This window comes from Dendrobates tinctorius, unplaced genomic scaffold (assembly GCF_039654945.1).
Source record: "Dendrobates tinctorius isolate UK_male_01 unplaced genomic scaffold, ASM3965494v1 ptg000005l, whole genome shotgun sequence".
Taxonomy (NCBI): Eukaryota; Metazoa; Chordata; class Amphibia; order Anura; family Dendrobatidae; genus Dendrobates; species Dendrobates tinctorius.
This window is the reverse complement of record NW_027361673.1, coordinates 5009192-5153370: the sequence shown is the minus strand read 5'-3', so window position 1 is coordinate 5153370 and position 144179 is coordinate 5009192. Positions and strand designations below refer to the sequence as shown.

General features: G+C 43.9%; 1 long non-coding RNA gene across 1 annotated transcript; it reads left to right on the top strand.

Annotated features, from left to right (window-relative positions):
- Window positions 1-68480: 68480 nt before the first annotated feature.
- On the top strand, window positions 68481-140216 carry LOC141083467 (uncharacterized). The gene is made up of 3 exons (XR_012230726.1): window positions 68481-68609; window positions 109900-110014; window positions 139495-140216. It is a non-coding gene; the product is annotated as an uncharacterized lncRNA (long non-coding RNA).
- Window positions 140217-144179: the final 3963 nt, after the last annotated feature.

Genomic DNA, 144179 nt, shown 5'->3' with positions numbered 1-144179 from the left:
TCGTCCCCAGCAGTTCGCCCCCGGATGTTTCACTCCCAGCAGTTCGTACCCAGATGTTTCACCCCCAGCAGTTCGCCCCCGGATGTTTCGCCCCCAGCAGTTTGCCCCCGGATGTTTCGCCCCCGGATGATTCACCCCCAGCAGTTCGCCCCCGGATGTTTCGCCCCCAGCAGTTCGCCCCCGGATGTTTCGCTCCCAGCAGTTCGCCCCCGGATGTTTCGCCCCCAGCAGTTTGCCCCCGGATGTTTCGCCCCCGGATGATTCACCCCCAGCAGTTCGCCCCCGGATGTTTCGCCCCCAGCAGTTCGCCCCCAGATGTTTCGCCCCCAGCAGTTCGCCCCCGGATGTTTCATCCCCAGCAGTTCGCCCCCGGATGTTTCACTCCCAGCAGTTCGTACCCAGATGTTTCACCCCCAGCAGTTCGCCCCCGGATGTTTCGCCCCCAGCAGTTTGCCCCCGGATGTTTCGCCCCCGGATGATTCACCCCCAGCAGTTCGCCCCCGGATGTTTCGCCCCCAGCAGTTCGCCCCCGGATGTTTCGCCCCCAGCAGTTCGCCCCCGGATGTTTCGCCCCCAGCAGTTCGCCCCCAGCAGTTCACCCCCGGATGTTTCGCCCCCAGCAGTTTGCCCACAGCAGTTCGCCCCCCGGATGTTTCGCCCCCTGCTTTTTGCCCCCAGATGTTTCGGCCCCAAATTAGGCAGGGAATTTTGTCCTTGTGTTTTAGCCCTAAGACCGCTTTCACAGTAGCCACTTTCCCAAGTGCTAATCACTGGAAAATCGCTAAGAAGATTGCCAATTTTGAATATACTACATGGTGGCCCGATTCTAATGTATCGGGTATTCTAGAAGGCACAGCCACGTGGTATGTTGCACAGGTTATGTAGTATATTGGACAGTCCACATAGTACATTGTACAGGCCACGTAGTATACAGGACAGCCGACATAGTATTTTGGACAGCGCACGTAGTAAATTGCACAGTCCACATAGTAAATTGCACAGCGCACATAGTAAATTACACAGCGCACATAGTATATTGGCCAGCCAACGTAGTATATTGCACTGGTCACGTAGTATATTGCACTGTCCACGTAGTCTAGGAATGTGGGCACTATATTCATGTTTAAAAAAAATAATAAAGATATACTCACCTCAGCCATGGGCCCTGAAGTCCTCGCGCCTCTCTGCAGTGCTGGCGGTGGCTTCCGGTCTGAGCGTAGGACCTGCGATGATGTCGCGGTCACATGACCGTGACATCATCGCAGGTCCTGGATGGTGTGCATTGAAGAGAGGCGCGGATGACAGCGCGACGTTGGAGGGGGTGAGAATAACTTTTTTTTTTTATCATTATTATTTTTAGCATTACATCTTTTCACTATTGATGCTGCATAGGCACCATCAATAGTGAAAAGTTGGTCACACAGGGTTAATAGCAGCATTAACGGAGTGCGGTACACCACGATCCGTTAACGCTGGCATTAACCCTGTGTGAGCGGTCAGCGGTGAGTGCAGGGCAGTGAAGCAGCGGCCATTTTTATGGCAGACTGTGACCGTCGCTGATTGGTCATGGGCGTTTTGCCAAGACCAATCAGCGACTTGGATTTACATGACAGACAGACGCCGCGACCAATGAATATACGAATAAAACATTACAGACAGAAAGACGAAAGTGACCCTTAGACAATTATATAGTAGATAAGTCAGTGGCTAGAAAAGCGAGGTGTTGTTTCGGCCAGCTCTTTTTATTTTATTACAGGAGCTATTTTTGAGCACTTAGCGTTCATCAATAGCCTGTATCTTATGGGTCATTACCGAGAGCGCTCACAAAAGCGCTCTGAAAAATGCCAGTAAAGCACGTGCTTTGGAGTTCTAAAACAGTGGCAGCACAAGGGTGCTTTCACACTTCCGCTACATATGCACTACAGGCCGCCCGTTCGCTTCTGTAATGCCGCATTCCGCTAACCTGCAGCGGAACGAAAAGAAGGAAATGCTCTTCTTTTTGTTTTGACACTGATAGCGGAATGCGGCATTACAAAAGCGAACGGGCGTCTGCAGATCGCGGAACCCAGCCGTTCACTTCTATGGGCAATGCAAGCGGAATGCCAGCATTCAGCCAGCATTGCCCTGGGGTCAGCTGGATGTCAGATCCAGAGCGGATCGACCTCTGGCGGCCACAAACACAAGTGTGAAACCACTCTAAAATTACAGTGTGCAAGAGGCCTAAAATCTAAACAATTTTGAACTTTTACCTGACCCAGCACTGACCTGCTTTGTTGCAAGTTTTGTTGCAGATGTAACAAGTAGCATGGTCACATGTCCTGCAAGTTACATTAGACTAGCTTTTATTCCATCTGTATATCAGAATATAGCAGTGTCTGAAATCTCCACAATGAGAGAAGTGTACTGCCACAAAAAATCAGTCAGCTTCCACAGCAATTCACTTTCTACAACTATGAATTCAGTTCTGTCCAAACGTGGAAGGAGGAAGTTGGTCCATGAGATTCACATTTACTTATTTTCCAAACGAACCGCTGACGATGTTCATTCCATCTGGGTATGTGAAAAACGGTCGACTTGCAAGGGACGTGTTTGGACAATGAAGAATTTGGCGAAGTTGTGAAAGTAGTCAATCTTCACAATCACGCAGCACAAGCTGCAAGACCTGAAGCAATCCGACTTGTTAATGAGGCTGTGACCAGGGCAAGGACAACACAGGAGACACCACAACAGATTCTCACAGACGTCGTTTCAGGAGCCCATTCTAATGTTGCAGCACTTCTCCCAAGGAAAGCATCACTGGAGAGGACAATACGATTAGCAAGGCAACTTGGCAATATCCCAAGGTTACCTCAAACCCTTGATCAACTTGTTATCCCCCTCGAGTTCCAGGAGATCAGTATTGATGGTGTCCAGCAGCAGTTCCTTCTGCATGACTCTGGTAAGCTACTTAACCATTTAACATTGTATTAAAACAATTCCATTATGCATAATTATTGCAAAGTTTATTTTGCACAAATGTGAAAAATGCTACACTATAAGGTGCTGATATAAAATACTATGTGATTTTTGCCTTCAAGGGAAACTTTGAGGGTAATATAATGTAGTGAGGCCTACTGATTCCAACTAGTGTTGGCCGATCACTGGAAAGATAGGATCAGATTGGGCTGATCATACCAAAAGATTGGAATTAATTCAGATCCAATCTCCAGAGCTAGATGTAGATATATATATATATATATATATATGCACACTGTACGCCCGAACAGTGTGTGTGTGTATATATATGCATATATGTGGGTGGGTGATGGTGGTCTGGCACTTTTGGAACTTTGAAATGCAATAAAGGATTTGTATAGGACTTCAGGAGCGCGGAGGTCTTTCTTCATGGATGCATGTTAAGTACGGGCGGAAGCCAACCCCTGCTCTAGCAGCACACTGAGTCCTCAGCAACAATCTCAGTTCAGCCACTCTTCTTCCAGCTTTCTTGCATATATATAATGGCCCCAAGCTGCGCTGTTAAAAAATAAACAAACCCAGTTATTCAACTCTCTCTCCGGTGTCCAGCGCTGTCTCCGGCGGTGCAGGGAATTCCGAAATCCCAATGCTATGCATTCTGGGTTGTGCATCACCACCTCTGCACATGTGCCGGGCTGTTCTGTGACGTGATGTGGTGCTTTCCCAGGACCGTCTAGTGAGCGGTCCTGGGATCACTCTCCACTGTAGTTATAGTACGGCAGGCACAGAGGCGGCGATGCGCCGCCTGGATTTCGGGATTCCCTGCACTGCTGGGCTAGGAGCCGGAGCCAGTACTGGACACTGGAGAAAGAGGTGAGTAACTGGGTTTGTTTATTTTTTAACAGCGCTGCCTGGAGCCATTTACTAAAGCTAAATATGCACACACGCTGTACACCTGTATAGTGTGTGTGTGTGTGTGTGTATATATATATATATATGCGCACACTGTTCGGGAGTGTATGCCCGGACAGTGTTTTCAGATTACGGAGGATTCCGATTTCTAATTCAGATCATCATCATAATCTGGCTACAAATCGGATCGTAATTTAGAATAACGATCAGCCTGAAAATTGTAATAAATTACGATCTTCAGTGATCGGACCGGCCAACACTAATTCCAAATATGCAGCATTGTACTGGCCATACCTGTCCTGGATGCTGCCCCGGAGTTCAGCCTCGCCTGTCTGCGGCATGCACGGACTGAACTGCCATCGCCGGCTGATTCCTCGGCTCTCGTAGTTCAGTCCTGCAGATCCGTGGACAGGTCGGGCTGAACTCCGGAGCTCAGGTGAGATACGCCATGATTTGCAGATGCGTTTTGCCTGCTGCTTCCAAGCACTTTTTAAGCACTTTGCAAGCACTTTGGCAAAACGCTTCTGCAAATAGGGGACGTGGCCAAGCTCTGCTATGGGCGTGGCCATGCCCTGCTATGGCCTAAACCGAGCATATTTGGCATATGTCGGGAGGTTTCCCTCTTGCCCATTCCCATTCCTTCCGGGATCCGCCGGAAAATAGCTTTGAAGCTATTTTCCGGTGGGGCGTTTTCCGGCCCCGGCCGGAATCCGCCCGTAACCCGCACCATAGACATGAAAGGGCGGGTTTCAGGCAGGAAACACAGCACGGAATACGCCTGTAAATCCAGCTTGTCTGGATAAAGCCTGAGGCCTCGTGCCCACTGACAGAAGGGGATTGTGGAGCGGCATCTCCGCAGCAGCTGTAATTGCGGTAGCAATTGGAGATCCCACAGGAATCTATTTGTGCCTGCAATTGTGGCCACTATTGTGGTACCCTAATTCTGTATCAAAATCTTCACTTAACTCTATGGATTTAGGTGCAGGTTTTAGTGCAGGATTTCAGCCCCTTGTCTGAATGGCTGGAATTTTGTTTGTATAATGGCAGCATACATTGACATGCTGCACTGCATGTTTTTTTTTGTAAACAAAATTTTTTCATCAGCATGTGGATGGGATTTACACATTAATGCTGCATATGACCCCAGCCTAATGGACCATTCAGTTATGCCTTAGGCCAAAAGCACACTGGTGATTTTACCGGCGTTTTTTGCGTTATGCACAATCCTCTCAATGAGACAGCATAGGCAGCGCGGACGTCACGAACGTCCGCGCTGCCCACCCGACGGCTAGCGTGCCCATCCGCCTGAATGGAATGCCCCATTCAGGCGGGCGGACCGCCCAGTTGTTCATTCAAACGTCCAGCCGCACGCCGCGTCTGGATGCGGCTGTCAACTAGACGGCCCGTTCAGCATAGTGGCGATCGGCCGTGCTGATCGGCCGTCTAGTTGAAGGGTCTAAAGGTACCCTAAAAATGTGACCTATTTCAAGTTTGGAAGTAATTTTAATTTTAAACAAAAATATATAATTTTCCACTGGGACAATATATGTTGTAAAAAACTATTGGTTGGCCCCTTCACACTAGATTTTGCTTCAGTTTTTTATTATGAAATCAGAAAATCTGGAGCAAAATGTGAGTATTTAATGTGAGATATGAACAGAGTCTTCTGATTAGGATATTTTTTTTGTGAATTTATCCCAAAACTCTGTCTGCTGCTTGTTACACTTTTTCTGTTATTTGCTCTACTAATACTTTCATTTTAAATTAGGAAATGGACACAGCCGTATGTTGATATTTGGAACAAGAGACAATCTCCATCTACTGGCAGAAAGTAAAGAGTGGTTTGCTGATGGCATGTTTTTCACTACACCAGCCTTGTTTAAGCAACTTTACACAATCCATGTAGTCCACAGCGGCCTTGTTGTTCCTGTAGTGTACACCTTGCTGACAGACAAGAGCCGTTCTACATACCAGAGGTTGCTGCAAGAGCTGAAGAACTTGCAGCCTGGACTGCAGCCAGACAACCTGATGTTGGATTTTGAACTAGCTGCAATCCAGGCATTTGAAAGTGAATTCCCCAACCTTGTGAAGACTGGTTGCTTTTTCCACCTTTCACAGTCGGTTTGGCGTAAAGTTCAAAATGAAGGACTCAAGATGCAATACCAAGGTGACCATGAATTTGCCCATTGGATACGCATGATACCTGCCCTGGCCTTTCTACCACCACAGAATGTTGTGCAATCATTTGAAGAATTGGTGGAAGATCCTGACTTTCCACAAGAAGCAATACCTATTGCCAACTATTTTGAAGACAGCTATATGAATGAATGAATCGCAGAGGACCTCAAGCACCTTTGTTTCCAGTTCAATTCTGGAATGTGTATGAACGAACATTGAATGATCAACAGCGAACAAATAATGATGTCGAAGGATGGCACCGTAGCTTTCGAGAAACATGTGGTACTCTTTTCCAAAATATATACCGGTTCATTAACTGTCTGAAACATCAGCAAGAGCTCCATAGTTTTGAAATTATTCAGATAATAGCAGGAAATCCCATCGCTGCAAGAAACAAAGAGTATGCTGCAATTTCAGCAAGGGTTAAACTTATCGTGCAAGATTTCGATAATAGAAGCTTGATGGATTATCTGAGAGGCATTGCCTACAGCTTTGATTTTTAGTTCATGGTCACATATTGTATGTTTTGAGAGCAGTGTTTTTAGCTGTTTTTAGCTGTAAAATAATTCAAGCATTATAACCTGCAATTTGTATTTTCTCTTTTTCTCTAATCCTTCCCCTCTATACCTTTTTATGTTTCTTGTTAAAACAGTTTTGATATATACAGTTAAAGCATAACTCTGCAAAAAACATGTTATGTTATAGTACCTGTGCCCATGATATTCATTTCCAAAGGAGACCTTCCAGCAGCTTCACTTCTGTGTGAAAAGTCTCATCCAAGTTAAAGCTCCATGTGCTGCAGGATTTCAGTGGTTGCTAAGGAGGTTGTTTCTCCTTAGTAGCAGTACTTGTGGATGGATTCTAGAGGGCATGGCTGCACAGGAGCATGCAGCTAACAATATATTCCCTATGATGTATAAAGGGCTGCTGGTTTACAGCCCTCTGCAAAGCCCCCCCTATGTGTGCCGTCCTGTAACGGCTTTACACAGGCAGGGGGGAGCCCTCCTCTTGTCCAGGACAGAGCACATGAGCGGAGGGTGAAGGGGAGCTTTGCAGAGGGCTGTGAACAAGCAGCCCTGAATGTATCATAGGGAGCCAGGAACCGTTCTGCTCCCAAGGAGGCACGACCTCCTTAGTAACCAATGAAATCCTACTATTTTCCTGTCTGTTTGTAAAATTACTCATCTAGAAAACAAAGTTTGAGAATAAAAAAACTAATTTGATCAGAATTGTATATCTTAGACTCATATGGTGTATTATTAGTGATAAGCAAACCTGCCAATGTTCAGTTCAGGCAGGTTTTTCCCGGATGCGAAAGATCCAGGAGCAAATTGCTAGAGGCAAAACATCCAGGGATGAACTGCTGGGGGCGAACTGACAGGGGGCGAAACATCCGGGGGTGAAACATCCGGGGGCGAACTGCTGGGGGCGAAACATCCGGGTACGAACTGCTGGGGGCGAACTGCTGGGGGCGAAACATCTGGGGGTGAACTGCTGGAGGCAAACTGCTGGGGGCGAAACATCCGGGGGCGAACTGCTGGGGGCGAAACATCCGGGGGCGAACTGCTGGGGGCGAAACATCCGGGTACGAACTGCTGGGGGCGAACTGCTGGGGGCGAATCATCCGGGGGTGAACTGCTGGGGGCGAACTGCTGGGGGCGAAACATCCGGGGGCGAACTGCTGGGGGCGAAACATCCGGGGGTGAACTGCTGGGGGCGAACTGCTGGGGGCGAAACATCCGGGGGCGAACTGCTGGGGGCGAAACATCCGGGGGCAAACTGCTGGGGGCGAAACATCCGGGGGCGAACTGCTGGGGGCGAACTGCTGGGGGCGAAACATCCGGGGGTGAACTGCTGGGGGCGAACTGCTGGGGGCGAAACATCCGGGGGCGAACTGCTGGGGGCGAAACATCCGGGGGCGAAACATCCGGGGGCGAACTGCTGGGGGCGAAACATCCGGGGGCGAAACATCCGGGGGTGAACTGCTGGGGGCGAAACATCCGGGGGCGAACTGCTGGGGGCGAACTGCTGGGGGCGAAACATCCGGGGGCGAACTGCTGGGGGCGAAACATCGGGGGGCGAACTGCTGGGGGCGAAACATCCGGGGGCGAAACATCCGGGGGCGAAACATCTGGGGGCGAACTGCTGGGGGCGAAACATCCGGGGGCAAACTGCTGGGGGCGAAACATCCGGGGGTGAACTGCTGGGGGCGAAATGTGCGGGGGCGAACTGCTGGGGGCGAAATGTGCGGGGGCGAAATGTGCGGGGGCGAAACAACCTGGGGGCGAAATGCTGGGGGCGAAATGTTCGGGGGCGAAGTGTACCTGGGGGCGAACTGCTGGGGGCGAACTGCTGGGGGCGAAATGCTGGGGGCGAACTGCTGGGGGCGAAACTTTCAACTCCCCTATGACCAACGTTGGAACGCTCCACGACTGCTTCTAGTTGTGGGGTTAAGATCAGGGATCTGCAATTTGCATAGTTACCAACTTCTCTGGTTTTCTGAGACTTACCTTGTTGTCTTTTTTCCCTCCTCGGTTTCCCATTCAGAACAGAATCACCAGCCATACCGCAGATTCTAGGGTACTCAAAAGCAGGAAAGAATTGTTAGAGAAAGAAAAAGAAAAAAAAAAAGAAGAAAAGGAAAAGTGTCAGATTTTTTTTTTTTATTATGTATTTTTTCCTGTTTTTCTCTGGGGCCGTAGGAGGATTTGTTTCCTAATGGAGATTAAGCAACTGTCTGATCGTGTGGAGCAGCTTTCTGCTGAAGTACAGGGAATTTCCACCTACCTTATTCAGTCACATGCTGCTGAACCCAAGATTCCTACTCATGATGTGTTTTCTGGGGATCGGTCTAAATTTCTGAATTTGAAGAATAATTGTAAATTATTTCTTGCTTTGAAGCCTAACTCATTGGGGAGCTCTGTGCAGCAGGTTAAAATTGTCATCTTCTTGCTGCGCGGCGATCCCCAAGATTGGGCTTTTTCTCTGACACCTGAAAATCCTATTCTGACTAATGTGGATGCATTTCTTCAGGCCTTGGGGTTGTTGTATGATGAACCTAATGCCGTTGTTCAAGCTGAGAGAACCCTGTTGGCATTAAACCAGGGTTAGGATCCTGCAGAGTTGTACTGTCAAAAATTCCGAAAGTGGGCGGTCCTTACTACATGGAATGATAGTGCATTGGCAGCTCTCTTTCGTAAAGGTTTGTCAGAGACCGTAAAATATGTTATGGTGGGATTTCCTGTTCCCTCTGGTCTGGATGGCTCTATGTCATTAGCCATTCAAGTTGATCGGCGTTTATGTGAACGTAAAACTACATGGGAGGCACTGCCACCTTTTGAACAAATGTCTGAACCTATGCAATGTGATGTGGCTTTGTCTAGTGCACAACGTCGGGAGTTTAGAAGGCGTAATAAGCTGTGTTTTTTCTGTGGAGACGCCTCTCATACTATTTCTGTCTGCCCTAAACGAGAGAAACGTTTTGCACACACATTTGCTGTGGGCAGTATACAACCTAAGTTCCTTTTGGAAATTACTCTGATCTGCTCCTTGTCCACATTTTCCACTAAGGCTTTAGTGGATTCAGGAGCAGCTCTGAATCTGATGGATTTGGACTTTGCTAAACGTTGTGGTTTGTCCATGATGCCTCTGCAGACGCCCATTCCTTTGAGGGGTATTGATGCCACTCCTTTGGCGGAGAATAAACCTCAGTTTTGGACCCAGGTGATAATGCGAGTTGCCCCAGACCACCAAGAAAATTGTAAATTTTTGGTGCTGCATAATTTGCATGATACTATTGTTCTGGGGTTCCCCTGGTTGCAAACTCATAACCCAGTTTTGGATTGGAAATCTGTGTCTGTGGTGAGTTGGGGTTGTCAGTGTGTTCTTAGGGACGCTCCTGTTTTCTCCACCTCTCCTCAGTCTCATGATATTCCTGATTATCTGGCTGATTTCTCTGATGTTTTTAGCGAGAGTAAGTCTGCGTCTTTGCCTCCTCATAGGAGTTATGACTGTGCAATTGAGTTGATGTCTGGGTGTAAATTTCCCAAGGGTCGGCTTTTCAACTTATCTGTACCCGAACATGATGCTATGCGATCCTATATTAAGGAGTCGTTAGAGAAGGGTCATATTAGACCATCCTCGTCACCGTTAGGCGCTGTTTTTTTTTTGTGGCCAAGAAAGATGGTTCATTAAGACCGTGTATTGATTATTGTTCCCTTAACAAGATGACAGTTAAATATCAGTACCTGTTACCTCTGATGTCTGAGTTATTCTCCAGAGTTAAGAGTGCCTGCTGGTTTACTAAGCTTGACCTCAGGGGGGCGTATAATCTTATTCGCATCAAGCACAGGGATGAATGGAAGACGGCATTTAATACTCCGGAGGGACATTTTGAGTACCTGGTGATGCCTTTTGGGCTCTCTAATGCCCCTTCTGTCTTCCAATCCTTTATGAATGATATTTTACGAGACTTTGTGGATAAGTTTTTGATCATCTATCTGGATGATATTTTGATCTTTTCTAGTGATTGGGATTCCCATGTGGAACATGTCCGGACTGTGTTTCGGATTTTGAGGGAGAATTCCCTGTTTGATAAGGCATCGAAGTGCCTCTTTGGTGTACAGCGGTTTTCATTTTTGGGATTTATCTTGTCTCCATCGACTATTGAAATGGACCCGGCCAAGGAACAGGCCATTTATGATTGGGTTCAGCCTACTTCTTTGAAGGCTCTCCAGAAGTTTTTGGGTTTTTCTAATTTCTATCGTAAATGTATAGGTAATTTTTCTAGTATTGTCAAACCACTGACTGATCTGACCAAGAAGGGAGCTGATGTGCTGAATTGGTCTCCTGAGGCTGTCTCAGCATTTCAGGAGCTTAAGCGGAGATTTACTTCAGCTCCAGTTTTACGGCAACCTGATGTCTCACTTCCATTTCAAGTGGAGGTGGACGCTTCTGAGATTGGTGCAGGAGCTGTGTTGTCCCAAAAAGACCCTGTGACTTCTAAGATGAATCCCTGTGCCTTCTTTTCTCGAAAGTTTTCCCCATCTGAACGCAACTATGACGTGGGGAATCGGGAATTGTTGTCCATGAAATAGGCATTTGAGGAGTGGAGACATTGGTTGGAGGGAGCTAGACATCAATTTGTGGTCCTCACCGATCACAAGAATCTGATTTATCTGGAGTCGGCCAAATGCTTGAATCCTAGACAGGCTAGATGGGCCTTGTTTTTCACGTGTTTTAATTTTGTGGTCTCTTTTCTTCCGGGCACTAAGAATGTTAAGGCAGACACCCTTTCTCGGAGTTTCTTTGCTGATTCTCTTAATGTAACCGAGCCTACTATTATCCTAGGTGAGGGGGTAGTTCTGTCTGCCATTTCGCCCGATTTGAGATGCACCCTGGAGGAATTTCAGGAGGATAAGCCTGAGTGTTGCCCTATGGGAAGATTGTATGTTCCTGACCAGTGGAGAAAAAGAGTGATGTCTAAAGTCCATTGCTCCGCATTGGCTGGTCATCCGGGTATTTTTGGTACCAGAGATTTGGTGAGTTGGTCGTTTTGGTGGCCTGCCTTATCTCGTGATGTCAGGAATTTTGTACAGTCTCGGTCTAAACCCTGTTCTCGTTCTAGTGGGTTGCTGATGCCCCTGCCGGTGCCCAAGAGGCTATGGACCCATATCTCAATGGATTTTATTTCTGATCTTCCTGTCTCTCAGAGAGTGACTGTTATCTGGGTGATTTGTGATAGATTTTCGAAGATGGTCCATCTTGTACCACTCCCAAAGTTGCCATCTTCCGCTGAGTTGGTGCCCTTGTTTTTACAACAGGTGGTTCGGTTACACGGGATTCCTGGGAACATTGTGTCCGATAGAGGGGACCAGTTTGTTTCCAGATTCTGGAAAGCCTTTTGTTCCAATCTGGGAATTCAGTTATCCTTCTCCTCCTTGTTTCATCCCCAGACCAATGGGCAGACTGAGAGAACAAACCAGACCCTGGAGTCTTATTTAAGATGTTTTATATCTGCTGACCAAGATGATTGGGTCTCATTTTTGCCCTTGGCCGAATTTGCGCTGAACAATAGAGCTAGTTCTGCCACTCTGATGTTACCCTTTTTCTGTAATGTTTGGTTTCATCCTCGATTCTCTTCAGGGCAAGTGGAATCTTCGTCCTGCCCAGGTGTGGACACTGTGGTTGTGAGAATGCAGCAGATATGGGACCAAGTGGTGGATAAGTTGTCACTCTCTCAGGAAAAGGCCCAGCGTTTTTCCAACGGCATAGGACCATTGGTCCCCGGTTTAAAGTGGGTGATATGGTTTGGCTGTCGTCTAAGAATATTCCTATGAAGGTTGCATCTCCAAAATTTAAGCCAAGATTTATTAGACCTTGTAAGATTTTGGAGATTCTTAATCCTGTTTCTTTTCGATTGGCTCTTCCAGTTACATTCAAAATCCATAACGTATTTCACAAGTCACTGTTGAAGAGGTTTGTTGAGCCTGTAGTTCCTGTGGTGGCACATCCTGATCTTGTATTGGTTAAAGGCAATGTGGAATATGAGGTAGAGAAAATATTGGATTCTCGTTTGGTTAGACAGAAACTCCCGTATTTGGTCAAATGGAAGGGTTATGGCCAGGAGGATAATTCTTGGATCTCTGCCTCTGATATTCATGCCAATAAATTGGTTCGTGCTTTTCACCAGGCCCATCCTGATCGGCCTGGTGGCATGGATGAGGGTTTGGTGACCCCTCCTCAAGGGGAGGTACTGTCATGAACTCATTTTCTGCTCCACCAGTTGAGAGTTCCCCTTTTGTTCTCCCTCTGGTGGTGACAGGAAGTACTGCGGTTGGTTTAAGTGGTAGTGATCTGCCACCTGATGAGGAAGATAACGATTGCATCTCTGGAGTATCAGACTGGATATAAGACAGCCGACGCCCTATCCGGGTGCTGGTGATTCAGTCTGCCTCTCAGGTCCTGGACTTCAGGCTCTCTTCCAGTCTTCTCAAGTTAAGTTTGTTTTTTGCTAATGTTCACACTTGCGATTGTTGGTCAATTCAGTTTTTTGTGTAATCAGCCTGCCCCTGCTGGGGCTATGCTGAAATTCCACGCCTATTAATCAGTATTTGCCAATCTGCTTTTTGTCCCTTATTTTATTGGCCTCTTTTTTGCTCTGTCTCAGAATATTTCAGATTGCTGATATAGGTTTAGAAGTCTAGTGACTTCAGGGTTAATTTTGCTATCAGAAGTGTTGGACAATAGTTTTGTAGGTGTTTTTGGCAGATTGCAGTGTCTTTCCTTTTCTGTCGTTTTTAGTTAGCCGGGCCCCATCGTTTGCTCAGCCTATTTTCCTGCCTTTGTTTGTATTTTCATCTTGTTTCAACGTCAATACATGTGGGGGGCTGTCTTTCCTTTGGGGTCTGCTCTGGGGCAATTAGTTTTCCTCTTTTCCTGCTTTAGGCTTATGTAGTTCTCCGGTTGTGACGAGGCGTCTAGGACCAACGTTGGAACGCTCCACGACTGCTTCTAGTTGTGCGGTTAAGATCAGGGATCTGCAATCTGTATAGTTACCAACTTTTCTGGTTTTCTGAGACTTAGCTTGTTGTCTTTTTTCCCTCCTCAGTTTCCCATTCATAACAGCCCACATTGCCAAACTAATCTTGTTAGAGATGATGCCCTACCGGTTGGTTGTAAGCAAAGCTTTCCGCAAGCTCATGGCCTGCGCAGTACCACGCTAAAAGCCATCCCAGCCCTCCACGTGCATGTGAAAGACCGCACTGTCCATGCACTCAAGCAATCAGTGAGTGGAAAGGTGCACCTCACAACAGATGCATGGTCCAGTAGGCATGGCCAGGGCCGTTACGTGTCCATCACTGCACACTGGGTTAATGTGGTGGATGCAGGGTACACAGGGGACAGCGGCGGTGGGACAGTGCTGCCTAGCCCACGGACTAGGAAACAGTTGGCTGTAGGCGTTCGACCATCCTCATCCTCCTCCTCCAGAAGCGAAAGCTCGTCCACAGAGAGCAGTCGCACAGGCACTCCATCCACAGATGCCAGTGTTGCACACGAGGTGTCCCACTATCGAACAGCTAGTGGTAAGCGTCAGCAGGCTGTGATGAAGATGATATGTTTGGGCAACAACAGAAACACCGCAGAGGTACTGGCCGACTACTTGCAGCGACAAACTGAGTCATGGCTGGGCAGTCTACATTTTGAGGCAGGTAAGGTAGTTAGTGATAACGGCCGGAATTTTGTGGCAGCCATAGCCCTTTCATAACTCAGACACATACCTTGCCCGGCTAACACCTTGAACCTGGTGGTGCAGTGCTTCCTCAATAATTATCCGGAGTTAACACCCCTGCTCCATAAGGTGCGAAGACTGTGCTCGCACATTCGCCGGTCGCCCGTACACTCCAGTCGTATGCAGAAGCTGCAGCGATTGCTCCACCTTCCCAAGCACCGCCTAATGATCGAAGTTGCAACAAGGTGGAACTCCACCCTGCACATGGTTCAGAGGCTGTGCGAACAGAGGCAGGCTGTAATTCACTTGTCGGAGGATACATGGGCAGGCAGTTTGCTGGCAGACATGGAGTTGTCTGGTGTGCAGTGGTCGAAGCTGAAAGACCTCTGTAAAGTCCTTCAGTGTTTCGAGGAATGCACACGGCTGGTAAGCGCAGACGACGCCATCATAAGCATGAGCATCCCACTTATGCGTCTGCTCATGCAAACTTTGATGCACATTAAGGAGCAGGTGTCTGCAGCCGAGGAGGAAGAGGAGGAGGGAAGCCTTCATGACAGTCAGCCATTGTCTGGTCAGGGAAGTCTCGTGGACGAGGTGGAGGAAGAAGAGAAAGAGGAGGAGAAGGATGATGGGGATGATTATTTTGGCGAGGAGGATGCTTCTCAGGGGGCAAGAAAAAATGTTGGCGTGGCAAGGTCAGGTACTGGGTTTGTGCGTGACTGGAGGGATGTGGATTTGCCAGAAAGTGTTCCTCCACCCAGCAATCGCAGTGCATCATTGATACCTGTAACATTGGCCCACGTGTCTGATCATGCCTTGCAGATCCTAAAAAGGGACCCCCCGCATTGCCAAAATGATGAACGATGACGACTACTGGTTGGCCACCATCCTGGATCCACACTATAAAGGCAAATTCCAAAACGTCATGCCACAGGAGAACCTAGAGCTAATAATGGCTAACAAACAAGCAACTCTGGTAAACCGTTTGTTTGAGGCATTCCCAGCACACAGCGGTGGTGATGTTTTTCCAACGAACTGCAGGGGGCAACATGGAAGAGGTGTTCGTGGTGCACACAGCCAAAGTGGCATTGGACACAGGGGTTTCATGACCATGTTGTGGACAGATTTTTCAAGTACCGCTCACACGACTGGTAATACTGCATCGATCGAAAGTGACAGGAGACAGCAGTTGTCAACTATGGTAACAAACTACTTCTCCTCCCATATCTATGTTCTCCCTCACCGGTCATTCCCCTTTGACTATTGGGCCAGTAAACTTGACACCTGGCCTGAATTGGCACAATATGCCTTACAGGAGCTCGCTTGCCCTGCTGCTAGTGTGTTATCTGAACGAGTCTTCAGTGCTGCTGGATCAATCCTGACAGAAAAAAGGACCCATCTGTCAACCCAAAATGTTGATGATCTAACCTTCATTAAAATGAACCATGCATGAGTTTCAAAGGATTTTGTCCCACCCTCCCCTGCTGACATGTAGATTGCCAGAAAAATGGCTTGCTTTTGTCCTCCTCTTCCGTGGACTTCTCCAATTACTCCATTTGCAGCTGCTGAATGTCCAACATCAACATATGCCAATTTTTCCACCTCCCTAACTGGGCTGCCTCCCCCCACAGGGCCGGGGTCACCACCTGGCGCACGCACCTGTGCGAGTGCCGTTGCACTGGACAGGTGGGTGGGCACACTCTTTGGCAACGGCACTGGCACAAGGTCCCTCAAAGTAGAATCAAGTGTCTCTGACGGTGGGGGTGCACACCCGCCGTCAGACACACCGGCGTACTATGAGGGGCCCTGTGCCAGTGCCTTCGCCAATGAGTGGGCCCCCCTGCTGTCTCAGGATCACAGCACTTGCAAAGTTGAAATACTTACCTCTCCCTGCTCCACCGCCGTGACGTCTTCCGCGTTTCCTGACAGTGACATTCTGGTCAGAGAGCGCGATGACATCATATCTGTACACCCTCTGCCTAAACAGTCCAAGTGCAGTGAGATGGAAGATGGGGACGACGTGGAGTCCAGACTAGTAAAGGGATTCCCTAGCGAGGAGACTTATTTAATTGTTTTCAATGTTGGGACAGCTATTTTTGGGGAGCACTATACTCTGGAGAATGATATATGAGGCCCACCATACACTGGAGCATTCCAAAGGTGGACATCAGACACTGGAGCAGCATTTACAGGGCCCATTATGCACTGGAGCATTAGAAATGGAGCCCATTATATATGAAGCATTATTTGGGCCCATAACACAGTGGCGCTTCATCTATGGAGACCAACATATACTGTAGCATTATGTGGAGCTCATCATATAGTGTTTCAAACATTATATGGGACCAATGATTCTGTATGGAGAAATATATGGGCCTCATTACTCTGTATAGCGCACTATGCTGTGGCCATAATACTGTATGGAGTTATATACTGTCCGTTTTTGGAGCTATTGGAGAACTTAAAATGGATATCAGTCATCAGATGTAAGAAGTAAAGTATTTTTCATTGTACTATACCGCTATTTCTCTGCCGTATCAGAGGATCATGAATTGTGGCATGTGTTAAAGGAGCCCATTGACACTCTTTGGTCCTGGGCCCATGAAAATCTGGAGCCAGCCCTACCCCCCCACAACTTTAGCTAAATAACCCCCAGTTTTCAATGCCTAACTATTATTATAAAGTAAATTAAGGTTGACAAGCTTAAGTAATAAGAATTGATGTTTTTGGCATTAAAATGGGCACTGTAGGTGTGTTTCCTGTCCTCAACTCCCTGCCGACCTTGGTTCCCCATTGACTTGCATTGGGTTTCGTGTTTCAGTCGGCCTTCGACTTTTCACGATAATCGGCCGATTTCGTTTGACCCGACTTTTGAGAAAGTCGGGTTTCATGAAACCCGACTCGACCCGAAAAAAGGCAAAGTCGCTCATCTCTATTACTTACCTATTGGACCCTACCATTCTTTTGTATTGCTGCCTGAGTTCTCCAACTACTTCCTCTTCTGCAGGAGGATGTCACGTAAAGGATGCAGCTAACTGATAAATTGTGGGAGTAAACAGGTTTGCAAACATATTTTTAATGTATACTACTGTATACTATACAATTTTACTAAAGTGGTTTAAGAAATGAATACCAATTTTGATTGGTTGCTGTGGGGAAAAAAACTTTTCTTACACGATTTTAATAAATGAAAGCCCCACGTACAATTGGGCTGTTAACTGATTCATCTGGCTTTGGAGCCATTCTGCAATACTCTTTTTCTGGATTTCTATGGATATCAGCCAGTGAGGTTGTGCTGTCCCAGGAAGCCAATGTTATTAGTATTGTCACTCAGACAGAAGATAAAACCACACCTTTATGAATTTTGAGCTCCTATAGCTCATTTGTTTGATAATCTTTATTGTTCCTTGCAACTGTTATGATATCTTGGCAGGTGAACTATGTTCTAGACCCCTGGCTATGTTTTTGGTTTTGTCTCTTGACTAGTGTTGAGCATTCCGATACCGCAAGTATCGGGTATCAGCCGATATTAGCTGTATCGGAATTCCGATACTTAGTTCCGATACTTTTTTCATATCGAATACCGGAATCGGAAGTTCCCATAATGCTAGGAGCCCGCTCGATTTGATTCAGCCAATGGGGATCCTCAGAAGTGTGGGCATATCCTGTTAGGCATGTAGGCATGTTAACTACTGGCATGGCTGTGATTGGCTGCTGAAATGATGTCATGATGCACTATAAAAAGCGCTGCAGCCGCCATTTCTGGTCACTCTGCTGTGAATTCAGTTAGGGACAGGCTGCTGTTGAAGACTGTGAGGGACAGTTAGAAATAGCGATTCTAAAAACAATATTGTGCTTTATCCAGGCTACATAAACCACCACTGTAGCTTGCTTTTCCCTAGCAGCGCTGTTTTTACAGCTGTCTGCAAGGGCTGTGTGAGTGCAGACCCACGCTGTGTAGTGTGTCCTGCAGGCATGTCTGCTTGTAGGCCGGCCAGCGTGTGTCTCTGCCTCATACACATTTTTCTTTTATTGCTGCTTTTTTTTTCTCCTGTATAGTGTGCTTCCATACGTATCCATATACGTTGGTTGCAAACACTAAAGGAGTGGACAGCGGAGCCTTTCAGCAGCCTTTCAGTGCTATAGCCCATTTCTCTGCACTGTTTTTGGCTGTCTGATAGGTCTCTCTGTGTGTGAGTGCAGCTCACGTTGCAGTGTGTTCTACAGCCACCGCTAGCTGTAGTCCGCTCAGCGTGCGTCACTGCCTCATACATAGTCCTTTTTTTGCAGCAAATTTAGCCAGATTTTTGCTCCTATATTAGTGTGCTTCCAACCGCATCCATTGTCATTGGTTGGTTGCAAACACTATATAGGATTAGATAGAGGAGCCTTTTTGCTGGCTTGTGCCCTTCAGGGCCAGCCAGGCTAGTATCACCCTATTTTTTGGAGCCTCATCAATTGCATTGTAGGTTAGCTTCCTGCATTGTAATCGCTCCAAAAAGTTTGTGATACTATAGCTTTCAAACTTTGGTCACATCCTTTCCTTTCCTTTCCCCCCACCCAAAAAAAAAAAGGAAATAAAGTTCACCAAACACTCCACTTTACAGTTGTCTAGGCCACATTAGATCATATTAAAGTGTAGTACACACACTCTTAGCCAAATTAGTGTTTCTTATACTGGTTAGCAGGTGTTCAGGAATAAGAACACTAAGCCACCCCTTTTTTACTTTTCTGCCTATCTTTATCAATCTACCAAGATGAAGAAGGCAGGGACTAAGGCACGTGGTCGTGGCCGTGGAGTTTCAGCAGGGAGAGGACGGGGGGATTCAGCAGGGAGAGGACGTGGGGATTCGGTATCTGCTGCGGCCACCAGTGACCCGGCATCCCCCACTTTTACCAGGCAACAGTCCTTCATGCGCAGCTTTGTAGGACCTCGCCGTACCCCACTGCTGCGTGACGAACAAATTGAAGCCGTTGTCGGATGGATGGCAGCTAACGCATCCACTTCAATGACTTCCGCATCCTCCCAAGGCCAGAGCACTGAAGAGCAACCATCTGTCTCTTCACCACCTGCCAAATTGCCCAGGCAGTCTGAGAGCCCTGGACAGGAGCCATCTCAATCTTTACTTCTGTTCTCAGAATCTGTTGGCTTGGAAAAAGGTGGCCAGCCAAGCAGCATTCTAGAGCGTGAAGAAGAGGGAGTATGCAGTGATGCGCAACTGCTTTGTCCCTCTGAATCTGAAGAGGAGGGTGGGCCAGTGCCTATGGTCAGCACACCTCAGTATGCATCAGATGATGATGAGACTCAGTTGCCAATTTCTGGTGCGTACGGTGCTGGCGAGACAACCCAGGACCAGCCGGTGCTTGAAGAGGGGAGTGGAGATGATGAGGTCCTTGACCCATCATGGCGTCAGCCACAGGAAGGTGGTGGGAGCAGCTCTGAGGAAGAGATTCCCCGAATGGCCAAAAGAGGAGGGAGAGGGCGGGGGCAGACTTGGTTGCCTGTAGCCTCCACTTTGGCACCCGTGAGGAGCAATCCTCTTCCAAAACACAAAACGGGCGCTCCCAGGACTTGCAGTGCGTGGTCTTTTTTTGACACAGTTGCAGATGACATTTGCTTTGTCAAATGCAAGCTGTGTCATCAGAAAGTGAAACGAGGGAAAAATGTGAGCAACCTCAATACCACAAATATGTGGAAACATGTGCGTACCAAGCACGAGGTGGAGTTACACAGACACACTGAAGATGTAGGCCAACCTTCAGCAGCACCTACCACCTCTTCAGCTCGTGTTGGGGCCTCTTCCTCCAGCTCACACACAGCTGGTTCGGCTTCCTCACTGGAACACCATGGAAGAACCACTGCCACTGTTGTCCAGAGACCCAGTGAAATTCCACCCACTGAACCACGTTCGCAGTCATCAGCACCCTCCCAGGCCACTCACCAGCAATCGGTAGCACAGGCATGGGAGAAAAAGCGGCCATACTCGGCAAACCATCCCCGAGCACTGGCTCTGAATGCCGGCATTGCCAAACTACTGGCCCTTGAGATGCTGTCATTCAGGCTGGTGGAGACTGACACATTCCGGAACTTTATGTCATTGGCAGTTCCACAATACAATGTGCCCAGCCGCTTTTATTTCAGCAGGCAAGCTGTCCCTGCCCTGCAAAAGCATGTGGAGGGAAAAATTAAAAATGCGCTACTAAATGCCGTCAGTAGCAAGGTCCACCTGACCACTGAAGTGTGGACCAGTAGCCATGGACAGGGACGATACCTTTCCCTCACTGCCCATTGGGTCAATGTTGTGGAGCCGGGTACAGATCTGGAGAGTGGCTCTGTACGTATTCTGCCAACTCCAAGGATTGCAGGAATGCAGTCTGTACATATTGAGTCCTCCTCCTACTCTAGTTCCTCGGAATCAGCACTGCATGAGCCTGTTAGGCCAGATATGAGCACAGGTGTGGCCAAACGTCAACAGGCCGTCCTTAAATTAATTTCTTTGGGGAATCGGAGCCACACAGCACAGGAGCTCTGGAATGCCATCAAGCAGGAGAGCGATGTGTGGTTTGTGCCAGCGAATCTCCAGCCAGGTTTGGTAGTGAGTGACAATGGCCGAAATCTAGTGGCAGCTCTGGGCCTAGGCAACCTCACTTACATACCATGTCTGGCACACGTGCTCAATTTGGTCGTGCAGAGCTTTCTGAGGGACTATCCGGATCTTGATGCACTGCTGCACAAGGTTCGCCTAGAGTGTGCTCACTTGCGGCGTTCCAGCATGGCAAGATCGCGCATTGCATCTCTGCAGCGCCGATTCCGCCTGCCAGAACATCGCATCATATGTGACCTCCCCACCAGGTGGAATTCAACGTTACATATGTTGGAGCGGTTGTGTGAGCAGCAGGCAGCAGTAATGGAGTACCAGCTGCATCAGGCGCAAACAAGTCGCACTGTGCGCCGGACACACTTCACCACCACTGAGTGGGCCACTATGAGGGACATCTGCCAAGTTTTGCGTGCCTTCGATGACTCCACGCGGATGGCCAGTGCAGATGATGCACTAATCAGCATGACTGTCCCCCTCATCTGTCTGCTTCAAAAAACCTTACAAGCACTAAGTGAGGAGGTTTTTGAAGAGGTCGAGGATGAGCAGTCAGAAATGCCATCTGCTTCTGGCAAGTCTGCACAACGTGCTTCCACACAAAGGCCCAGGCAGGGGACACTTAGTGAGGAGGATGACGAGGAGTCAATGGAGGAAGAGGAACACATCTCTCCAGAGGAGGGAGGTACACAAGGCTCTAGTAGTCAGTGTGTACAGCGAGGGTGGGGTGATGCTGAGCAGGCAGAGATGCTGCCTCAAGCTGGGGACAGCGTTTCCGGTCCAGTTGGCAGTCTGCAGCACATGGTTGATTTCATGCTGCAGTGCTTGTTAAATGACCGCCGCATCGCCAACATTCTCCACAAGGCTTATTATTGGGTGTACACCCTCCTAGATCCTCGCTACCGGGACAACTTACAAAGCCTCATACCACAGTTGAACCGGGAGCGAAAAATGCGGGAGTACCAAGAAACACTTGTGCAGGCCATCATGTTCTCCATTCCCCCCACAAGTGTTGCTGGTAGTGCTTTTCAAAGCAGCCATGTGGGTAGAGGCAGTGGAGGAAGCTCTGCACAAAGAGGTAGCAGAGGCAGTGAAGCAGGACAAGGCAAGGCCAGTATGGCCCAAATGTGGAAAAGTTTTGTGGGACCGCCACAAACGGCTACACCATCACAGACGGCTCCAGTCAGCAGGAGGCAACGTTTCCATCAGATGGTGACAGACTACTTGTCGTGCCCTGTTAGTGTTCTCCCAGACGGCTCTTCCCGGTTCAAGTATTGGGTCTCTAAGCTGGATACATGGCCAGAGCTTAGCCAGTATGCATTGAAGGTGCTGGCTTGCCCTGCTGCCAGTGTATTATCGGAACGTGTCTTTAGTGCTGCAGGTGGTGTGGTAACAGACCGTCGCACGCGACTATCCGCCGATAATGTTGACCGGCTTACTTTTGTGAAAATGAACAAGGCCTGGATCTCACCTGAATTTGCCAGTCCTCTTCCAGAATAAATAATTGGCTGGCAACAGGATCCAGGTCTCCTGTTGTGTTCATGTTTCTATGACCTGAACTTTATTTCCTGGGCTACAGCAACGCCCGTTGTTGCTCAGAAGTGCTGTCCGCACAGACAAAACACTCGCTCATGTGTAAGTGGGGTTCGGTAACGTCAGCTGATCCCCTGCTGTGTGTACGGCAAACTCTCCTGCTGCCTACAACTTCTGACTACCTCTGATTTAATATGTTCTCTGATTTGCCCTCTGTCTCCACTCTGTTTTGAGTATTTCCTCCGGCCTACAACACCGCCTGTTTCTGCTCTCAAGTGCCGTCTGCACAATCCACACTTGTTCCTGTGGTACCTGGGTCCTGTAACATCTGCTCATCTCCAGAGTTGAGCACGGCAATGTCTCCTGCTTTGTCTACATTCCCACTACTTGTAGTGGAAATGTGGACAGAGCAGGAGACATTGCCTGACTCACCTCTAGGGAGAAGCTGCTGTTACAGAACCCCAGTAACACAGGAACAAGTGTGGGTTGTGCAGACGGCATTTCAGAGCAGCAACTGGCGTGGTTGGAAGCCAGCGAAAATACTCGAAACAGAGTGAAGACAGAGGCCTAATTGGAGTACGTTGACAGTTAGTAGTAGTCTAGAAACAATCGCAAACTGCCACCAAGTAGGCCTCGGCCTACTACCTGATTTTCCCTGGGCTCCGACACCGCCAGTTGGTGCTCAGAAGTGCTGTCCGCACAGACAAAACACTCGCTCATGTGTAAGTGGGGTTCGGTAACGTCAGCTGATCCCCTGCTGTGTGTATGGCAAAGTGTCCTGCTCCCTACACAGTCAAACAACCTCAGATTTACACCTGGCTCCAAGTAGGCCTCGGCCTACTACCTCATTTTCCCTGGGCTCCGACAACGCCAGTTGGTGCTCGGAAGTGCTATCCACACAGAAAAACACACTCGTTCATGTGTAAGTGGGGTTCGGTAACGTCAGCTGATCCCCTGCTGTGTGTATGGCAAAGTGTCCTGCTCCCTCCACAGTCAAACAACCTCAGATTTACACCTGGCTCCAAGTAGGCCTCGGCCTACTACCTCATTTTCCCTGGGCTCCGACAACGCCAGTTGGTGCTCGGAAGTGCTGTCCGCACAGACAAAACACTCGCTCATGTGTAAGTGGGGTTCGGTAACGTCAGCTGATCCCCTGCTGTGTGTACGGCAAACTCTCCTGCTGCCTACAACTTCTGACTACCTCTGATTTAATATGTTCTCTGATTTGCCCTCTGTCTCCACTCTGTTTTGAGTATTTCCTCCGGCCTACAACACCGCCTGTTTCTGCTCTCAAGTGCCGACTGCACAATCCACACTTGTTCCTGTGGTACCTGGGTCCTGTAACATCTGCTCATCTCCAGAGTTGAGCACGGCAATGTCTCCTGCTTTGTCTACATTCCCACTACTTGTAGTGGAAATGTGGACAGAGCAGGAGACATTGCCTGACTCACCTCTAGGGAGAAGCTGCTGTTACAGAACCCCAGTAACACAGGAACAAGTGTGGGTTGTGCAGACGGCATTTCAGAGCAGCAACTGGCGTGGTTGGAAGCCAGCGGAAATACTCGAAACAGAGTGAAGACAGAGGCCTAATTGGAGTACGTTGACAGTTAGTAGTAGTCTAGAAACAATCGCAAACTGCCACCAAGTAGGCCTCGGCCTACTACCTGATTTTCCCTGGGCTCCGACACCGCCAGTTGGTGCTCAGAAGTGCTGTCCGCACAGACAAAACACTCGCTCATGTGTAAGTGGGGTTCGGTAACGTCAGCTGATCCCCTGCTGTGTGTATGGCAAAGTGTCCTGCTCCCTACACAGTCAAACAACCTCAGATTTACACCTGGCTCCAAGTAGGCCTCGGCCTACTACCTCATTTTCCCTGGGCTCCGACAACGCCAGTTGGTGCTCGGAAGTGCTGTCCACACAGAAAAACACACTCGTTCATGTGAAAGTGGGGTTCGGTAACGTCAGCTGATCCCCTGCTGTGTGTATGGCAAAGTGTCCTGCTCCCTACACAGTCAAACAACCTCAGATTTACACCTGGCTCCAAGTAGGCCTCGGCCTACTGCCTCATTTTCCCTGGGCTCCGACAACGCCAGTTGGTGCTCGGAAGTGCTGTCCACACAGAAAAACACACTCGTTCATGTGAAAGTGGGGTTCGGTAACGTCAGCTGATCCCCTGCTGTGTGGAGGGCAAACTGCTGCTGCCTCCAAATTTTAGCTACTTCAGATTTAAACATTCTGTGATTTGGCCTCTGTCACCACTCTGTCTCTAGTATTTCCCCTGACCTCCAACACCGCCAGTTCCTGCTCACAGTTGCCGTCCACGCATTCCACATGTGTTCCTGTGTTACTGGGGTTCTGTTACGTCAGCAGATCCCCCAATGTGTGTCCGCCACTGTCTCCTGCGCTGTCCACCTTCCCACTGCAAGCGGTGGGAATGTGGACAGAGCAGGAGACAGTGGCAGACACACATCAGGGGATCTGCTGACATTACAGAATCCCAGTAACACAGGAACACGTGTGGATTGGGCAGACGGCTACTGTACGCATAAACTGGCGGTGTTGGTAGTCACGTGAAATCCTGGAAACAGAGTGGAGACAGATGCCTAATTGGAGCACGTTGACAGTCTGTTGTAGCCTACAAACAATCTAAAACTGCCACCAAGTAGGACTCGGCCTGCACCCTGGTTCTCCCTGGGCTCCAACAACGCTAGTTGGTGCTCGGAAGTGCTGTCCACACAGAAAAACACACTCGTTCATGTGAAAGTGGGGTTCAGTAATGTCAGCTGATCCCCTGCTGTGTGGAGGGCAAACTGCTACTGCCTCCAAATTCAAACAACGTCTTATCTTAAACTGCCTCCAAGTAGGCCTCAGCCTACAAAATGACTATCCCTGGGCTCCAACATCGTCAATTGTTGCTCGGAAGTGCCGTCCATACAGAAAAACACACTCGTTCATGTGAAAGTGGGGGTCAGTAACGTCTGCTGATCCCCTGCTGTGTGGAGGGCAAAGTGTCCTGCTCCCTCCAAAGTCAAAATACCTCAGCTTTACACCTGGCTCCTAGTAGGCCTCGGCCTGCACCCTGGTCCTCCCTGGGCTCCAACAACGCTAGTTGGTGCTTGGAAGTGCTGTCCACACAGAAAAACACACTCGTTCATGTGAAAGTGGGGTTCAGTAACGTCAGCTGATCCCCTGCTGTGTGGAGGGCAAACTGCTGCTGCCTCCAAATTGTAACTACTTCAGATTTAAACATTCTCTGATTTGGCCTCTGTCTCCACTCTGTCTCTAGTATTTCCCCTGACCTCCAACACCGCCAGTTCCTGCTCACAGTTGCCATCCACGTATTCCACACTTGTTCCTGTGTTCCTGGTGTTCTGTAACGTGAGCTGATCCCCCAAGTGTGTCCGGCACTGTCTCCTGTGCTGTCCACCTTCCCACTGCAAGTGGTGGGAATGTGGACAGAGCAGGAGACATTGGCAGACAAACATCAGGGGATCTGCTGATATTACAGAACACCAGTAACACAGGAACACGTGTGGATTGGGCAGACGGCTACTGTACGCATAAACTGGCGGTGTTGGTAGTCACGTGAAATCCTGGAAACAGAGTGGAGACAGATGCCTAATTGGAGCACGTTGACAGTCTGTTGTAGCCTACAAACAATCTAAAACTGCCACCAAGTAGGCCTCGGCCTGCACCCTGGTTCTCCCTGGGCTCCAACAACGCTAGTTGGTGCTCGGAAGTGCTGTCCACACAGAAAAACACACTCGTTCATGTGAAAGTGGGGTTCAGTAATGTCAGCTGATCCCCTGCTGTGTGGAGGGCAAACTGCTACTGCCTCCAAATTCAAACAACGTCTCGTCTTATCTTAAACTGCCTCCAAGTAGGCCTCAGCCTACAAAATGACTATGCCTGGGCTCCAACATCGTCAGTTGTTGCTCGGAAGTGCCGTCCATACAGAAAAACACACTCGTTCATGTGAAAGTGGGGGTCAGTAACGTCTGCTGATCCCCTGCTGTGTGGAGGGCAAAGTGTCCTGCTCCCTCCAAAGTCAAAATACCTCAGCTTTACACCTGGCTCCTAGTAGGCCTCGGCCTGCACCCTGGTTCTCCCTGAGCTCCAACAACGCTAGTTGGTGCTCGGAAGTGCTGTCCACACAGGAAAACACACTCGTTCATGTGAAAGTGGGGTTCAGTAACGTCAGCTGATCCCCTGCTGTGTGGAGGGCAAACTGCTGCTGCCTCCAAATTGTAACTACTTCAGATTTAAACATTCTCTGATTTGGCCTCTGTCTCCACTCTGTCTCTAGTATTTCCCCTGACCTCCAACACTGCCAGTTCCTGCTCACAGTAGCCGTCCACGCATTCCACACGTGTTCCTGTGTTACTGGGTTTCTGTAACATCAGCAGTTCCCCCAATATGTGTCCGCCACTGTCTCCTGCGCTGTCCACCTTCCCACTGCAAGCGGTGGGAAGGTGGACAGAGCAGGAGACAGTGTCAGACACACATCAGGGGATCTGCTGACATTACAGAATCCCAGTAACACAGCAACACGTGTGGATTGGGCAGACGGCTGCTGTACGCATAAACTGGCGGTGTTGGTGGTCACGTGAAATCCTGGAAACAGAGTGGAGACAGATGCCTAATTGGAGCACATTGACAGTCTGTTGTAGCCTACAAACAATCTAAAACTACCACCAAGTAGGCCTCGGCCTACACCATGATTGTCCCTGGGCTCCAACAACGCCAGTTGGTGCTCGGCAGTGTCTTTGGCACGGGGACTCCCTGTTGCCCAGCCTGGTTCCAGCACGCCTGCTGTTTCCGGGTAGTGTCAAGGTCACTATGCCACCAATCCGTTGTCCTGTCGTCTTGCGGCCGGGTTAGCCGACTCTATGGTGCCTGCAGTTTAGGTGACTCCTATGTGGTCTGCGGGAACTGGCACTGAAGGCTGGATCCGTAGTGCCAATGGGACATGGACCCCCTGTAGGACTGTGGGTTTCGGTAACTGCGGCCGGCTTGCGGCCTGGCTACTTTGCTTTCAATGGGTACCTTCTGCTACCCACCCGGATTCCAGCACTGTCCTCTGGTTCTCGCCAGAGCCTTTGACCTAGGTGCCTCCATCTCGGTATCCGAGGTCCAGCACCGTCAGCTGGTCCTTGGTAGTGCTTTCTAGCACAGGTACCTCCTGCCTAGTAACCGTGGTCCAGCACCGTCAGCTGTTCCTCGGTAGTGCCATTGGCTCTTGTAGCTTTTGATACCCATCTGGGTTCCAGCACCGTCAGCTGGTTCTCAGCAGTGTCTTTGGCACGGGGACTCCCTGTTGCCCAGCCTGGTTCCAGCAAGCCTGCTGTTTCCGGGTAGTGTCAAGGTCACTATGCCACCAATCCGTTGTCCTGTCGTCTTGCGGCCGGGTTAGCCGACTCTACGGTGCCTGCAGTTTAGGTGACTCCTATGTGGGCTGCGGGAACTGGCACTGAAGGCTGGATCCGTAGTGCCAATGGGACAGGGACCCCCTGTAGGACTGTGGGTTTCGGTAACTGCGGCCGGCTTGCGGCCTGGCTACTTTGCTTTCAATGGGTACCTTCTGCTACCCACCCGGGTTCCAGCACTCTCTGCTGGTTCTCGCCAGAGCCTTTGGCCTAGGTGCCTCCATCTCGGTATCCGAGGTCCAGCACCGTCAGCTGGTCCTTGGTAGTGCTTTTTAGCACAGGTACCTTCTGCTTAGTAACCGTGGTCCAGCACCGTCAGTTGGTCCTCGGTAGTGCCATTGGCTCTTGTTCCATCTGCTACCCATCCGGGTGCCAGCACTGTCTGCTGGTTCTCGCCACAGCCTTTGGCCTAGGTGCCTCCATCTCGGTATCCAAGGTCCAGCACCGTCAGCTGGTCCTTGGTAGTGCTTTTTAGCACAGGTACCTTCTGCTTAGTAACTGTGGTCCAGCACCGTCAGTTGGTCCTCGGTAGTGCCATTGGCTCTTGTTCCTTCTGCTACCCATCCGGGTGCCAGCACTGTCTGCTGGTTCTCGCCACAGCCTTTGGCCTAGGTGCCTCCATCTCGGTATCCGAAGTCCAGCACCGTCAGCTGGTCCTTGGTAGTGCTTTTTAGCACAGGTACCTTCTGCTTAGTAACCGTTGTCCAGCACCGTCAGTTGGTCCTCGGTAGTGCCATTGGCTCTTGTTCCTTCTGCTACCCATCCGGGTGCCAGCACTGTCTGCTGGTTCTCGCCACAGCCTTTGGCCTAGGTGCCTCCATCTCGGTATCCGAGGTCCAGCACCGTCAGCTGGTCCTTGGTAGTGGTTTCTAGCACAGGTACCTCCTGCATAGTAACCGGGGTCCAGCACCGTCAGCTGTTCCTCAGTAGTGCCATTGGCTATTGTTCCTTCTGCTGCCACTACGGGTTCCAGTACTGTCAGCTGGTTCTCGCATGAAGACAACCACCAAGATACAGAACAAAAGACAGAAGAACAAGATGCAGAAGAAGCAAAAGCAGAAGAACAGAAAGCAGAAGAACATTAAGCATAAGACAAAAAATCAGCATAGAAGAAATCAAAATTATAAGCAGAAGAAGACTAAGCAGTAAATGGGGGTGAGTCCGTTCCTCCTCGTGGTGCCCCTGGAAAATGCCTGCTGCTGCAGGCCAAACTGAACGCGGACAAATCCTGTTGTAAATCTTTTGTGACAGGCAGAACGTAAGGTGTAATCTTATAACTTTTATAGATAAGTACTACAGGAATGCCTGTCACCATAAGAAAATGAAGAAAAAGAAGAATAGGAAGAAGATGAAGAAATAGCATATGAAAATTAATAATAGCTGAATAAGAAGAATATGAAGAATGGAAAAAAAAAATTAATGGGAAGAAGGTGAAGAAGAAGAAGATGAATAAGGTGAAGAAAAAGATGCTACTGCTGCGGATCATGAAGGAGAAAGTGTGGGAGAAGTACAAATAATAATAATCTTTATTTTTATATAGCGCTAACATATTCCGCAGCGCTTTACAGTTTGCACACATTATCATCACTGTCCCCGATGGGGCTCACAATCTAAATTCCCTATCAGTATGTCTTTAGAATGTGGGAGGAAACCGGAGTACCCGGAGGAAACCCACGCAAACACGGGGAGAACATACAAACTCCTTGCAGATGTTGTCCTTGGTGGGATTCGAACCCAGGACCCCAGTGCTGCAAGGCTGCAGCGCTAACCACTGAGCCACCGTGCCGCGTGAGCCCCATCGGGGACAGTGATGATAATGTGTGCAAACTGTAAAGCGCTGCGGAATATGTTAGCGCTATATAAAAATAAAGATTATTATTATTTATTAAAAGAAGGTGAAGAGCATGGAAGTTGTGAAACATACATATCTGACTAAATATAAAAAAGTTAACATAGTCAATATCTTTTTAACTCCGAACGTCTTGAAAAAAAAAATTGGAATTAATGCTATGCCATGTGATTTGAATAAACCACTATGCTTTTAATGTCTCCTCCACCTCCCACAATACATTCTACATGATTCTTATTTGTTTTCAATTATGTAGAATTAGCCAACAAGGAAATAAAGGCCTTTTTTTAATTCCGATACCGGAAGTCCCATTGACTTGAATGGGACTTCCGGTATCGGAATCGGCGATACCCGATATTTTTTTCGTATCGGGCGATACCATCCGATACGATATTTTTGGGTATCGAACGGTATCGCCTACTCTTGACTAATATAATCTACCTTTTTTTTATGACGTCTAGCTTTGCAATGGTCTCACTTTAACTTTTTGTTTTGTCTTTTTTTCCCCAAGTACAGTTACGATGTAGTAGTTGCAGTAACACTTGGGCCCTGGAGCTTTGGAGGACCAAAAAGTTCCTTTGGCCTATATGAGAAACAATAAATTATTATAATGGTTGTCAAAGCTTGGAGTTCACATCTGGAGTCACTCTGCTTGATTGCAGACTTGTAAATCCTCACAGAGTGCTCAGTGCGCTCTGTCAGAGTTCTTGGATACCGGCACCTTGTGTGATCATGTAAACTACAAGTATGTGATTGGCATACTTCCAAGCCACATTACAATTAGACTTGTCCAGCCTTGCTCAATTTGTACTCAATTCACTAGAAGTGATCTTAGACTTGAAACCCAAGCCTGGACAACGCCTTTAACCCCTTTATGAGCTTGGACATATCCATATATTCAGGTCGGCTGGTACTTTCTGACTTTGGACATATGGATACGTCATGGCAATTTTGTGATCGCAATCGCAGCAGGGTATCAGCTGATTCTGACACCAGGCACTCAGTGCAGGAGCGGTGCCCACATTGCTCCAGGCATTTTAACCCCCAAATACTGTGATCGATATCGATCACAGCTTTCAGCAGGCAAAAGGAGGGAGGGAGCAGCCTCTGCTTTTCGATTGGGGCCCCTGCAACGTCATTGTGATGGGCTGATTGTTGCCATGATGACCCAATGTCGTCATGATGACATTGGGGCCACTAGAGCCAGAAAACTTGCTACACTATGCTCATAGCATGGTGTAGCAAGATTGTCTTTCTGTGCAGCGCTGATAGTTTGTAAGGCATAGCAAAGCTCCAACTTTGCTATGCCTTACAAGCGATCAGACTGTCCCATTGTTGGACAAAGTAAAAAAGTTAAAAAAAGAGAAAAAAAGTAAATTTTTTTTGTAAAAATATAAAAAAAAATCACAATATACTAATAAAATATATATTGTGACAAAATCACTGGTAAAGTGCTGAAGTGGAAATATGTTTCACTGCTGTCAGTGGTTAACAGCTAATTTGTTTAATGGGCTGGGTTTTTGTGGACAACCATAGAGCGGGTGGGAGGTTGTACACCTTATCTCCACCCCAAGTGTGGTCTGTGGCTTAAGTAGCAGGACTCCAGAGGCATTAGTTGTTAAGTATCTGGAGAGGAAAACTTCAGAAAAGTGTTGGTGTTTTATGCTAAAGGACGTTCTTATAGAGACAGTGTTCACATGTCTACCTCCATTTACAGCTGAGTGAGCCGACACACCACAGGTGGTAGAGAATGCGAGCAGCGTTCCCAGCAAGCAAGTGTGATGGCTACAAGAGGCACTGTGTGTTCTGGGTGAAGGTGACCACAAGCCAGCATACGCATCAAGCAAAATGGAGGACCTGCTTAATCATCTGGTATAAGCACAGCCACATATGGGGTATTTCCATATTCAGCAGAAATTGTGGAACAAATTTTGGTGCCATTTTTACCCATTTCCCCATGCAAAAATGTAAAATCTGGGGCTAAAACAAAATTTTGGAAATAGGAATGTAATTATTTTTTTCTTCACCTCCCAATGGTAAAAATTCTGTGACCACCTGTGGTGTCAATATGATCACTGTATCCCTAGAATTCATTAAGAGGTGTAGTTTGTAACATAGTGTCTCTTGTGGGTGGTTCTGCCGTTCTGGCACCTCAGGGGCTATACCAATGTGATATAGCACCCTCAAACCAGTCCAGCAAAATCTGAACTCCAATATGGCACTTCTTTCCTTCTGAGCTTTGCACTGTGCCTCAAAAATAGTTATCGAACACATTTGGAATGTTGACGTACAGAGGAGAAATTGCACAACAAATTTTGGGTTCCATTTTCTCCTGTTACCATTGTGAAAATAAAAAATAGGGCTAACATAGCATTTTTTGTGAGAAAAAATGTGATTTGTTTTTATTTTCAAAGCTCTACATTATAAACTTCTGTGAAGCACATAGCCAGAGAATATGGGAAGCAAGGTGTGCCACAGTCCGCGCTGCTGAGTCCACAAAATCACCTGGGATGCAAGATGTTGTAATAAAGTACTTCTTTATTCCTTCCTACGCGTTTCGGCGCCCTTCCTGGCACCTTCCTCAGGGATATCACGTTGGAGTGGTCGGTGGAGGTCCTGCAGCAGCTGATACTGTGTTATGTCTTCAAGCCAGTTGTGGGTCACACAACTGGAATAGGTAAGTGGAACTGCATTACACCACTCACATCGTAGTGTCACTAGTGATAGGGCACTATTGCGCCTCTTGTTCCCCCACCCTTTTTGTTGTGAAGCACATAGGCATTCAAGGTGCTTAGTACACATGTAGATATATTCCCTGAGGGATATAGTTTCCAAAATGGGGTCACTTGTGCTTTTTTACTGTTTATTCACATCAGGGGCTCTCCAAATGCGACATGACACCTACAAACTATTCCATCAAAATTTATGTTGCAGAACATTGCTTCATCCTTCCTAAGCCCTGCCATGTGCCCAAACAGTAGTTTTTCACTGCATTTTGGGGTGTAAACATGCTCAAGAGAAATTTCACAACACATTTTTTAATACATTTTCTCTTGTTACCTTGTGAAAATCAAAAATTTGGGGCTAAAAGAAAATTTTTGTGGGAAAAATGTGATTTCTTTTTCATGGCTCTATGTTATAAACTTCTGTGAAGCACCTGGGGGTTCAAGGTGCTCAGCACACATCTAGATTAGTTCCATGTTTGGGCTAATTTCCAAAATAAAAAACTGGAGTCTGAACTGAGAAAGTAAGTTAATGTGTATGCACAATGTAAGTGCATATCAACACATGACCATTAACCAGAGAAAACAAAAAGCAAAAACCACAAATATCCTAAAATAAAAAAGTAAAAAATAAACTGCAAATAATGCATAAAGGTAATAATAATAAGGTTATTTAGTAAACATAATTTTGATCCAAATAATGTACAAGCCATCCCGACATGTCAAGGCAACCCCTATGGGACAGTCCTACTCAAGTATTTAAAACCTTTTCACTTGCCTAGTGACGTGAATGTGAACAAGGGTCGAGGGACTGATCCACTAGTAAAAGCATAGGCCTATTTTAGGCTATTTGTGTTTTTTGCTTTTTGTTTCCTCTAATTTCCAAAATAGTATTACTTTTGGGGAGTTTCAACTGTTTAGGCACTTAAGGGGCTTTCCAAACGAGATATGGCATCTTCTTATTATTCTAGAAAATTTTACCTTCAAAAGTCAAATGGTGCTCTTTCTCTTCGAAGCCCTACTGTGCACCCAAGCAGTAGTTTTCCTCCACATATTGGGTACTGGTGTACTCAGGAGAGATTGCACAATAACTTTTATTGTGCAATTTCGCTTATCACCCTTATGAAAATAAAAAAATTTGGGGATGAAATATTTCTGTTTGAAAACATTTTTTTTTATTTTCACAGCTCAGTGCTATAAGCTTTCTGTGAAGCACCTTGGGGTTCATGGTGTTCATTATACATCTAGATAATTTCCCTCAGGGATCAAGTTTCCAAAATGGTGTAACTTGTGAGGTGTTTCCATTGTTTAGGCACATCAGGGGCTTTCCAAACGTGACATGGCATCTGCTAATTATTCCAGCAAATTTTGCATTCAAAAAGTCAAATGGCGCTGCTTCTTTTTTAAGCACTGCGGTGTGCCCAAACATTAGTTTTCCCCCACATATTGGGTATCATCATACTCAAGAGAAATTGTACTACAAATTTTATGGTGTAATTTCTCCTGCTACCTTTGTGAAAATGCAAAATCTAGGGCTAAAAAAATATTTATGTGGGAAAAATTAGTTTTATATTTTCACAGCTCAATGATATCAATTTCTGAGAAGTACCTGGGGGTTAAAGATATGCACAATATATCTAGAAAAGTTCCCTGAGGAGTCTATTTTCCAAAATGTCAATTGTGAGGATTTTTTACTGTTTAGGAACATCAGGAGCTCTCCAAATGTGACGTGGTGTTTTCTAATTATTCCAGCAAATTTTATTTTCAAAAAGTCAAATGGCGCTCCTTCACTTCCAAGCACTACTGTGCACCTAATCAGTAGCTTTCACCCACATATTGGGTATTGGTGTACTCAGGAGAAATTGTACAACAGATTGTGTTGTGTAATTTTTCCTGTTACCCTTATGAAAATGCAAATTTTGTGGCTAAATTATATTTCTGTGGGTAAAATTTGATTTTTTTTTAAATTTTACGGCTCAATGTTATAAACTTTCTGTGACACACTTTGAGGTTAAAGGTTCTCATTACACATATAAATAAGTTCCCTGAGGGGTCTAGTTTTCAAAATGGTGTCATTTGTGAGGCATTTGCACTCTTTAGGCGCATAAGGGGCTCTCCAAAAGCGACATGGCAGCCACTAATTATTCAAGCAAATTCTGTATTCAAAAAGTAAAATGGTGCTCCTTTCCATGCAAGCCCTGCCATGCACCCAAACAGTGGTTTTCTCCTACATATGGGGTATAGGAATGGTCAGGAGAAATTGAAAAACAAATTTTGGGGTCTATTTTTTTCTGTTACTCTTGTGAAAATTTAAAAAAATTGCGGGCTAAAGTAAAATGTTTGTGAAAAAAAGATCATTTTTTACTTCCAAATTATACAAATTCTTGTGAAACACCTGAAGGGTTAATAATCTTTTTGAATGTGGCTTTCAACACCATGAGGGGTGCTGTTTTTAGAATGGTGTCACTTTTGGGTATCTTCTGTCTTATAGACCCCTCAAAGTCACTTCAAATGTATTGTGGTCCCTAAAAAAATGGTTCTGTAAATTTTGCTGAAAATATGAGAAGTTGATGGTCAATTTTTAACCCTTATAACTTCCTAACAAAAAAATATGTTTAAGAAATGGTGCTGGATGTTAAGCAGAAATGTGGGAAATGTTATTTAGTAACTATTTTGTGTGGCATAACTCTCTGACTTGAGGGCATAAAAGTTAAAAGTTTGAAAATTGCTCTGCATGTGAAATTTAACCCTGAAAAACTTAAGACTTTTTTTTCAGTTTTGTAGATTACAGAAATATTCCCCACACCTCAGAATAGTGTTTGGGTGAGAAATGTAATCCAGCTAATTTTTTTAATGCCTTTTTTGAGTGTTAGAGATCACAGAAATCTACTTCAGACCACAGAATAGTTTTGGGTGAGAAATGTAATCCAGCAAATTTTTAATGCATTTTTGAGTTATATATCACAGATATGTACCACAGACCACAGAATATTGCATGGCTGAGAAATTTAACCCTGAAAAACTGTTTAACACATTTTTTCAGTTTATAGATTACAGAAATGTACCCTACATCGTGGATTAGTGCATGTGTGAGAAATGTAAAAAAGCAAATTTTGTAACTCTTTTTTGGAGTGTAAGATATCACAGAAATGTACCTCAGACCATGGAATACTGTATAGCTGAGAAATATAACCCTGAAAAACTTTTTAATGCTTTTTCAGTTTTATAGAGCACAGAAATTTACCCTAGAACATGGAATAGTGCATGGGTGAGAAATGTAATCCAGCACTTTTTTGTAATGTTAGATATCACAGAAATGTACCCCAAACCTCAGAATAGTGTATAGTTGAGAAGTGTAATCCAGCAAATTTTTGAAACCTCTTTTGGAGTGTTAGAAATCACAGAAATGTACCCCAAACCATGGAATACTGTACGGCTGAGAAATGTAACCCTGAAAAACTGTTCAACACTTTTTTCAGTTTTATAGATCACAGAAATGTACCCCACACCACAGAATACTACATGGCTGAGACATTTAACTCTGAAAAACTATTTAACAAATTCTTCAGTTCATAGATTATAGAAATGTACCCCACATCACGGAATAGTGTATAGGTGAGAAATGTAAAACAACAATTTTTTTTTTCAACACTTTTCTGTAGTGTTAGATATCATAGAAATGTACTCCAGACTATGAAACAGTGTGTGGGTGAGACATGTATTCCAGCAATTTTTTTACTTTTTTGGAGTGTTAGATATCATAGAAATGTACTACAGACCATGGAATATTGTATGAGAAATATAAACCTGAAAAACTTTTTAATGCTTTTTTCAGTTTTATAGAGCACAGAAATGTAACCCAGACCATGGAATAGTGCATGGGCAAGAAATGTGATCCAACAAAAAAAAATTTTTTTGTATTGTTAGATATCACGGAAATGTACCCCAAACCAAGGAATAATGTATGGGTGAGAAATGTAATCCATTAAAAATTTTTTAATGCTTTTTAGGTGTGTTAGATATCATAAAAATGTACACTAGACTATGGAATACTGTATGGCTGAGACATGTAACAGTTTTTCTGTTTTATAGATCACAGAAATGTACCCCACACCACATAATAATGCATGGGTGAAAAATGTAAACCAGAAATAGTTTTCAATGCTTTTTGAAGTGTTAGATATCACATACATTTACCTTTCACCACAGAACACTGCAAGGCTGAGAAATTTAACCCTGAAAATTTTTTTATGCTTTTTTCAGTTTTATAGATCACAGAAATGTACCCCACAGCACGGAATAGTGTATGGGTGAAAAATGCAATCTAGCAATTTTTATCAACTCTTTTTTTGAAGTGTTAGGCTAGTTTCACACTAGCATTCTTGGGCGCAGCGCAGAGCTGCCGCTAAGCCCCGCCCCTGGTCACGCCCACTCCGGTCAGCTCCTCCTCTGATTGCATGATGCTGCATGCGATCAGTGTACCCTATATTTAGCGTTGGGTACGCTGACCGTGCGCTGGTATGATTTTGCTGGTGCTGCACCCTTTTGGTGCTGCACCCAGCGCACAAAAACACGCTGTATTTTTGTGTATACATTAGGCCATAGCCCTTTTCCGGCAAGTCACGTCCCTTTTCAGAGAGGCTAAATCCAAAAGTTGCCATGCATCAAAAATATATTGGAGGTCAGGAAAGACAGTTTTTGACACAAATTATACTAGAACTATGGTCTATTTAAAATGCCCTATTCATGCATTATGATATTTTTTTTTAAATTTAAGTGTAGAGCTTTGGCACTTATTTGTATAGTTTAGAATTATTTTCAATGCTAAGAAAATTCAGAACTAATAGACAGCTGATAAATATGCATTGTATTTTGCACTGAGAGCCTTTGTTTGTTTTTTTGTATTTTCTATCTGTAGATATGGATATCTATATATAAACTTATCAATGATTTATACATATGGAGGTAAGTTGAACATTTAAGAGCTGTACAAACATACTATAATTGTACAACAATTACAGAACACTTAAGGGCCTCTGAAGGAGAATGTATATTTTCCTCTGAAGAATGTATGGCTTTCTTGTTTATGGGTTTCTATTTTTGTCAATATCTCAATATATTTATATTCTTCATGCATTTGCTGACAAGTCTCTCTCTACACTATTAACTTTTCCCATCATATATATGCATTGATGCATATGTTTTGTTTTACATATATTATATTGTATTTCAATTTTTTAAAAAAAAAAGAGATAAAGATGTGTTCACTATGAATTGGTCAATGTACGACGTTTTTATTTTGGCTTTTTGGTGGAACATTTTACATTGAAATAGTCTTTTACTATATTTTTGTGTTGCATATTAATCATAAGAATCAAAATTTAGAGCCGTTTTTAAAGTTGAAGAATGACTTGTATGGAAAAAATTGCACAGACCTTTGCATAGCAAACATGCCAGCATTTTAGCTAATGTGAAAGTTATCAGCAAAAATGCCGTATTTTTCGCTTTATAAGACGCACCTGATTATAAGACGCACCCCCAAATTTGGTGAAGAAGAAAGAGAAAAAATGTTTTTAAATGTTAAATGGAGGTGTGTCTTATAATGCCAGTGTCCATCTTTCAAATCATATACCGTATATGTCCCTCATCCTGGTATTTATATAACCCCCACCCTGGCACATTGCCCCCTTGTGCTGGACCTAGCCCCCATCCTATCCTTGATATGGCCCCCCGGTCACTATATGCCCCCCTGCTGGAACTCACATGGCCCCCCTCTCTCTATATGCCTCCCTGCTGGTACGCACACGGCCCCCCATCCCTATATTCCCCCTGCTGGCACACATTGTCCCCCCGTCCCTATATTCCCCCCTGCTGGCATTCACATGGCCCCCCGTCCCTATGTTCCCCCTGCTGGCACACATTGTCATCACAGTCCTATAAACTCCCCTGCTGGCACACATTGTCCCCCCCTCCATATATTCCCCCTGCTGGAACTCATTGTCCCCCCCTCCATATATTCCCCCCTGCTGGCACACATTGTCCCCCCTTCCATATATTCCCCCCTGCTGGCACACATTGTCACCCCGGTCCTATAATCCCCCTGCTGGCACACATTGTCCCCCCTCCATATATTCCCCCTGCTGGCACACATTGTCCCCCCTCCATATATTCCCCCTGCTGGCACACATTGTCCCCCCGGTCCTATAATCCCCTGCTGGCACACATTGTGCCAGCAGGGAGGAATATATGGAGGGGGGGACAATGTGTGCCAGCACGGGGGAATATATGGAGGGGGGCTCCATGTATACCCCCTGCTGGCACACATTGTCCCCCCTCCATATATTCCCCCCTGCTGGTACACATTGTCCCCCCTCCATATATTTCCCCCTGCTTCCACACATTTCCCCCCATCCCTATATTTCTCCCTGCTGTCACACATGGCCCCCGTCCCAATATTTCCCCCCTGCTGCCAAGCACATGCTAAAATAATAAACAGTTAACTCACCTACTGATGATTGCTCCTGCTCCCAGCTCTCCCGTGGCTTACCTGTGTCTGTGTTGAGTCTGCTGTCATCCTCCTCCTGCAGGGCGCACGCAGCTGCTTCTCATTCAGGCAGCTCATTGATGCTACAGGACCTTCCATGATATGACCAATAGGAGCTGCTCAGCTGTGGTCATGAGACTCGCAGTGCACACTGGGAGTCATGTGACCGCAGGTCCTATTGGTCACATCATGCAAAGTCCTGAAGCAATGAGCTGCCTGAATGAGCTGCTGCTGCCGCTCACCCTGCAGGAGGAGGATGACAGCAGACTCGACACAGGAAAGCCACGGGGGAGCTGGGAGCAGGAGTGATCATCAGTAGATGTCTATAGTGACTGGGGGTGAGTGCAGGCACATGTAATATGCACCGCTCCCCTGTCTACCAACTCGGAGCTGTTTCAGCACCAAGGTGAAGGACAGCAGGTGCAGTGAATATTACATGAGGCTAATGAGCGGGAGCACAGGACCTCCCGTTGTCTCTGCAGCCCCCATCCAGCCCACCCCAGCCCCCTGACTCCACGCCAGAGCCGCCCCCCACGCACTCTATAGCACAGCAGCACACAGATTCGCTTTATAAGACACACCCCCACTTTCCCCCAAAATTTGGGGGAACAAAAGTGCATCTTTTAAAGCGTAAAAAAATAGGGTATTTAATGACCAGTAATAATGTATTTAGTGACAAATGTTTTATATGGGGAATACTGTATGTAGTCATGAACAAGTCACAGCAAATTAACCCTCCGTCAGGCGCAGTAGATCTGACAGGCACACAGTAATTAGTTTCACTTCTCTCTCCTTGCCCACTTATCAGAAAACCCCACCCCTCCTAGTTATCTCCTGACTCTACAGGCTCTGTGAAACCTGATATCACAGTGACTCAGCAGACCTTCTAGTGAGCAGATATCAACACTTTGGCTTCTCAGGCACATTGCGCCTGATTTCAACACAAAAAAAACCGACAGGATTCACTATTTTCTTCTGGGGATTTTTTGGATGAGACTGGCCAAATCAAATCTATTGGTGCCCCCAAAAAAGACAGATCTCATACTGATCATCACTATTGCACCCATTTTTTAAAAATTCATTGCATTTATTAGGATAGGAAATTGTAATTGATCATGTAAAAAAAATACATTATGGATGCAATTGGGATGTCACACTGATGGCATGCAGGTGACAATATGGATGGAAAACTCTTTTTTTTCTGGATGAAAATCAGACAATTTTTGGTTTGCTCATCTGAACTTAACTTAGCTCTGTCTAGCCATAGGTTGATGAAGTGTTTCCCAAACTCCAGTGTACATGGCCACCAACAAGTCATGTTTTCAGGATTTCCTTAGTTTTGCAAAGGTGAGAGAACTTGTCCCAATTTTTGATGCCTTAATAATAATTCTATCTCCTGAAAATCCTGAAAACATGATCTATTGTGGGGCCATGAGGACTGGAGTATGGGAAATACTGATTTAATGCTTCACTGCCTTTCAAATCTTCCCTGTATATTACAGCATTAAACAAATCATTATTATTTATATTATCTTCTTTTTGCTCACTGTTTCTTAAGGCACAGAATCTGATGAAGTTCAGCTGTAGATGTCAGCCAAAAGTCTAAAGTACTCAGTGGATTAAAGGTATGTGCACACCAAAGATTTTGAGGATCCTTTTTGATGGTCTCTGCGCCAAATATCATTTGAAAAGTCACTCAAAAGCTATGTGCACAGTGAGTCTTTTTTCAACATTTTCAGAGCAGAAACTAACCATAAGGGCTCATACCCATTAGTGAGAATAATAACGGTCCGATTTCCAGACCGAAAAAATGGAGGAGTGCTATGCGAGTGTCATGCGAGAGTAATGTGATTTCCATGTGATTTTTCCATGGAACATCCGTATGACATGAGTATGACATGCATATGCAATCCGTATGCAATACGATTTTAACATGAGCTTTTACATACAGCAGTTCTCTCTATGTTAAATCTCACGTTAAAATAGCATTGTACTAAAAAGCTGTACACATCATTTTAAAACAAAATAATCTTCAAAACATACATATATATGTGTGTATATACAGTAGATAGAGATATAGACAGACATAGTAAAAGCCGGCAGATACCGCGTACTGTAAAGAATAGAATAGGTTCGAATAGAATAAATAGACAAGATATATACACATAGTATAGGTGTGTTTGTATTTATATATATATATTTGAGAGAGAGAGATAGCAGAATAGCCGTTAATTCATTTGTCGGCTTCTGTGAAATAATTTCAGAAGCCGACAGGATAGGAGACATGGTTTACATATATTATCAAAAAAAGGCCAGAAAACATATGGAACTGGCACTTCCAACAAATAGATATATGCAATAATCTGATGATGCTAATCAACAGATTAAAAGAAGAAATCCAAAGTATAAAATTCACAATATTTTTATTATTAAGCTTGTAAAAAAAAACACAAAGAACAAATATAAAAGGCAGAAAAGTCTCGACAAGAGAGCTGACACTAACTAACAAGAAACTTCATGATTGTGAACAGGTGTACACTACATGGAAAAGGCTGTATGTCTCATATATAAAACAGCCTGACATATGCAAAGTGCCCCCAATTGCCATATAAATAAATATAAATTATATATTTGTCCAAAAAAAGTTCATAAATCCTAGATTAGCATAACATGAAAGTATCCCAAAATGCTATATGTAAGCAATTAAGATAAACAATGAAGAGGGAAACATGTGCATAGCCAGAAGATATACATGAAATAATAACTAGATAACATCAGAAATGTCCAGTACTATGGTAGAATGCATCTAGATAAAGGAGAAGAACTCATGGACACATCAGCAAATATCAGTGAGTCCTGCTGTATGGCACCAATAAAGAGACCTCAAATGTTGCACTAAAGTGGCAATGAAACAGGTAAAGTTTGATGCTGAAGTAGCTGGAAAATAACTCAAAGCTAAGTGTAACTACCTGAAGAATAAACAAGCGATGGCTCCCCTCCCCGACGCGCGTTTCACTGCTGGTTTCTTCCGGGGGCGTTACATATAGTAAACCATTGCATATCAAGGAGATTTATATATGTCAGTGACTACTAATTTTCATATTGTGTTTGTGTAAAATTTTGGATCAGTAGGTGTTAAATGAAAGAATAGAATCACGGAAAACAATTGCGTGGGTTCCCGGGCAATTTTCTCCGCCAGAGAGGGAAAGCCAGTGACTGAGAGCAGATATTAATAGCCTCGAAAGGGACCATTGTTTTTAGCCCCCCTGGCTAAAAACATCTGCCCCCAGCCACCCCAGAAGAGGCACATCTGTTTGATGAGCCAATTCTGGCACTTAGCTTCTCTCTTTCCGTTGCCCTGTAGTGGTGGCATATGGGGTAATAAGGGGTTAATGTCACCTTGCTATTGTAAGGTGACGTTAAGCCAAGTTAATAATGGAGAGGTGTCAATAAGACACCTATCCATTATTAATTCAATAGTATGAAAGAGTTAAAAAACACAAACACATTAAGAATAAAGTCTTTTAATGAAATAATTAAACACACAGGTTTTCTATCTTTGTTAAGCTTCCAATCCAAGTGAAGCTATTGTTCTCCTTTAAAAAAAATAAAAGATAAAAGACAAACAATATCCCATACCTGTCCGCCATACAGTCAAGTCCGACGCTGCAATCCATCTCAAGGGGTTAAATAGTTTACAACCGGGAGCGGTGCTAATGCTACCGGCCCGGCTGTAAATCACTGCGGAATGAATGAAAAGCTGCCTGTGCAGCCTCCCTGCCTGACCGGAGATGAACTCTGTAGCGTGCGAAAATGTTCAGAAACTTTCCGACGCTACAGAGTTCATGTCCAGTCAACTCTTTCAGCTCATCCCCGTATGCTTCATTCCCATAATGAGCTTTTGGTGAGTTTTTGATGTTGCAGAATTTCTGCAGCATTTCTGTATCTATTAAGTAAATTAGGTTACTTGCATTTTTTTCATTGTGTTTTTGAGTGCATTTGTTCCATTCATTTTTGACACTGCAATTTTTGTCTTTAATTAGTGTGTCATGTTTTAAATAAATCTGCTTTGTTTTTTATGCTTCCTGGATTTCAGCTTTGACAAAACTTCATGAGTGGATTACATGCATTTTTGTTGGATTTCCGCAGTGGAAATGCATTAAAAATGCACATGTGACTCCTATCTGCAGATTTTCCACATCAACTGCAATTTGATGGAGAAAATCTGAACATAAAACTCAGTGTACCAGCAAGAGAAATTGACATTTTTCAGAATTGAAACACACAATGTAGGTCAATTTCTGCTGAGTGCAAAAAGAAGCACAGTGAGTGTGAGATTTCTTTAAATCTCATCCAGTTTTCTGAACATGAAAGACATTGCATTCTTGACATCGCACAAAAATACGCATAATCAAAAACTAACCAAAAACTCATCATGGGCACACAGCATTAGGCCAGTTTCACACATCCTAATATTTCCGGTAAAGGAAAAACTGATACCGGAGATGTCAGTGTCCTTGTGTCCTTGTGTGTAATACTTGCGGCACTCATGTGGCAACCATTTGCCACCCGTGTGCTGCATCAGTACCACACACACGGGCACCAGGGAAGCAGCAGTACAGTATGCACGGTTTCCTGGCTCTGGGTACTCTCATCATTCTCCCCTGCTTTGCCGGCGATCAGTGCAAGCAGGCGAGAATGATGAGAGTTACATTCAAGTGATAACAATGACAGCAGGCAGTGACTGATGAGACTATTACTCCCACCAGCGTACAACTGCTACAGCTAACAGTGACAGCAGGAGTGGCTGATAGGAGTATTCATCACCTACCATCTGCGCTATCAATAAATAAAAAATCTGGTGAGGGTTCCCCTGCAATTTCTATAACAAGCCAGGCAAAACACACAGCTGGGGACTGCAACCCTCAGCTGTCAGCTTCAGCAAGGTTGGTTATCAAGAAAACAGGGGTCTCCATGCTGTTTATTTTAATTATTTAAATAAATAATTTAAATAAACGGCATGGGTTCCCCCTCATATTTGACAACCAGCCTTGCTAAAGCTGACAGCGGGGGGCTGGTATTCGCAGGCTGGTAAGGGGCCATTGATATTAACCTAAAAATAAGCAGCCCGCAGCCATCCAGAAAAGGCACATCTATTACCGCTTTGCTTGGCTATTGTCACTTGTCCTGCAGTGGTGGCAAGTGGGTTCATATTTGTGAGGTTGATGTCACCTTTGTATTGTCAGTGGTTCTCTGCTTGGATGGTTGCATCTTGGCACCATCCAGGTTGAAAAATAGTTATCCCCTGACATGGATTACAATGTGGGACAGAACGACAGATGAGGGATATTGTTGTTTTTTTTATTTTAGTTTTATTACAAGAGATTCAGGGGAATTAGGCTTTAGGTCAGTATAACTATGTTTATTATTTATTAAATACAAATGGAAAACTGCTTTGTTTTATTTCTAATAAAATGCTTTTCTGGCTGTGTCTTTATTTACCATATAACTATAGGATTAGTAATGTATAGGTGTTTTATAGACGCCTCTCCATTACTAAGCCATGTGCAATTTTTGTGGTGGAATCCATCTGAAAAATCCGCCATGTGCACATATCCTTAGACAACACACTGCTTTTCTGAGACAACACACTGCTTTTAGGAGACAACATGTGTAGTTAAATATTGTGTTCTACAAAGTATCTCAAGTATTCTTGCTTAGGATTCATGCACATGAATATATCCTTAATTTTATGTAATTGAGATATGTCACACAATGCCTGTATGGGTCCATAGGTTAATACTATATTTTATTTTTTCCCCAGTTTCATATGGTCGGTAGTCAATAGCTTTGTCTTTGTGTTTAGTAGCAGCCCCATGAACGAGCTTTCCGTCTTGATACTCTATAATAGGTCCTTCATTCCATCTACGCTTGTTGTCAATGTTAGATTCAACAAAATTCTCAGGTCAAAGGGTGCATATTCAAAAAGGAAAACTAATAAAAACCTTGTTGAAGCACAAATGGACAATTGTAGGAAAAAGGACAACTTGGGTATCAAACCATAACACAACGAGAAAAACCGAAAAGAATGTCCAATGTTAATTATAAATATTTATTGAAAAAGAGTTTTCAAACAATAAATGCAGAGGTGGGAAAAAATTACCAAAAGAGGTGACACAGGAGATAGTTTGCACAAATAGAAGGCACTCAAATATAACACCACTTCATGTACAAATACAAAAAGAATAAATAAATCATTCCAAAAATATGAAAAAGTGCAATTAGATATTTCATAGATAGGCTCAGGTAGATGCAGTATAATTCATATATAAAGTGCAATGTGCAATATAAATATCATGGGCTTAGGCATACAACCATATAATGAAAAAAGATTATGGATAATCATATGGACAAAAATGGACAAAAATCCCGATAGGTAAAAAAGCACAATGGCAGAGATAAACAATGTCCAATATTGACTAATCCTATAAAAGTATATTATATATGTGCGGCTCCAAATGAAAGTATATTCCTAAAGGATAGTGTATTAATCCATGCCGCTCATAAAAATATATAGTGGCTGTGCCAAATAAGAGTGCCCAAACAATACCTTATGCCAATGTGCAGACAGCTCTCCTGGATGCGCCCGTCCCCGACGCGCGTTTCGGCATCTGTCTTCGTCAGGGGGCAGACACCGAAACGCGCGTCGGGGACAGGCGCATCCAGGAGAGCTGTCTGCACATTGGCATAAGATATTGTTTGGGCACTCTTATTTGGCATAGCCGCTATATATTTTTATGAGCACCATGGATTAATACACTATCCTTTAGGAATATACTTTCATTTGGAGCCACACATATATAATATACCTTTATAGGATTAGTCAATATTGGACATTGTTTATCTCTGCCATTGTGCTTTTTTTACCTATCGGGACTTTTGTCCATTTTTGTCCATATGATTATCCATAATCTTTTTTCATTGTATGGTTGTATGCCTAAGCCCATGATATTTATATTGCACATTGCACTTTATATATGAATTATACTGCATCTACCTGAGCCTATCTATGAATTATCTAATTGCACTTTTTAATATTTATGGAATGATTTATTTATTCTTTTTGTATTTGTACAATATTTCATGAAGTGGTGTTATATTTGAGTGCCTTCTATTTGTGCAAACTATCTCCTGTGTCGCCTCTTTTGGTAATTTTTTCCCCACCCCTGCATTTATTGTTTGAAAACTCTTTTTCAATAAATATTTATAATTAACATTGGACGTTTTTTTCGTTTTTTCTCGTTGTGTTATTGTTATCAATGTTGTATCATCTGCATATTTAATATTATTGATGGTTCATTCAGCAATTTTGATTCCTTATTCTTTTTCGTCAAGTCTATCCTTCTGGAAAATAGCTTCTACATATATATTGGAGAGAAATTGTGGCAGGATGAAGGCTTGTCTGACGCCTTGCTCTGCTTTGAACCATGCCATATATGCTAATAGCCAGGTAAAAACAAGTCAAACTTGTGGTCAAATACTTTCTTGAATTATACATCATTTATATATCACTAAATGTATTGTTATGCTTGGATTATGTAAATATGGAATAATAAATATAGCCATATTAGAATCTATCATTTTGTTGAGCTTCATATTAAAAATACCTTTATGGATGAGGTCTATTTTACACATGGTCTGTTCATACAGGTGCAAAATTGTTCTTCAGATCTTGAATTGAGTTGCACATGTGCGCAAATAACATGAAAGGCCAGAGCACATTATACTCAGTCTGCTATTACACATTGTGGGTCAACAATATTCTTTTTTCATTGCTAATGTTTCATTGTCTTTTAGTATGCATTGGAATAATAATGGTAATTTATGCAGATATTTTGCATGCATAGCAAATAATGAGAAACACCTGCAGAATTTCCCCTTTCTCTGAGTTTAGCAACTAATTATATTTTAAATAATGGCTACCATTGAACACAATTATCCAAATCACTTTAAGTAATGGAATCTTTTTTAAGGTGTTTCTGAAATTTTAACACAGTTTTTAAATACTCTTCTGTTCCAATGTGCAAATTAAAAAAAAAGCACACACAAAGACTAACAACTATGTATCATGAATAAACATGAAGATAGGATGAAACAGGATGTGGTTTGCTTATACAATTCCATAGTCTATGAAACATTGTGCTTTTTAAAAGCATAGACTCACCTAAGTAGTGTGAAGAATATATTAGGGAAATGTTTTTCTGATTCAATGCTATCAGTATTGACTACTTTAGTATGATAAGATTCCTATAGTAGCATACAGACCAGCATGGACTTTTCTTTTAATGTCATGTATTTAATTATGCAGTAGTTTCAGGACATGCAAATATATATAAAATACAATGCAGCATAATCCATATGTATTAATGATCAGAAAAATGTTACTAGACCAGGGGTGGACAAATAATTTTCACACACACAGCCTTGCTATATACCATATGAGCTCACATACAGCCCCCCATGTATTGTAAGAGCCCCACATAGCCAACAATATGCAATATAAGCCCCCACTTAGCCACCCCTGTACACTATGATACAGATGTAGTCTCCCATGTACAGTACAGCATGTCCCCCTTGTAGCCTTTGCTATACAGCATGCACCCCTCAAAGCATTTGCTATATAGCATGTGCCCCATGTAGCCTCTCCTATATAGTATGTGCCCCACATAACCTCTGCTATATAGCATGAGCCCTATTTAGACTCTGATATACGTCATTTCACCCACGTATCCTCTTACATACAGTGTGTACCCCATGTAATCTCTTTTATACAGCATGTGCCCCACGTAGCCCCACTATGTACAGTATGTGCACCACATAACCTCTTAAATACAGCATGAACCACACATAGCCTCTTATGTACAGCATGACCCCCACATAAACAGTGTGAGCCTCACACAGCTCCCTATATATGTACAAATATCATATACACGTGAAGAAAACATGAAGAAAACAACCCCTAATAAACAGCAATGAGCCCCCACATTTATGTACAGCATGTTCCCTACATAGCCTCTTATGTACAGCATGTGCCTCACATTGCTCCACTATGTACAGTATGAGCTCCACATAACATCTTATGCACAGTATGAGCCTCACATAGCTCTGCTATGTTCAGTATGAGTGCCACATAGTTTCTTATATACAGAATGAGCCTCTAATATACAGTTCAAGCCTCACATAGCTTTTAATATACAGTATGAGTCCCACATAGCCTCTTATATACAACATGAGTCCTTCTATATACAGTAGGAGACCCACAAAGCCCCCTATATACATACAAATATCTCATACACATGAAAAAAATAGTACATACTCACCTTGCTCCTGTACTGACTCCCTGAAGTGCAAAGCTGACATGATGAAATGCCGTCATCCCGATTGCTGGTTCATACACTGATTGGTGGAAGATGGAGCCAGTGGCGCCATCCTCCACCAATGTATTCACCACTGCCTGCATCCAGAAGATGCAGAGAGTGGTGATGGTGAGCAGCTGGGTGGATGGACATCGTGCGTGCGGCTCGTGGGACAGGTTCTCAGCTTCCGGCTATCTGGGTCAGCAAGCTGGACTGGTACAGCCAGAGGGCCATATGTGGCCCTTGGGCTGCACACGGCTCAGGTCTGCAATAGACCACTACACAGAATTACTGCTATCTTCTATTAGGTGGACTTCCTGTGATACAATGTTTTGGGTGATACAAGATGATCAGAAAATAGCTAGTCTGATTATGTTCTCTCAAGTGATGGGCGAGCACTAAAATGCTAAGTTGCTCGTTGTTCGGGTCGAGCAAATTGGAATACTCGGGTACTCGGACAGAACAACGAGCCCAATGAAAGTCTATGGGAGACCTGAGCATTTTTAGCGCGATCCCCCCGGTGATTCTTTTAAGGTATAAAAACATCTGAAAATGATGGAAACACTGCTCAAATGACATGGGGACATCATGGGGATCGCCCCTGGAAGCATTCCTGACTCTTGGTTCACAGCTTTAAACAATGTTGTCAGAGTTTCATGCCATTTTTACCGGTGCACCAAAAAACATACCAAAATGAAACCAAAACGGATTTTGCTGGGATATATGTTAAGGTATATCCTTTCCAGGTTAATGACTCATATATAAGGCAAAATAAATAACCCCAGACCAAAATATTCCTCCACCACTTGGGCTATGTTCAGATGCAGCATTTTTGAAGCGTTTTTCAACTTTAACATTGCTTTCAACCAAAACAAATGCATTCACTGGGAAATCTCATTGTAACATTTACCAATCCTAGCTGGCCATGTGGTGTGTGACACATAAGCAGACACATCTTGTTTCTTTTATGAAGGAGGGACTCTTAAAGTCACAGAGCCTATTTTTACAGGGGCATCAGGCAGCATTAATCTGCTTAAAGGGCCATTATTAAACAGTGGGTCTCCTAAACTGTTATAGCCTATGCAGTGAGTGGATGGGCTGCCAAGAATTACGATGCACCCCAATACCCCTTTCACAAGATGTCCAGGATGGCGTCCATAAAAAATGTTGCTTTGAATGCAAGGCCTGCCCAGCTACTAAGTCATATGCACCCCAATAAGCCTTTGAACCCACATAGTGCATGGGCACAGGAAAATGCACTTCACATTATTTTTTTTTTACTCCCATTCTGTTTTCTTATGGACTGACTGCAAGGCCTGCCCTGCTAGCAAGTCATATGCACCCCATTAAGCCTTAGAACCCACATACTGGATGGGCACAGGAAAATCTACTTCACATTGTTCAATTTTATTCCCATTCTGTTTGTTTTCTTATGCATTGACTGCAAGGCCTGCCCTGCTACCAAGTCATAGGAGGAACAGGCTGCGCTGATATTTTCAACTATTAAGATTATCCTGCGTTACAGCAGCATTCTGACCATTTGATTACTGGCGTTGTCAGTGAATAACATAAAAAGCGCCCTCCTTCAAGCTACTTTCAAACATACTAGCATGTAACTGATGAAGGTCTATATCGACCGAAACGTTTTCTGGTACTACAATAAACTGCCTCACCAAGCATTAAGTTGAGTGCCAGGTTTTCATTTTATCATATATGGTTTGGGAACCTAACTTGGCACCACTACAGTAGTGCACACGGTGTTTTCTACTCACCAACAGGACGACTGACCATGGTGTCCTCCTCTTCCTCATCCTCCTCCTCCCTGTCCTCAGGCCATCCCCGCTGAGCAGACGGTATGACTGCTGTGCTTGTTGTACCATCTATAGCGCATGAAAGTAGCTCCTGTTCATCCTCCTCCTCTTCCTCATTGTCTACCATCCATGTTGCGATGACATGAGCCTGGCTGAGTGTAATTTCCCTGTATGGCCCCTTGCTCCATGTCCTCGTGCTCTACCTGCAATGCATCCTCTTTAATTGTGAACAGAGAGGTTTTCAGAATGCTGAGAAGTGGGATGGTGATGCTAATTATGGCTTCATCGCTGCTCACCATCTTGGTGCAGTCCTCAAAGTTCTGGAGGATGGTACATATGTCTGACATCCATGTCCAGTCATGAGGTCTTATGTGTGGAGTCTGAACTAAATATCGATGGCCTTGTTGATGCTGGTAGTCAACAACTGCCATCTTCTGCTCACAAATCCTTTCCAACATATGCAGTGTAGAATTCCAATGCATGGGGACATCACACACCAGTTCGTGAGCCAGAAGCTGCAAATGCTGCTGAAGCACAGCAAGGGTGGCTAAAGCTGTAGCTGCCTTTCTAAAATGGGCAGACAGATGGCGTACTTTCACTAGCAGATTCGGCAGCTCTGGGTAGCTTTTGAGAAAATGTTGAACCACGAGGTTAAGCACATGGGCTAGGCAAGGTATGTGTGTGAGCTCACTTTGCCTCAGAGCTGCCACCAGGTTCTGGCCATTGTCACACATGACCATGCCTGGCTGTAGGTTCAGTGGTGTCATCCAAATATCTGACTGCTGTTTCAGCACTGTCCACAACTCTTCTGCATTGTGTGGTTTGTCACCTATGCAGATTAGCTTCAGCACAGCCTGTTGCCGCTTGGCTGAGGCAGTGCTGCAGTGCTTCGAGCTTCTGACTGATGTGTTCATTTCAGAGATGAAGGCTGAAGAGGAAGAGGAGGAGGTGCAGGAGCTGTAGACTGTGGGAGCAACCCTGATTGACGTAGGGCCCTCAATCCTCGGCATGGGGAGGATGTGTTCCATGCCAAGGTCCGACTGGGTCCCGGCTTCCACTGTGTTAACTGTGTGCTGTCAGTGAGATGTACCATCCCTGCCCACAAGCACTTGTCCAGGTGTCCGTGGCTAGGTGGACTTTCCCAGAAACAGCATTGTTGAGGGCAAAGGTAATGTGGGATACATGTTGGTGTAATACCGATATGGCACAACGGGAGAAATAGTGGCAACTGGGGACCGAGTACCTTGGAACGGCTGCCGCCATCAGGTTGCGGAAAGCTTCCATCTCAACATGCCTAAAAGGGAACATTTCAAGCACAAGCAGAAGAGAAATGTGCGAATTAAGTACTGTGGCCTGTGGGGCATTGACTGCATATTTCCTCTTGCGTTTCAATGACTGGGGTATAGACAACTTAAAGCTGGGCTGGGACAAGGACGTGGACTGGCTTGATGATGGTGCTGATTGACTGTGGGCAACAACAGGTGCAGGGCCCGAGGCATCGTCACAGGCACGGTGAACTGGGGATTGGCTTGTATACAAAACAGTGTAAGAAGCAGTGTTGTCACCTGCAGACAGTGTTCATGGAGCCTGGGGTTTGGCCCACAAAGTTGGGTGCTTTGCTGCCATGTGCCTAATCATGCTGGTGGTAGTCAGGCTGGTAGTTTTGCTACCCCTGCTGATGCGGGCATGGCAAGTGCTGCAAATGGCCTGTTTGGGGTTATCGGCAGAGTCTTTAAAAAATAACCAGACTCGGGAAGATCTAACAGTTGGAATGGCAACTTTCGTCATGTTAGTGTTACATGGATCGGATGCACGCCTTCTGTCTGTGGCCACCACACTGTTTCTTCCTGCATGTTGGGGTGATATGCCTCCTTCCCCATGTGTGCTGCTTTCCTCGCTCTGCATGTCCTCCTGCTAGGTTGGGTCAGTCACTATGTCATCCACCATCCTGTCTTCCACATCCACACACTGCTCCTCCTCCTGACGTTCCGGCAATTGTGTCTCATCATCGTCCACCTCTTGTGACAGTGGCTGCTCAAAGATTTGTGCATCGCTACATGGAATATCATTGTCAGAAACACCGCACTACACTCGCTCACAGAGCCAGTGCGCATGTCCTGAGTACAGAAACAGTGCTAAAAGATACCTGTGGAGCAGGGCAGCAGAGGTGACAATGCGTGCTTCAAACTATTAGTGTCAGGGTCCAGTCAGCGCCGGAAAGTAAAGAGGCACAGGACCTGCGGACACTGAAATTAGCAAGCTAGCACAGGACCTATGGTCAGGTGACTGCAAGGGGGCAGGGCTTAGCGTCCTGCTTTCAGATATGACAGGACACCATACATCAACTCAGGAGGGACAAACAGACGGGTAGTCAGACAAAGTCAAAGGTCATACACAAGAGGGCGACGTGGTACCAAGGGGACGATGTTGTGAGTTCATTTTCCCCTTCATTACTGAGGCCCGAGGAACTCCCTCTTCTGGTAAAGAAAGGTAGTGAGCCTGATTGTCAAACACCTGAGGCTGATGATTATGACTGGCTGAGTTGAGTTACGGACTGGATATAATGCTGCCGACGCCCTTCTGCCCTGCGGGTGATTTCTCTGTGGGATCCTTGGAGACCAGTCTGAATTCCTGCTCCTCCAAAGCTAAGTTTGCTGCTCGGCCTTTTGCTTTTGTGCTTTGACTTTGTTTTTGCTTTGTTTTTCTGGATTTCTGCCATTCCCTGCTGGGGTGTGCTGAATTCATTTAGCTCTGTCTTCTGAAAATACCTGAGTGCTGATTCAGTTTTTGAAGCCTAGCTGCTTCAGGGCCTTTTTCATATCAGCTGGTTGGCTTATGTCTTTGATAGGGTTTTGGCAGATTGCAGACAGCAGCCTTCCTGTCCTTTCCTATCTAGGTAGTTTTGGGGCCCCGTCTTTGCTCAGTCTATCTTTCTGTCTGTGTTAGTATTTTCATCTTGCTTCACCGTCATTATATGTTGGGGGCTGCCTATTGCTTTGGGGTCTGCTCTGGGGCAGTTTAGATTTCCCCTTTCTTTCTTTAGGCCTATGTATTTCTCCAGCTGTGATCGAGGGGTCTAGGGCATCGTAGGAACCCCCCACGGCTACTGCTAGTTGTGTTGATAGGTTCAGGGGTCTGCAATCTGATAGTTGCCAACTTCTCTGGTTTTCTGGACTTAGCTTGTATTTCTGCTTTTGCCTCCTACGGTGACTCATTCATAACAGGATGAGCAGAGAGAAGTCGGGTCAGAAGCAGAGAGTCATACACGAGAGGTAGCGCAGTACAAGAGGGCCAGGCAGAACTCGTAACAACAGGGACAGAATCGGATCAAAACCCAACAAGCAAGCAAGATATCAGGCACAAGGCACACATACGCACAAGGTCAACTAACTCAGCCGAGGGCAGGAGTATAACTGACACCGGACCTAGGTCCAGTGAGCATTAAATAGCCAGAGAGATGCGGAACAATTAACTCCCAGTCTGATCAGGACGGGCCAAAGCGAAACCCCGTCCTGGATCGTGACAATCATCTTGCCCTGCTTCAAGTGGACCGGGCGAGAGGCACGAATCTCCAAATGGAAAATTGAACAGCTCTTCGGAGTGTCCGAGTGTCCGAGTGTGGGATCAGTTGCCTCAGGGCACTCGGCATGGTGGGAGGAAGGAGGATCAGAGTGAGTAATATCCGGTCCACACTCCCGGCTACTCAGACTTGACCATGTGGAAGACATGGTGGTGGTAGCTAAGTGACTGGAAGCATTATCCCCTATCCAACCAATAACCGTTTCACACTGCTTTGGCTTCAATAGTGGTGTGGTGCGGTCCCCTAGAAACTGCGACAGGAAGGTCGAGCGCGAAGATGTGGGTCTTTGCTGTGGCCTACTTTCAGCTTGGCAACGGCCTCGTCCTCTGCATGCACCATCAGCATCACGTCCACTTCCCCGTCCCTTGCCTTGCCCATTTTAAATGGACTACTGAAATATTTTAAAAGCTCAATACAAATGGATTTATTTGGAGAAAAATTATATGTGATCATAGAATCATAGAATCGTAGAGTTGGAAGGGACCTCCTGGGCCATCTGGTCAAACCCCCTGCAAAGCCTGCAAAGCGAAGATTTTTCCACCACAAATACACCTGGCCTCAGCCTGAGATAACAGACTGTATTAATTTTTTTTAGCTTTAGTGTTCACTTTTTAAAACACAAAATAATGAGTAGAACAAGGCTAGCAGACAGAACTATGCAACGTATGCCTGTGAAGCAAAGATTTTTCCACCACAGATACGCCAGGCCTCAGCCTGAGATATCAGACTGTATTATTTTTTTAATTTTTTGGCTAAATAGTGCTGTACATAAGTACAGTTTCACCCAGGACAAAAAAAGAAAAAACTGCCTTAAACTGGCAAAACTTTGAGCACGCACAGATATGAGCTGACACGGAGATACCACTACGACAAATGTGTTCTCTGTTTTTTTTTATTTTTGGGCTAACTACTGCTGTATCTAAGTACAGTTTCACCCAGGACAAAAAAAAGAGAACCGCTGTAAACTTGCCAAACTTTGAGCACACACAGATATGAGCCTCCATGGAAATACCACTATGACTAATGTGTGCCCTGTTTTTTTTTTTGGAGCTAACTAGTGCTGTATATACGGTAAGTAAAGTTTCACCCAGGACAAAAAAAGAAAACCGCCCTAAACTGGCAAAACTTTGAGCACACACAGATATGAGCTGCACGCAGATACCACTACGACAAATGTGTGCCCTGTTTTTTATTTTTGGGCTAACTAGTGCTGTATATAAGTACAGTTTCACCCAGGACAAAAAGAGAAAATAGCCGTAAACTGACAAAACTTTGAGTACACACAGATATGAGCTTCCACGGAGATACCACTGCGACAAATGTGTGGCCTGCATTTTTTTTTTGGCTAACTACTGCTATATTTAACCAAAAGTGACAGCTAGGCAAAAAAAGAAAACAGCCGTAAACTGGCCAAACTTTGAGCATGCATAGATATGAGCTGGCATGGAGATACCACACCAAAAAATGTGTGGCCTGTATTCCAATTACACATGGGTCTAGCTATATACGGCTAATATATCCCACAGGTAGCAGCAGCAGCACCAGAAAATAGGAAGGGAATGGGCCCTCTTGATGTATGCAATCGTCTATATGCACACAAACAGTGCCTGCAGGCCTTGCACTGATGTGTATAGAGCGACGTACACTACCCTGCCTGCCTGACACTGGAACCTATATACTCAGGAATTAGTCCTTAGAAGTAGAGTTGAGCGAAACGGGTCGAAAAATTTCAAAATTCGCCGACTTTTGGCAAAGTCGGGATTCATGAAACGAAACCCAACCCTAGGATGAGGTCGGCCACGAGGTCGGCGACTTACGCGCCAAAGTCGCGTTTCAAAAGTTTGTTTTGCGCTCTTTTTCAGCCAATCAGGATCCACGGACACTGTGGGCAACGTGATGACATAGGCAGGGGTCACCACCATCTTTCAGAAGGGCATGCAAGTGATTGGCTTGCTTTGGTGGGCGTCACAGGGGTTATAAAAGGGCGTGCATGCCGACCGCCATCTTACTTCTGCCGATCTTAGCATAGGGAGAGGTTGCTGATTCTGTAGGGAGAACGTTAGGCAGGGATGAAGAAAAAAAACTGCTTCTGCTGCTAGCGATTTTGCCTGTACAACACACCAGTCACTGTGTGTGCAGTGCAAGGGGAGGCTATATTGTGGTGGATCAGCGGTGTTGGTTGTTAGGCTGCCTTCTAAGGCTTCCTGACAGCTGCATTGCTGTTTCCCCACTGCTCTGCAAACTGCTTTTTTAAAAGCAATCTCAATTTTTTTTTTTTTGTCCTGCTGAGGTACTGAGCGTGCATTTTTTCACACCATACAGCGGTGTACGCTCCTCACACAGTACCGTGTAACGGCTGTTATCACAGCCACAGTGAAGCTATCTGTGTGTCACTGTGGAAGGATAAGTGGAGGACTTGTTCCGTTCTTACAGACCTACACTCTAGGGAGATTCCTATTCTGCCCAATTCTACATACACCTTGTAGTTTGTGATACACTAGCCAATTTCTGCCTGTGACATAGCGCTCTGATATTCAGTGGGCCTCACACAATCCAAAAGTGTCCAGTGTCCACAAGTGTCTGCAGAAATTCAAAATCTCCCTTATCCTGTAGTCATTTTTTTCACACCTGTGCCATCGAGCCTGTGACATAGCGCTCTGATATTCAGTGGGCCTCACACAATCCAAAAGTGTCCACAAGTGTCTGCAGAAATTCAAAATCTCCCTTATCCTGTAGTCACTTTTTTCACACCTGTGCCATCGAGCCTGTGACATAGCGCTCTGATATTCAGTGGGCCTCACACAATCCAAGTGTCCAGTGTCCACAAGTGTCTGCAGAAATTCAAAATCTCCCTTATCCTGTAGTCACTTTTTTCACACCTGTGCCATCGAGCCTGTGACATAGCGCTCTGATATTCAGTGGGCCTCACACAATCCAAAAGTGTCCAGTGTCCACAAGTGTCTGCAGAAATTCAAAATCTCCCTTATCCTGTAGTCACTTTTTTCACACCTGTGCCATCGAGCCTGTGACATAGCGCTCTGATATTCAGTGGGCCTCACACAATCCAAAAGTGTCCAGTGTCCACAAGTGTCTGCAGAAATTCAAAATCTCTCTTATCCTGTAGTCACTTTTTTCACACCTGTGCCATCGAGCCTGTGACATAGCGCTCTGATATTCAGTGGGCCTCACACAATCCAAGTGTCCAGTGTCCACAAGTGTCTGCAGAAATTCAAAATCTCCCTTATCCTGTAGTCACTTTTTTCACACCTGTGCCATCGAGCCTGTGACATAGCGCTCTGATATTCAGTGGGCCTCACACAATCCAAGTGTCCAGTGTCCACTAGTGTGTGCAGAAATTCAAAATCTCCCTTATCCTGTAGTCACTTTTTTCACACCTGTGCCATCGAGCCTGTGACATAGCGCTCTGATATTCAGTGGGCCTCACACAATCCAAGTGTCCAGTGTCCACAAGTGTCTGCAGAAATTCAAAATCTCCCTTATCCTGTAGTCACTTTTTTCACACCTGTGCCATCGAGCCTGTGACATAGCGCTCTGATATTCAGTGGGCCTCACACAATCCAAAAGTGTCCAGTGTCCACAAGTGTCCGCAGAAATTCAAAATCTCCCTTATCCTGTAGTCACTTTTTTCACACCTGTGCCATTGAGCCTGTGACATAGCGCTCTGATATTCAGTGGGCCTCACACAATCCAAAAGTGTCCAGTGTCCACTAGTGTGTGCAGAAATTCAAAATCTCCCTTATCCTGTAGTCACTTTTTTCACACCTGTGCCATCGAGCCTGTGATATAGCGCTCTGATATTCAGTGGGCCTCACACAATCCAAGTGTCCAGTGTCCACAAGTGTCTGCAGAAATTCAAAATCTCCCTTATCCTGTAGTCACTTTTTTCACACCTGTGCCATCGAGCCTGTGACATAGCGCTCTGATATTCAGTGGGCCTCACACAATCCAAAAGTGTCCAGTGTCCACAAGTGTCTGCAGAAATTCAAAATCTCCCTTATCCTGTAGTCACTTTTTTCACACCTGTGCCATCGAGCCTGTGACATAGCGCTCTGATATTCAGTGGGCCTCACACAATCCAAAATTGTCCAGTGTCCACTAGTGTGTGCAGAAAATCAAAATTTCCCCTGTCCTATAGACACCTTGTACCTTGTTTTACATTACTATATAGTTTGTTGGATTTTGTCTACATTTCTACCAAAAATGAGGAAGGCTGGTGGAAGAGACCGTGGAATTGGGCTGGGGTTGGCAGCTGGTAATGATGGTGTTGGTGGTGGATCTGATGGTAGTGGCAAAAGCAAAATAGGACCGAATGCAGGAAGTGTTGAGCCTGCATCATCGTCTGGCTCCACAAGGCCTCGAAGGCTTAGTTTTCTAGGAGTTGGCAAACCGCTTTTAAAGCCAGAGCTTCAGGAAAAAGTTTTGTCTAACATTGCTGACTCAGCCTCCAGCTCTATCGCCTCCTCTTCTGAAGTTGTAAAAAATAAAAGCACTGAGTCGTCATTGGAGGCTCATGTTCATGAACCACTCCTTTCCTTGTGTCTTTCACCCCAACCAAGATTGAAGGATGACGCAGGCCATACTACATATTACTCCATGGAGCTGTTTTCACATACCATGCCTGGATTATCAAGTGAAATGGTGAATTACCCAGGCCAAGATGAATCTGACATGGAGTGCACTGATGCACAGCCGCTGATAGATGATTCTGCTGGTACATTCACTCAGAGCACTACATTGTCCTCGCAGTGTACAGAGCCAGATTCTGACCCTGATGAGACTCAGGTGCCCCTTCCCGCACACTATACCACCATACACGGTGACACAGAGGAAGGTGCACATGACATTGAAGAGGAGGTGATGGATGACCCAGATGTTGAACCAGATTGGCATCCATTGGGGGAAGAGGGTGCTGCTTCCAATAGCTCAGATGAGGAGCATCCACAGAAGACATCGACATCGCAACAGCTGTTATCTGGCAGGCCCGGAGCACTCCAAAGACAGGTTCCAAAAATCAAAAGAGTTGCTGGACAGCTTGTCCAGAGGGTCAAAAGATCACAGCGTGCTAGGCCGCAAAATGTCTGCCAAAGTAGGAAGTGTGCAGTGTGGCACTTTTTTGAACAAAATCCTCATGATCAGGCCAAGGTTATCTGTAAGAAGTGCGCAAAGACCTTTAGCTGAGGGAAAAATCTGAAAAATTTGAATACCAGTTGCATGCTTAGACATTTAACCAGCATGCACTTGCAAGCGTGGACACAACACCAAACCTCAAGTGCCACATGTGCAACTGATCACAAAGAAGGTAGTCAGCAACGCTACATTGTTTCCCCCACTGTAAGCCCACCGGTTAGCACAGCAGCAAATGTTGAGGTGTCGTTGCAAGGCCACAGCAGTCAGGGAATCCCACTGTTATATCAACGAAATACTGAATCTAGGCCATCAGAAAGAACACCAACTCCATCACCATCATCAACCCTCTCTCAGTCCGCCCTGTCCACCGCTACTTCCACCATATGCAGCTCTCAAGTCCAGCTCACCCTCCCAGACACTATGAGTAGGTCAAGAAAGTACTCAGTCTCTCATCCGCGTACACTGGGTATGAGCGCCCACATTGCCAAACTAATCTCGTTTGAGATGATGCCCTATCGGTTGGTGGAAAGCGCAGCTTTCCGTGAACTCATGGCCTATGCAGTACCACGCTATGACCTACCCAGTCACCACTTCTTCTCTCGCAAAGCCATCCCAGCCCTCCACCATCATGTAAAAGACTGCATTGTCCATGCACTCAAGCAGTCAGTGAGTGGAAAGGTGCACCTCATAACTGATGCATGGTCCAGTCGGCATGGCCAGGGCCGTTACGTGTCCATCACTGCGCACTGGGTTAATGTGGTGGATGCAGGGTCCACAGGGGACAGAATGGTGGGACAGTGCTGCCTAGCCCACGGTATAGGAAACAGTTGGCTGTAGGCGTTCGACCCTCCTCCTCCTCCTCCTCCTCCAGAAGCGAGAGCTCGTCCACAGAGCGCAGTCGTACGAGCACTCCATCTGCAGCTGCCACTGTTGCACACGAGGTGTCCCCCTATCGAGCAGCTAGTGGAAAGCGTCAGCAGGCTGTGTTGCAGATGATGTGTTTGGGCGACAGACACACCGCCGAGGTGCTGGCCGAGTACTTGAAGCGACAAACTGAGTCATGGCTGGGCAGTGTACATCTTGAGGCAGGCAAGGTAGTTAGTGATAACGGCCGTAATTTTGTGGCAGCCATAGTCCTTTCAAAACTCAGCCACATACCTTGCTTGGCTCACACCTTGAACCTGGTGGTGCAGTGCTTCCTCAAAAATTATCCGGAGTTAACAGCCCTGCTCCAGAAGGTGCGAAGACTGTGCGCGCACATCCGCCGGTCGCCTGTACACTCCGTTCGTATGCAGAAGCTGAAGCGATTGCTCCACCTTCCCAACCACCGCCTCATTATCGACATTGCAACAAGGTGGAACTCCACCCTGCACATGGTGGAGCGGCTGTGCGAGCAGAGGCAGGCCATAATGCATTTGTGGGAGGATACACGGCCAGGCACTTTGAGAGCAGACATGGAGTTGACAGGTGTGCAGTGGTCGAAGCTGAAAGACCTCTGTAAAGTCCTTCAGTGTTTTGAGGAATGCACATGGCTGGTAGGCGCAGACGACGCCATCCTAAGCATGAGCATCCCACTTATGCGTCTGCTCATGCAAACTTTGACGCACCTTAAGGAGCAGGCGTCTGCAGCCAATGTTGACGAGGAGGAAGAGGTGGAGGGAATCCTTGATGACATTCAGCCAATGTCTGCTCAGGGACCTCTCCTGGACGAGTTGGAGGAAGAAGAGGAGGAGGAGGATGATGATGGGGATGATTACTTAGGGGAGGAGGATGCATCTCGTGGGGCAAGTGAAAATGTTGGCGTGGCAAGGTCTGGTACAGGGTTTGTGCGTGACTGGCGGGATGTGGATTTGCCAGAAAGTGCTCCTCCAACCAGCACTCGCAGTGCATCATTGACACCGGGAACATTGGCCCACATGTCAGATTATGCCTTGCGGATCCTAAAAAGGGACCCCCGCATTTCCAAAATGATGAACGATGACGACTACTGGTTGGCCAGCATCCTGGATCCACGCTATAAAGGCAAATTACAAAACATCATGCCACAGGAGAACCTTGACTTAATATTGGCTAATAAACAAGCAACTCTGGTAAATCGGTTGCTTGAGGCATTCCCAGCACACAGCAGCGGTGATGGTTCTCACACGAGCCGTACGGGCCGGGGGCAGCTTATCAGAGGTGCTCATGGTGCACACAGCAGAAGTGGCGTTGGAGACAGGGGTTTCATGACAATGTTGTGGACTGATTTTTCAAGTACCGCTCACACAACTGGTAATACAGCATCGATGGAAAGTGACAGGAGACAGCAGTTGTCAACTATGGTTACAAATTACTTTTCCTCCCATATCGATGTTCTCCCACACAGGTCATTCCCCTTTGACTATTGGGCCGCTAAACTGGACACCTGGCCTGAATTGGCCCAATATGCCTTACAGGAGCTCGCTTGCCCAGCTGCAAGTGTGCTATCGGAAAGAGTCTTCAGTGCAGCTGGATCAATCCTGACAGAAAAAAGGACCCGTCTGTCAACCCAAAATGTGGATGATCTAACCTTCATTAAAATGAACCATGCATGGGTTTCCAAGGATTTTGTCCCACCTTCCCCTGATGACACATAGGGTGACAGAAAAATGGCTTGCTTTGGTCCACCTCTTCCTGGGACTTGACCTATTTCGCCTTTTGCATCAGCTGAATGTCCAACATCAACATATGCCACTTTCTAAAACTCCGGGGATACGGTACCCTTTCTCACCTTTGTGCAATCACGTGCAAGCCATACTGGGCCTAACACCGTCTGAGCCTGCCTCCTGATGTATAGACATATCTTTTGAATGTGTACGCTATCCATACATGTTATCCAGGGATACGGTACCCTTTCTCACCTTTGTGCAATCACGTGCAAGCCATACTGGGCCTAACACCGTCTGAGCCTGCCTCCTGATGTATAGACATATATTTTGAATGTGTACGCTATCCATACATGTTATCCGGGGATACGGTACCCTTTCTCACCTTTATGAAATCACGTGCAAGCCATACTGGGCCTAACACCGTCTGAGCCTGCCTCCTGATGTATAGACATATCTTTTGAATGTGTACGCTATCCATACATGTTATCCGGGGATGCGTTACCCTTTCTCACCTTTTTGCAATCACGTGCAAGCCATACTGGGCCTAACACCGTCTGAGCCTGCCTCCTGATGTATAGACATATATTTTGAATGTGTACGCTATCCATACATGTTATCCGGGGATACGGTACCCTTTCTCACCTTTGTGCAATCACATGTAATCCATACTGGGTGTGAGAACGGCTGGCGAGCTGTTAAGCAAGCTACAGCACCTGTGGTTTGCACACGTAAGTTTTTCATTTTTTCAGGAATGACGGTTAGGCCTAATTCCGGAACTGCGCTTGACCTGCACTTACTGGGAAATCATCGTTCGCGGGTAATAATTGTAATCAGTGATCCCCATCACTAACGTTGTTCAGCGGGTTATCTGCACCTGTAAGTGACAAACGCTGGCCTTTTCAGTGTAGCGCACATGCAGCCACGGACATGTAAGGGCATGACACACCAGTTATTGGCCAATCTCATGTACCAGAGCCTCACGTGTCCCTCTAGTAAGCCGGACTCGGACCGCGGGGCATGACGGAGTCTCGTTCGTTAACGGAATTAATCTTGCAATGTGTGCATCTGTTCTGTAGCTGGCATGGTTGAGGTTTCCCAGGTGGAGTCGAATTTAACCGTAGGCTCCACTCCTGGTGGTGCCCTTCTGGACATTCCTTTAAGGTTCAGCTTTGCAACCATACTGCCCACGTAAAACAAACACTTTGCCTTCATGAACGCTGTTTGGAGGGTCATGACTCGTGGGAATAACGCCGCCCAATCGGTTAACCTGCTAGAGAGATCCTTCGTTGCTCCCAAGCATGACATCACACTCCCTAGGAGGAAGGTAATGCCACTGTGGCGACCGTACTCCTGGGGGTGACACAAGTGCACTGATGCCCAGCCACTGCTCAATGAATCTGCTGGTACATTGACCCAGACCACTACATTCCCCTCGCACGCTACACGGCCTGAATCTGACCCTGATGAAACTCAGGTTACCCTTCCCATATACAGTTCCATCTTACACGGTGACAAAGAGGAAGCTGCAGATGAAAGTGCAGGTTCGGCCCACCCGCCATCAGACACACCACCATACTATCAGGGGCCCTGTGCCAGTGCCGTCGCCAACGAGTGGGCCCCCCCTGCTTGCTCAGGATCACAGCACTTGCAAGGTTGAAATACTGTGCAGTGAGATGGAAGATGGGGACGACGAGTAGTCCAGACTAGTACAGGGATTCCCTAGCGAGGAGACTTGATTGTTTTCAATGTTGGGACAGCAATTTTTGGGGAGCACTATACTCTGGAGAATGATAGATGGGGCCCACCATACACTGGAACATTCCAAAGGTGGACATCAGACACTGGAGCAGCATTTACAGGGCCCATTATACACTAGAGCATTAGAAATGGGGCCCATTATGTTTGGAGCATTATTTGGGCCCATAAGACAGTGGAGCTTCATCCATGGGGACCAACATATACTGTAGCATTATGTGGAGCTCATCATATACTGTTTCAAACATTATATGGGACCAATGATTCTGTATGGAGAAATAGATGGGCCTCGTCATGAGATGTAAAAAGTGAAGTATTTTTCATTGTACTATACCGCTATTTCTCTGCCGTATCGGAGCATGATGAGTTGTGGTATGTGTTAAAGGGGTGCTCTTTCGCCCAGGGCACATGAAAACCTGGAGCCAGCCCCACCCCCCCACAACTTTAGCCAAATAACCCCCATTTTTCAGTGCGTAACTTGTATTATGAAGTTAATTAAGGTTGACAAGCTTAAGTAAGAAGAATTGATGCTTTTGGCATTCAAATGGGCACTGTAGGTGTGTTTCCTGTCCTCCTCTCACTGCCGACTTTTATTCCCCATTGACTTACATTGGGTTTCGTGTTTCGGGATGGCCCCGACTTTTCCCTATAATCGGCCGATCTTGCTCGACCCGACTTTTGGAAAAGTCGGGTTTCACAAAACGAAACTCGACCCTAAAAAAACAAAAGTCGCTCAACTCTACTTAGAAGGACTGTTGCTTTAGCTGGATGTGAGTATTTAGGATGGTAGCCCCACACTAACTAATAAATCCCTAATTCTGACCCTATATCGGCAGCCGCTCTCCCTACACTCTCTAAATCCGGAGCTGAATGCGCTGAGCAGGGCGGCGTCCGGTCTCTTATACCCATGATGATGCTGTGCGTGCCAGCCAATCACTGCACGACCACAACAAAGATGGCTGCGACGATTCATAGCCTGGCAGACAATCCCTGCAGCATGATTGGGTCTCTAAAGTCTGCCAAAAATGCTGGGTGGAGACCCGAGTTCCCACCGAGTAATCCAGGAAATGCTCGGTGCTCACCAAGTACACTGAGTACTGTGATACTCGGGCGAGTAGTGGCGATCACGTTCGCTCATCACTAATTATGTGGTACTTGTTTGCAGCCATCAGATACCCACCCCTGCTTTAGACTCCCACCCCTGCTTTAGTCAGTTGTATTTATAATGCTAGATAGCAGGCTGGCTTAACACGTTTATAAACTGTTCTCCCATTTGCCTCATGTATTTCTCTGTTAGCTGTAAACATGTACTGATACCTTGTTATTTTATTGCTCCTAGTTTCACCCAATGTATTTACTAATGCTCAACAAACTGCACAGACTTCAAGATACAGTCTTCTTAGTAGACTGCGGTAGATCAGTTTATCAGCCTGTCAGACTACGCACACACCTCAGTGTAACTTGTAGTGATGACAGAACAGCAATATTCCCACAAGCACAGAAAAAATTTGTATCTGTTTGTGCAAGGCAGTGGTGATTAGGGTTATATTATTTTTGCATAAAAATAAGCATAAGGTTTTTTTACATCTAACACCAGGTAGATTATTCTGATTATCCTATTCCACAAGGTCCAAGTAAAATATATAAATATATATATATATATATATATATATATACATACACACACTGTATATATATATATATATATATATACACTAGCTGAAAAGCCCGGCACTGCCCGGGCATAGTAACTAACTACGGTTAGTTATAATAAACTATATATATATATATATATATATATATATATATATAGCTGAGTGTATAGCTGAGTGATATTCCACATCATCCCGTCAGCCAGAGCTACCGGACTAATGCCCCTAATGTCCCACATCATCCCATCAGCCACAGCCACCGGACTACTATCACTAATATCCCACATCATCCCATCAGAGCCACTGGACTACTACACCTAATATCCCACATCATCCCGTCAGCCAGAGCCACCGGACAACTACCACTAATATCCCACATCATCCCTTCACAGCCGCCGGACTACTACCACTAATATCCCATGTCATCCCATCAGAGATAACGGACTACTACCCCTAATATCCCACATCATTCCATCAGAGCCACCAGACTACTACTCCTGATATCCCACATCATCTTGTCAGCCAGAACCACCGGACTACTACACCTAATAACTCACATCATCCCGTCAGCCAGAGCCACCAGACTACTACCCCTAATATCCCACATCATCCTATCAGCCAGAGCCACCGGACTACTACCTCTAATATCCGACATCATCCCGTCAGCCTGGGGTCAGAACAAAAGTGCTGATTGGAATGGTCCTAACTTCCATACTGGGGATCCCTTTAAGAGAGGCCTAGCATCAGAACCAGAGCGCTGAGTGGAATTGCCTTGACTTCCATACCAATGATCCCTTTAATAGAAGCCTGGGGTGAGAATCAGAGCACTGAGGGGTTTACCCTAACTTCCATACCAGAGGTCCCTTCAAGAGAGGCCTGGGGTCAGTACCAAAGCGCAGAGTGGATTTGCCCTCAGTTCCATACCGGGGATCCCTTTAAGATGGGCCTGGGGTCAGAATCAGAGCGCTGAGTGGATTTGCTCTTACTTGCATACCAATGATCGCTTTAATAGAATCCTGGGGTCAGAATCAGAGGGCTGAGGGAATTGCCCTAACTTGCATACAGGAGATCCCTTTAAGAGAGCTTGGGTTGAGTACCAGAGAATTTGAAGGCAATTGCCATGACTTCCGTACCAGGGCAACCAATCACAGCCAGCTCAGCTTCTTTTAAACAGCTCTGGTGAAATGAAAGATACTTCGTGATTGGTTGCAAGGAAAACTGTTGCTCATAGCAACCAATCACAGCTTAGCTTCCTTTAAACAGCTCTGGTGAAATGAATGGTGCTTTGTGATTGGTTGGTGATACACATATACTGTACACACATACATTCAATTTTATATACATATATACATATATTTATATGTATGTAAAAAAACTTGCTTCTCACCCCACTGGGGATGGTCTTTGTTGCCCTTTCTCATTCTCGGGTCCTCGGCCTGAGAGTTTGAGGGTTCTGTGCAGGATCTTAGTTGTTCCCAGCATTGCGCTTTTCTGGACAGAGAGCTCAGATGTTGCTCCTGGGATCTGTTGTAGCCATTCTTCCAACTTAGGGGTCACTGCTGCAAATGCTCCTATCACCACTGGAATCACTGTTGCCTTCACCTTCCACATCTTCTCCAGTTCTTCTTTGAGGCCCTGGTATTTCTCCAGCTTCTCATATTCCTTCTTTCTGATGTTGCTGTCACTTGGCACTGCCACATCTATTATCATTGCTGTCTTCAGATCCTTGTCTACTATGACTATGTCTGGTTGGTTAGCCAACACCTGCTTATCCTTCTGGATCTTGAAGTCCCACAGGATCTTAGCCCTTTCCTTTTCCACCACTTTTTCTGGGGTCTCTCACCTGAACAAAAAGGGACTTAGCCCATATGCTGTGCAGATGTTCCTGTATACAATTCCCGTTACTTGGTTGTGGCATTCAGTATACGCTGTTCCTGCTTGCATTTTGAATCCTGCCAATATGTGTTGGACGGTTTCTCAGGTTTCTTTGTATAGACTGCACCTTGGATCTTGTCTTGTGTAATAGATTCCTGCTTCTATGGATCTGGTACTTAGTGCTTGCTTTTGTGCTGCTATGATTAGTGCCTCTGTGCTGTCTCAGAGTCCAGCTTTCTCCAACCATTTGTAGGATTTCTCCATGTCAGCCACCTCCATTATCTGTCAATGGTACATCCCATGCAGTGGCTTGTTTTGCCATGATGCTTCATGTTCCTGTTCTTCCTTTCAGATCTGTTTTTCTTGCTGCTTGAGGCCAGGTTCATACTGCGTTAAGGCACCAAAAGATGAGATGCTGAGAGAATAACGCGGTGTAACGCAGTCCGTTAACGCTGCCATTTACCCCTATTATCGGGCACATCGCTAGGGCATGCCATAATCGGCATGTGCTAGCGGTGACGGAGCCTCAGATGCTGCAGCCCGCATCCGAGGCTTATTACCTGTACACTGACACTATATGCAGATCTCCTGTATATAATGTCAGTAGGGATCCATGTATTACCTGTACACTGACACTATATACAGAACTCCTGTGTATATTACTAGTGATCCTTGTATTACCTGTACACTGACACTATATACAGAGCTCCTGTGCGTAATGTCACCAGTGATCACTACACAGTCACTGTATATTAAGTACAGATCTCCTGTGCATAATGGCATTAGTATTGTGGTTTTTTTTATTAATGATCAGTATTGTAGTATTTGGTCACTATGTGGTGGTAATATGTGATTCAGCCATGATGTGGCGGTATGTGCTCCTTGTATGTGCTATTATTTGGTCGCTGTGTGGTGGTAATTTGTGGTCAGGTCATAGCGTGGTGGTATTTCTCCCTTGTATGTGGTATTATTGGTCTACATGTGGTGGCAATATGTGGTCTGGACATGGTGTGATGATATTTGTTCCTTGTATGTGGTATTATTCGGTCACTATGTGGTGGTAATATGATGTCTAGTCATGGTGTGTGGGTATTTGTCCATTGTATGTAATATTATTGGTCATTTTAAAGCCTTATAGATGACAAAAATATTTTTATCACTATAAATCAAGATAAACATCTCAAATAGAAGGGGAGTCATGTCTTCTAAATTCAATCCGCTGCCACTGGAGAGTCTAGAAAATATAAAATAGGCAATATTTAATACCTAAAAATTAAACCAAAGACAAGACAAGGAAAAAAACAATTGAATTAAAGTAAAAGATACCACAAAGCAATTTTATAGAGTAAGCTGTAATTTATATTCCACATTTAATCCAAACGGTTTCAATGTGTTCAGTTTTTTTTTTCAATGTGGTCAGTTTTTTTCCAGGATTTTCCTGATTAAATTGTTGGAGTTGGTATTGCGCAATAATTACTTTCTCTTTGGGGATATACCCGACCATTCATAGTCCCCTTGTTTCGCTTTAAGCTATTCAATAAAAGCACTATATATTTCTTTAGGATTTTTTGTATATAGCATTGTGATGTAGCATTGCAAGCCTATTATTGTTAGGACTCACTATATTATGTGCACATGTGCATTAGTGCCTTCCCTTATCCAAGATGGGGTCGGTTTGCAAACAGAGCTACTGAGCATGAGCGACAGGAAACCGGTGTCTCCATTTGCTAGTTTCAGTCCTGCGCTCTGAGCCTCTGGTAACGCTGGTGCACGGCGTGTTTTTTGTTTATTCTAATGGGGTGAGTCACGTCTATTTTCTATGGTTACAGCTGCCGCTGATTACTAATCACTGTTCAATAACAGGATTTATGCTGATTGTAAATATTTTCATCATGATTTTTTATTTTTTGCACATTGCACTATATTTGCACTTTCTAATGATGACACACAGTCCTTGTGATTGTATTTTAGACACAGAATACTGTTTTATTATTGTAAATTACCATTGTAAATTGTATGCTTTAAAAGGCATCCACCTATCACCATTGTAATGCTTGAAAAAGGTTCACACCCATTGAACCGAAACGTTGCTGCATGGGCACATAGCCATATGGGCTATTAAAAAAACACTCTTTTGAAAACTAACATGGTGTGCTGCTTTGTTTTTTGATGGACTATATATATATATATATATATATATATATAGTTGTGGCCAAAAATATTGACACCCCTGCAATTCTGTCAGTGTCATGTCGGACGCTGTTCACACAACAGCGTCCGGCAGGCAGAGGTAGTTCCACCTCCAGCCACTATAGCCTCAGTGGCGCCGGCTTGATCTTCAGGCTCTCGGGGGTTAATCCTGCTGGAGACCAGGTTGGAAGGTTAGTCACGCCCACGGTCTTTAAATAGTCATACTGGCATATGGGCGTCGCCGATTATAGCTTGTGTTTCATACCAAGTGGTTCCGGTCTGGAGTGGAGGTGTTGCAGAGAGAGAGAGATTCGTATCTGGTGTCGTATGATCCGTCGTTATCCTTTCTCCTTCCCATATTTGTGTTTAGTTGTGCCCTGTTCACATTACTGTATATTCCTGTGTGTGTGCGGCGCAGTGCAGTTTAAGTTCTCCCTGTCTGTCATTATTTGTGTGGGAGCTTTGGTGGTGTGACTCCTCACTGGGTGGAGGGTGGAGGGTTAAGTGCAGGGCTGAGCAGGAGATAAGGAAAGGTCGGAGGCTCAGGCATTTGCACCTTCAGCAAAAACCCTGGGTTGAGGGTCAGACAGGGTTTTCCCTAGTTATAGGGACATCACAGGGGCCCGGGAATTACAGCCTTAGTTGAACTAAGCCCCCGTGACATTATAATCAGCCCACATTTTTTCAGGAGTCCATGGATCCATTAGATTCCATAACCTGCCAGTTGGCGGCGCTGTCCTTACAGGTCTCCGAGTTGAAAGGGGCAGTTAAGCAGCAGGGCCTGGTAGTAGCAAAGGTGCAAACGGCATCTGCAGGTATCGGTGCAGAGCCGAAGTTTCCGCTGCCAGAACGATTTTCAGGCGATCGCAGCAAATTTGTCGTATTTTGGGAGGCCTGCAAATTATACTTCCGCATGCGGCCAATATCCTCAGGTAATGAGGCCCAGCGAGTAGGGCTGGTGTTGTCATTACTGAGTGGTGACCCCCAAGCATGGGCATTTTCCTTACCAGCTGACTCTGCTACATTTCATTCGGTCGATAATGTTTTTTCTGCCCTCGGACTCATTTACGATGACCCTGACCGACTGGCTCTAGCGGAATCTAAAATCCACGCCCTCCGCCAGGGACACTCATTTGGAGCATGTTAGGCAGGTGTTACAGTTGCTCCGGGAGAACCAGCTCTATGCTAAGCTGGAAAAATGTTTATTTTTTGTCCAGGAGTTGCCCTTTTTGGGATATATTGTGTCCGCAGCCGGTTTTAAAATGGACACCGCTAAGGTGCAAGCGGTGCTGCAATGGGAGAGGCCGGAGAGTCTGAAAGCACTCCAGCGGTTCCTTGGGTTTGCGAATTATTATAGGAAATTTATAAAACACTTTTCGACTGTCGCCAAACCGCTCACGGACATGACAAAAAAGGGTGCCGATCTGGCGAACTGGCCTGAGGTGGCTATACGTGCATTTGAGCGTCTGAAGAATAGTTTTGCTTCAGCCCCCATTCTGGTGCAACCAGACGTGTCTAAACCTTTTGTGGTAGAGGTTGATGCGTCGGAGGTGGGAGTGGGGGCAGTACTGTCTCAAGGCTCGTCCTTGAGCGAGATGCATCCATGCGCCTACTTCTCCAAGAAGTTGTCGCCGGCCGAACGGAATTATGATATCGGCAACAGGGAGTTGTTGGCCATCAAACTGGCTTTTGAGGAATGACGACACTTCTTGGAGGGGGCGGCTCACCAGGTCACAGTTATCACCGACCATAAGAATCTGCTCTACCTGGAGTCGGCCAAGCGTCTGTCTCCTAGGCAGGCTCGCTGGGCATTGTTTTTTACTCGTTTCAATTTTCTTGTGACGTACCGTCCCGGGGCTAAAAACACCAAGGCGGATGCTTTGTCTAGGTGTTTTCCGGGGGGAGAACCTCGGGAAGAGCCGGTACCCATCCTCCAGAAAGGGGTAGTGGTCTCGGCTCTCACGACTGAGGTAGAGGCGGAGATTGCCGAGGCCCAAGAGGAGGTACCACCAGGTCTTCCCGCCAACAAATCATTTGTACCCCTGCATCTTCGGCTTAAGGTGTTGAAGGAACACCACGATTCGGTACTGGCTGGTCACTCAGGGGTGAAGGGCACCTTAGAGCTGGTATCGTGTCATTTCTGGTGGCCCAAAATCCGGCAGGACGTGGTCTCGTACGTGGCAGCTTGCATCACGTGCGCTAGGGCTAAGTCACCCCGAACCCGTCCTGCTGGCATGCTACAGCCTCTGGGGGTACCCAATAGGCCATGGACAGAAATCTCCATGGATTTTATCACTGACTTGCCAGCCTCGGCAGGGAACACGGTCATCCTGGTGGTGGTTGACCGTTTTTCAAGATGGCGCATTTTGTGGCGTTGTCTTCTTTGCCCAATGCTAAGACGTTGGCTCAGGTATTTGTGAAGGAGGTGGTCAGACTCCACGGAGTACCGTCTGACATAGCAATTTGTGGCGAGGTTTTGGAAAGCTTTTTGCTCAAGGATGGGGATCAAGTTGTCACATTCATCGGCGTTTCATCCACAGTCTAATGGACAAACTGAGCGCATGAACCAAAATCTAGAACAGTATTTACGATGCTTTGTGTCCGACAACCAGGAGGAGTGGTCTACTTTCCTTCCTCTGGCCGAATTCGCGTTAAATAATCACCGCCAAGAGTCATCAGGAGAGTCTCCATTCTTTTGTGTGTACGGTCAACATCCTCAGTTTTGTACCTTACGTCAGGGTGACTCCGGGGGTGTCCCGGAGGAGGATCAGCTAGGAGCCCAATTGTCATCAGTCTGGAGGCGGATGAAACAGCGTTTGTTGAGCATGAGTGCCAGGTACAAACGGGTGGCTGACAGTAGACGCGTGCCAGGTCCGGACCTGTGTGTGGGTGAATGGGTGTGGTTAGCTACGAAGAACATAAAACTCAAAATCCAATCTTTAAAACTGGGTCCAAGGTTTATTGGGCCTTTTAGGATTTCTGCCATCATTAACCCAGTGGCTTATCGGTTGGAACTTCCTGCGGTGTACAGAATACATAACGTTTTTCACAGGGCTTTATTGAAAAAGGTGGTAGGCTTGGTGGACACGACGCCGATGCCACCTCCAGTCATGGTGGATGGCGATTTAGAGTTCGAGGTCGCCAAGGTAGTGGACTCTCGAGTAGTACGCCGTACTCTTCAGTATTTGGTGCACTGGCGGGGGTATGGTCCGGAGGAGAGGTCTTGGGTTCCAGCCTCAGACATACATGCGGATCGGCTGGTCAGTTCTTTTCACCGTCGTCATCCGGACAAGCCGGGTCCTATGAGTCTTGAGGGCCCTGGGGTCCCTCGTAGAAGACGGGGTACTGTCATGTCGGACGCTGTTCACACCACAGCGTCCGGCAGGCAGAGGTAGTTCCACCTCCAGCCACTATAGCCTCAGTGGCGCCGGCTTGATCTTCAGGCTCTCGGGGGTTAATCCTGCTGGAGACCAGGTTGGAAGGTTAGTCACGCCCACGGTCTTTAAATAGTCATACTGGCATATGGGCGTCGCCGATTATAGCTTGTGTTTCATACCAAGTGGTTCCGGTCTGGAGTGGAGGTGTTGCAGAGAGAGAGAGATTCGTATCTGGTGTCGTATGATCCGTCGTTATCCTTTCTCCTTCCCATATTTGTGTTTAGTTGTGCCCTGTTCACATTACTGTATATTCCTGTGTGTGTGCGGCTCAGTGCAGTTTAAGTTCTCCCTGTCTGTCATTATTTGTGTGGGAGCTTTGGTGGTGTGACTCCTCACTGGGTGGAGGGTGGAGGGTTAAGTGCAGGACTGAGCAGGAGATAAGGAAAGGTCGGAGGCTCAGGCATTTGCACCTTCAGCAAAAACCCTGGGTTGAGGGTCAGACAGGGTTTTCCCTAGTTATAGGGACATCACAGGGGCCCGGGAATTACAGCCTTAGTTGAGCTAAGCCCCCGTGACAGTCAGATAATACTCAGTTTCTTCCTGAAAATGATTGCAAACACAAATTCTTTGGTATTATTATCTTCATTTAATTTGTCTTAACCCCTTCATGACCCAGCCTATTTTGACCTTATTGACCTGGCCATTTTTTGCAATTCTGACCAGTGTTCCTTTATGAGGTAATAACTCTGGAACGCTTCAACGCATCCTAGCGATTCTGAGATTGTTTTTTTGTGACATATTGGGCTTCATGTTAGTGGTAAATTTAGATCGATAATTTTTGCGTTTATTTGTGAAAAAATCAGAAATTTGGCGAAAATTTTGAAAATTTCGCAATTTTCAAATTTTGAATTTTTATTCTGTTAAACTAGAGAGTTATGTGACACAAAATAGTTACTAAATAACATTTCCCACATGTCTACTTTACATCAGCACAATTTTGGAAGCAAAATATTTTTTTTGTTAGGAAGTTATAAGGGTTAAAAGTTGACCAGTGATTTCTCATTTTTACAACAAAATTTACAAAACCATTTTTTTTAGGGACCACCTCACATTTGAAGTCACTTTGAGGGGTCTATATGGCAGAAAATACCCAAAAGTGACACCATTCTAAAAACTGCACCCCTCAAGCTACTCAAAACTACATTCAAGAAGATTATTAACCCTTTAGGTGTTTCACAGGAACTAAAGCAACATGGAAGGAAAAAAAGGACATTTTAATTTTTCCAACCAAAATTTTCTTTCAGCATCAATTTCTTCATTTTCACATGGGCAACAGGATAAAATGGATCCTAAAATTTGTTGGGCAATTTCCCCTGAGTACACGAATACCTCATATGTGGTCAAAAACCACTGTTTGGGCGCACGGCAGGGCTCAGAAGGGAAGGAGTGCCATTTGACTTTTTGAATGGAAAATATGCTGGAATATTTAGCGCTTGCCATGTCGCGTTTGGAGAGTCGCTGTGTGCCTAAACACTGGAGCTCCCCCACAAGTGACCCCATTTTGGAAACTAGACCCCCCAAGGAACTTATCTAGATGCATAGTGATCACTTTGAACCCCCAGGTGCTTCTCAAATTGATCCGTAAAAAAAAAAAAGTACTTTTTTTCACAAAAATTATCTTTTAGCCTCAGTTTTTTCATTTTCACATGGGCAACAGGATAAAATGGATCCTAAAATTTGTTGGGCAATTTCTCCTGAGTACACCGATACCTCATATGTGGTCATAAACCACTGTTTGGGTGCACGGCAGGGCCCAGAAGGGAAGGAGCGCCATTTGACTTTTTGAATGGAAAAATCGCTCCAATCGTTATCGGACACCATGTCGCGTTTGGAGAGCCCCTGTGTGCCTAAACATTGGAGCTCCCCCACAAATGCCACCATTTTGGAAACTAGACCCCTTAAGGAACTTATCTAGATTTGTAGTGAGCACTTTGAACCCCCAAGTGCTTCACAAAAGTTTATAACATAGAGCAGTGAAAATAAAAAATCATTTTTTTTCCTCAAAAATGATTTTTTAGCACGCTATTTTTTATTTTCACAAGGGTAACAGGAGAAATTGGACCCCAAAAGTTGTTGTCCAGTTTGTCCTGAGTATGCTGGTACCCCATATGTGGGGGGGGCACTGTTTGGGTGCACGGCAGGGCGCAGAAGGGAATGAGCGCCATTTGACTTTTTGAAATGAAAATTAGCTCCAATCGTTAGCGGACACCATGTCGTGTTTGGAGAGCCCCTGTGTGCCTAAACTTTGGAGCTCCCCCACAAATGACCCCATTTCGGAAACTAGACCCCCTAAGGAACTTATCTAGATGCATAGTGAGCACTTTGAACCCCCAAGGTGATTCACAGAAGTTTATAATGCAGCGCAGTGAAAATAAAAAATCTTTTTTTTTCCTAAAAAAAAAATTTTTAGTTGGCAATTTTTTATTTTCACAAGGGTACTAGGATAAATTGGACCCCAAAAGTTGTTGTCCAGTTTGTCCTGAGTACGCTGGTACCCCATATGTGGGGGGGAACCACTGTTTGGGCACACGTTGGGGCTCAGCAGGGAAGTAGTGACATTTTGAAATGCTGACTTTGATGGAATGGTCTGCGGGCGTCATGTTACATTTGCTGAGCCCCTGTGTGCCTAAACAGTAGAAACCCCCCACAAGTGACCCCATTTTGGAAACTAGACCCCCCAAGGAACTTATCTAGATGTGTGGTGAGCACCTTGAACCCCCAAGTGCTTCACAAAAGTTTATAATGCAGAGCCGTGAAAATAAAAAATCATTTTTTTCCCTCAAAAAAAATGAATTTTAGCACGCAATTTTTTTTTCACAAGGGTAACAGGAGAAATTGGACCCCAAAAGTTGTTGTCCAGTTTGTCCGGAGTACGCTGATACCCCATATGTGGGGGATGACCGCTGTATGGGCACACGTCAGGGCTCGGAAGGGAAGTAGTGACGTTTTGGTATGCAGACTTTGATGGAATGGTCTGCGGGCATCATGTTACATTTGCAGAGCCCTTGATGTACCTAAACTGTGGAAACCCCCCACAAGTGACCCCATTTTGGAAACTAGACCCCCCAAGGAACTTATCTAGATGTGTGGTGAGCACCTTGAACCCCGAAGTGCTTCACAAAAGATTGTAACGCAGAGCCATGAAAATAAAAAATCTTTTTTTTCCTCAAAAAATGAATTTTTAGCTCGCAATTTTTTATTTTCACAAGGGTAACAGGAGAAATTGGACCCCAAAAGTTGTTGTCCAGTTTGTCCTGAGTATGCTGATACCCCATATGTGGGGAGGGACCATTGTTTGGGCACACGTCGGGGCTCGGAAGGGAAGTAGTGACGTTTTGAAATACCGACTTGATCGAATGGTCTGCGGGCATCATGTTACGTTTGCAGAGCCTCTGATGTGCCTAAACTGTGGAAACCCCCCACAAGTGATCCATTTTGGAAACTAGACCACCAAGGAACTTATCTAGATGTGTGGTGAGCAGCACTTTGAACCCCCAAGTGCTTCACAGAAGTTTATAACGCAGAACCGTGAAAATAAAAAATCTTTTTTTTCCTCAAAAAATGATTTTTTAGCCCGCAATTTTTTATTTTCACAAGGGTAACAGGAGAAATTGGACCCCAAAAGTTGTTGTCCAGTTTGTCCTGAGTACGCTGGTACCCCATATGTGGGGGGGAACCATTGTTTGGGCACACGTCAAGGCTCGGAATGGAAGTAGTGACGTTTTGAAATGCAGACTTTGATGGAATAGTCTGCGGTCGTCATTACGTTTGCAGAGCCCCTGATGTGCCTAAACAGTGGAAACCCCCCACAAGTGACCCCATTTTGGAAACTAGACCTTCCAAGGAACGTATGTAAGATGTGTTGTGAGCACTTTGAACCCCCCAAGTGCTTCACAGAAGTTTATAATGCAGAGACGTGAAAATGAAAAAATCATTTTTTTCCACAAAAATAATTTTTTAGCCCCCAATTTTTTATTTTCCCAAGGGTAACACGAGAAATTAGTCCCCAAAAGTTGTTGTGCAATTTTTCCTGAGTACGCTGATACCTCATATGTTAGGGTAAACCACTGTTTGGGCACACGTCAGGGCTTGGAAGGGAGGGAGCACCGTTTGACCTTTTGAACGCAAAATTGGCTGCAATCAATGGTTGCACCATGTCGCGTTTGGCGACCCCCTGATGTGCCTAAACAGTGGAAACCCCTCAATTCTAACTCCAACCCTAACCGCAACACACCCCTAACCACAGCCCTAACCCCAACACATCCCTAACCACAAGCCTAACCCTAATTCCAATGCTAACCCTAATTCCAACCCTAACCCTAATTCTAACCCTAATTCCAACCCTAACCCTAATTCCAACCCTAACCCTCTTTCCAATCCTAACCCTAACCCTCTTTCCAACCCTAACCCTAACCCTCTTTCCAACCCTAACCCTCTTTCCAACCCTAACCCTAACCCTCTTTCCAACCCTAACCCTAACCCTCTTTCCAACCCTAACCCTCTTTCCAACCCTAACCCTAACCCTAACCCTCTTTCCAACCCTAACCCTAACCCTCTTTTCAACCCTAACCCTAACCCTCTTTTCAACCCTAACCCTCTTTTCAACCCTAACCCTAACCCTAATGGAAAAATAAAAATAAAAATATTTTCTTTATTTTATTAGTTCTGCCTACCTATGGGGGTGATAATCGGGGGGTTTATTTACTTTTTCTTTCATTTTGATCACTGTGAGAGTGATCAAAATGAAAGAATGGAATTTGCAGCCGGCAGATTCTGGCGGGCGCACTGCGCATGCGCCCGCCATTTTCTAAGATGGCGGCGCCCATGAACCGGACCCGCCGGACACCGGGAGCGACAGGGGGACTTAGAAGGTGCCGGGGGAGGTGAGAGTGGGTGAGGGGGGATCGCAAGCTGGCGGGGAGCGGAGGGAATGGGAGGGGGGGCAGATGATGACAGCGGCGGCAGATCGCCGCTGTCATTCAGTTGCGGGGGGGGCGATCGCCGGTGGGGGGGTGGAATCGGTGTCTCCAGCCATGTCCGATGCTACAGCAGCATCGGCCATGGCTGGATTGTAATATTTCATCAATTTTCATTGATGAAATATTACTATCGCTCTGATTGGCTGTTTCACTTTTAACAGCCAATCAGAGCGATCGTAGCCACGTGGGGGCGAAGCCATGCCCCCTGTGGCGAAGAACAAAGCCCCCTGTATCTGCGGGTTGGGTGACCTTTCAGTGACCTAGGTCACCCGACCCGCAGGGGGGCTTTAAAGTCATGACGCCACATTGGCGTCATGGGTCGTTCTGACACGACTTTTCATGATGCCTACGTGGCGTCAAAGGTCGTGAAGGGGTTAAATGAAAAAACACAAAAAGAATTGTCCTAAAGCCAAATTGGAAATAATTCCACACCAAACATAAAAAAGAGGGTGGACAAAAGTATTGGCACTGTTCGAAAAATCATGTGATGCTTCTCTAATTTGTGTAATTAACAGCACCTGTAACTTACCTGTGGCACCTAACAGGTGTTGGCAATAACTAAATCACACTTGCAGCCAGTTGACATGGATTAAAGTTGACTCAACCTCTGTCCTGTGTCCTTATGTGTACCACAATGAGCATGGAGAAAAGAAAGAAGACCAAAGAACTTTCTGAGGACTTGAGAAACGAAATTGTGAGGAAGCATGAGCAATCTCAAGGCTACAAGTCCATCTCCAAAGACCAGAATGTTCCTGTGTCTACCGTGCACAGTGTCATCAAGAAGTTTAAAGCCCATGGCACTGTGGCTAACCTCCCTAGATGTGGACGGAAAAGAAAAATTGACAAGAGATTTCAATGCAAGATTGTGCGGATGTTGGATAAAGAACCTCGTCTAACATCCAAACAAGTTCAAGCTGCCCTGCAGTCGAAGGGTACAACAGTGTCAACCCGTACTATCCGTCGGCATCTGAATGAAAAGGGACTGTATGGTAGGAGACCCAGGAAGACCCCAATTCTTACCCTGAGACATAAAAATGCCAGGCTGGAGTTTGCCAAAACTTACCTGAAAAAGCCTAAAACGTTTTGGAAGAATGTTCTCTGGTCAGATGAGACAAAAGTAGAGCTTTTTGGGCAAAGGCATCAACATAGAGTTTCCAGGAGAAAAAAAGAGGCATTCAAAGAAAAGAACACGGTCCTTACAGTCAAACAAGGAGGAGGTTCCCTGATGTTTTGGGGTTGGTTTGCTGCCTCTGGCACTGGACTGCTTGACCGTGTGCATGGCATTATGAAGTCTGAAGACTACCAACAAATTTTGCAGCATAATGTAGGGTCCAGTGTGAGAAAGCTGGGTCTCACTCAGAGGTCATGGGTCTTCCAGCAGGACAATGACCCAAAACACACTTCAAAAAGCACTAGAAAAAGGTTTGAGAGAAAGCACTGGAGACTTCTAAGGTGGCCAGCAATGAGTCCAGACCTGAATCCCATAGAACACCTGTGGAGAGATCTAAAAATGGCAGTTTGGAGAAGGCACCCTTCAAATATCAGGGACCTGGAGCAGTTTGCCAAAGAAGAATGGTCTAAAATTCCAGCAGAGCATTGTAAGAAACTCATTGATGGTTACTGGAAGTGGTTGGTCGCAGTTATTTTGGCTAAAGGTTGTACAACCAAGTATTAGGCTGAGGGTGCCAATACTTTTGTCTGGCCCATTTTTGGAGTTTTGTGTGAAATGATCAATGTTTTGCTTTTTGCTTCATTCTCTTTTGTGTTTTTTCATTTAAGACAAATTAAATGAAGATAATAATACCAAAGAATTTGTGTCTGCAATCATTTTCAGGAAGAAACTGAGTATTATCTGACAGACTTGCAGGGGTGTCAATACTTTTGGCCACAACTGTATATATATATGTGTGTGTGTGTATAGATAGATATATAGATAGATATAGTAAAAGACAGCAGATGCCGCATACAGTAAAGAGTAGAATAGGTCAGAATAGAATATATACATTCACGTAGAATAGGTGTATATATATATACACTCACTGGCCACTTTATTAGGTACACCATGCTAGTAAGGGGTTGGACCCCCTTTTGCCTTCAGAACTGCCTCAATTCTTCGTGGCAGAGATTCAACAAGGTGCTGGAAGCATTCCTCAGAGATTTTGGACCATATTGACATGATGGCATCACACAGTTGGCGCAGATTTGTCGGCTGCACATCCCTGATGCGAATCTCCCGTTCCACCACATCCCAAAGATGCTCTATTGGATTGAGATCTGGTGACTGAGGAGGCCATTTGAGTACAGTAAACTCATTGTCATGTTCAAGAAACCAATCTGAGATGATTCGAGCTTTATGACATGGCGCATTATCCTGCTGAAAGTAGCCATCAGATGTTGGGTACATTGTGGTCATAAAGGGATGGACATGGTCAGCAACAATACTCAGGTAGGCTGTGGCGTTGCAACGATGCTCAATTGGTACCAAGGGGCCCAAAGAGTGCCCAGAAAAAATTCCCCACACCATGACACCACCACCACCAGCCTGAACCATTGATACAAGGCAGGATGGATCCATGCTTTCATGTTGTTTACGCCAAATTCTGACCCTACCATCCGAATGTCGCAGCAGAAATCGAGACTCATCAGACCAGGCAACGTTTTTCCAATCTTCTACTGTCCAATTTCGATGAGCTTGTGCAAATTGTAGCCTCAGTTTCCTGTTCTTAGCTGAGAGGAGTGGTACCCAGTGTGGTCTTCTGCTGCTGTAGCCCATCTGCCTCAAAGTTCGACGCACTGTCCATTCAGAGATGCTCTTCTGCCTACCTTGGTTGTAACGGGTGGCAATTTGAGTCACTGTTGCCTTTCTATCAGCTCGAACCAGTCTGCCCATTCTCCTCTGACCTCTGGCATCAACATGGCATTTCCGGCCACAGAACTGCCGCTCACTGGATTTTTTTTCTTTTTCGGACCATTCTCTGTAAACCCTAGAGATGGTTGTGCGTGAAAATCCCAGTAGATCAGCAGTTTCTGAAATTCTCAGACCAGCCCTTCTGGCACCAACAATCATGCCACGTTCAAAGGCACTCAAATCACCTTTCTTCCCCATACTGATGCTCGGTTTGAACTGCAGGAGATTGTCTTGACCATGTCTACATGCCTAAATGCACTGAGTTGCCGCCATGTGATTGGCTGATTAGAAATTAAGTCTTAACACACAGTTGGACAGGTGTACCTAATAAAGTGGCCAGTGAGTGTATATATATATATATATATATATATATATATATGTCACACACACATAGATATATACCAATACAGACCAAAAGTTTGGACGCACCTTCTCATTCAAAAAGCTTTATTTTTATTTTCATGACTATGAAAATTGTAGATTCACTCTGAAGGCATCAAAACTATGAATTAACTCATGTGGAATTATCTAATTAACAAAAAAGTGTGAAACAACTGAAAATACTGTATGTCTTATATTCTAGGTTCTTCAAAGTAGCCACCTTTTGCTTTCATTACTGCTTTGCACACTCTTGGCATTCTCTTAATGAGCTTCAAGAGGTAGTCACTGGAAATGGTTTTCACTTCACAGGTGTGCCCTGTCAGGTTTAATAAGAGGGATTTCTTGCCTTGTAAATGGGGTTGGGACCATCAGTTGTGTTGTACAGAAGTCTGGTGGATACACAGCTGATAGTCCTACTGAAAAACTGTTATAATTTGTATTATGGCAAGAAAAAAGCAGCTAAGTAAAGAAAAACCAGTGGCCTTCATTACTTTAAGAAATGAAGGTCAGTCAGTCCGAAAACTTTGAAAGTGTCCCCAAGTCCAGTGGCAAAAACCATCAAGCGCTACAAAGAAACTGGCTCACATGAGGACTGCCCCAGGAAAGGAAGACCAAGAGTCACCTCTGCTGCGGAGGATAAGTTCATCTGAGTCACCAGCCTCAGAAATCGCAGGTTAACAGCAGCTCAGATTAGAGACAAGGTCAATGCCACACAGAGTTCTAGCAGCAGACACATCTCTTCAACAACTGTTAAGAGGAGACTTTGTGCAGCAGGCCTTCATGGTAAAATAGCTGCTAGGAAACGACTGCTAAGGACAGGCAACAAGCAGAAGAGACTTGTTTGGGCTAAAGAACACAAGGAATGGACATTAGACCAATGGAAATCTGTGCTTTGGTCTGATGAGTCCAAATTTGAGATCTTTGGTTGCAACCACTGTGTCTTTGTGCGCCGCAGAAAAGGTGAACGGATGGACTCTACATGCCTGGTTCCCACCGTGAAGCATGGAGGAAGAGGTGTGATGGTGTGGGGGTGCTTTGCTGGTGTCACTGTCAGGGATTTATTCAAAATTGAAGGCATACTGAACCAGCATGGCTACCACAGCATCTTGCAGCGGCATGCTATTCCATCCGTTTTGCGTTTAGTTGGACCATCATTTATTTTTCAACAGGACAATAACTCCAAACACACCTCCATGCTGTGTAAGGGCTATTTGACCAAGATGGAGAATGATGGAGTGCTAAGTCAGATGATCTGGCCTCCACAGTCACCAGACCTGAACCCAATCAAGATGGTTTGGCTGAGCTGGACTGCAGAGTGAAGGCAAAAGGGCCAACAAGTGCTAAGCATCTCTGGGAACTCCATCAAGACTGTTGGAAGGCCATTTCCAGTTACTACCTCTTGAAGCTCATCAAGAGAATGCCAAGAGTGTGCAAAGCAGTAATCAAAGCAAAAGGTGGCTACTTTGAAGAACCTAGAATATAATACATATTTTCAGTTGTTTCACACTTTTTTGCTAATTATATAATTCCACATGTGTTAATTCATAGTTTTGATGCCTTCAGAGTGAATCTACAATTTTTGTAGTCATGAAAATAAAGAAAACTCTTTGAATGGGAAAGTGTGTCCAAACATTTGGTCTGTACTGTGTATATATATATATATACACTCACTGGCCACTTTATTAGGTACACCTGTCCAACTGTGTGTTAAGACTTAATTTCTAATCAGCCAATCACATGGCGGCAACTCAGTGCATTTAGGCATGTAGACATGGTCAAGACAATCTCCTGCAGTTCAAACCGAGCATCAGTATGGGGAAGAAAGGTGATTTGAGTGCCTTTGAACGTGGCATGATTGTTGGTGCCAGAAGGGCTGGTCTGAGAATTTCAGAAACTGCTGATCTACTGGGATTTTCACGCACAACCATCTCTAGGGTTTACAGAGAATGGTCCGAAAAAGAAAAAAAATCCAGTGAGCGGCAGTTCTGTGGCCGGAAATGCCATGTTGATGCCAGAGGTCAGAGGAGAATGGGCAGACTGGTTCGAGCTGATAGAAAGGCAACAGTGACTCAAATTGCCACCCGTTACAACCAAGGTAGGCAGAAGAGCATCTCTGAACGCACAGTGCGTCGAACTTTGAGGCAGATGGGCTACAGCAGCAGAAGACCACACTGGGTACCACTCCTCTCAGCTAAGAACAGGAAACTGAGGCTACAATTTGCACAAGCTCATCGAAATTGGACAGTAGAAGATTGGAAAAACATTGCCTGGTCTGATGAGTCTCGATTTCTGCTGCGACATTCGGATGGTAGGGTCAGAATTTGGCGTAAACAACATGAAAGCATGGATCCATCCTGCCTTGTATCAACGGTTCAGGCTGGTGGTGGTGGTGTCATGGTGTGGGGAATTTTTTCTGGGCACTCTTTGGGCCCCTTGGTACCAATTGAGCATCGTTGCAACGCCACAGCCTACCTGAGTATTGTTGCTGACCATGTCCATCCCTTTATGACCACAATGTACCCAACATCTGATGGCTACTTTCAGCAGGATAATGCGCCATGTCATAAAGCTCGAATCATCTCAGATTGGTTTCTTGAACATGACAATGAGTTTACTGTACTCAAATGGCCTCCTCAGTCACCAGATCTCAATCCAATAGAGCATCTTTGGGATGTGGTGGAACGGGAGATTCGCATCAGGGATGTGCAGCCGACAAATCTGCGCCAACTGTGTGATGCCATCATGTCAATATGGTCCAAAATCTCTGAGGAATGCTTCCAGCACCTTGTTGAATCTCTGCCACGAAGAATTGAGGCAGTTCTGAAGGCAAAAGGGGGTCCAACCCCTTACTAGCATGGTGTACCTAATAAAGTGGCCAGTGAGTTTATATATATATATATATATATATATATATATATATATATATATATATACACTGCTCAAAAAAATAAAGGGAACACTTAAACAGCAGAATAAAACTCTGAGTAAATCAAACTTCTATGAAATCAAACTGTCCACTTAGGAAGCAACACAGATTGACAATCAATTTCACATGCTGTTTTGCAAATGGAATAGACAGCAGATGGAAATTATTGGCAATTATCAAGACTAGAGTTGAGCAAAACAGGTTGGCCAGATTCATAAGTCGCCGACTTATGTCAAAGTTCGGTTTCGACGACCGAAACCCGACCATAGCGTGAGGTCGGCCATGCGGTCGGCAAAATGAGCGCCAAAGTTGGATTTCCCAGAATGCTTGCAGGTGCCTTTTTTTCAGCCAATGAGCAAGGACGTACACTGTGGGCAATGAGATGACATGTGCAGCGTCCACCACCATTGTAGAGAAGGGCACTGCAGTGATTGTCTTGCTTTGGGGGGCGTCATAGTGTCTATAAAAGCCCTGACCGCCAACCTCCATTTTACTTCTGCTGATCTTAACAGTAGGGAGTGGTTGCTGTTTATCAGTAGGGAGAGAGTTAGGGCTGTAAAGATATAAGAAGTTCTTATGTGATTGTGCTGATAGCAATTATGCTGTACAGTTAGTGTGAAGTGACAGGGGAGGATTTTCTTGTGTGCAGCAGCGCTGGTTATTAGGCTGCCTGATAGCTGTATTCCTGTGTGTACACTGCTGTGCAGACTGCTTTTTACACAGCACTAATACTTTTATTCTTTTTTTCTGCACAGTTACCGATCGTTCATTTTTTCCCACAATGTGTAGAGCTGTACACTCCTCACACACTACTGTGTACCAGCTGGTATCACGGACAAATACATGCTGACTATCTGTGTGTGACTCCGGAAATAAATATGGAGATTTAAATTTCCCCCTACACCGTATACAGCTGTACGCTCCTCATACAGTACCATATATCTACTGGTATTTTTGGTACATTTTCCAAAACATGAGGAAGTATGGTGGAAGAGGCCGCGGATGTGGGCGGGGGGGCCAGCTGGTACTGATTGTGGTGGTGGTGCATCTGCTGGTAGTGCCAAAAGCACATTAGCACCTAAGGCAGGAGATGTTGAGCCTGCATCGTTGTCTGGCTCCAGAAGGCCTGGAAGGCTCTCTTTTCTGGGAGTAGGTAAACCGCTTTTAAAGCCGGAGCATCAGGAACAGGTTTTGGCTTACATTGCCGAAACAGCCTCCAGATCTATCACCTCCTCTTCTGAAGTTTCAAAAACTGCAAGCACTGAGTCTTCAGTGCAGGCTCCTGGTCAGGAACAACACCTTTCCTTGTGTCCTTCACCCCCCATGCCTAAGTTATCAAGTGAAATCCTGAATTCCCCAGTCCAAGATGAATATGACATGGAGTGCACTGATGCACAGCCACTGCTAGATGATTCTGCTGGTACATCGACCCAGAGCACTACATTGCCCTCACAGTCTATTGAGCCAGAATCTGACCCTGATGAAACTCAGGTGCCCCTTCCCGCATACTATACCTCCTTACACGGTGACACAGAGGAAGGTGCAGATGAAATTGAAGAGGAGGTGATGGATGACCCAGTTGTTGACCCGGATTGGCATCCATTGGGGGAAGAGGGTGCCGCTGGCAATAGCTCAGAAGAGGAGGACGATCTGCAGCAGGCATCGACATCGCAGCTACGGTTATCTGGCAGGCCTGTATAAATCAAAAACGCGTTAAAAAAAACAAAAGAGTTGCAGGACAGCTTGGTCAGACGGTCAAATTAGCACAGCGTGCAAACCCTGAAAATGTTTCCCATAGTAAGAAGAGTGCAGTGTGGCACTTTTTTGACCAAAATCCTATTGATGAGGCAAAGGTTATCTGTAAGAAGTGCGGAAGGACCTTTAGCCGAGGGAAAAATCTCCAAAATTTGAATACCAGTTGCATGCTTAGACATGTAAACACTATGCATTTGCAAGCGTGGATGGACTACACAACTTCAGGTAGTACACGTGCACCTGCTCCGACTGAAGGTATCCAGCAACGCTACATCGCTTCCCCCACTGTAAGCCCACCGGTTAGCAAACCACCAGGAAGAAATGTTGAGGTGTCGTCGCAAGGCCAAAGCAGTCAGGGAATCATAATGTTTTTCCAATGAAAGACTGCATCTAGGCCATCACCACCACCATCACCAACCCCCTCTCAGTCCGCCATGTCCAACGCTAGTTCCACCATATGCACCTCTCGAGTCCAGCTCACCCTAGCAGAGACTCTGAGTAGGACAAGAGTGTACTCATCCTCTCATCCGCTTACACTGGCTTTGAACGCCTACATTGCCAAACTGATCTCATTAGAGATGATGCCCTTCCGTTTGGTTTAATGACCTACACTGTCCCACGCTATGACCTACCCAGCCGGCACTTTTTTTCTCAAAAAGCCGTCTCTGCCCTCCACCTGCATGTGAAAGACTGCATTGCCCATGCACTCAAACAGTGAGTGGAAAGGTGCACATCACAACAGATGCATGGGCCAGTAGGCATGGCCAGGGCCGTTACGTGTCCATCACTGCACACTGGGTTAATGTGGTGGATGCAGGGTCTACAGAGGACAGCGGCGGTGGGACAGTGCTGCCTAGCCCACGGTATAGGCAACAGTTGGCTGTAGGTTTTCCAATCTCCTCCTCCTCCTCCAGAAGCGAAAGCTCATCGACAGAGCGCAGTCGCACGAGCACTCCATCTGCAGCTGCCAGTGTTGCACACGAGGTGTCCCACTGTCGAACAGCTAGTGGTAAGCGTCAGCAGGCTGTTTTAAAGATGATGTCTTTGGGCGACAACAGACACGCAGTGGAGGCACTGGTTGACTACTTACTGCGAGAAACTGAGTCATGGCTGGGCAGTTTACATCTTGATCCAGGCAAGGTAGTCAGTGATGACGGCCAGAATTTTGTGACAGCCATAGGTGTCATGAACTCATTTTCTGCTCCACCAGTTGAGAGTTCCCCTTCCGTTCTCCCTCTGGTGGTGACAGGAGGTAGTGCGGTTGGTTTAAGTGGTAGTGATCTGCCACCTGAAGAGAAAGATAACGATTGGATCTCTGGAGTATCAGACTGGATATAAGACAGCCGACGCCCTATCCGGGTGCTGGTGATTCAGTCTGCTTCTCAGGTCCTGGACTTCAGCTCTCTTCCAGTCTTCTCAAGTTAAGTTTGTTTTTTTGCTATTGTTCACACTTGCGCTTGTTGGCCAATTCAGTTTTTTGTGTAATCAGCCTGCCCCTGCTGGGGCTATGCTGAAATTCCACTCCTATTAATCAGTATTTGCAAATCTGCTTTTTGTCCCTTATTAGATTGGCCTATTTTTTGCTCTGTCTCAGAATATTTCAGAGTGCTGATATAGGGTTAGAAGTCTAGTGACTTCAGGGTTAATTTTGCTATCAGAAGTGTTGGACAATATTTTTGTAGGTTTTTTTTGGCAGATTCAGACAGTGTCTTTCCTTTTCTGTCCTTTTTAGTTAGCCGGGCCTCATCGTTTGCTCAGCCTATTTTCCTGCCTTTGTTAATATTTTCATCTTGTTTCACCGTCAATACATGTGGGGGGCTGTCTTTCCTTTGTCTGCTCTGGGGCACTTAGTTTTCCTCTTTTCCTGCTTTAGGCTTATGTAGGTCTCCGGTTGTGACGAGGCGTCTAGGACCAACATAGGAATGCTCCACGACTGCTGCTAGTTGTGCGGTTAAGATCAGGGTTCTGCAATCTGCATAGTTACCAACTTCTCTGGTTTTCTGAGACTTAGCTTGTTGTCTTTTTTTCCTCCTCGGTTTCCCATTCATAACACATAGGCCTTGCAAAACTCAGACACATACCTTGCCTGGCTCACACCTTGAACCTGGTGGTGCAGTGCTTCATAAATAATTATCCGGAGTTACCAGCCCTGCTCCATAAGGTGCGAAGACTGTGCTCGCACATCCGTCACTCGTCCATAGACTCCAATTGTATGTAGAGGCTGCAGTGATCACTTCTCCTCCCCAAGCACTGCCTAATCATAGACATTGCAACAAGGCAGAACTCCACCATGCACATGGTTGAGAGGCTGTGTGAACAGAGGCAGGCTGTAATGCATTTGTGGGAGGATACATGGGCAGGCAGTTTGAGGGCAGACATTGAGTAGTCGGGTGTGCAGTGGTCAAAGCTGAAAAACCTCTGTAAAGTCCTTCAGTGGTTTGAGGAATGCACATGGCTGGTAAGTGCAAACGACGCCATCATAAGCATGAGCATCCCACTTATGCGTCTGCTCATGCAAACTTTGACGCACATTAAGGATCAGGCGTCTGCAGATGAGGAGGAGGAGCGAAGCCTTAATGACAGTCAGGCATTGTCTGCTCAGGGAACTGTCCTGGACAAGGTGGAGGAAGAAGAGGAAGAGGAGGAGGAGGAGGATGAGTGGATGATTATTTTGGGGAGGAGGATGCTTCTCAGGGGGCAAGAGAAAATGTTGACTTGCCAAGGTCAGGTACAGGGTTTGTGCGTGACTGGAGGGAAGTGGATTTGGCAGAAAGTGCTCCTCCACCCACCACTGGCAGTGCATCATTGACACCTGGAACATTGGCCCACATGTGTGATTATCTCTTGCGGATCCTATAAAGGGACCCCCGCATTGCCAAAATTATGTAGGATGATCTCTACTGGTTGTCCAGCATCCTCGATCCACGCTATAAAGGCAAACTGCAGAACATCATGCCACAGGAGAACCTAGAGCTAATATTGGCAAACAAACAAGCAACTCTGGTAAACCGTTTGTTGGAGGTATTCCCAGCACATAGCAGCAGTGCAGGTTCTACCACAAGCCATACTGGGCAACACGGAAGAGGTGCACACAGCCGAAGTGGCGTTGGAGTCAGGGGTTTCATGACCATGTTGTGGACTGATTTCTCGAGTACCGCTCACACGACTGGTAATACTGAATCGATTGCAACAGACAGGAGACATCAGTTGTCAACTATGGTTCAAAATTACCTCTCCTCCCCTATTGATGTTCTCCCTCACAGTTCATTCCCCTTTGATTACTGGGCCTGTAAACTGGACACCTGGCCTGAATTGGCACAATATGCCTTACAGGAGCTCGCTTGCCCTGCTGGTAGTGTGCTATCAGAAAGAGTCTTCAGTGCTGTTGGATCAATCCTGACAGAAAGAAGTACCCGGCTGTCGACCAAAAATGTAGGTGATCTCACCTTCATTAAAACGAACCATGCCTGGGTTTCAAAGGATTTTGTACCACCTTCCCCTGATGACACATAGGTTGCCAGCAAAATTGCTTGCTTTGTCCTACTCTTCCTCCGACTTCTCCAATCCCTCCATTTGCAGCTGCTGAACGTCCAGCCTACACCTCAACATATGCCAGTTTTTCCACCCCCCTAACTGGGCTGTACTCCCCCCCACAACTTTAGCCAAATAACCCCCAGTTTTCAATGCGTTACTATTATTATAAAGTAAATTAAGGTTGACAAGCTTAAGTAATAAGAAGTGATGTCGTTGCCATTGAAATGGGCACTGTAGGTGTGTTTACTGTCCTCCACTCACTGCCAACTTTTATTCCCCATTGACTTGCATTGGGGTCAGGTTTCAGTCAGAACTCCGACTTTTGCCGATAGTCGGCTGATTTCGTTCGACTTGACTTTTGGTAAAGTCGGGTGGTCCGAAACCCGACTCGACCCTCCCGGAGGCAAAGTCGCTCATCGCTAATCAAGACACCTCAATAAAGGAGTGGCTCTGCAGGTGGGGACCACAGACCACATCTCAGTACCAATGCTTTCTGGCTGATGTTTTGGTCACTTTTGAATGTTGGTTGTGCTTTCACACTCGTGGTAGAATGAGACGGACTCTACAACCCACACAAGTGGCTCAGGTAGTGCAGCTCATCCAGGATGGCACAACAATGCGAGCTGTGGCAAGAAGGTTTGCTGTGTCTGTCATTGTTTTGTCCAGAGGCTGGAGGCACTACCAGGAGACAGGCCAGTACACCAGGAGACGTGGACGGGACCATAGGAGGGCAACAACCCAGCAGCAGGACCACTACCTCAGCCTTTGTGCAAGGAAGAACAGGAGGAGCACTGCAGAACCCTGCAAAATGACCACCAGCAGGCCACAAATATGCACAAACGGTTAGAAACCGACTCCATGAGGATGGTCTGAGTGCTCGATGTCCACAAATGGGGGTTGTGCTCACAGCCCAACACCATGCGGTCCGCCAAAGAAATGCCACCCAACATCATTACTGACCCACTGTCAAACCGGTCATGCTGAAGGATGTTGCAAATAATTATATAGACAAGGTGTGCACTCTGTAGGTAGGAGGCAGGTGCAGGCTGAAACTGGAGCTAGTCCAGAGAAGTCAAAAATCAATAAAGAAACAGCTGCACTCAAAAATTTGTTTTTTCCAATGCAAGTCAAAAAGGTTTATTGAAACACCACAGAAGTAAGGAGCGTGTTGAGGTAATGTTTCGACCCTGTGTCAGGTCTTTCTCAAACCTCACTAGAAAAGATACATACAAGATGGATGTTAGGCTATATATACACAATAGTGATGCAAAAAACAAAGCAAATACTGTATGGACCTAGCAGAGAATATATACATATATACATATTTACACTATATACAAGATAATATACAGATTTTGCCCATGAGATACAAGAGTGTATTAATACGTGTTATTATATGCAGTCTCGGAGTAAGGCTACGGGGAGGCTGGCATGCTATAGCATATAAGACAGTACGACGTGATATGATCGTTGAGGCAGTGTTAACATGAAACTGACCTTAGGGAGAACACAAAGAAGAAAACAGGAGAAGCCACAGCAGAATGGATATACAGGAAAAGCTGAAAATAGGAGCAGAAGCAGTTTAGTGAGGCGAAGGGACCTACAGAGCAGAGCCAATATGAGTAAAGGAGAGGCATACCTAGAAGCCATACATGAAAATCCAGCAGGGCAAGGACCAGGCAGTAATCCTAGAATGAGCTGGGGGAACAGGCAGTGCATGGGTTAAAAATGTGAGCGTTACATGGGTGCGGGACCGGTGTTAGGGGCAGGCAGACCAGACAGCTGCCTAGGGCCCCTGCTCCCCCAGGGGCCCCCAGCTAGCGGCACATCATGCAGCCGCTATGGGGCCCCTGTGAGGCAGGGGGGCCCGCCTGCCACCAGCACTGACTCCCGCCGCCGCATTGAACTATACCGGCAACTGCCGGTACAGTTCAAAGCAATGATAGAGGAGAGAGCGTCAGCTGACGCTCCCTCTCCCATCATTCCCTGCTCTGCCTCTGACACAACGGGTGCGCGATGACATCACCGCGCTCTCACTGTGTGCCAGGCAGAGCAGGAGACAGGAGCCAGGAGCATCACGGGCACGAGGAGAAGGTGAGGAGTGTTATTTTTCATAAATATATATCAGTGTGAGTACTGGACTGTGGTGCCATTCGGGGGGGCTGCTATATACTATGCTGAGCTATATACCATGCTCGGCTATATACATGCTGGGCTATATACCATGCTGGGCTACATACTATGCTGGGCTATATACCATGCTGGGCTATATACTATGCTGGGCTATATACTATGCTGGGCTATATACCATGCTGGGCTATATACCATACCGTGCTGGGTTGTATACCATGCTGGGCTGTATACTGTGCTGGGCTGTATACTGTGCTGGGATATATACTATGCTGGGCTATATACTATGCTGGGTTATATACTATGCTGGGCTATATACCATGCTGGGCTATATACTATGCTGGGCTATATACTATGCTGGGCTATATACCATGCTGGGCTATATACCATACCGTGCTGGGCTGTATACCGTGCTGGGCTGTATACTGTGCTGGGCTATATACTATGCTGGGCTATATACTGTGCTGGGTTATACACTATGCTGGGCTATATACCATGCTGGGCTATATACTATGCTGGGCTATATACTATGTGGTGCTGGGCTTTATACCATGTGGTGCTGGGCTATATACTATGCTGGGCTATATACCATGTGGCGCTGGGCTATATACCATGCTGGGCTATATACCATACCGTGCTGGGCTGTATACCGTGCTGGGCTGTATAATGTGCTGGGCTGTATACTGTGCTGGGATATATACTATGCTGGGCTATATACTATGCTGGGTTATATACTATGCTGGGCTATATACCATGCTGGGCTATATACTATGCTGGGCTATATACCATGTGGTGCTGGGCTATATACCATGTGGTGCTGGGCTATATACTATGCTGGGCTATATACCATGTGGCGCTGGGCTATATACCATGCTGGGCTATATACCATGTGGTGCAGGGCTATATTCCATGCTGGGTTATATAACATGTGGTGCTGGACTATATACTATGCTGGGCTATATACCATGTTGTGCTGGGCTATATACCATGCTGGGCTATATACCATGGTGGGCTGTGCTATATACCATGTGGTACTGTGCTATATACCATGGTGGGCTGTGCTATATACCATGTGGTACTGTGCTATATACCATGGTGGTGCTGTGCTATATACCATGTGGTGCTGTGCTATATACTGTGTGGTGCAGGGCTATATACCATGTGGTGCTGGGCTATATACCATGTGGTACTGGGCTATATACTATGCTGGGCTATATACCATGCTGTGCTATATACTATGCTGGGCTATATACTATGCTGGGCTATATACCATACTGTGCTGGGCTGTATACCATGCTGGGCTGTATACTGTGCTGGGCTGTATACTGTGCTGGGATATATACTAGGCTGGACTATATACTATGCTGGGCTATATACCATGCTGGGCTATATACTATGCTGGGCTATATACCATGTGGTGCTGGGCTATATACCATGTGGTGCTGGGCTATATACCATGCTGGGCTATATAACATGTGGTGCTGGACTATATACTATGCTGGGCTATATACCATGTTGTGCTGGGCTATATACCATTCTGGGCTGTATACCATGGTGGGCTGTGCTATATACCATGTGGTACTGTGCTATATACCATGGTGGGCTGTGCTATATACCATGTGGTACTGTGCTATATAACATGGTGGGCTGTGGTATATACCATGTGGTGCTGTGCTATATACCGTGTGGTGCTGGGCTATATACCATGTGGTGCTGGGCTATATACCATGTGGTGCTGGGCTATATACTATGCTGGACTATATACCATGTGGTGCTGGGCTATATACTATGCTGGACTATATACCATGTGGTGCTGGGCTATATACGATGTGGGATTGTGCTGTATACCATGTGGGGCTCTGCTATATACCATGTGGTACTGGGCTATATACTATGCGGCTGTGTTATATACCAAGGGGGGTACATTTTATATTATATTCTATGTTGGAGGCTGTGTTATATAATATAGGGGTTACATTATATTCTATGGGGAGGTGGGCTGTATTATATTCTGTTTGGGGCTACATTATATTCTATGGGGGGCTGTATTATATTTATTATATTCTATGCGGGGGTGATTGCATCATACTCTTTGAGGGGGCTACATTATACTATATGAGGAGGCTACATTGTATTCTATGGGGGGCTAGATTATATTGTATGGGGGCTTTATTATATTCTATGGGGGCTGCATTATACTATATGAGGAGGGCTACATTGTATTCTATGGAGGGGCTACATTATACTATATAAGGGGCTGCATTATACTCTATGAGGGGGTTGCCATATATTCTATGGAGACGCTGCATTATATTCTATGGGGGGATTACATTATATTATGTGGAGTGGCTGCATTATACTCTGAGGGGTAGCTGCATTATGCTCTAAGGGGTGGCTGCATTATACTATAAGAGGGGGGCTGAATTATATTCTATGGGGGTTACATTATATTGTATGGCGGGGCTGCACTGTACTCTGTGGAGCAGCTGCATTATGCTATATGGACTGCATTATACTGTATCGAAGGCTATGGGGAATACATTATATGAAGAACTATGGGGTGCATTATACGATAGGAAGTGAATTGTACTACATGGATGACTATGGCGGTGCATTATACTATATGGAGCACTATGAGGAGTGTATTATACTATATGGAGGACTGAGCAGTGTATTTTAATGGAGGGCTATGAGGAGTGTATTATGCTATATTGAGGACTATGGGGAGTGTATTATACTATATTGAGGACTGAGGCGTGTATTATATTATACGGAGGACTATGGGGCGCATCATATTATATGGAGGACTATAGGGAGTGTATTAAATAATATGGAGGACTATAGGGAGTGTATTTTACAATATGGAGGACTATGGGGGACATTATATTATATGGAGGACTAAGGGGTGTAAACTGTAGATGTGCTGCTGATAACATGATACTGTATGGTGATCTGTTAGTGATCCATTAGTGATTGTTCTGTTCCCATCATTGTTTCTCAGATGGTGGAATGAGGCCGGGAAACAAGTGTTGAATGACTTCAATATTGTCAATTACACTCATTTAGCATCCTGAACTCAATGCATGTAAATACAATCGAAATGCTTCTGTGTGATGTGCAATATGTTATTTGGGACTCCTTTTTAAACTTTGCCTAGGGCCCTACTTTGCCTAATACCAGCCCTGCATGGGTGGGAAATATGCAGCAGACCAAGGTGGTGCTGCGTCACATATATGGAAGTGTGATGCCCAATGCGGTGTGCTGTGGTGTTGTGTGGAGGCATTGGTGGTCAGTGGGTTAAAATACCCCAGAGACCGGAAGTCAGGATGGAGAGCGGGTGGGGGTGCACGTGCAGGAGGAAAGGAGGAGAGTGTCAGAGCTATGCCATGGTAAAGAGGCTTGGAGCGCTGGTGGTGGGGGCGCATTCGCTGTGTGTTGAAGGTGAGAGCTGTGCTGAAGCGCCACAGGCGCATGCGCAGTACGGTGCACAGTCAAAGCATAAACACAGGCGTCCCTGGCACCTGCGCAGTAGCGCTCTGATGGGTAGATGTAGGACAAAAGCCGTGGGGAGAGAAGAGAATGAAAGGAGGGAGGAGGGAAGGGAAGAAAGTGAGAGCAAGAGATTGTACCGTATAATGAAGACAAGGGCATATATGAAGATATACGGGGAACATCAAAGGAGGACTAGAATTAAAGTAATGAAAGAGGACATACTGAAAATAATGGAAAGAAGGGATATGGTAAGTGAAAATTAATAGGAAAAAAAGAAATAAAAATGAAAATAAAAATAAAAATAAAATAAATAAAAATGAAATACAAGGAAAATGCAATGAAAAAACTGCAATAAAAAGGGGAAAAAATAATAATAATAATAAATAATAATAAGATGAAAAAATATATTGAAAAAATAATAAAGCAGAAAAGAAAATATAATATAAAGAAAAAATATAGAAAAAATATATAAGGGAAAAATAAATAAAGAAAAACTAGAGAAAAAAAAGGTAAAATAAAATAAAATGAAAAAATGGAAGCAAGGGGAAAAAATAAAACTAAATAAAAAATAAAAAATAAAATAAACAATAAAAAAATAAAGAAATAAAAATAAAAAAATAAAAAATAAAAAAATTTAAATAAAAATAAAAAATGAAAAATAAAAAATAAAATCGCAATAAAATACAGGTACTTACCCTGATCAGGTGTGGGAAAATGTAGGGATCAAGGTGCCTGAAATATTAAGAAGAGTTAGTATACGGGAAGAGAAATCAAGGTCAGCATGTTAAACACATACCTGCGAATAATACTGTAGATATGGAGTCCACATACTGGATAAATATAACTAGAATAAAATAAACGACAAATGGTAAAGCCAGAGAATGGAAAGCAGGAAACCACTATATCATTTATATTAAAACCATGTCAAGTTCCCTATTCAGGCACTTGAGTGATAGAGTTTGCAGGGAGTAAATCTTAATCAACTGTCTGACGTATCCACTTACAAGAAAATTCCCTCTGACCCTACCCCAGGCATCAAGACTAAAATTGATACACTGTTAAGGAAATATTTATCACTCAACACAATCGATTCTAAGACGGTCACATTCTTAACCAATCAGCACCCGGTGACTCCAGTCATTTATACTCTACCCAAAATTCATAAATCCCTCAATAATCCTCCTGGCCGACCAATTGTCGCTTCTACCGACTCCATTCTGGCCCTCATTTCAATCCTTCTTGAAAAAATACTTACGCCGTTCACTAAAACCATGAGGTAATTTATCCTTGACACAGGTCATTTCCTCCAAGTTCTCAAGCAGTTATCCATAGTCCCGTCAGGGTGCTCTCTCATCACCTTTGATGTTAAAAGCCTATACACTTCTATCAGACATGATTTAGGCACACAAGCGGTCGAACACCTCCTAGAGCATTCTGATTTCACTGAAAATTCCCAACAATTGTGCCTTGATCTCCTATCTTTGATCTTACATGAGAACTTCTTTCTATTCAGTGACCAATTCTTTCTACAGACGCAAGGCACCGCAATGGGTGCTAATGCAGCGCCGGGCTACGCCAACATATATATGGACACCTTTGAATGTACTTTTGTCTATGAGAACGCCCTCTTTAAAACATGCAACATCTGTTGGCTTAGTTTCATAAATGATATTTTTTGTCTATGGACAGGTCCCCAAGATACCTTACTCACCTTCTCAGAATACTTAAATTCTATTCGACCTGACCTTCAGTTCACACTTAACTGCAGTCTAACTCAAATCTCGTTCCTGGACACCTTGGTCACCAGAGAAGTGAATGGGCACCTCACTACTGATATTTTTTCTAAGCCTACAGACTCTAACAGTTTACTCCACTATGACAGTTGCCACCCTATTTCCATTAAGCACAGTTTTCCCTGTTCCCAATTCAAACGCGTGACACAGATAGTATCAAATCCGCAGCTTCTACCCAGACGTCTTGATGAGATGTCCAAAAAATTTTCAGCTCAACATTATCCCCAGAACCTCCTCAACCAAGACAAAATACTGGCTCTCAACCCGGCCCCTGAACAAACCCTTCATCCCAGGTCTGAATGTATTCCCTTCATTCACACCCATCACCCTGTCATGCCCAAGATCTACGACATCATTCGTAAACACTGGCCGATGCTCACATGGTCATACCCACAAATCGAGGCATTCAAGGCTCTTCCATTAATGTGCAAAAGAAGACCTAAAAACATTTGCGACAAGGTTGTCAAAGCTGATTTTGGCAGCTTTGCCAGAGTATCTAGACAAACTTTCCTTAGTACTGAGAGGAGAGGCATATTCCCTTGTCTGGGCTGTGCATGTTGCTCCAACATAATCAAATTGAGTGTTATCACCCATCCTCACTCAGGCAAATAGTACAAAATCAAAGGTTTTTTCATTTGTGAATCCAACAATGTCATCTACGTATGAAATGCCCATGTGGTTTACTCTACGCCGGTGAAACGACGCAACATATCCGTGACCGCATTGCAAGCCACAAATCGACCATAAGGTGTAAAAAGACATGGCTTCCTCTTCCTCACCACTTCACATTTGCCAACCACTCTGTCTCCCAACTACGTTTCCAGGTTTTGGAACAGATTGAGAAACCATGACGGGGTGGCAATCACATTAAGCGATTGAGGGTAAGTGATTCTTATTGGATTTACACCCTACAAACTCTATCACCCAAGGCCCTGAATAGGGAACTTGACATGGTTTTCAGATAAATGATATAGTGGTTTCCTGCTTTCCATTCTCTGGATTTTCCATTTGTCGTTTATTTTATTGTAGTTATATTTATTTATAATTAATTTATGTGGACTCCATATCTATTATTCGCAGGTATGTGTTTAACATGCTGACCTTGATGTCTCTTCCCGTATACTAACTCTTCCTAATGTTTCAGGCACCTTGATCCCTACATTTTCCCACACCTGATCAGGTAAGTATCTGTTTTTTCTCGTCATTTTATTTATTTATTTATTTTTAAAAATTTTTATTTTTATTTCTTTAATATTTTTTATTTTATTTATTTTTTATTTATTTATTATTTTTCCCCCTTGTTTTCATTTATTCATTTTATTTTATTTTACCTTTTTTTCTCTATTTTTTATTTATTTATTTTTCCCTTATATATTTTTTCCATATTTTTTCTATACTTTTTTTTTGCCTCCATGTCTGAAAGGAGCACATCAGTCACAAGCTGTAAGCACTGCAGCACTGCCAAAGCAAAGCGGCAATAGGCTGTGCTGAAACAAATTTGCTTAGGTAACAAACCGCACAATGCTGAAGAGTTGTTGACAGCTCTGAAAGAGCAGGCAGATGTGTGGCTGACACCGCTGAATCTCCAGCCAGGCATGGTTGTGTGTGTCAATAGCAGGAACCTGGTGGCAGCTCTGAGATGAGGCGAACTGACACACGTACCATGTCTGGCCCTTGTGCTGAATCTTGTTGTTCAATGTTTTCTAAAAAGCTACCCGGAGCTGCCGGATCTGCAGGTTAAAGTACGCCGCCTGTGTGCACATTTTAGAAAGTCAGCTACAGCTTCAGCCGCTCTTGCCGTGCTTCAACAGTGATTGCAGATTCCGGCTCACTGACTGGTGTGTGACGTCCCCACACAGTGGAACTCTACACTCCATATGTTGGAAAGGATTTGTGAGCAGAAGTGGGCAGTTGTTGAATACCAACATTAACAAGGCCATCGTGTTTCAGGTTTGACACCACCCATAAGACCTCAGGAGTGGACATGGATGTCAGACATATGTAACATCCTCCAACACTTTGAGGAGTCCACCAAGATGGTGAGCAGCAATGATGCCATAATTAGCATCACTATACCACTCACCTGCATTCTGAAAAGCTCTTTGCTCACAATGAAAGAGGATGCATTTCAGTTAGAGCATGAGTACATGGATCAAGGAACCATACAGAGTGATTACACAAAGCCCAGACTCATGCCATCCCAACGTGGATTGGTTGACAATGAGGAAGAGGAGGAGGAGGAAGAACAGGAGTTACTTTCATGGGCTATAGGCGAGACTACAACCACAACTGTCATAGCATCTGTTCAGCGTGGATGGCCTGAGGACAGAGAAGAAGAGGAAGAGGGGGAGGAGGAGGACACCTTGGTCAGTCTTCCTGTTGGTGAGGACATGGAATGCTTGCCTGTAACCAGTCTGGCATGCATAGCTAACTTTATGTTGCGCTCTCTTTCCCATGACCCTCGTGTTGTCAAAATATTGGGTAACTGTCATTACTGGCTAGTGACACCTTTAGACCCACGCTACAAGGATAACGTTCAATCTCTTCTTCCAGAGGCAGACAGGTGTATCAAAATGGTGCAGTACCATAGAACCACTGTTGCACAGCTATTAAAAAATTTCCTTCTCAAAATGCATGCGGCAGAGATAACATTTTGCTGGCCAACCAAGCAGGACAGACGACACATTCACACGTCCACTCCAGCAGAGGCAGGGGAACACTGGCAAAGTTCTGGGACAGTTTTCTAAGACCCTCTCATCGCCCTGGCACTGAGGCGCAGGGTAATCTCACAAGGAATGCAATCTTTGCTAAGATGCTGAGGGAGTACCTTGCTGACCGTACCAACGTCCTCCGTGATTCCTCTGTGCCTTTTAATTATTGGGTATCCAAGCTGGCCAAGTGGCATGAGCTGGCTCTCTATGCCTTAGAGGTCCTGGCCTGCCCTGCCACTAGCGTTTTGTCCGAGCGGGTGTTTAGTGCTGCTGGCGTCATTATCACAGATAATCGCATTCGCCTTTCTATGTAAAATGCAGACAGGCTGACTCTTATAAAAATGAACAAGGGATGGATTGGGCCTGACTTCGCGACACCACCAAATGATGACAGCGAAGCATAAACTCCAATGTAGTGTTTTTTTGTGAGGTGTATTCACATGCACCTCTTCACAACTAAACATGGATATGCGCTTTGTGTTTTTTGCTATTTTGTGTCCTCCACCTCCTTCTCCTTATCCTCTGTCCACCACCACTTGAACACCAGGGTGAACGTATTCAATCATGCTCCGGCCACTCTATGTTTTTGCAAGGGTGTTATGATGGCTGTCATCAAAATTTAAAAAATATTTACACCCCCAAGGGGAAATGTTTGCCAGCCCATTCACTAAGTGTATGGGCATTCCAAATGTAGGAGACCCGCTCCTAAAAATTGGGCCTATTTTTTAATCAGGCTTTCCTCCAAGTCTCATCATCCACCACCACTAGATCAAAAGGGTTTATGTGTTCCGTGCAGCTACAGACATGGTCGAATTTGTAACAAGAGTGGGTGGTTAGGCTGTGTGTCAAATACTTGTTCTGCCAAAGGTTGAGGTGTACCCCACAGGGGAAATGTTTGCCAGCCCGTCTTTCCAAGTGTAGAAGACCCACTCCTTTAAATTGGGCATAGTTTGAAATCAGGCCTTCCTCCACGTCTCATCATCCGCCACCACTAGATCACCAGCATTAACGTGTTCCATGCTGCTACAGCCAGGGTTGAATTTCGAACAAGGGTGGGTAGTTTTGCTGGGCGTCAAATACTTGTTCTGCCAAAGGTTGAGGTGTGCCCCACAGGGGAAATGTTTGCCAGCCCATACACCAAGTGTATGGGCATTCCAAGTGTAGGAGACCCGCTCCTTTAAATTGGGCATAGATTTAAAACAGGCCTTCCTCCACTTCTCATCATCCGCCATCACTAGATCACCAGCGTTGTTAAATGTTACAATGATATTTCCAAGTATAAGCATTTGTAGTGGCTGAAAGCAATGTTAACCCCTTTTTGACATCAGACGTACTATCCTGTCCACGATACCCGGACCCGTATGACCGGGGACAGGATAGTACGTCAGCAGGATCAGCGGCGGCCCCGGGGGAAGCGCCATTGATCACGGCCGGGTGTCAGCTGATTATCACAGCTGACACCAGACACTATTTATCAGGGATGGTCACATTAACCCCTGGCACACTGCAATCAAACATGATGACAGTGTACGGGGGATTAGAGGAGCATCGCACAGGGAGGGGGCTCCCTGCGTGCTTCCCTGAGACCCTCCTTCCCTGCAGGCCCCCAAATCCAAGATGGCCGCGGGGACCTTCAGGGGCCTGCAGGGAGGCAACTTCCTTAGTGCCTGCACAGAGTAGGCACTGAGAAAGCCTGCAGCAGCGCTTGTCAGATCACTGATATGACACAGCGCTGTGCAAAGTGTCAGATCGGCGATCTGACACTAGATAGTGATGTCCCCCCCGGGACAGTAAAATAAAGTAAAAAAAAAAAATAAGTGTAAAAATAATTTATAAAAAATCCCTAAATAAATTTAAAAAAAAAATTCACTAATTAATTCATTTTTTGGAAATCAAAAAAGCAACAAAAGTACACGTATTTAGTATCGCCGCGTCCGTACCGACCCGCCCTATAAAACTGTCCCACTAGTTAACCCCTTTAGTGAACTCCTCAAAAAATAAAAATAAAAAACAAAGCAAAAAACAATGCTTTATCATCATACCGCCGAACAAAGAGTGCAATAACATGCGATCAAAAAGACACATAAATAAATATGGCACCGATGAAAACATCATCTTGTCCCACAAAAAATGAGCCACATACAGCATCATCAGCAAAAATATAAAAAAGTTATAGCTTGCAGAATAAAGTGATGCAAAAATTATTATTTTTCATATAAAATTGTTTTCATTGCATAAAAGCGCCAAAACATAAAAAAACCACAGATGAGGTACCGCTGTCATCGTACTGACCAGAAGAATAAAACTGCTTTATGAATTTTTTCCACACGTGGAATGGTGTAAGCGCACCCCTCAAAAGAAATTCATGAAATGCTGTTTTTTTGTGCATTCCAAAAATCGGAATAAAAAGCAATAAAAAAAGTCACATGCCCGAAAATGGTACCAATAAAAACATCAACGCGTCCCACAAAAAGTAAGACCTCACATGATTCGGTGGGTCAAAATATGGAAACATTACAGCTCAAAATGTGGTGATGCAAAAACAATTTTTACAATAAAAACCATCTTTTAGCATGTGACAGCTGCCAAAAATAAAAACTCGCTAAAAATAGTAAATAAAACCCCCCTTTATCACCCCCTTATTTAGGGAAAAATAATAAAATAAAAAAATGTATTCATTTCCATTTTTGCATTAGGGTTAGGGTTAGGGCTAGGGTTAGGGTGAGGGCTAGGGCTAGGGTTAGGGCTGAGATTAGGGTTAGGGTTGGAGTTAGAATTGGGGGGTTTCCACTGTTTAGGCACATCAGGGGCTCTCCAAACGCAACATGGCGTCTGATCTCAATTCCAGCCAATTCTGCATTGAAAAAGTCAAACGGTGCTCCTTCCCTTCCAAGATGTGCCATGCGCCCAGTGTTTTACCCCCACATATGGGGTATCAGCCTACTCAGGACAAATTGCACAGCAACTTTTGGGGTCCAATTTCTCCTCTTACCCTTGGGAAAATAAAAAATTGGGGGCAAAAAAATCTTTTTTGTGGAAAAAATATGATTTTTTTAATTTTATGGCTCTACGTTATAAACTTCTGTGAAGCACCTGGGGGTTCAAAGTGCTCACCACACATCTAGATAAGTTCTTCGGGGGGTCTAGTTTCCAAAATAGTGTCACTTATGGGGGGTTTCCACTGTTTAGGCACATCAGGGGCTCTCCAAATGCAACATGGCGTCTGATCTCAATTCCAGCCAATTCTGCATTGAAAAAGTCAAACGGTGCTCCTTCCCTTCCAAGCTATGCCATGCGCCCAGTGTTTTACCCCCACATATGGGGTATCAGCCTACTCAGGACAAATTGCACAACAACTTTTGGGGTCCAATTTCTCCTGTTACCCTTGGGAAAATAAAAAATTGGGGGCAAAAAATCATTTTTGTGGAAAAAAATATGATTTTTTTATTTTTATGGCTCTACGTTATAAGCTACTGTGAAGCACCTGGGGGTTCAAAGTGCTCACCACACATCCAGATAAGTTCTTTGGGGGTCTAGTTTCCAAAATAGTGTCACTTATGGGGGGTTTCCACTGTTTAGGCACATCAGGGGCTCTCCAAATGCAACATGACACCCACAGACCTTTCTGTTATGAATGAGTCACCGGAGGAGGAAAAAATAAAAATGCAAGCTAAGTCCAGAAAACCAGAGAGGTTGGTAGCTAGCGGATTTCAGACCCCTGATCCTATTCATAACAACTAACAGTAGCGGTGGAGCGTTCCTACGGTGGTCCTAGATGCCTCTTCACAGCTGGAGAACTAAATAAGCGTAAAGAAAGAAAGGGGAAATCTAAACTGCCCCAGAGCAGACCCCAAAGCAATAGACAGCCCCCAACATGTATTGTCGGTGAAAACAGATGAAAACACAAACACAGACAGAAAGACAGGCAGAGCAAACGATGGGGCCCAACTAACTAGGTAGGAAAGGACAGAAAAGATGCTGGCTGCAATCCGCAAAAACCCTACCAAAAATGTCCCAACACGTCTGACAGGAAAAATGGCCCTGAAGTCACTAGACTTCAAAATCCCTATATCAGCACTCTGATATATTCTGAAGACAGAGCAAAAGAGATTTAACCGATCAGGGATAAAAATGGAAATTCAGCAGAGCCCCAGCCGGGGCTGGCAGAACACAAAACTAAGCAAATCAGACAAAATCTCATGGAACAATAACAGAGCAAAACTTAGCTTTAGAAGACAGGAACTGAACTGGAGGCCAGAGCTCAGAGTAGAGAAATCACCAGCAACCCTACAGGGCGTCGGATGCCTTATATCCATTCAGAGATTCCGGATGTCCAATCGCAATCCACCTGTTCAGGTGACAGGTTTCTCCCATCCAAATCAGTTTCACCACCTCCTTTCACCAGCAGAGGGAGTTTATCGGACATCAAAGGTGATCGAGAAAATGAGCTCACAACACCTTTCCATCAAAGTCTGCATTCCAAAACGTCACTACTTCCCCTCCAAGCCTCGGTGTGTGCCCATACAGTAGTTTTTCCCACATATGGGGTATCAGTGTACTCAGGAAAAATTGTACAACTTTTGGGGTCCATTTTCTCCTGTTACCCTTGGGAAAACAAAAAAATTGGGGACTAAAAGATCATGTTTGTGGAAAAATAATTTTTTTATTTTCACGCTCAGGCATTATAAACTTCTATGAAGCACTTGGGGGTTGAAAGTGCTCACCAAGCATCTAGATAAGTTCCTTTGGACATCTAGTTTCCAAAATGGGGTGACTTATGGGAGGTTTCCACTGTTTAGGCACATCAGGGGCTCTCCAAATGCAACATGACACCCGCAGACCATTCCATCAAAGTCTGCATTCCAAAACGTCACTACTTCCCTTCCGAGCCCGACGTCTGCCCAAACAGTAGTTTTCTCCCAGTAGTGTGCTCCCAGCATACTCAGGAAAAATTGGACAACAACTTTTGGGGTCCAATTTCTCCTGTTACACTTTGCAAAATAAAAAAATTGGGGACTAAAAGATCATGTTTGTGGAAAAAATATGATTTTTTTATTTTCATGCCCGGGCGTTATAAACTTCTGTGAAGCCCTTGGGGGTTCAAAATGGGTTTGTAACTAATAAGTCATGTCAGACTAACTTAATTTCCTTCTATGACAGAATCACTGATTGGGTGGATCAGGGAAATGCTGTAGATATAGTATATCTTGACTTCAGCAAAGCATTTGACAAAGTATCTCACACAATCCTTATTGAAAAAATGACTAAGTATGGAATGGAGAAGGCAACTGTTAGGTGGATTCATAACTGGCTTAGTGATCGGACCCAAAGGGTGGTCGCAAATGGCTGCACATCCAGTTGGAAAAATGTCTCAAGTGGGGTACCACAGGACTCTATCCTGGGCCCTGTATTGATCAACATCTTTATCAACGATTTAGATGAAGGGATTGAGGGTAAACTGATTAAATTTGCTGATGACACAAAGCTAGGAGGGATAGCTAATACTAGAGAAGAGAGAGAGAAGATTCAAAAAGATATAAATAAACTGGAGCAGTGGGCAGCAACTAACAGAATGGTTTTTAACAGGGAAAAATGCAAAGTACTACATCTGGGCAATAAAAATGAAAAAAGCATATACAGAATGGGAGGAATAGGGCTAAGCAGCAGCACATGTGAGAAAAAGACTTGGGTATACTAATAGATCACAGACTGAATATGAGTCAACAGTGTGATGCAGCAGCAAAAAAGACAAATGCAATTCTAGGATGTATTAACAAAAGCATGCAGTCTAGATCACGTGAAGTCATTATTGCCCTCTACTCCTCTTTGGTCAGACCTCATCTGGAATACTGTGTCCAGTTTTGGGTGCCACATTTTAAAAAAGACATCAACAAACTGGAGGAAGTTCAGAAAAGAGCGACCAGAATGGTGACCGGTCTGCAAACCCTGTCTTATGAGGAAAGGTTGCAGGATTTGGGAATGTTTAGACTGCAAAAGAGAAGGCTGAGAGGAGACTTAATAACTGTCTACAAATATCTCAAGAGCTGTCACTTTGCAGAAGGATCATCTTTATTCTCATTTGCACAAGGATGCACTAGAAGAAATGGAATGAAAATGAATGGGAGGAGATACAGATTAGATATTAGAAAAAACTTTTTGACAGTTAGAGTGACCAATGAGTGGAACAGGCTGCCACAAGAGGTGGTGAGTTTTTCTTCAATAGAAGTCTTCAAACAGAGGCTGGACAGATATCTGTCTGGAATGATTTAGCGAATCCTGCTTTGAGCAGGGGGTTGGACCAGATGGCCCAGGAGGTCCCTTCCAACTCTACGATTCTATGATTCTAAGTGCTCACCACACATCTAGATAAGTTCCTTGAGGGTCCAGTTTCCAAAATGGTGTCATTTGTGGGGGGTTTCCACTGTTTAGGCACATCAGGGGCTTTCAAAACGCAGCATGGCATCTTATCTCAATTCCAGCCAAAAAAGGCAAATGGCGCTGCTTCCCTTCCTGCTCTGCCGTGCACCCAAATAGTGATTTACCCCCACATGTGGGGTATCAGAGAACTCAGGACAAATTGCACAATAACTTTTGGGGTCCTGTTACACTTGGGAAGATAAAAATTGGGGGTGAAAAGATCATTTTCGTGGAAAAAATATGATTTTTTTAACTGTACGACTGTACGTTATAAACTTCTGTGAAGCCCTTAGGGGATCAAAGTTCTCACCACATATCTAGATAAGTTTCTTGTGGGGTCTAGTTTCCAAAAATGGGATCACTTGTGGGAGGTTTCTACTGTTTAGGCGCATCAGGGGCTCTCCAAACATGACATGGTGTTCGATATCAATTCCAGCCAATTTGCGCTGAAAAAGTCAAACGGCACTCCTTCCCTTCTGAGCTCTGCCATGCGCCAAAAAGTTGCACAATTACTTTTGCAGTCCAATTTCTCCTGCTACCCTTTGTAAAGTAAAAAAAAATGGACCTGAAGTAATTTTTTTGTGAAAAAAAGTTAAATGTTCATTTTTTTAAACATTCAAAAAATTCCTTTGAAGCACCTGAAGGGTTAATAAACTTCTTGAATGTGATTTTGAGTACCTTGAGGGGTGCAGTTTTTAGAATGGTGTCACTTTTGGGTATTTTCTATCATATAGACCCCTCAAAGTGACTTCAAATGTAATGTGGTCCCTAAAAAAATGGTATTGTAAAAATGAGAAATCGCTGGTCAAATTTTAACCCTTATAACTTCCTAACAAAAAAAAATTTGATCCCGAAAATGTGCTGATGTAAAGTAAACATGTGGGAAATGTTACTTATTGAGTATTTTGTGTGACATATCTCTGTGATTTAAGGGCATAAAAATTCAAAGTTGAAAAATTGCAAAATTTTAAACATTTTCGCCAAATTTCCATTTTTTTCACAAATAAACGCAAGTTATATGAATTAAATTTTACCACTACCAAGAAGTACAATATGTCACGAGAAAATAATGTCAGAATGACCAGGATTCATGGAAGTGTTCCAGAGTTATTACCTCATAAAGGGACAGTGGTCAGAATTGTAAAAATTGTCCCGGTCATTTACGTGCAATCCACCCTTGGGGGTAAAGGGGTAAAAGTTGAAAAACGTTTCAAAAACGCTGCGTCTGAACATAGCCCAAGTGGGGGAGGAACTTTTTGGTCTGGGGTTAATTATTTTGCCTTATATACAAGTCATTAACCTGGAAAGGATGTACCTTTACATATTTCCCAGCAAAGTCCGTTTTGGTATGTTTTTGGTGCATCGGTAAAAATGGCATGAAACTCTGACAACATTGTTTAAAACTGTGAACTAGGAGTCAGGAATGCTTTCAGGGGCAATCCCCATGATGTCCCCGTGTTTTTGAGAAGTGTTTCCATCATTTTCAGACGTTTTTAGACCATAAAAGGACCCCAGGGGGATCGCGGCAAAAATGCTCGGGTCTCCCATAGACTTACATTGGGCTCGTTGTTCTGTCTGAGTACCTGAGTATTCCAATTTGGTCAACCCAAGTAATGAGCACCCAAGCATTTTAGTGCTCGCCCATCACTAGTCATAACTGCAGAGCATTATGGGAAAGCCCATGCAGCAACACCAAATGATGTTCAGCTGCTCTCTGATGCTTCAGTAATGTGAGTGATGGTGCTAGGTAAGTTTTTTTTTTTTTCATTTGGGCAAACCATGATTCCAATCTCTGCCTCTCATGAATTTGCGTGAAACTGTGAATCTCAGGAAATTCGACTTAAACTTGAATGTATGCAAACTGAATCTGCTCATCATTGTTGCAGTGCAGCCTTATTCTGCAGTGGCACTGTAGAAAGGCAGTAATGGCGTATCAGCAACCATTAAGAACTTAAAAGTGAGATTCTGAATAGACTTACATGTGGATAGAAAAGCAGATTACTTTGTTATTAAGTGCCTGCACATCCTATTTGCAGTGAGTCATACTACAAAGTCTGTCATAAATCCAATGAATGGATAGATCTATTGTAGCATATTTGATCAAATGCTGGATCATAGAGTAATTGTCCTTTGAAATCATAATGTGAGCTATTTATTATCTGGTTGCTTTATTACAAGCTTGAGGTCATACACCAGTAAGGCATCCTATAATAAGGTTACTTTCACTTGACCTTTTTAACAAAAAAGATTGTTGAAAGTGGACAATCCCTTTAAATTATCATTTTTTAAAAATGTACATGTATTTGCTTAGAAACGACCCTTTAGCTGAATTTAAATATGTATTACTCATTTGCGCCACACGAGGGAAGTATTGCTTAGTATTTTTCAATAAAATATTTCCAAGCACAGTAAAAAGAGTTAATTAGATTTTTTATTCTGTTTATTCTGCCACATTTAGCAAACAAACTTTGTAAAAAAGAAGACTGTAGCCTAAAGCCTGAACAGAATACCATTCCTTCAATGTGAAATGTCCAAGCATATTATAACTACAAGTAAAATGTGTTTTTGCATAAAATAAAATTAGCATACTATATTTCCTTTTTTTTTTTTACAATAGTCTCTTTGCTCGCTCTTGTTTTATGCCAGTTTGTGTTCTAATATGTGAAATATCATAGCTGCAAACATTATCAAATTAACCAGATTTTCAGTTTTGCAGAGTTTTCAAGAAATGGAGTTTAGACCTTCATTTAGAGCCGACGTTAGCGTATTTCAAAATTCATCATCTGTGCCATTGTGTACAGATTAGTATCTATTCCACTAAAAACAGCTCACTCATACGGAGAGCAGCAATAGTAACCGGCATGGACTATGTATACTACATAAAAAAGCAATAACTGCAATTAGTAACTAGTAGTTACTTAAATTGTTCCATTCTTCTATTTTATAGGAAAATGTGTATAATTTCTCATCTCTTTATTTTTTTTCTGAAACGGTTAAACTTATAATTTAGAAAAAACTGTAAAATCATTATCAAATATGCAAAAATAAGGAACTGTAAATGCATTTTTGGTGTGTAGTCTTGTAAATTTCATAGCATTTGTGTAGATGATATTTCAATTTAATATTGGTGTATGATTTTGAGATTCTCATACTTAGATTTAAAAAAAAAGCTTGCTTTTAAAAACAAGTAAAGATGAATTATTGCTTTTAGCACAGAAAAGCACATCTCAAATATTCTATCAAGTATTTAAAAATGTATATGATGATGCTGATAACAATTTTTATTAATATTAATATTATCATCAACACATACATTATTAATTTTTTAGTCAAATAAAATCTCTTAAAAAATATGATCTGCATGTATTTATGTTTGCATGTCTACCAAACATTAAATGTTTAAGACAGAAAAAAAAAACTTATCTGAAGTAAGCTCCCATGATTAGCTTTTGGTGAGTTTTCAATGTTCCAGATTTTCTGCACCCATTAATAAATGAGGTTACTTACTTTTTTTCTTGCGTTTGAGTGTTTTTTTTACATGTGTTTTCATTGCATTTTTGATGCTGCAGTTTTTGTCTCTTGTTAGTATGTCATGCTTTAAACAAAGTTGCATTGTTTTTAATACTTCATGGTATTTTGCTTTGACAAAACAAAATTGACATAGTCATGTGCGTATTGCATTTTTTTTATGCATTTCCACTGCGGAAACGAACTAAAAGCATATGTGTGTTTTTTACTTGTTTTGTTTTGCCTTATATTATTATTATTATAATTATTATTTATTATTATAGCGCCATTTATTCCATGGCACTTTACATGTGAGGAGAGGTATACATAGTAAATACAAGTACAGTAATCTTAAACAATACAAGCCACGACTGGTACCGGAGCAGAGAGGACCCTGCTCGTGAGGGCTCACAATCTTATTGCAAAATTTCAAACTGCTAGGTTGCACTTGATGGACTGTCTGTAAGGACTATGGACCCGTATTAGGACACTGAAAGACATGTTTTTTTTTGGTAGGTTTTTTTTTCCCTCTTTAATTTTTTTGCACAAATTCTGTAAACTTGAGAGTTCATTTTATATGATTCTAATGTCAGAACTTAAAGACACCATTTTTTTTAAAGATCAAACATTGGTGTGAACACTGCATTAGGGGAAATTTATGCGTCAGTTCCTTTTCTCATAAGCAACAAAAAAATATCAATTTTCATAAGTGCGCTGGATCCTCTTTTCACCTGCCTTTGCTCCATCTTTCTGTTATTATTGTCCATGTGTCAACCTTTTGTCTTACATGAGGAAAAGCTAATGTTTCCCCAGGCTCTTCTATCATAATCATCTGGGTGCTGTCCATTTTTTTTCTCTTGCTGAACCATTTACTTTGGTAAATCGAGCCAAACTAAGAAATGCCTTTATTTTTATTTTATTTTTTGTAGGCCATCGGGCTGCAAAGAAAAAACATGTGAAGGAGCACATACAGTATAATAAAATAAAATAGGAATATGTTCTACCTATGAAAAAAAGAAACAGCAGAACACGTACGTGAAGAAGGTAATTGTGAATGGGGGTCCTAATATGTTAACGTGTTTTAAGCATTAAGTTGTAGTATGAATTTCATGTAGGGAAACAGGACTTGTGAAACACAGTGTGTCCGTAAAGTCATGGTGCACTTTTGACCAGTCACAGGAGAGCAACAAAAGACAATAGAAATGTGAAATCTGCTCCAAATAAAAGTAAAACTCTCCCAGTTATAGGGTTATGTGAAGCAACATGTGTACACTGAACATATCAACGACATTAGTTACTTAAAACAGAGAATCACAGACGTTATCCACTCTGTTACACCAGACGTCCTTACCCGTGTGTGGCAAGAGCTTCACTATCGTTTGGTTATGTGTAGGGAAACAAATGGAGCCCACATCAAACTGCACTGAATAGGTATAAAACTGGGAGAGTTTTTCTTTCATTTGGAGCAGATTGTGTATTGCACATTTGCTTTAAAGGCAATTATAAATGAAAACTAAATTATAAGAATATTCAATAAAAGCTCAATTAAATATGAAGACATTTGAGGGAAAAAAAGAAAAAGTATCCTTAGAAAATGTGTCTTGTTTCATGTACAGAAATGGGTGATTAAAAAACACAATTAAGCTATTATTCCTCTGTCACATAAAACACAATTATTAAATTAATATGTGGTGTATACTTTATTACATCAGATATTTATAGATAAGAAAGCAAAAAAAATAGTATAATTTTCTTTTATGCTAATTATTTTATCTGAGTAATGCTATTTTATTATTTCATTAATTAAGACAAACATTTTTAGTTTGTGTGCCAACGATGAGTTTTTGGGAAGTTTTTGTCACTGCGTATTTTTGCTGCATCAAAAATGCAGAGTCTTACAGATCCAGCGAAGTGAATGGGATTTATAGAAATCTCATGCCCACTGTGGCTTAAATTTAGTTAGCCTAAACTGAGTTGCGGCGCATGTTTCAAATCCGCAACATTTTATTTTCTCTAGCCGGTATGCTGAGATTTCTGTGCACATTTCTCCCATAGGCTTGCATTAGATGCACAAAACCCGCACATAAAAGACGAACATGCATTTTTAGTGCGTTTCTGAACAGGAATGTGTCAATAAAGTTTTGTCAAAACCAAATACCAGGATGTATCAAAAACAAAGAAGCTTTATTTAAACCATAATATTCCAACAAAAGACAAAAAAAAACGCAGCTTCAAAAACACAATAAAAACACATGGTAAAAAATGCACTCAAAAATGCAATGGAAAAATGCAAGTACCGTAAATTAATTTATGTAAGGCTACATTCTCACAATGAGGTTTTGGTGACTTTTTTCTCTGCATATTTTAGAAAAAATGCAAGTATCCTATTTTACTTAATGGATGCAGAAATAGTGCAGAAAATCTGTAACCTCAAAAGCTCATATTTTGTAGCATGGAAAGATTAATTTAAAATATAACCTTTAATAATACACATTTAGGCTATGTGCCCACATATGCAGAAAATTTCTGCTTCAAAACCGGACTCCTTCCCAGAAAGCGCAGGTTTTTTTTGCGCATCTTCTGACTCATAGAAAATAGCTAAAAACGTGGACTTTTCTGCAAAATTAATGAGCATGCTGCAAAACGCTAAGCGTTTTTTGCACAGAAAAAAACGCATCAATGTGCACAAAAAGTGCGGAATTCATTTTAAATAAATGGGATGCTTCTTCTATGCGTTTTTGAAGTGTTTTGACCTGGACAAACGCTTCAAAAATGTAAAAAAAACGCTTACGTGGGCACACAGCCTCAAAATACATTAACCCTGGATATACAAAATGCAAAAGTCCATGAGTTAGTTAAAATAAGGCCGGTTTCACACTAGCGCATTTTCAGCGCGCGCACGGCCGGGGGTAGCTCCGCCCCCGAGCCGGCTCTCTGCCCGGCGTGCCCGCCCCTTCCTTGTAGCGCCGCCTCCTAGCGGACAGCGGCGCCTGCGATCGGCGCACCCTATCTTTAGCATAGGGTGCGCCGATCGTGCGCAGGCCGTGCGCTAGTTGCGCTTTGACCTGCGCTGTGCACTTTTGACGGTGCGCCGTGCGCGCCAAAATCCAAAAAGTTTGATTTTGGCGCGCACGGCGCACCGTCAAAAGTGCGCAGCGCAGGTCAAAGCGCAACTAGCGCACGGCCTGCGCACGATCGGCGCACCCTATGCTAAAGATAGGGTGCGCCGATCGCAGGCACCGCTGTCCGCTAGGAGGCGGCGCTACAAGGAAGGGGCGGGCACGCCGGGCAGAGAGCCGGATCGGGGGCGGAGCTACCCCCGGCCGTGCGCGCGCTGAAAATGCGCTAGTGTGAAACCGGCCTTAGTGACACACTAATAACTAATAGGAAGTATAAGTACAGATTCAGCTCACACTAGCAGATCAGTACCACAACAAATTAGAAGATTCAAATCGTTATAATGCATAAAAAGTGCAAAAAAAGTGTCAATCTCACCCATTTAATCCATGGAGGGTAACCATATTGGACAGGTTCATCTGAATGTACAGGAGCTGCTGAATAAACCTATCCTCGCTGTCATGCCCTCTACAGGTGCTCCCTCCCTGACAAGGGCAATACCCAAGTATGGTCATCAAATTAACGACTCAACTGAAAATCCTCCCTATGCGTTTCTTTTTTCAGTGTGGAGATGTCATCAGGGGAGTGTACTTATTGGGGGAAAAATGGTTTTGCACAACCGAATCATGAGGTCCACATTGCTCTCTCCTTCATAGAGCAGAAAGGTGCCTCAGTGCTTCAAAATGCTTGGTGCCAGAATAGAGAAAAAACAGAACCCACAGTGGAGGGTAGTCCTTGGGGGAGAACAGAGTGCTGTCTCCTCCTTGCAAAAAATGGGGAACATCAAAAACTCACCAAAAGCTCATCATGGGAACTTAGCCTAAGGCTATTACAAATACTGATGCAAAATACTGACCAAATACTGAAAGTGTGAATGTGGCCTTATGGTTCCAGGAGAGTGGGTGGTATTTATAGACATCTCGTGCCCATTGTGCTTTTTTCACTCAGTGTAAATTCACCTGCGGTGCATGTTTCAAATCCACAACATGTCAAATTCTTTTGCGGGTATGATGAATTCTATGTGCAGATTTTTTCCACAGACCTGCTGTAGATGCAGAAAATATGCAGGTAAAAACTCACGTACGTTTTTAGCTCATATCTGCAATTGAAACGGTCTAAAAATGTATTAACTTTAAACATGGGCATATCAATAAAGTTTTGTCAAATCCAAATACCAGGAAGAATCAGAAAAAACAGCTTTCATGACATAGGAACATAGCGACAAAAGACAAAAACATAGCATTAAAATGTGATAAAAACGCATGTAAAAAAATGCATTAAAAAATGACATTCAAAAACTGCAAGTAACCTAATTTACTTAGGTGCAGAAATGGTGGAGAAAATCAGCAACATCAAAAACTCATCAAGAGAACATATTCATAAGATGAGTGATCACGATGAGTTTTTACTGAGTTTTTGACAATGCATATTTTTGCTGCTTCAAAAATGCAGCGTCTTACAGTCAAGGATATTTATAGAAATCTCTTGCCCTGTGTGCTTCTTTTTAATGCTGCGCAAACTGAGCTGCGCTGCAAGTGTCAAATCCGGAACATATTAATTTCTCTTGGTGGTACAATGATTTTTAGGCTGGGGTCACACTTGTAAGTGTGATTCGTGAGTCTCTCGTATCAATACCTGGCTCTGTCGCTAGCACTCGGACTGGAGTGTGCAGCTACATGTATTTCTATGCAGCCGCACACTCTGGTCCGAGTGCCGACGGTGGTACCGGGTATTGATGTGCGAGTTTCTCGCATCACACTCGCTAGTGTGACCTCGGCTTTATGGTAAGAATTTCTCCATAGAACTGCATTAGAGGCGGAAAATCATCAGATAAAAAACATGTGTTTTAATGCATTTCTCCTGTGGAAATGCACCAAAAACATTTAATCCTCACATGTGCACATGGCCTAATAAAAATCTCATACAAACTATGCTTTCTTTTTTGACTCTGACTTGCGGTGTGTGTTTCAAGCCCGTAACATGACAATTTATTTTCTTGGTATGGTGAGTTTTATGCACAGATTGTTCTCATAGGGCTCATCCTCATTTGCGAGAAAAAAAAACGGTCCGTTTTCTGGATGGAAAAACCGGACCGATTCTATGCAATCGTCATGCGAGTGTCATGCCAGTGTCATGCGAGTGTAATGCGATTTCAGTGTGATTTTTCAATATGACATGACTATGACATCCGTATGCAATGCGATTTTAACATGAGGTTTTACATAGAGCAGTTCTCTCGATGTAAAAACTCATGTTAAAATAGCATTGTAAACTAATACTGTACACATCGTTTTAAAAAAAACCCTTCAAAACACACATATACTGTAGATATATATATAAATGTATATATATATATATATATATATATATATATGAGAGAAAGATAGCAGAATAGCCGTTAATTCATTTGTCGGCTTTTGTAAAAATAATTGCAAAAGCTGACAGGATATGAGACATGGATTACATCAGTTCACTCCAGGTCAGCCGGGGACTCCCTCTGACATCACTGAGGCTGCGGGGAGTCCCCTGGCTGACCTGAACTGAACTAGTGAGCATGGGAAAAAAGTCAGAAACTTTCCCACGCTAATTAGTTCATCTCCAGGCAGCCTGTGAGGCTGAGAAGAGCTGAACTAAGTCATTCTGGCAGTAGATTACAATGGGGCTGGTAGCATTAGCACCGGTCCTCATTGTAAACTATTTAACCCCTTGTGAAGGATTGCAGCGAGGGACATGACTGAACGGCGGAGAGGTAAGGATATGGTTGTTTTTTTATGTTATTTTTTTTTTTGCAGGTCATGGTTTATTTATGGATTACCAGAGTAATAAAATGTGGTCAAAAACTAAGTGTCTTTATTTCATTTAAAGACTTTTTCAATAATGTCTGTGTGTGTGTTTTTAACCCTTTACTAGTCTAGGGTTAATAATGGATCGGTGTCTAATTGACTCCTCTCCATTATTAATCGACTTAATGTCACCTTCCAATAGCAAGGTGACATTAACCCTTTGTTATATTAACCTATTCGCCACCGCTACAGGGCAATGGGAGTAGAGAGGATAAGTGCCAGAAAGGGCACATCTTATAGATGCGCCTTATCTGGGGTGTCTGGGGGCAGATTTTTGTAGCCGGGGGGGCCAAAAACAATGGTCCCTCTCATGGCTATTAAATTCTGCCCTCACTCACCTGCTTTACCTCTCTGGTTGTGATTTTACCGCGGGAGCCCACGCAATTTTTTCCAATCAACTAACCCCTTAATTTAATAACTAGATGTCCCAAATTTTACATACAAATCATAATCTAATTATTAGTCAGGGACATAAACAAAAAAACATGAAATGAAATGGTTTAATGTTTGTAAACCATGTGTTATTTCATGTCGGGTTGGGGAATGATTTTACAGAAGCCGGCAATTGAATTAGCGCCTTTTGTTCTATCTTACTGTGCCAAATAAAAATATATATATATATATATATATAAATATATACACACACACACATATAAATTCTATAAATAATATATACATATATATATATATATTCATATATATTAAAATGTAATTATATATAAATAATTATATATATATACACATATACACTCACTGGCCACTTTATTAGGTACACCTGTCCAACTGTGTGTTAAGACTTAATTTCTAATCAGCCAATCACATGGCGGCAACTCAGTGCATTTAGGCATGTAGACATGGTCAAGACAATCTCCTGCAGTTCAAACCGAGCATCAGTATGGGGAAGAAAGGTGATTTGAGTGCCTTTGAACGTGGCATGATTGTTGGTGCCAGAAGGGCTGGTCTGAGAATTTCAGAAACTGCTGATCTACTGGGATTTTCACGCACAACCATCTCTAGGGTTTACAGAGAATGGTCCGAAAAAGAAAAAAAATCCAGTGAGCGGCAGTTCTGTGGCCGGAAATGCCATGTTGATGCCAGAGGTCAGAGGAGAATGGGCAGACTGGTTCGAGCTGATAGAAAGGCAAAAGTGACTCAAATTGCCACCCGTTACAACCAAGGTAGGCAGAAGAGCATCTCTGAACGCACAGTGCGTCGAACTTTGAGGCAGATGGGCTACAGCAGCAGAAGACCACACTGGGTACCACTCCTCTCAGCTAAGAACAGGAAACTGAGGCTACAATTTGCACAAGCTCATCGAAATTGGACAGTAGAAGATTGGAAAAACGTTGCCTGGTCTGATGAGTCTCGATTTCTGCTGCGACATTCGGATGGTAGGGTCAGAATTTGGCGTAAACAACATGAAAGCATGGATCCATCCTGCCTTGTATCAACGGTTCAGGCTGGTGGTGGTGGTGTCATGGTGTGGGGAATTTTTTCTGGGCACTCTTTGGGCCCCTTGGTACCAATTGAGCATCGTTGCAACGCCACAGCCTACCTGAGTATTGTTGCTGACCATGTCCATCCCTTTATGACCACAATGTACCCAACATCTGATGGCTACTTTCAGCAGGATAATGCGCCATGTCATAAAGCTCGAATCATCTCAGATTGGTTTCTTGAACATGACAATGAGTTTACTGTACTCAAATGGCCTCCTCAGTCACCAGATCTCAATCCAATAGAGCATCTTTGGGATGTGGTGGAACGGGAGATTCGCATCAGGGATGTGCAGCCGACAAATCTGCGCCAACTGTGTGATGCCATCATGTCAATATGGTCCAAAATCTCTGAGGAATGCTTCCAGCACCTTGTTGAATCTCTGCCACGAAGAATTGAGGCAGTTCTGAAGGCAAAAGGGGGTCCAACCCCTTACTAGCATGGTGTACCTAATAAAGTGGCCAGTGAGTGTATATTACACATTTATATATTACTAGCTGAAGAGCCTGGCGCTGCCCGGGCATAGTAACTAACTGTGGTTAGTTATAACAAATTATAATAATCCACCATCCCATAGGCCCGTGCCCATATATCCATCATACATATCCTCCATCCCATAGTCCCGTGCCCATATACCCATCACACATCCTCCATCCCATAGTCCCGTGCCCATATACATATCCGCCATCCCATAGTCCCGTGCCCATATAACCGTCAAACATATCCTCCATCCCATAGTCAAGTGCCCATATACCCATCACACATCCTCCATCCCATAGTCCTGTGCCCATATACATATCCGCCATCCCATAGTCCCGTGCCCATATACCCATCATACATATCCTCCATCCCATAGTCCAGTGCCCATATACCCTTCACACATCCTCCATCCCATAGTCAACCATTATGTCACAATAATGAGCGGCGGCAGGGCTTGCAACCTATGATGACATCAGTGTCGCCATGGCAACCATTGTGACATCATAATGAGGGGCGGGGCTTGATACGCACACACTGTTTCCCCAGTATGCAAATAGGGGCATTATGACATCATAATGAGGGGCGGGGCTTGACACACACTTTTTCCCCAGTATGTAGATGGGGGCAAATTTGTTTGGTGAATTGGAACGCGCAGGGTTAAAATTTCACCTCACAATATAGCTTAGGACGCTCTCGGGGTCCAGACATGTGACTGTGCCAAATTTTGTGGCTGTAGCTGTGACGGTGCGGATGCCTATCCCGGACATACACACACACATACATACATACAGTTGTGGCCAAAAGTATTGACACCCCTGCAATTCTGTCAGATAATACTCAGTTTCTTCCTGAAAATGTTTGCAAACACAAATACTTTGGTATTATTATCTTAATTTAATTTGTCTTAAATGAAGAAACACAGAAAGAATTGTCCTAAAGCCAAATTGGATATAGTTCCACACCAAGCATAAAAAAGAGGGTGGACAAAAGTATTGGCACTGTTCGAAAAATCATGTGATGCTTCTCTAATTTGTGTAATTAACAGCACCTGTAACTTACCTGTGGCACCTAACAGGTGTTGGCAATAACTATATCACACATGCAGCCAGCTGACATGGATTAAAGTTGACTCAACCTCTGTCCTGTGTCCTTGTGTGTACCACATTGAGCATGGAGAAAATAAAGAAGACCAAAGAACTGTCTGAGGACTTGAGAAACCAAATTGTGAGGAAGCATGATCAATTTCAAGGCTACAAGTCCATCTCCAAAGACCTGAATGTTCCTGTGTCTACCTTGCACAGTGTCATCAAGAAGTTTAAAGCCCATGGCACTGTGGCTAACCTCCCTAGATGTGGATGGAAAACAAAAATTGACAAGAGATTTCAACGCAAGATTGTGCGGATGTTGGATAAAGAACCTCGACTAACATCCAAACAAGTTCAAGCTGCCCTGCAGTCGGAGGGTACAACAGTGTCAACCCATACTATCTGTCGGCGTCTGAATGAAAAGGGACTGTATGGTAGGAGACCCAGGAAGACCCCACTTCTTACCCCGAGACATAAAAAAGCCATGCTGGAGTTTGCCAAAACTTACCTGAAAAAGCCTAAAACATTTTGGAAGAATGTTCTCTGGTCAGATGAGACAAAAGTAGAGCTTTGTGGGCAAAGGCATCAGCATAGAGTTTACAGGAGAAAAAAAGAGACATTCAAAGAAAAGAACACGGTCCCTACAGTCAAACATGGCGGAGGTTCCCTGATGTTTTGGGGTTGCTTTGCTGCCTCTGGCACTGGACTGCTTGACCATGTGCATGGCATTATGAAGTCTGAAGACTACCAACAAATTTTGCAGCTTAATGTAGGGCCCAGTGTGAGAAAGCTGAGTCTCCCTCAGAGGTCATAGGTCTTCCAGCAGGACCATGACCCAAAACACACTTCAAAAAGCACTAGAAAATGGTTTGAGAGAAAGCACTGGAGTGTTATGATTGAGTCACCGTAGGAGGCAAAAACAGAAATGCTAGCTAGTCCTGAAAACCAGAGAAGTTGGCAACTATCAGATTGCAGACCCCTGAACCTATCAACACAACTAGCAGTAGCCGTGGGGGGTTCCTACGATGACCTAGACCCCTCGATCACAGCCGGAGAGATACATAGGCCTAAAGAAGGAAAGGGGAAATCTAACTGCCCCAGAGCAGACCCCAAAGCAATAGGCAGCCCCCCACATATAATGACGGTGAAGCAAGATGAAAACACTTACACAGACAGAAAGACAGGCTGAGCAAAGATGGGGCCCAAAAACTACCTAGATAGGAACGGATAGGAAGGCTGCTGTCTGCAATCTGCCAAAACCCTATCAGAGACAAAAGCCAACAAGCTGATATAAAAAATGGCCCTGAAGCAACTAAGCTTCAAAAACTAAATCAGCACTCAGGTACTTTCAGAAGACAGAGCTCTTGGAACACTGCACACTCCAGCAGGGAGTGGCAGAATCCAAAAAGCAAGAAAAACAAAAACAAATCTTAGATGCAAAAAGGCAAAACAGAAAACTTAGCTTTAGGAGAGCAGGAATCAGACTGGTGTCCAAGAGTCCACAGAGAAATCACCCGCAGGGCAGAAAGGGCGTAGGCTGCCTTAAATCCAGTCAGTGACTCCACTCAGCCAATCGTCTTCATTAGTCCCAGGTGCCTGATAATCAGGCTCACTACCTTCCTTCACTAGAATAGGGAGTTCACCAGGCCTCAGTGACGGAGGGGAAAATGAACTCACAACAGTACCCCCCCTTGAGGAGGGGTCACCGAACCCTCAACAACGCTACCAGGGCGATCAGGGTGAGCCCGATGAAAGGCATGCACCAATCTTTTGGCATGAATATCAGAGGCAGAGACCCAGGAATTATCCTCCTGACCATAACCCTTCCACTTAACCAAATACTGGAGTCTCCGTCTAGCCAGACGGGAATCCAGAATTTTCTCTACCTCATATTCCAAGTTACCTTCAACAAATACAGGGTCCGGAGGTGCCACCTCAGGCACAACTGGCTCAACAAACCTCTTCAACAAGGATTTATGGAACACATTATGGATCTTAAATGTGACAGGAAGAGCCAAACGAAAAGAGACCCGATTAATAATCTCCAAAATCTTGTAAGGTCCAATAAATCTAGGCTTAAACTTAGGAGAAGCCACCTTCATAGCAATATTTTTTGATGATAACCACACCATATCACCAATCTTAAACTGGGGACCAATGGTACTATGTCGATTGGAAAACCGCTGGGCCTTTTCCTGGGAGAGAGATAACTTATCCACCACTTGGTCCCAGATCTGGTGCATTCTCTCCACCACAGTGTCAACACCTGGGCAGGCAGAAGGCTCCACCTGCCCTGAAGAAAATCGAGGGTGAAAACCAAAGTTACAGAAAAAAGGTGACATCAAAGTGGCAGAACTAGCTCTATTATTTAAAGCAAATTCGGCCAAGGGCAAAAATGAAACCCAATCATCCTGATCAGCGGAAATAAAACATCTCAAATACGACTCCAAGGTCTGGTTTGTTCTCTCTGTCTGCCCATTGGTCTGAGGGTGAAAAGCAGAGGAGAAGGACAACTGAATTCCCAACTTGGAACAGAACGTCCTCCAAAATTTAGACACAAATTGAACTCCTCTCTCAGATACAATGTTCTCAGGAATCCCGTGCAAGCGAATCACCTGTTGCAAAAACAGAGGCACCAACTCAGAGGAAGATGGCAACTTAGGGAGTGGTACAAGATGAACCATCTTAGAGAACCTATCACAAATCACCCAAATAACAGTCATTCTTTGAGAGACCGGCATATCAGAAATGAAATCCATTGAAATATGGGTCCATGGCCTCCTGGGGACCGGCAAAGGCATCAACAACCCACTAGAGCGAGAACAAGATTTAGACCGGGAGCAAGTCCCACAGGACTGCACAAAATTCCTGACATCATGAGACAAGGTGGACCACCAAAAAGAGCGACTCACCAGATCTCTAGTACCAAAAATACGTGGATGACCAGCCAATGCAGAGCAATGAACTTCAGACATCACTCTCTTCTTCCACTGGTCAGGAACATACAACTTTCCACTGGGGCAACGCTCAGGTTTGTCCTCCTGGAACTCTTGCAGAGCAAGTCTCAAATCGGGCGAGATGGCAGAAAGAACTACCCCTTCGCCTAAGATGGTGGCAGGCTTGGTCACCACAGGAGAATCAGCAAAGAAACTCCTAGAGAGGGTGTCAGCCTTGACATTCTTAGTTCCAGGAAGGAAAGAGACCACAAAATCAAAACGTGTAAAAAAACAAGGCCCACCTAGCCTGTCTAGGGTTCAAGCGTTTAGCCGACTCTAGGTAAATCAAATTTTTGTGGTCAGTGAGGACCACAACTTGATGTTTGGCTCCCTTCAACCAATGTCTCCATTCCTCAAATGCCCATTTCATGGCCAACAGTTCCCGATTCCCCACATCATAGTTACGTTCAGATGAAGAGAACTTACGGGAAAAGAAAGCACAGGGATTCATTTTAGATGTTACCGGATCCTTTTGGGACAACACCGCTCCTGCACCAATCTCAGAAGCATCCACCTCTACCTGGAACGGGAGTGAGACATCAGGTTGCCGCAGAACCGGGGCGGAGGTAAATCTACGCTTCAGCTCCTGAAAGGAAGCAACCGCCTCCGGAGACCAATTCAACACATCCGCACCCTTCCTGGTCAGGTCAGTCAATGGTTTGGCAATACTAGAAAATTTTGCTATAAATTTCCGATAAAAATTAGCAAAACCCAAAAACTTCTGGAGGGCCTTCAAAGAAATGGGCTGAACCCAATCATAAATGGCCTGTACCTTGGCCGGGTCCATTTCAATAGTTGACGGAGACAAAATAAATCCCAAAAAAGAAATGCTCTGTACTCCAAAAAGGCATTTTGATCCTTTGACACACAGAGAATTCTCTCTCAAGATCCGGAACACAGTCCGAATATGTTCCACATGAGCATCCCAATCCTTGGAGAAGATCAAAATATCATCCAGATAGATAATCAAAAATTTATCGACAAAGTCTCGGAAAATATCGTTCATGAAGCACTGGAAGACAGAAGGGGCATTAGTGAGCCCAAAAGGCATCACCAGGTACTCAAAATGTCCCTCCGGAGTATTAAACGCCGTCTTCCATTCATCCCCCTGCTTAATGCGGATAAGATTATACGCCCCCCTGAGGTCAAGCTTGGTAAACCAGCAAGCACCTCTGACTCTAGAGAATAGATCCAATATCAGGGGTAACGGATACTGATATTTAATAGGAATTTTATTGAGGGCACGATAATCAATACAAGGCCTTAAAGAACCATCCTTCTTGGCCACAAAAAAAAACCGGCACCTAAGGGTGAAGAGGATGGTCTAATATGACCCTTCTCCAACGCCTCCTTAATATAAGACCGCATAGCCTCGTGCTCGGGTACAGATAAATTGAAGAGCCGACCCTTAGGAAATTTACACCCCGGGTTTAGTTCAATTGCACAGTCATAACTCCTATGAGGAGGCAAGGACGCAGACTCATTCTCACTAAATACATCATAGTAGTCCGCCAAATAGTCAGGAACCTCATGCGACGGAGGAGAGGTGGAAAAAACCGGAGCCTCACTAAAGGTACACCGGCAACCCCAACTCACCACAGACACAGACTTCCAATCCAAAACTGGATTATGAATCTGCAACCAGGGAAACCCCAGAACAACGGCATCATGCAGACCATGCAACACCAAAATTCTGCAATTCTCTTGGTGGTCTGGGGCGACCCGCATGACCAACTGGGTCCAAAACTGAGGTTTATTTTTAGCCAGAGGGGTAGCATCAATCCCCCTCAAAGGGATAGGCGTCTGCAGAGGAGTCAACGGAAATCCACAACGTTTAGCAAAATCCAAGTCCATTAGGTTTAGCGCTGCTCCCGAATCCACAAAAGCCTTGGCGGAAAATGTGGACAGGGAACAGATCAGAGTAATCACCAAAAGAAACTTAGGCTGAACCCCACCAACAGAAAACGTGTGTGCAAAGCGTTTCTCACGTTTAGGACAAACAGAAATAACATGTGAGGCATCTCCACAGAAAAAACACAGCTTATTACGCCTTCTGAATTCCTGACGTTGCGCCTTAGACAAAACTCTATCACATTGCATAGGTTCAGACGTCTGTTCAACCGGTGGCAACACCTCTCGTGTAATCCTGAGTTCACGTAAACGCCGATCAACCTGAATGGCTAAAGACATAGAATCGTCCAGACCAGAGGGAACAGGAAATCCCACCATAGTATCTTTTACGGCTTCTGACAAACCCTTCCGAAAGAGAGAAGCCAAGGCACTATCATTCCAGGAAGTAAGGACCGCCCACTTTCGGAACTTTTGACAGTACAACTCTGCAGATTCTCGACCCTGGTTCAATGCTAACAGGGTCTTTTCAGCCTGATTAATAGCATTAGGTTCGTCGTACAGCAACCCCAAGGCTTGAAAAAATGCGTTCACATTAGTCAGAATAGGGTCATCTGGATTCAAAGAAAACGCCCAATCCTGGGGATCGCCGCGCAGCAAAGAGATGACAATTTTAACCTGCTGCGCGGGGCTCCCTGACGAGTTAGGCTTCAAAGCAAAAAATAATTTACAATTATTTTTGAAACTCAAAAATTTAGATCGATCCCCAAAAAATACATCAGGTGTGGGGATCTTTGGTTCAACAGCATGTGAACAAGCAAGATAGGCAGAAATTCCTCGCACTTCAGCAGCGAGCTGCTCCACACGATCAGACACTTGCTTTATCTCCATTGAGAGAAAAAAAAATTCCCCCTATGGCCACAGAGATATAGAGGAAAGAATATACACACACCCTTTTTTTTTTTTTTCTTAAACACAATTCTTTCCTGCTATTGAGTACCCCAGGATCTGCGGTTTAGGCGGGTGATTCTGTTATGTTTGAGTCACCGTAGGAGGCAAAAACAGAAATGCTAGCTAGTCCTGAAAACCAGAGAAGTTGGCAACTATCAGATTGCAGACCCCTGAACCTATCAACACAACTAGCAGTAGCCGTGGGGGGTTCCTACGATGACCTAGACCCCTCGATCACAGCCGGAGAGATACATAGGCCTAAAGAAGGAAAGAGGAAATCTAACTGCCCCATAGCAGACCCCAAAGCAATAGGCAGCCCCCCACATATAATGACGGTGAAGCAAGATGAAAACACTTACACAGACAGAAAGACAGGCTGAGCAAAGACGGGGCCCAAAAACTACCTAGATAGGAACGGATAGGAAGGCTGCTGTCTGCAATCTGCCAAAACCCTATCAGAGACAAAAGCCAACAAGCTGATATAAAAAATGGCCCTGAAGCAACTAAGCTTCAAAAACTAAATCAGCACTCAGGTACTTTCAGAAGACAGAGCTCTAGGAACACTGCACACTCCAGCAGGGAGTGGCAGAATCCAAAAAGCAAGAAAAACAAAAACAAATCTTAGATGCAAAAAGGCAAAACAGAAAACTTAGCTTTAGGAGAGCAGGAATCAGACTGGTGTCCAAGAGTCCACAGAGAAATCACCCGCAGGGCAGAAAGGGCGTAGGCTGCCTTAAATTCAGTCAGTGACTCCACTCAGCCAATCGTCATCATTAGTCCCAGGTGCCTGATAATCAGGCTCACTACCTTCCTTCACTAGAATAGGGAGTTCACCAGGCCTCAGTGACGGAGGGGAAAATGAACTCACAACACTGGAGACTTCTAAGGTGGCCAGCAATGAGTCCAGACCTGAATTCCATAGAATACCTGTGGAGAGATCTAAAAATGGCAGTTTGGAGAAGGCACCCTTCAAATATCAGGGACCTGGAGCAGTTTGCCAAAGAAGAATGGTCTAAAATTCCAGCAGAGCATTGTAAGAAGCTCATTGATGGTTACCGGAAGTGTTTGGTCGCAGTTATTTTGGCTAAAGGTTGTGCAACCAAGTATTAGGCTGAGGGTGCCAATAATTTTGTCTGGCCCATTTTTGGAGTTTTGTGTGAAATGATCAATGTTTTGCTTTTTGCTTCATTATCTTTTGTGTTTTTTCATTTAAGACAAATTAAATGAAGATAATAATACCAAAGAATTTGTGTTTGCAATCATTTTCAGGAAGAAACTGAGTATTATCTGACAGAATTGCAGGGGTGTCAATACTTTTGGCCACAACTGTACACACTTTAAGCTTTATATATTAGATATATATACACATACAAATTATATATATATATAATATAATTAGATATATATTAAATATAATTACAAATATATATATATATATAATATACATACATATCATATATAAACTATGATATGCCATGGACTTCTATGGCCCCCACCCTGGATATGCCCCAACCCCCCAACCACCTTCCCTATGCCATGGACTTCTATAGCCTCATCCTGGATCTGCCCCCATGCCCTCATCCACCTTCCCTATGCATTGAACTTGTATAGCCCAATCCTGGATCTGCCCCATCCACCTTTCTTACAGCCCCTACCCAACATCCCTACAGTCCCTATCCCTATTCCCTTCTGTACACTTGCTTTGGCAAAACTAATGTGTATTTAGTCCTGCGAATAAAGCTTCTTTGAATCTTGAATCTATATATACTATATGTATACATCTAATATATAAAGCTCAAAGTGTGTATGTATGTATGTATGTACTGTATGTGTGTGTGTGTATGTCCGGGATAGGCATCCGCACCGTCGCAGCTACAGCCACAAAATTTGGCACAGTCGCACGTCTGGACCCCGAGAGCATCCTAAGCTATGTTGTGAGGTGAAATTTTAAACCCGCACATTCCAATTCACCAAACAATTTTGCCCCTATCTAGATACTGGGGAAAAAGTGTGCGCGCGTCAAGCCCCGCCCCTCATTATGATGTCATAATGCCCCTATTTGCATACTGGGGAAACAGTGTGTGCCTATCAAGCCCAGCCCCTCATTACGATGTCACAATTGTTGCCATGGCAACGCTGATGTCATCATAGGTTGCAAGCCCCGCCGCTGCTCATTATGATGTCAAAATGGTTGACTATGGAATGGAGGATGTGTGATGGGTATATGGGTACTGGACTATGGGATGGTGGATATGTATGACGGGTATATGGGTACGGGACTATGGGATGGAGGATGTGTGATGGGTTTATGGGCACTGGACTATGGGATGGAGGATATGTATGATGGGTATATGGGCACTCGACTATGGGATGGCGAATATGTATGATGGGTATATGGGCATGGGACTAAGGGGTGGAGGATATGTATGATGGGTATATGGGCATGGGACTATGGGATGGAGAATACATATGACGTGTATATGGGCACGGGACTATGAGATGGCGGATATGTATGATGGGTATATGGGCACGGGACTATGGGATGGAGGATATGTATGATGGGTATATAGGCACGGGACTATGGAATGGAGGATATGTATGATGGGAATATGGGAATAGGACTATGAGATGAAGGATGTATGATGGGTATATGGGCACTCGACTATAGGATGGAGGATATGTATGATGGGTATATTGGCACGGGCCTATATGATCGTGGATATGTCACTGACAAATACAATTAGTATAGTGTTGCTGTCTCTAAATTATAGGGGGACCCCACGCCATTTTGTTCCTTGAAAAAATCATATATTAATTAAATATATGTCCACAATTTAGAAACTACACTAGACTAATTGTATTTGTCACTAACATATATATATATGTATTTGATATATATTATATTTTGATTATATTTATATTATATATATATATGATATATATAATATATTTATAATTTAAATATATAATATCTATTATATATATAATATACTAGATATATAAATTGCATGTGCATTTATATATATATATATATATATATATATACTGTATATGTAGTCTTTATGTCTTCAATATAGTATATTATATATATAGTATGGCTATATATATATATATATAATATCTATATTACATGTAAATTATTATTCTATGTGTATATATAATGTAAATATATATATATATATATATATATATATATATTACCTATATTTATATGTATATATATTTTATATATATTACATATATTATATGTAACTATATATATTATACATCATATATATATTATGTATATATATATATATTACATATATATGTGTGTGTGTCACTGACATGTGTATATATATGTATGTATTCTATGTGTATATATCTATTGTTTTGTGAGCTGTCAGTGTGATTTGACAGAAGCTGACAAATGAATTATCACCTAAACTACTATGTATCTGTCTATGGAATATAAAGATGTATATATATATATATATATATATATATTCACCTATTCTATGTGTATACATGTATTATATCTTTTGTATTACAACATGTCAGTGTGATTTTACTGTATAGCTGCATATGAATTACCGGCTTTTATTCTATCTATCTATCTATCTATCTATCTATCTATCTATTATAAATACATATATATATGTGTGTGTGTCACTGACATGTATATATCTATGTATTCTATGTGTATACATCTATTCTCTCTATTCTATTCAAATTCAAAGAAGCTTTATTGGAATGACTAAATACACATTAGTTTTGCCAAAGCAAGTGTACAAAAGGGAATAAGGATAGAGACTGTAGGGATTTTGGATAGGGGCTGTAGGAAAGGTGGATAGGGGCAGATCCAGGGTGGAGCTAAAGAAGTCCATGGCATAGGGAAGGTGGATGGGGGATGGGGCAGATCCAGGGTGGGGCTATAGAAGTCCATGGCATAGGGAAGGTGGATGGGGGGCATAGGGCAGATCCAGGGTGGGGGCCATAGAAGTCCATGGCATATCATAGTTCTCTTTCTCGCAGTCTATGGCATGCGCTCACATATTGCACTGCTATCTCCACTGCTCTCTCTTCTTCCCCCAGCAGGATATATGTTTTCTCTTCCTCCTTCATGGTCATGAAATCCATGAAGAGATGTGAGAGTCTCCTGAAGTGAGTGTCCCTCACTGCTGAGTATTTGGGGCAGTGTAGCAGGAAGTGGGTCTCATCCTCCAGGGCCTCCAGGTCACAGTGTAGGCACAGTCTTTCCTCCCTGGGCTTGTAGTTCTGCCTGTGTCAGCTGGATTCGATGGCCAGACTGTGGGTACTGAGTCTATATCGACTCAGGATCTTGCGGTCTCTGGGGTCTGGGAGTTTCTCCAGGTATGGGGCCAGTCTGTAGTCTCTCTGTAGACTCCGGTACATGGTCAGTTTCTGTGAGCTGATGATGTCGTTCTTCCAGTCACTTACGTACCTCTCCTGGCCTTCCATCTTCCTGATTCTGGCTTTTGTCAGGTTGTTGTGATTGGTGTTCTGGTCAGGTTGGGTTTGGGTGAGCTGTTCCAAGGGTCCTGGTTTTTCTGTTTCACTTCAGTGTAGAGGGAATCTGCCCAGCTCGGCCTGGCAAGCACTGTTGGAGGTGCTCCGATGGACTTGGAGAAGGTGCTTGCAGAATTCTAGGTGGAATATTTCTGTTGGGCTGGAATCCCACCTTGACCAGCCTGGGTAGGTGTGAGGACCCCAGACTTCGCTGCCATACAGGAGGATTGGAACGATGATAGAGTCGAAGATTTTTAAACAGACCCTCACTGGTGGCTTCAGATGGTAGAGTTTTTAATCGGATTGCACTCATCCGATTTTCGCACCAGTGAGTATGAGCCCATAGACTTACATTACATGCGGAAAATCTGCCAATATAAAATGAACATGCATTTTTAGTGCATTTCCGCATAGGAAATGCATCAAAAATACATATAATCTGCACATAACTGTATCAATAAACTTTTGTCACAGCCAAATACCAGGCAACATCAAAAATAAAAAAATAAAATATGTTTAAAATATCACATACGAACAAGAGACAAAGTAATGCAGAGTCAAATTCATGCTAAAAATGCATGTAAAAAAGACGTGTAAAAATACAAATATCCTAACTTACTTAATAGGTGCAGATATGGTGCAGGAATTCTGCGATATCAAAAACTCACTAAAAGCTCATCGTTGTATAGACTTAATGTACATTTGAATTTCTTTTAGAAAAAAGATTCAATAAACATTTTTTCTTTAATGCTCACATTGCTTTTAATGCATTGTTTTAAGTATTCATCAAATAATAGTTGTTGAAGAACAATTCCCAAAGATCAGCTATAATTGTTAGCTGTTTTATTTTCTTCACTAAAAATATAGCATTTAATAAAATACATTATTCTAGTTCTCATCAAGGTTATCATATAGAAATAAGTGTAATTCTCATCTACTAGTGTGGATTTGATTTACTTATTTCATAAGATTAATCAGAAGTCTGTCAGAAGTATTTAATGTCATTAACTCTTTACAAGTCAAATAGCCTTATACAATTTCCCAACTTTGACTTTATGTATTTTTTTAATGTTCAGAACTACTATTAGTTCTTTTCAAACCAGAATTTAGCTGAGGATATTTAATATTGTACACTCCATTCAGCCCGGGACCTGTATAAGCGTCAGTTAAGACGCAAAACCACCGTAGTCCGCTGTTTCTCCTCTCCCCTGCTTCACCCTCTGTTTTTACCTGCTCGTTGTGAAAAATTATGTCCATGTGTGTGGAATAAAGGACTTTTAAGTCCAAGGATATGGATGAGTGCTATTCCTATTTTTTGAATACATTCTATACTTTGAGCTGTGCACCACCCAGATATATCCTATAAGAAGTTGTATATGGAAATCCATCCATACTAATATTTTCAGTTCAAAAAATTGGTGACTCTTTACTCTTCTATGTGCTTTAAAAATATTGATCTTCTCATATGGGCCAAAAAGAAATTTTGGTCCCCATAGAATTCTGGACCTGTATGTGACTGCAACACCTGCTCCATCTATAGCTACCTCCTTGCTTACAAGCCTAATTGTTTTGTGCTCAGATAAATTCAAGGAAATACTTTCAACATGCCATATCATTTAGGATGAAAAATGTAAAAAAACGTGAAATAATTTGTTCAAATTTTTTCATCGTACAGCCCCAATTTAAAAAAAGTTGATTTGTTGTGTAAAATATAAAGAAAACAAGAATGCAATTACTTTGAAATCTCTTAAAGCCATATTTTATTCACAACAGAAGATTTTATTTGAAAAAAAATAAATTTAAAAATTAATGGCAATACATCTCAAGAAAGTTGAGGCAAGGTTAACAAAAGTCTAGAAAAGTGAGTGTTCCTAATGAATAATAGCTGGTTTTAGCTAAGTCATATGACTATGTATAAAAAGAGCATGTTAGAAAGACAGAGTCTCACAGAAGCAAAGATGGTCAGAGATTCAACAATATATGAACAACTGTGTCTAAGAATAGTGGGACAATTTCAGAATCACGTAAAATAGCAAAAACTTTGAATATATCACTATTAACTCAACATAATATCATAAAAAGATTAAGAAATTCTGTTGAAAGCCATGTACAAATGAAACAAGGCTGATGCTCAATATTGGAAGCTCATGCATTAAAACTGGACAACATTCTTCTCCCAAAACTTCTGCACTTGGTATCCTCACTTCCCAGATGTCTGAAAAATGTTAAAAAAAGGGGGGAATGGTACACAATAGTAGACATGGCCCTGTCACAAATGTTTTGAGATGTGTTGCTGCTTTCCATTCTTAACCCCTTAACGACCACCAATATGCCTTTTAACGGCGGCAGTTAATGGTACTTATTCCTCAGCTTCGCTATTTAATGGCTCTGAGAAATAAGTGTATAGCGCCCCCTCAGCGTTGGAAATTCTCCAGGGTTTTGTCTATCGGGGGTAGATGAGACCACAGAGAACATGATTCAGGTCAGTTTTTACTAACCCCAGTGTTGCAATCACCTGTGAATAACGGCGACCACAAAAAAGTCCTATTTCCCATCTAATTTCTCTGTCCTGTGATTTCTGTGATTTGAGCTAGCACATCAAAGTAGAGAGAAATGGGGTCCGGAGCCCCCTGGTACCTCCAGTGTCCCTAGTCCCTCCTGCCTTTACTCGGTCCTATCCAACAGCTGCCAGCATCTTCTTCCGTGAAGAAAATTGCGGACGCATGCGCAGTGCGCATGCCGAGATCTGCTGGCCGGCACCCGAAAACAAGAGGAAATTTTTCCTATTGGATCATTTTGAACACTGTGATTGACCCTATCTATTTATTTCCATTTTTCCTTTAGGGTTAGGCTTGGGGCAAGGGTTAGGGTTGGGCAAGGGTTAGGGTTGGGCTAGGGTTAGGATTGGGCTAGGGTTAGGGTTGGACTATGATTAGGGTTGGGGCTAGGTTTACGGTTGTGGTTATGGTTGGGATTATGGTTAGGGTTAAGAATAGGGTTAGGGTTGTGGTTGGGGTTTTGGTAAGGGTTGTGATTAGGTTTAGGGGTGTGTTGAGGTTAGGGTTATGGTTAGGGTTGGGAATAGGGTTAGGGGAGTATTGGGGTTAGCTTTGGTGTTAGAATTGGGGAGCTTCCACTGTTTAGGTACATCAGGGGGTCTCCAAATGTGGCGAAGCACCCACCATTGATGCCAGCCAATAATGCATTCAAAAAGTCAAATGGTGCTCCCTCCCTTCTGAGCCCTACCATACGCTCAAGCAGTGGCTTTCCCCCCACCTACGGGATACTCAGGAGAAATTGCACAACAAAATTTGTGGTCCATTTTCTCCTGATATCCATGTTAAAATAAAAAAAATGGTTTCAAAGTAAAATCTTCATTTTTTTCCTTCCACGTTGCTTTACTTCTCGTGAAGCACCTGAAGGATTAATAAACTTTTTGAATGTGGTTTTGCGCACCTTGAGGGGTGCAGTTTTTAGAATGGTGTCAATTTTGGTATTTTCACACACTGCTTGTTGCAGGTGCAACACTGAGAGCTGGAGAGGTTTGCTAGAAGGACTGAACCAGATCATCTAGAGAGGAGCAGTCTCTTGCAGCACAGAGCCAGGGATTCAAGCAGAATACACAAGCATGGACTTGGAAGCAGAACTAGGGTTATAAGGCAGGGAAGGCAGACCAGATGAGCAGGAGCGAGGCAGCAGACTCCATCTTGAAAAAGGGCTATAAAGCCCAAAGGATGAACAGGGAATCCAGAGTCCTGACACAATCCCAGTTTCATGCCTGTCCAGCATGGATGGCTTGAGGAGGTGGAGGATACCTGACTAAGGGATACCTGCCTGTCACGGATGGCCTGAGGAGGTGGAGGATACCTGCCTGTCACCTGAATAATACACTCCACAGACCACGACACTCTCTGGGACATATCCTGTAATTATTCCATTGTTGCTCAAAACATTGAAAAAGATACATTCTGCCTGGTTGGGTAGTTTCCAGAAGAAGTGCGTAGACTTATGCAGATTGATCAATGGCACTCCTGTCTCTTTCCCTTGAGGAGGCTGCTTCCAAATAAAATGAGGCTTGTACATGTTCCTGACATGAGTTTCAGGTCTGACATACTGACCACAATACAGGCCCTTGCTTGCATGCACTCTTTTCATAATTGAATTCTAATGCTTTTGGTGCCTGATAATATCCAATTTACTGACACTGATCATACAGCTCTCCCAACTCCTGTATTATATTCACCTTACAGTGGCTTCACCTGCTGCGACAGTGGTTCCATTGAGATTCGGTGTCAAAAATAGACTGTGGATCTTACAAAACGCAGGTTTCACAGCACATGGTGGCCCTCTGAAATTAAAAGAGAGGGTCGCATATTGACATGGCGGCAGACATGATGGTGGTGGTGGGCAAAGCCCAAAATTCAAATGGGCATGTTTTAAATGGCATTGTAAAGAGATGGAGAATATGTATTCCACTATGCTGCTAACTATTTAGCATGAGGGAGAGACCTCCCAAATGTAGGAGTGAGAGCTCTACCAAATGTATAAGGCTGGTTACACATGTGCATCTGTTTGTGCAGCGTCTCATCCGCAGCAATCCGTATGCTTCATGTTTCCCTATCTTTAACATGGTGTACACAGGGATATGCATTAGCATCAGTTTGCATGCGTCGACGTATGCATGCGTTGTATTTTGGAGTGCGGTGAGGTCCGGAGAACGCATCATGTTGGATTTTTGGAAGCAGCAAATATGCGCATTCATGCGCATGCGGATGAGTGCATCAAAAAAGTGTTAATGTCTATGGGAACGCATGCATACGCAAGGACATGCGTACCCACGCATTCAAAAAGGAGGCATTTTTCACATACTCATGTCTGGGAAATGAGACACGCCCATTGGGTGTGGCTTGTGTCAAGGAACTTTTCCGAACACATGAGTTGGAAAACGCAAACGCATGCAAACGCAGCGTTTTTTTGCCGTCATGCATAAGATGATGCGGATAAAAAAGCACTGCGTAAACATGCGTTTTATGCATTTTGACATGTGTTTGTGCATGCAGATGATACGCTGCGCACACAAATGCTAATGTAAAGTTAGCCTATTACACGGCCATCTGAGGGCCCTTACCAAAGTCAGGTTTCACGGCACCTGCTGGAACTCTGCAAATTGTCAGAAAGGGCCGCATAATGACATGGCAGTGCACAAAGTGGTGGTGGCGGGCAAAGCCCAGAATTCAAATGGGCATATTTGAAATGGCATTGTAAAGGGGTGGGGAATATATATTCCACTATGTTGCTAACTATTTAGCATGAGGGAGGGACTTCCCAAATGTAGAAGTGATAGTACTCTCAAATGTTAAAGGAAAAATTAAAGCCAAAATGCTCTGTGTGAACATATGCTAAAGGGGATGTATAATTTTTTTATTTAGCGTTATATACATGTAATTACGAAGGAAAAAAATATTTCTTAGCATTTTTCCCTTTAAAAAAAAATTTGCCTTGGTTTGGTACGTTTTTTTAGAAAATCCGTAAAACCGGCGCATTAGTCTGACATTAGTCATTCCCTGATACCATATGTGAGTCAGAAAGGCATGCAGGCATCTTCTCAATGCTGTTCCCATTTAGTTTTAGCTCTTTCCCACCAATTTCAGCTTTTTCCCCATGTCCCCAGACCTGTTTGTTGGGTCGAGCAGAAAAATATTTGGCTTTCCCATTGACTTGCATTTGATTCTTTATTTGGTACTAATACACGGATATTAGAAATTATTTATGCCGATTTTCTTGAATCCGAATATTTCACTATTCGATCATCACTATTAATTATGTTTGTGTTTCTATATAGGTGGCTGCCCTTTCTACCTAAGCAGCTTAACTATGTACTAGGCACCCTATAGAAATTTTATCTGCATACAAGTATCATACTATGCTGCCACCTTCTCACAAATGTTAAGTATGCAAGTGACTGTGTATCATTTCTTTCTCCCTCTATGGAGTTTTGGCTTCAGCATCCTACTTTGAATTGGTGAGTGAGCCTGCTCTGTGTCAGAAGAGATTCCCATACATGTAACTATCAGCCAAAAGCTTGTTTGTCAATCATCTGTCCCTTATTTCTTCCCTATATATATATGAATACATGGCTTGTCCAATAGTTCATGTGTTCTTTAGTGGGAGAGCAGAGTAAATGCTGCCAATACCAGGAGTAACCTCATTCACATAAAATGGTCAGCAGGATAAGACAACTTTAATCTAGTTATATATGGGGGCCAAAAGTAGGTGTGCTTTGCAATTCAGGACACTGAGCCTCATTTTTGCCTCCTGCATTGATTGTCTGTTATCACAGTAATGAGGGGGATGAAGGGTTTCCTCACTCTAAGGACTCAAATTCACTTGCAAGAGACTCACACGATTCTCGTGCAAGTCTCTCGCATGAAAACCTGGCACTGCCACCGGCACTCAGACCGGAGTGTGCAGCGGCATAGGAATACATGTAGCCACACGCTCTGGTCCAAGTGCCGGGGGGCAGTGCCAGGTTTTCATGCAAGAAACTCGCACGAGAATCATGCAAGTCTCTCTCAAGTGAGTATGAGCCTTAAAGACTTTGATCTGACCTGGTCATCTTCCTCTCTCTCAATGTTGCTATCTTTAAGGGCTCATACTCGCTTGTGAGAGACTCGTACGATTCTCATGCGAGTCTCTCACATAAAAACCTGGCACTGCCACTGGCACTCGGACAGGAGTGTGCGGTGGCATAGGAATACATGTAGCCGCACGCTCTGGTCCGAGTGCTGGGGCAGAGCCAGGTTTTCATGCAAGAGACTCACATGAGGATCGTGCGAGTCTCTCACAAGTGGGTTTGAGCCCTCACATGAAAAAAAGGAGGCAGGAAAAAGAAAGCTAAAAAAGCCAGGACTAGGGTGCTTTCATTTATACAGGGTAGGCCATTTATATGGATACACCTAAATAAAATGGGAATGGTTGGTGATATCAACTTCCTGTTTGTGGCACATTAGTATATGGGAGGGGAGAAACTTTTCAAGATGGGTGTTGACTATAGTGGCCATTTTGAAGTTGGTCATTTTGGATCCAACTTTATTTTTTCTAATGGGAAGAGGGTCATGTGACAAATGAAAATTATTGAGAATTTCACAAGAAAAGCAATGGTGTGCTGGGTTTTAACGTAACTTTATTCTTTCATGAGTTATTTACAAGTTTATGACAACTTATAAAATGTGTCCAAAGTGCTGTCCATTGTGTTGGATTGTCAATGCAACCCTCTTCTCTCACTCTTGACACACTGATAGCAACACCGCAGAAGAAATGCTAGTCTAAGGGGTCAGATTCCTTGTAGGAGTGCTTGAACCTGACACCCATAATGTAGTGGTGCACCATCTTGCTGGAATACTTATCTTCAGTGCATAAAGAGGGCAACACATCATCATGTAGCAATTTCATGTATCCAGTGGCATTGAGGTTTCCATTGATGAAGAATGGCTCCACTATCTTTCTACCCCATATACCACAGCATTCCATCAATTATGTGTGTCAGGTCCGAGCATTCCTACATGAACAGTTTCCTGGAAAGTGGATTGGTCATTGTGGGCCAATTGAATGGTCACCAAGGTCTCCCAATCTGACCCCCCTTAGACTTTTATCTTTGGGGTCATCTGAAGGCAATTGTCTATGCTGTGAAGATACGAGATGTGCAGCATCTGAAACAACAGATACTGGAAGCCTGTGCTAGCATTTCTTCTGCAGTGTTGCTATCAATGTGTCAAGAGTGGGAGAAGAGGGTTGCATTGACAAGCCAACACAATGGGCAGCACTTTGAACACATTTTATAAGTGGTCATAAACTTGTAAATAACTCATGAAAGAATAAAGTTATGTTAAAACAAAGCACACCATTGTTTTTCTTGTGAAATTCTCAATAAATTTGATGTGTCACATGACCCTCTTCCCATTGGAAAAAATAAAGTCGGTTCCAAAATGGCTGACTTCAAAATGGCCACCATGGTCACCACCCATCTTGAAAATTGAGTTTATTTAGTTTTAAACTCGGATTTAACCCCTTCATGACAGAAGGTATTTTGAGTTTTGCATTTTTGTTTTTTGCTCCCCTTCTTCCCAGAGCAATAACTTTTTATGTTTTCATCAATATGGCCATGTGCAGGCATGTTTGTTTTTTGCGGAACAAGCTGTAGTTTTGAACGACGCCATTGGTTTTACCATGTCATGTACTGGAAAACGGGAAAAAAATTCCAAGTGTGGTGATATTGCAAAAAAAGTGCAATCCCACACTTGATTTTTGTTTGACTTTTTTGCTAAGTTCACTAAATGCTAAAACTGACCTGCCATTATGATTCTCCAGGTAATTACGAGTTCATAGACACCAAACATGTCTAGGTTCTTTTTTATCTACCCCAACAATGTAGGCAACACAAAAGGAATGCTTAATAAAAAAAAGTTTTATTGAACATCAATTTAAAATAAGTTAAAAAAGAAGAGGTACTGAACATACAAAGAACAGAGACACAATACCTTGGAAAACCCTCAGTGCAAAAAGGCTGTTAAAAACCAGCAGGCCCACAAGAAGGTAAATAGTGAAATACCGCAAAAATATCAATAGCACAACATATGTAGAAGAAGGATTGCGAAACGCGCATCGGGGCAGCAGGGATGCCTGGATTCCCACGTGCACCTTACAGGTAACGCTCAGGCCCTTTTACTATAAAAATGCTATATTGATATTAAAGCCGCTCAGCACCTTTTATATGGATGGATTGTCCTATGTATCATCACGCTATACTTGAATTAGGCTTAGTGGCCATAATTACCCTACATGAATAGTTTACATAATGAGCACTCGGGCACTTTATTTAATAATAAGGGTACTTTGTTATATAACCCCTATATATATAGTGTTGGCTCTTTTCTTATGTGTAATATTTCATACCTCTATTGTGCTATTGATATTTTTGTGGTATTTCACTATTTACCTTCTTTTTGGCCTGCTGTTTGTTAACAGCCTTTTTGCACTGAGGGTTTTCCATGGTATTATGTCTCTGATCTTTGTATGTTCAGTACCTCTTCTTTTTTAACTTATTTTAAATTGATTTTCAATAAAATACTTTTTTATTAAGTATCCTTTTTGTGTTGCCTACATTGTTGGAGTAACTGCTGGTGAAATAATTGCCATATTGAAGGGATATACCCCATTTGATGTAGGGGTGAATCATTATTAAGGACTTTTTTGTGTGATTTCTTTTTTATCTACGTGGTGAAAAAAAATTCCAAACTTTGCTAAAAAAAAATAAAAAATTGTGCCATTTTCCGAGATCCGTAGCGTCTCCATTTTCGTGTTCTCAGGTCGGGTGAGGGTGTATTTTTTGTGCACAGAGCTGACATTTTTAGTGATACCATTTTGGTGCAGATACACTCTTTTGATCGCCCATTTTTGCATTTTAATGCAATGTTGCGGTGACCAAACAAATGTAATTTTGATGTTTTGAATTTTTTCTCGCTACGCCGTTTAGCGATCAGGTAAATCCTTTTTTTTTATTGATAGATCTGGTGATTCTGAATGCTGTGATACCTAATATGTGTATGTGTGATTTTTTAATTGTTTTATTTTGAATGGGGGGAAAGGGGGGTGATTTAAACTTTTATATTTTTTAATTTTTTTATATTTTTAAACACTTTTTTTTACTTTTGCCATGCTTCAATAGTCTAAATAGGAGATTAAAAGCTGGCACATCTCGATTGGCTCTGCTACATAGAGGTGATGAGTAGATAGTTTTTATGTAGCAGAATTACTGACTTGCTGTGAGCGCCGACCTGGGTGGCACTCATAGCAATTTGGCACTGACAACCATAGAGGTCTCCAGGAGACCTTGGGTTGTCATACCGATGCACCTGTGACCCGCGATCACGTATTGCGGGTCACCAGTGAGTGCAATACCGGCCCGATGGCCGGAAGTGCCATTTAAATGCTGCTGCCAGCATTTGACAGTGGCATTTAACTAGTTAATAGCCGTGGGTGGATCACAATTCCACTTCCGACTATTGTGGGCACATGTCAGCTGTTCAAAACAGCTGATATTTCCTGGAAAAGATGTGGGCTTATCATCAGAGCCCACATCAAAGGGAGGGATACCAACATTGGTGTACTATTACGCCCGAAGTCGGTAAAGGGTTAAAGATGAATGTCTCTTATGTAGCATTTTTTATTTACCAGTGATCTACTTTTTTACTTTTCCACTTCATTTTTTGTTTAGTCTAGATATAGACATAAACCCCCGAGTTATTAAAGCAATTTCAGAATTCTAGAGTAGATTATTTTGAAAAGTTGCAAAATTTTAGCATAACTTGTAAATGTGCAAAAAATGTTGAGGCTTTTGGTGTTTTTACACTAGTCTCTTGCAAATCCCAAATTGGGTGGAGCTGGAGCAGGATAGGAGCACAGCACAGGTGTGATGCCACAGTTTATCTAATTTATGATGAACTGTGGCATTCCTTACTCCAAAAATCTTACTCCAGTCACAGGCATGACTCGCAAAGGTGCACAACGGTTGTCAGACACTCCTGACCCATCAAGAGGCATGCAAGAAAGTTGCCGGTCTTGACAAATTGGGGCCAAATACTTTTGTAATTTGTTTACCTATATAATACGTATGTAAAAAGAATGTGACATGTATCTAAGTTAAATTTTACTAGTAAGGTTTGAACGTTACAAACACTCCTAACTTGCAAGCTGAAATAATGTATTTCAAGCAACAGTATCCAGCACAAATGGGCCCACTCACACTCTTTCACATAACGGCCCCAAATAAACCTTGAGCTCCCTCCAAACTGATTTCAGAACAAATTTTATCTGCAGTGGCTTGGGATTGTATTTACTCCCTCTGCATTTTTTGGGGTTTTGCTGCCTTACAACCTGGAATTTCACAGTTTTTTTGAGGGTTTGCATAAGTTTATGTAAAGAACATGCCTACAACTGTGAACATTTGGTTTTCTTTTTATTGTGTAGCAAACAACAAATAGGACAATTAACTGAAAAGTTCAGTGTGCATAACTATTCACCAACTAATGTCAGTAGTTTGTAGAGCCTCTTTTGGCAGCAATTACAGCTAATGCCTGCCACTATAAATCCAGATACTGCATCCCTCCAACCTGACATGTGTTTCGCTTTGCTTTTTCCAGGAGTATATCAGGATGGAGGGGCGCCACTGAATTAAAAACATGGATTGCCCAATCAGGAGAAAGAACATCATAATGACAAGAGTGTTGGGGTGGAGCGATGCACTCTGATTACATTTGTGCGCAGTCTTTTTTTTACTGATTGTTTGATGGGACAGGTTTGAAAAACCTACTTCCTTTTTTTATTTAATATGATAAAAATTAGGAAAATTTATGCTAAAAATACTGATGAAAATCTGAATCAACACACGGATGAAAGCCGGTCATGTCATTGTTATTGTTTATGGGATAATCACTGACATCTGAATGAGGCTTAAGAGACAAAGTCACAAAAATGCATAAACTATATTATGTAATTTGAATTGGGATGTAAACTTGTTCATGCTGAGTTTTCTATGGATTTCTTAGGGCGGAAAAAAATGTCACGGAAAGCAGAAGGAGCTTTTGATTCTTTTTCTGTATGGGTCATTTTTCGGCAATCCCATAGACAAAGAATGGAGCTGTGCGGGCACCTCTATTAATGAAGTTTCACTGGGAGTTTCCAATGGTTGGGCCCTCAACAATTAACAACTTTTTTGTGATTTTTTGGCAATAAGATTTTAAGCTTTTTTGGTTGAACTCTGTTTTAACATACCTTCATATAAGCTGAAAAGAACCATACAGCTTACATATAACGGATGCTGATATTGATGACAGAGCCAATTATGAGTTTACAAATACGTATTATCCACTGTATTTTTATTCATGAAATGAATACCATTTGATGAGGTATTTAAAATTCCTGCTGTGTTTCCTTAGAAAATGTTATTATTTTACTGGGTTAAGTCCGCCGTTTGCTCATTTTCCTTTACCTTTTATATTTTCAATAAATGCCACTTGAAATACACAAGCAAAATACCCATTCAGGATTATTCAGCATTGTCTGGCATTTCTATCTTGATAAATATACTTTGTTGTAGTACAAAGCAACAAACAATTAAAACCTATAAATCCATTTGGATTACGCTTCATTTAAGCGGTGCTTTCTTCTAGCAAATTTCCCAATAATGTGAATTCACAAATTCCAATATTATAATTGAATTCTTTGATTTTCATTAAGTAAAAGCATCCTTTAACTCAGTAACGACTGACATGCCATGTAGTAAATAGCAATCATCCTAGACAGACCGCACGAAACACACTCCGTTTTGTTTTGCTAAACTAAGCAAAATCAGTCGAATGCCCTGACCATAGCTGCAATATTTTATTGTAATTTTTTTTTTCACTTGTTTTTGTGTCTATGCATAAATTATAAATCTGCTGAAATTTATTATTCATCTGAGATGTAATTAATATGCAAAATTATGCAAATGAAGATGCAATTAGGCTTCAATTCTCTAGTGGAATTTTCCATTATAATTTAATACAAAGTAATAGAGTAATTGGTGTCACGTGTAATTATAGTTACTCAAGAGTACTTGCAGGCGTGCAAGTGATGTGGTATATGTTAGTTACCCTATGCAAATGGACTAGCCAGTCATATAACACTGGAGGACAATGTAAACAGAGATTGCATAAAAACTAGTATGAGTAATAATGACCCCACTTTCTTTTCATTTTAAGAATTACAGGAGTAATTGTAACTAATTTTCTGCATTTACTTACAAGATTTTAATCAGCTTTATACAGTGAGCTGTTTATTACCTTGAATTTATATGATGCAATTATTTTCTATTCAGACAGAGAAAAATGCATTAAAATGCCCATAAAATACACAATCTTTTTTTCTGCATAGATATATGCCAATAATTATTTGCTCACTGTAAAATAAAATAAATCCTAATGGGAGTTGCAAAGTAATACTTTGAATATGTTTGGTAATTTTGAGCATCAATGCTATACATATGCGCCAAATTGTGTATGCAGGGATAATCAATATGAGTATTACATGAACACTGCTGATTTAATTTATCTAAACTGTAATAGGCGTTAGCCCTGCAATTTAGATATACAGTAATAGTGTATCGATGATTGTCATTAGCAGAAAACCCTATGCTGCCAAAATCATCCAGCCCTCCCACCATTCTTCTGGAGTTACTTCCCACTTTTAGTGTCTTCTCTTGCTCACTTGTAAATGAGGAAGAGGAATTCAAAATAGTTTACCTTCAAATTACCGACACATAAAACCTCATCCGTATATGTAACTAAATAACTAAACAGCTATCTAGAAAAGGGAAATTGCAGACAATCCATATAATATAAAAATGTCTTCTTTATTAAAATATGAAATCCATTAAATTTGTAGAAACAGGAACTGATTCACATGATAATCATGACCAGCTTCAATGTTCCATCACTACGTTTTTCCTTCCAGACCTACTGTACACGATTCTTTTTGGCCTGCCTCTATTTTTTGAATTTTACTTTATACTGGAAATATATAAGCAACTTTGTAATATACAGCTTTGGCGAAAATTAAGAGACCACTGCAAAATTTTCATTTTGTCTAATTTTTCTCTTTATAGGTATATTTTTGAGTAAAATGTAAATTGCTCTTTTATTCTATAAACTACTGACATGTCTTCGAATTTCCACTAAATTTTGTATTTATTTTCAGAAAATAAGAAAAGGTCAAAATAACAAAAAATGCAGTGATTGCAGACCTCAAATAATGCTTAGAAAACAAGTTCATAATCATTTAGAAACAACAATACTGATGTTTTAACTCAGGAAGAGTTCAGAAATCAATGTTTTGTGGAATAACCATGATTTTTAATCACAGCTTTCACTCGTCTTGGCATGTTTTCCACTAGTCTTTCACACTGCTTTTGGGTGACCTTATGCCACTCCTGGTACAAAAATTTAAGCAGTTCTTCTTTGTTTGATGGCTTGTGACTATCCATCTTCCTCTTGATTACATTCCAGAGGTTTTCAATGGGGTTCAGGTCTGGAGATTGGGCAGGCCATGACAGGGATTTGATGTGGTGGACCTTCATCCACACATTGATTGACCTAGCTGTGTGACATGGCACATTATCCTGCTGAAAAAAACAGTCCTCAGAGTTGGGGAAGATTGCCTGAGCAGAAGGAATCAACTGTTTTTGCAAGATAACCTTGTATGCGGCTTGATTCATACATCCTTCACAAATATTAACCTCCCCAATTCCAGCCTTGCATCCCCAGATCATCACCGATCCTCCACCAAATTTCACAATTTGACACACGCATGCATATGCGTGCATCAAAACAACACATTACTGTCTATAGGTAGGCAAAACTCACCTCTGGGGGCTGCAACCCTCAGCTGTCAGCTCCAACAAGGCTGGCGTGACACTAGTCAATTCTCACGGTCAAGTCATGAGTCAGAGTGGTCAAGGAGTCCAAGGTCAGAAGTCAAGAGGGTATGTCATAAACAGAAGGAAGAGATAAAAGCATAGTCAGGTAACATTCTGAGGTCAGAGTACCAGGAGAATAAAGTATCAGAGCAGAAGGGGTTAAACAGGCAAATGTCAGAACAAAGTCCAAGATCAGGCAACAGGTCAATCATACAGAAATCAAGGCACAGGGAAGCACAAACCTCACTTGTTGAATATACTGTACGGCTGGCAGTGGTCTGGGAGAAGTTGTTCAGTTAAGTAGCCATTGCAATCACCCAGGATAGTGAACACATGGAGACAACCGACGCCTCCCAGTCACAGATTGGCTAGTTGAGCTGTCAATCAACACATTGACAGCTCAGCATGCCCCTGAACCAGATTGGATGGCCATGCTGTCAATCAGTACTTACAGCTTCAGCACGCCCTTGTACCGGATTGGATGGCTGACCTGTCAATAACTGCATCCCAGACACTCTGAGGGGTGGAGCCATGACAGTTGGTTATCAAGAATAGATGGGTATAAAACGCCCTATTTTTAATTATTTAAATAAATAATTTTAAAAAATGGCTTGTGGTTCCCACCATTTTTAACAACCAGCCTTACTAAAGCTCACAGCTGGGGCTGGTATTCTCAGGCTGGTAAGTGTTATGATTAAGTCACCGTAGGAGGCAGACACAAAAATAGAAGCTACGTCCAGAAAACCAGAGAAGTTGGCAACTATCAGATTGCAGACCCCTGAACCTATCAACACAACTAGCAGTAGCCGTGGGGGGTTCCTACGATGCCCTAGACCCCTCAATCACAGCCAGAGTGCTAAATAACCTAAAGACAGAAAAGGAAATCTAAACTGCCCCAGAGAAGACCCCACAGTAAAAGGCAGCCCCCAACATATAATGACGGTGAAGCAAGATGAAAAAACACTCACACAGATAGAAAGATAGACTGAGCAAAGACGGGGCCCAAGCTAACTAAACAGAACAGGAAAGGAAGGTTGCTGTCTGCAATCTGCCAAAACCCTATAAAAGACATAAGCCAACAAGCTGATATGAAAAAGACCCTGAAGCAGCTAGGCTTCAAAAACTAAATCAGCACTCAGGTATTTTCAGAAGACAGAGCTAAAGGAATTCAGCACACCCCAGCAGGGAATGGCACAAATCCAGAAAAACAAAGCAAAACAAAGTCAAAGCAAGAATGCAAAAAGCCGAGCAGAAAACTTAGCATTAGAAGAGCAGGAATTCAGACTGGTCTCCAAGGATCCCACAGAGAAATCACCTGCAGGGCAGAAGGGCGTCGGCAGCCTTATATCCAGTCAGTGACTCCACTCAGCCAGT